Consider the following 144,179-nt stretch of genomic DNA (forward strand, 5'->3'; position numbering starts at 1 on the left):
TCTGTCCCTATTAAATAAACCATAATAGTAATAATAACATCCAGAAGACACAGAGCAACATTAGCATTCACATGGAGTGATGTTTCTGGCCACCTTAAGAATATAAGTCCAATATTCACTCTCCTTTAGGGCAGAGTTCTATGTCAACTGGTGCTGGGCAGGTAGTGCACTGTGGGTTAATCACATCTTCTTCTTTCTTTACTGAAAACATCTGCCTGCTGCTGCTGCTGCTGGAACTGATTTTTCCAGAGAGCTTGGTAAGACTTCCCCAAACTTAAACTGTAGAGTTGAACCTCAAAAGCAAATGAGCTGAAAGGTGCTGAAATGCTCCAGAAAGCTGAGAGGAAATGCAGAAGAGATGATAATTCTCTGTTGATTCACGACTCACTGCCTTATACATTACACTAATCTAATTTGAGCTATTGGGGTTGCTTTAATAATGATGATTGGTTTCTACAACCATTAAATAATAAACCTAAAGCCCAGCCTGAAAGTAGATGACTATAGAATTACACACACACACACACACACACACACACACACACAAACACACACACACACACACACACACACACACACACACACACACACACACACACACACACACACACACACACACACACGCACGCACACACACACACACACACACACACACACACACACACACACACACACACACACAGAGTGCAGTCAGCTGACAGTCTTGGCTCTGTAGTGAGCCACAGGTGGTTCGTGTTATTTTCCTTCATTCTACATTCAATGACATTGTGAGTCATGGCCTATCTCTGCCATGTCAAACCAGGCACCTGGAAACCAAGCAAACAGCTCAATAGTAAAGAGGGATTTACTGGGTAACAATAGCAAACCATGTGTTCCTGTTTCCAATCCATCATGGGTGACACCACAACACTGTCTGCGCATTTCTGCCTTTAACCCTATCACTGACACACACACACACTATCCATAACAAACATTACAATACAAGGCACCCAAGTGGTTTGTGTGTGTGTGTGTGTGTGTGTGTGTGTGTGTGTGTGTGTGTGTGTGTGTGTGTGTGTGTGTGTGTGTGTGTGTGTGTGTGTGTGTGTGTGTGTGTGTGTGTGTGTGTGTGTGTGTGTCTCACTTCAACCATGAAGCTAGTATGAACACATACTGTACATGAGCAGCCAGTGTGAACATGACAGATGTTATTTGCTTTGGGAAATGTAGGCCTTCCATTAACACCATCACTGGAACCCAAGCCTGACTCTGTGTGTGTTTTTGTGTGTGTCCATGTGTGTGTGTGTGTGTGTGTGTGTGTGTGTGTGTGTGTGTGTGTGTGTGTGTGTGTGTGTGTGTGTGTGTGTGTGTGTGTGTGTGTGTGTGTGTGTGTGTGTGTGTGTGTGTGTGTGTGTCTCTGTGTGTGTTTCCATATACTGACAGGTGGTGAAAGGCCATGCAATGCAATGCCTGAGGGACAGTTATTGTTTCTGCATACGTAGGTGTGAATGGAAGCCCAGCACACCGACACATCACATGGAGTATTTGTGTTGAAAAGGCAGTGAATGAAGGTTCCTCTAACATCCTCTAACAAGCCTTCACTAGTCAACGTATGGGACAAGACCTCAGTCAGTTACAAGGAGGACTAATGAAGGGCTTCCAGGTGATGAACACACCCTCGGACCATAATGGAGATCCTCAGCTCTTGAGCAACAGTTGCTATGAAAACCTGGTGGCATTTTTAAATGGTCTTAACAAAACTGAACAGATAGTTAATTGTTAGCTATGATTTGTGCAGCAATGCCAATAAAAGTATCTATCAATCTATCTATCTATCTATCTATCTATCTATCTATCTATCTATCTATCTATCTATCTATCTATCTATCTATCTATCTATCTATCTATCTATCTATCTATCTATCTATCTATCTATCTATCTATCTATCTATCTATCTATCTATCTATCTATCTATCTATCTATCTATCTATCTATCTATCTATCTATCTATCTATCTATCTATCTATCTATCTATCTATGATGTGATATATAGTGATGTGATCCACTCTCTTGGTCTTAAAGTAGGACAACCATATTGATTGGTTGATTGAAAAACTCATTTGTTCCCATGGCTACAACCCAATTAAACAAGTTGAGGTAGCCAGGTAGAGTTTGGAGTACAATGTGGACTATTGAGAATACAAGGGTACATGCAGAATGTTGTTTATTTATATTTATCATCTTTATTTAATGTACTGGGGATACAAGGAAATGTGCAAAATATGATTTATTTACTTATGTTTGTGATTTTAACTGGACCTTTCTGCATGTGTCATGCATTATTTTTATTTATTTTTATTTCTGCTTGAACTGTGATGACATTGCGATGCTGCTATGGATGATTGGATTGTTTGTTTGTCTGGTGTGTTTTTTTAATGTGTCTCTGTATTGCCTCTTGGAGGACATTCAAGTTTGTCGAAGTCGAAGTCGAAGTCTTGTTTAGTGCCATGAATCTTAGGAAGTCTGAAGGAGCAAAAAAGAATAATAATTATAATACATTTATTTAGTATTGCACCTTCACAAGGATGAAATTTAATTAAATTAAGAGACACTAAAAACATGCAAACATTAAAAAAACAAAGGCAATAAAAACATACAATCAATAAGGCAGAAGCAAGAAAACTATACATACTGTAAAAAAAACAAACAGCTGCTCTCCTGCAGCTAACACTCCTTTTTTTCTCTTTATCTGACAGGAGTAACTGCAAAAATCTGTCACTGCTACAGAAACTTGACATTAAGTGGTGGTAGATTGATTAGACTGTCAGGCCAGGACAATATAAATGAGTCACTTGGATTGAATACAGTTTTGATTAGATTCTGGACATGGACAATCTAATATATTTCAGATTTTGCTTGTTGTGTTATCTTTGACATCCCTAAAACATATGTTAAAATGTTAACATTGCATTTAATGTTATGTTCTGGCCTTTAGAGGAAGAGCAGCTTTCAGCACTTTGACATGGCTTTCTGCTTCGTTCTCTTTGTTTGTCCTTATTTTAACACAAGTTTGCATACTGGTTCCTGTATCTAACAGAACCTGGTTCAGGGTTGGTTGCATTTTTCAATTGCATCTTCAATTGCATCCTACTATATATCATTACTCCTATTTGCATATAGTATCATTATATGACTTCATGGTAAGACACCGATAGATATACTGTTATAAAACTATGATTTTTCTTCAATGTTACAAGCATGATACCAGGCCTTCTGTCAGGATGTCTTTGTCCCTGTGTGCAGTGTAGATTTTTTTTAAAAAAGCTACAGATAGTTCTGCAGTATACAACTCATTCTCTGCCATGTGACTGATTCCACAACGCACTCTTCCAGCACACTCTTTGCAGGAGAGTGTCAGTGGGACTTGTAGATCAGCCGTGAACACAGCAGATTTTCAGGCATGAGATCCTGAAACTGTGAATGGAATTTATTGTTTGTTGTTATATCAGTAAGCTTTGTGTGTAAGCGAGCCGAGGCACACACGGTTTCTGCACTGGAGCTTGTCTTCGCTCTTTTATTCATACCTTTGCTCTTCAGAAAAGACACAACCACTTCAGTGTTGTTGCCTTTAATCCATAAACTAAATAGCACTAGCAACAGATTGGAGGTGTTAATGTGAGCGTTATTTCCTAAACTTACCTGGCTGCAGTCAAATGGGAGCATATATGTTTGTTGTCAAGACTGTGGGTGTATTTCAATATCCATACTGTTTGGAATGACAGAAACAGATTTTGGAGTATGCAAGCCAGTGTGCTAACTTTTTGTTGTTGTTACAAGAAAACCTCATAGTGCACCCTTAACCTGACATTCAGCACTGCCCCAAAATCAGACATGCATTCATTATTTCATTCTTTGCTTATACTGTCATAGTGGAAAAACCTCTGAGACACAATTGAACATTAGAGCTAATTCACTGAGACACATAAACATTATACTATGGCCCAACTGATACTGGATTGTTTAGACTGACTTTGATATTCAATTTTAAATTTAAGTTTTAAAGTACCAGTGTGTAGGATTTAGTGACATCTAATTGTGAAGTTTCAGATTGCAACAAAATGAATACCCTTCCCCTCACCCTCCCCTTCCAAGACTGTAGGAGAACCTACAGTGGCCATGAAACCATCAAAAAAATGATAAAGGGCCTCTCTCTAGCCAGTGTTTGGTTGGACTACTGCACCATAGTTGCCTCCATGGAAGAGGACCTGCTCCCTACATAGATATAAATGTCATTATAAGGTAACATCGGATTATAAACTGATTAAAACATACTTATGAATATTATATTCCCTTTCTGCCAAGTCTGTTCTATGAGATGCCACTAAATTCTACACACTGAACCTTTAAGACCAAGATAATGTATGTGCTGAGTTTCTAAAAACATACAGTATCTTTGACATTTCTGTACTGCAATTTAATGTTACTTTACTGTTACTGGGTGACCAAGATTGGAGGTTCTAACACAATCTCATCCTGTCCATTTGTTGAAGTGTCCTTAAGCAAGACACTGAACCTTGAGTTGCTTCTGAAAGTCAGGCCAGCACCTTGTAGCTCTGTCATCATCAGTGTGTGAGTGTGTGTGAATGAGCAAATGAGTGGCAAAAATGTGATGTATTTTGTCCATTAAGATAGAAGAGTGCTACATATGTGCAGTCCATTTACTGTATTGGCTAATATAGATGCAATACCGATATATGACAAGCTACAATCTACCAATACTATTTGCTATCATGCATTTTAGGTGAACAGTGAGCCTACATCATTTCCTTTTTGTGAATTTTTTCTAACTGCATAGTTATTGTTTTCACTCCTTCCTCTGGGGCACAACAGTTGAGCGAAAAACTTTATATCTTAGACTAGATTAACCTTTCATTTCAAAAGGTGGACAGCCAACGCCTGGAACACATCTCTATCTTTAATAAAAGGCCAATATCGGCTCGACAGTGTATGGGTTTAATTCAAACCCACACACAGTCCACACGCACACACTCCAAGGCGGACATCTGTAAAGCTGTGTAATAACTGAAATTGAACAACATCTGGTTAGCGGAGACAGCGACAGACCTAATGGAAAACAACAACACTGAATTTATCATGGTGTCTAACTACATCTGCCACCACAATGAAGCTTTATGCTTGAAGTTGGGAGCCAGTTGGCCAGTCAGTGACGGATGGTGCCCCTGGCCTCAGGGTTTGTACTCTAGGTTCGACGGCAAACAAAAGAGCCTCTCTTGGACAGGCACTTTATTCTTCCATGACTGCTGGTCAGTGAGGGGCTGCTGTGGGCAGACATGTGCGTATGTTACTGTTTCTGGTGATTTTCAGATCAGTGAGAAAAACAAAATACTTCCAGATAAATACCATGTACATAATACAGACAACAAGGACCCCACTGCAAAATAAGTGGAATAAAATGAATAAGGCAAGCTGACCAGCTCTGGTTAGGATAAAGTGGTGGTGGTGGTGGTACAGCATCAATAGGGGAATTCTTGGTCATAAAATTTTAAAAAGTCTTGCCAAACCTTAAAAATGTTGTGGTAGGACAATGAGAAGAGCCATAACCTGCTCCACCCAACCTTCCGGCTGTGGTGGATTGGTTACTTTCCATTTGATTCATCTGGTTGGACGTCTGGACAAGGTCATGGACTGGGTTGCACTTAAATGAGTCACCAGACTGCCACCCTGATAAGATCAGACACGTAACCATGGACAGCTAAAGCTTGGCGACATCTAGAACCTGAAGATATACAAATGGTAAACCCGCGGCTTGCCTAATGGTGCAGGATTAGAAAGTAGGATAAAGGGTTGAGTAAACTTCTACCGATCTGGTTTTTAAGATGTGTCAAAGTATTTTGCCCCAAAACAACATATACAGATGCCCTCTAGTGGCTGTAGTAATTATGACCAGAACAAAACATTGGACTTTAATATAGTGGATTGCCATACATTTCCTGTGTCCAAATGCCAGATAACAATTTTAAAGACCATGACCATGATCATCCCCAAACCTTAACCGCATGGTTATGATTGTAACCATGACGATCAAAGTCCATTAAACCTAATTTGTTAACTCAAACCATTATTTTTCTCTTACTTTAACTAAGCACTTTTTTTATTGAAACCATGCTCTTTCCTAAACCTAACCAAACCTCAACCATAGTGCTGTGTCCTCACTCCTCTCCTCAATATATCAATTTTTTGACAGTGATTTGAAACATTTTGTGGTCCAGCTGATAGGGGTGTCAGACCAGAAAACAATGTATTTTGGGGTTTTTTATGTTTTTTTGGAGGACTTGTTGGTTGTGAATGGCCATGCATGTGTCATTATCCCCTACAAGCATTCATTGTATTGCACTTACTGGGGATATGAGAAGTAACATAAGAAGTTAAGACACAAGACACATAACATCAGGAATTGCAGTTCAATTCACAGCTATCCACTACATTATCCTAATTCATCCACCCCTAAACAACTGTGGCCAAATATAGAAAAGGACAATTGATCAAAAATGTAGCTGTGTCCTTCCATGACAAGTTGACAGGACACACACTTTTAGACATAATGTGCCTTTGTCGTGTTCGACACTGTTGCTCAGCTCTGGACTATCTCAGCCATTAATGTCATTTAACCATGTAGTAGTTTTGTAACTAGATTGTGTGTTTTGTTTGCAAAATAGGTTGCCTCAAAGTGTCATTTGCGATACAAATAAAGTATTTTGTAATTGAACTGAATGGTTTGATTACTCTACTAATTGAATTGAAGTAGTTCATTAGATATGATATGTAACAGAGGTACAGGCGATTAAATAAAGACAAAGTTACATACATATGATACAAACATGATATACATTTAATAGAAGATGAAATGGTAAAAGTAACCAACTGGATAAGACATTATACTAAAATACAAATAAAGCTGCCACCTACATATTCTAATATTCAATAAAGGTAATATGCAATATGTAATGGGATGTAAGTGTTACATTACAGTAGCTAATGGAAATGTAACATTATAATGTGTAATGGAATAGTATAAGCATAACTAATAGTATTATAAAAGGTAATACACTAAGATATTACATTACATGAGTTCATGTAATACTATTCGATTTCAACAGGTCATGGAGCAGTGAGCACATAGAGGAAGACCATGTCATATAATTATAAAGGACTATCTGACCTCAGTACATGTGTATGAATGCATGATTCATTCTCCCTGCTGCCAGTGGGCCCTCTCTCCCTGGCCCCTCACTATTCATGCCTGTCAACAGCATGATGTAGCCACATGGGACCAAAGTGCTGACTCCAGCCCCTGACATCCTCTTCGCTCATGACCTTTGACCCATTACAAAAGAGGGTGTCTCCCTGGACATAGATTTCCCTGCTGTTTGACTGCTGTGCCGCTCAAAAAGCCGCCTGGCCCTGTTGACACGGGCATTAAGAGGGACAATGAGGGGACAGACTGGGAGGCCCCCCTGGAAAACAACACTTCCTGTGGTGTTGGATCAGTTTATTGGCAAATATATATATATTGGCTTACCGGAAGTGTTTTCATTTTTCACCTTTTTTGAAGTAAAAAAAACCTGCATGCTGTGACTTGCTGCTCGGTGCTGTCAGGGGAATATATGATTACTTTCTCTCAACATTCCTATCTTTAAAATCAGTCATTTAACCTTACATTTTAACTTTTAAAACAGATCTCACATTTAACACAACAAGCTCCATTTTTGCTCTTGCTACAAAATAATAAACCTTTTTCACAGGAGGTATTTTGACTTGTCATAGCAGATAAGCACAGGTGTAACTCATCACATTAACAGCTTTGTTCCCTTCAAGTGTCCCAGCCACTGAAGACAATGAGCCTGCATAAAAACATGAGGGCCCTGAAACCTGCACATGTAAAAGGAATGCAGCCATGATTTGTATGAATAAATAACATAATTATGTTACTAATTAAACATTATTAAATACACACAAACTGATTCCAGTATGTTTATACTTAAATTTGCCTTCTTTTATAGACTTTTTTGCAGGTATGTCCCAAATTTTCCATAAAGGGCTTGCATGCAAGTTTTTGTTCCGACCAATCAAGAGCACACGATTCAACCAATCAACTGTCAGAAGACTGAGATCAGTTGATTAAATGAGTCAAGCCTGGTGTGCTCCTGCTTGGTTTGAATGAAAACCTGCAGCCACATGAACCTTTATGGAATAGTTTGGACACCTCTGGACTAGGGCATAGCTAGGGCACTACAGTACTGCTATTGGTGCTTTCCTTTGTTGGTTTCCTGGGGAATATAAACCTGTTCTGACCATTTTCTCCATTACTCAACATATGAAACTATTCAGTTCATAAATGTTAAATAAAAAGCTTTGCCTAAATAAAATAGTGTACATAAATTCTCTATATATCAAAAAATGAATCTGACAAAGCCTTCTATATTCATTTTTAATACTTGACACAGTTTGATATCAAATGCTAGAGGCGTTCTGGTTGTGTTGAGGTCCAATCCCCACTTTTGGGTGGGGTTGGGGGTGGGGGTGGGCTTGGACTCATGACCTCAGTACAACTTTGAGAGGATTATTATTATTGTTATTAGCATTTTCACATCAATCACTACACTTTGCAATAACTGGTAGTTTGACCCTTGTGCTCTTATGGACAGTATCAGAATACATGAACTTCATACTTATGCATTATATTCCTTTTGATGTCAGCATTGCATTGTTACAGAATGTCAGAGAAGCCTCAGACTTTGGTTACACACAGTCAATATACAGTGAAGGTTTATACACTGACACACTTTCTACTTGGGCACCACCAAGGGGATACATAGATAATGACATGATAGTGTCCAAACGGAGGCGGGTGGACGCCTGCTGCTGTCGCCAAGCGCTGCTCACAGGGGAATGTTGGGTCTCTGTAAATTAAAGAGCAAAGTCTAGACCTGCTCTATGTGAAAAAGTGCCTTGAGATAACTTCTGTTGTGATTTTGCACTGTATAAATAGAATTGACTTGACTTAACTTGACTTGATAATAGTTACTGTGTGTTTATGTGTGTGTGCGTGTGTGTGTGTGTGTGTGTGTGTGTGGTGATTCACAAATCGTTGATTCGTCTGTAAGGGAGCAATTACTGTTTCCTGTGAACCAATGCAACGTGATCAGAAGCTGTCTCGTCAGGTATGCATAACAGACAGAATGCAGGAATGTTTGCACTGACTGAGTGTTTCGGTGTTGCAGTTTCCAGGACCAAAACATAATGACGGTTATGTGAATTACAACTCGCCCATAACTTGCCTGTAGGTGTGACTGTGTCTATGTGTCACCTCATTGGAATAGAAGACTCAGTAAGGTGTTTCCAAACATTTATTCCAAAGCATACTAGGATAGATTCCAATACCCCTGTGACGCATATTGAGACTGAGCTGGTATGGAAAGTGAATAAATTACTGATGAAGTTGTATGGAAACACTGATCCTTGGTTCAGTTACTGCAGGAGGATGCCTAAATCACCTACTGTACACTCTCACAGTACTCCTATTAATCTGCTCCAATTTAACATTTTTCATTTGCTAATTGCACACTGTAAGTATTCTCATTCAGTCCTGTTTTCTAAAAAGATATGGTTATATACTGAATGGTGAATTTACTTATTATACTGAATTTGCCAAGTACATTTTCAAATATTTCAATGTGGATCCCTGATAACATTTTTTCCAGACCATGAAGAGCAACATTCTTGTATGACTTTGACACTGGATGACAGGCTTCATCATGTTTATGTTTAGATTCTGTTTAGGCTACAAAGAAACTTTGGTTATGGTTTTTGAAAGAATGTGGCTTTGGTTAAATATGGAAAAAAAGTAGAGTTGGGGTTACAGCTTCATCTCTTCTCCTCTGCCTCTTTGTCTCAGCTCTAACCAAAACAATAGTTTCGAGTTGCCAATAAAAAATGAATCATGCTTTAGACACTCTGAACGGATATTATAGGAAAACAAATGTTTTTGATGAATGTTTAGCAGATATTCAGCATGAACATTTTCCAATGTTTCCCCATTATGTAGATATGAAATAGAATCTGGGCTTCATTTATTCCAATTTTTCTCTAACAGTTAGTAGTATATTTGGCCCTGGCATGAAATGACTGACTGACTCAGTGATTTCTTTTAAGTCCCATAAAAGAAACATTTCCATCAGAGAGCCTTTCCTGATTTTATTTGAGTTTGTATTTTCTTTGAACTGTCTTCCATTTATGTTTTTATTTCCTTTAAATTGTCTCTTGTTTTATCATACAATAAATTGGTTTTATGTTTTTAAAATCAAATTATTTGATTTTTTGCCTGATTTATTTTGCTTCTTTTGTGAAGCACTTTGTAATAAGTGCTCTATAAATAAATATTGTTATTATTGTTGTGGTTATAATTATTATTATCATCATATACATTTACATTGAAGAAGACAGGACTGACTTATTAAGAAGTGACCCTTCTAATTTGTAGCCAATTTCAAAGACAACTCATATCTAATGCTATGTAAAAAATAACTGATAATGACTACAAATGTATTTAACAGTCCTAGGTTTGATTCAGATTTTTAATACTGCAGTTATTGTATGCTGAGTTCATGTCCTCTGCATTCATTCTTGAAAAAAAGGAAACTCTGGGGAGTTAAATGTTCTACGCTGGCAGATAGATTGGCTGAATTCCGTTTTTTAGACTCAATATATTCAATTTTGACTTCTTTGGCACATTTAATAAATACAAAGTGTATTCCCTAAAATATTTCTTAGCTCATGAAATATTGATGTTTTGGAGATCCGTGGTTTTAACAAGACTGAACAAAAGTGAGACTTTATTGTGAGGTCTTGGACTTATGACCTCAGTATTTCTAATATTCTGACTACAGCTGTAATTATGAAGAGTGATTGTGGTGAATGTAAAGGAGGACTTACAGTTTATATGGTGTACATTTAGAGTAGTGAGACATACATTCATCAGCATGGGCAGAAATGAAGCTATTATCCTATATTCTCATAAAAGTGCCTTAAAACCCCAATATTCTATAGTTTGAAACTACTGGCTGTCAATCTGTAGTTTATCATTGGATCTATCAGCCTGTGTGTGTGTGTGTGTGTGTGTGTGTGTGTGTGTGTGTGTGTGTGTGTGTGTGAGTGCGTGCGTGCGTGTGAGTGCGTGTGTGTGTGTGTGTGTGTGTGTGTAGAGTACTGTTACTCCATAAAAGTGAAATAATATTATTACCAAAGTTAGGTCATGTTTTAAACTTTTGAATTACAGTATACCTTGATGTAAGTCATATTGGTTGGTAACTGACTTTTAACTTGTGCTTTTTCACCGTTAACCGGGCTCGTTCTGCGTTCTGCGCATGTCCTCTGCTGTCCATTTACAGAACCGGGGGCTGAGAGAGCGAGAGAGAGAGAGAGAGAGAGAGAGAGAGAGAGAGAGAGAGAGAGAGAGTTATTAGGGGATCCATGGAGCATGTCACAGCACCAGTGTTTTCTATGTCTTCTTGTCCACGATGCACTTTAGGATTGCAATAAGATGCGTGTGTGTTTCCAGATAATCACTTTCCTCCTCGCCGTAAACTTTTACTGCCAGCCGCTCCGAGCTCAGGGTGAGTGTGTCTGTGATTCAAGTCTAATACTGCTGTCTGTCTGCTTTCATACATCTGTTAACTTCACATGCTGGGGAAAAAAGAACAGAAGTTTGCATAGCGGAATCTTAAAGCTTTTCTTTACTTGTTGACGCTTCAGGTCGGGACTAACCTGTTGATTCAGTGACAGCAGGCATCCTGTTGACCCGACACATCTCTCTCTGATGATTTACACGCCAAACTCTATCATAAAAACTCTACTATGTGATATTTCCTTGCTGTTTAGTGGACATGGAAACCTCTCAAACACGTTATTGACATGTATTCCGATTAATACAAGTGTTTTGGTAAATTCGGGTAAAAAATAATCCAGCAAGCAGCCACTTTCTTTATTAAAATCTATAGTTTTTGAGTCGTTTACAGCGCCAGCTACCGCCCACCACGGAGGTAGTAGGCGTGAGATGATTGTGGGAATAACGGAGAAAACTATTGTTAAAGTTTCAATTTCTATAGGTTTTGTATATTTAATGAAGGTCGAATTAAAGAGAGCATCACTAAATACTCACTAAAGCAGTATATGTATTACTTTAGCAGTATTTGTTCAGTATGTGTGCGTATATGTGTAGTAACATGTATAACTGAGGTAGATGTTAGCTTAGTAGTGAAACGTCTTCCACATTAGCCGCTGAGCTTTAACTAACAGTAAACAGTAACGCTGTTAATAATACAAATATCACACTCAGGTTTACTTCTTTTAATAAGTGTTAGAATAGTTTTATAACGTTATATTGGCTCGGCTCGTCCTTGTGTGAGGAATAACCGGGAATAGGAAGGAAACAGATGTGACATAGCGGATCAAGAGGAAAAAAAGGAAAAGTGAGCAGGGACCGTTAAGTTACCGGATGCCAAACCTAGTGAACTGTTCAGGCTTTTTTACTGTGTCCCTACTATTTATAACTTCAGACAGCCGATAGTATAACACTTAACATGTTTTATGAATAAATACCATACGTTCTTTAATTCGGCATAGGGTGGATTAGGGTAATATGGGACATTGACTGATGTGGGACAGTTTTCTATTCAATTATTTAAAAGCTAACTAGTATATGTGCACTGTGTAAGTTATATTATTTAAAAACACACGTGAACATACAGCCTACTCGTTTTTTTTTAACCTAAAAAGAAAGTTGTGGCAGATGTAAAGCTGCTTTCTATAAATCAATGTATTTCTAAGTCTAAAATCTAGTGTCCCACATTACAAAATCTACAAAAGGGAACATTAATATGAAAAAGTGTCATGTTCCTTTTGAGTACAATATCCAAAAACTGTCTTCTGATTTAACAAGCAAACATCTCAGGGATTTCATAATGATATAAGGTGTTGATATAATGTGTTGGATTCATATGTAAATAAGGTAAACAACATTACCCTAATCTACCCTTACCTTAAACACGTTTACTCACTTAAATGAACTGTTATTCCCACGTATTTCTTCCTCTAAAATACACCTCAGTAAGCACTTGTAAGCCGCTTGCTTTAAGTTACGTTAATATAAATTGATAGTGATATCAATATTGAATGTGTAGTCCATCTGTCACATGTGTTTCACTTGCTGTTAGACTACTGGGACAATGATTAATGTGGGACAACTAGACTCCAGTGCATTTATCACTTTTTCTATTCAATTATTTAAAAGCTAACTAGTACATGCGTACTGTGTAAGTTATATTGTTTAAAAATGTACATACAGATTGCTAGTTTTTTAACCTAAAAATTGTAAGCCTACTGATTTAAACGACCAAATATGAGTATGCACATTTCAGAAAGTTTTACAAAAATGTATACAAAGTAGATAAGGCTGCTTTGTATAAATAAAAGTATTTCTAAGTCTAAAAACTAGTGTCCCAGATAATAAAATCTATAAATTCTGAAACTATTAATATAAGTGCCATGTTCCTTTTGAGTACAATATCCAAAAACTGTCTTCTGATTTTAACAAGCAAACATCTCAGGGATTTCATAATGATATAAGGAGTTGATATAATGTGTTGGATTCATATGTAAATAAGGTAAACAAGTCAGAATTGCAAAAAAATGTCCCACATTACCCTAATCCATCCTATAGGAAATAAAACTGCCTGATGTTTTGAAAGGAGTCTGGTCGGTGTGAATGAATAGTGTATCAGCCTTTGAGGGGTTGCTAATGAATTCACTGGGGCTCGTTAAAGCTGTTAGACAAACACAGAGGTGTGTGTGCACGTTGCTGTAAGACAACTGCCCTTGAATTTGCTCTCACTTGTTAAATTGGCTGAGTCAACACTCACATGTCACTTTGTACACTGTTGCGACATTTTTTGGAAGCCTTCTGGAGGAAGTCCTTCAGGTGTTCTCGCTCTTTAATATCATTTCTGGTCATTGTGTGTCTATCTCAGCCTCCTTTAGCCAGTGTTTTATCTGAAAGGGGGCTCGGGGCAGGGTTATAAATTGGTCTAACATGCTGGTGGGTAGGTCTTTGATGTTCGGTCCACATGGGTGCAGGATGTGGATTTGCTCTGGCTAAATATCACTTTGTACGGTTTTTTTTTTTTGTTCCTGACACATCTGCCTGGAACATGAAAGCAACACGACTCTTAGATCCTCATTTGGGGTGCACATTGTCTCCCAGAGGCTTGTGACAGTAAAAAAAAAGGCATCTCAGAAAATCCCTAAAAAGCTTGTAGGTGTGATAAACAGCGCCGTGTGGAAAAGTGGTGATGAGCCGCTTTAGGAAGATAACAGCTTTTTCTTCTCTCTCTGTCATCCTCCCTATTCTACTAGTTTGTATTGAAATTCCATACATTTTTTTTTTTTTTTTTTTTGCCTCTTTAGAGTTTTGCGAAACTTCTCCCCTTCATTTTCTTTCATGTTGCGATTTGGTTATGGAGGCTAGCCGTGAGAGAATGCATCTGGAACCAATTTGACTCCTCAAAGCAGAAGGGGAAGAGAGGAGGGGAAGGAGGGAAGTGAACGGCAGCCCTTTTTCTTTCCATGTCCACTGTGAACAGGCATGGGCTTGAGTCCCGCAAACCTAATTATAGTTTTTGCGAACACAAGATTAAAGTGTAGCATACAGAGAATGAATTTTCTTGGCTATCCCTCGCTATAGTGATTGTTGAATTGAGTATGAAATGTTATGTTTCTGTTCCTAACCGTTGCCAGTGTTTCGTGAAAGCTAAATATAAAGAAAGAGAAGTGCAGCCAATGAGAAAAATGTCATCGTTTCTCATTTACGTGCATGAGGGTGTAAAGAAAGAGTTAAAAATGATTTTTAAAATGTTCAGAAAAGATAATAATTCATGTTGTAAACTTTCAGCTTACATTGTTTGAGAATCTCAGCCGCTATGCTTTGTTGTGTTCCCCCGAGAGTCTGATTTCAAAGCGCCGCGCTGCTATCGAAAGGCAGCATCAGCAGTGTGCTCATAGCTGAGGTTTACATGCTAGTAAACAGTGCAGACGTTTGGCTCTCACCGTGCAGAATACGCTGAACGTTACTTTACACCTCGCCAGCCAGCTGCTTGTTACAGTCATTAGTGATACTTAGAAATCTGCTGTGTGCAGTAACACACACAATGCTTCTGTTTGTGGCCACACTTAATAGTGTTTTAATTCCACTGACTGATGGTAAGCACACGTCTTAGTGCTGGAAGAAGTATTCACATCCTACTTCAGTAAAAGTGCCAAAACAGCACTGTAAAAGTAATCCATTACAAGTTAAAGTCCTGCATTACTATAGTAAAAGTACTGCAGTATTATGAGCGATGTAGTATGCAGTATTACAGTAATAGTACTGCAGTATTATGAGTGATGTAGTATGCAGTATTACAGTTAAAGTACTGCAGTATTATGAGTGATGTAGTATGTAGTATTACAGTAAAAGTACTGCAGTATTATGAGTGATGTAGTATGCAGTATTACAGTAAAAGTACTGCAGTATTATGAGTGATGTAGTATGCAGTATTACAGTAAAAGTACTGCAGTATTATGAGTGATGTAGTATGCAGTATTACAGTAAAAGTACTGCAGTATTATGAGTGATGTAGTATGCAGTATTACAGTAAAAGTACTGCAGTATTATGAGTGATGTAGTATGCAGTATTACAGTAAAGTACTGCAGTATTATGAGTGATGTAGTATGCAGTATTACAGTAAAAGTACTGCAGTATTATGAGTGATGTAGTATGTAGTATTACAGTAAAAGTACTGCAGTATTATGAGTGATGTAGTATGTAGTATTACAGTAAAAGTACTGCAGTATTATGAGTGATGTAGTATGCAGTATTACAGTAAAAGTACTGCAGTATTATGAGTGATGTAGTATGCAGTATTACAGTAAAAGTACTGCAGTATTATGAGTGATGTAGTATGCAGTATTACAGTAATAGTACTGCAGTATTATGAGCGATGTAGTATGCAGTATTACAGTAAAAGTACTGCAGTATTATGAGTGATGTAGTATGCAGTATTACAGTAAAAGTACTGCAGTACTATGAGCGATGTAGTATGCAGTATTACAGTAAAAGTACTACAGTATGAGTGATGTAGTATGCAGTATTACAGTAAAAGTACTGCAGTATTATGAGTGATGTAGTATGCAGTATTACAGTAAAAGTACTGCAGTACTATGAGCGATGTAGTATGCAGTATTACAGTAAAAGTACTGCAGTATTATGAGTGATGTAGTATGCAGTATTACAGTAAAAGTACTGCAGTATTATGAGTGATGTAGTATGCAGTATTACAGTAAAAGTACTGCAGTATTATGAGTGATGTAGTATGTAGTATTACAGTAAAAGTACTGCAGTATTATGAGTGATGTAGTATGCAGTATTACAGTAAAGTAGTGGTTTGGTCCTCTGACTGATATATTATTATATATGACATCATTAGATTATTAATAGTGAAGCATCAGTGTTAGAGCAGCATGTTACTGTTGTAGCTGCTGGAGGTGGAGCTAGTTTACACTACTTTATATACAGTTAGCTAGTTTAGTCCAGTGGTTCCCAACCTAGGGGTGGGGCCCCTCCAAAGGGTCAGCAGATAAATGTGAGGGGTGGTGAGATGATTAATGGGAGAGGAAAGAAGAAAAAACTAAGTTCTGATACACAAATGTGTTTTCAGTTTTTGGACTTTGTCTCTAATCTTTGATTTTTGCTGAAATATTGGATCATTTGAACATTTATTGAAATGAAAGCATGTGAGAAGTTTAGAGGGAAAAATCACTATTTGGTGGAGCTGTTAACAACTCATAGACATCTGAAATGTGAGCCGACTACACACTGCTTTTTGGTTTCATCTTTAACAATGTGTTGTATTTTAAAAGCTTGTTATATTATCCATTGTGTCAAATCTTCATCTGAAAAGTAACTAAAGCTGTCAAATAAATGTAGTGGAGTAGAAAGTACAATATTTCCCTCTGAGATGAAGAAAGTAGCATCACATGGAAATACTACAGTAAAGTACAAGTACCTCACAATTATACTTTAGTACAGTAGTTGAGTGAATACTTAGTTACTTTCCATCACTGTTCCAATGAGATACACAGTATGCAGATACACAGAAGCTGAAATACATTATAACCATTATGACCAAATGACGGTAGACATTTGCATCATCTTATGTTATTGTTATATTGCTCAATACTAGTGGACTGTCAGAGTGGTTCAAAGATGAAGGAGACACGAGATATATAAAGAATAGTCTTTACAAGTTGGCACATGGTGTAAATGTTAATGTGAAAGCAAAGAAGTGAGGTTAAAGAACATATTTCACTGAATATCAGATTAAACAACAACATACTGTAATATTTCTGTGACTTCTGGATGTACACATTCAGCAGACATGGATGAATTGATACAAGTCAATATTTGAATCTCAAATTGAATATTTCAAATGTTATTAAGCTGATTAACCAAACTGGAACAAGCAGTGATTAAACTATGTTGTTATATAAAGATTTCTATATAAAAGCTGTATATTTATCAGTAGGCTGCCTGTTATATGCTGAAATAGGGCTGGGTGATAAAATCAAGTATCACAATATTTTTGACCAAATACCTCGATATCGATATTGCAACGATAATGTAGAGATGACTCTTGATGCTTTCACAAAATATTTACACAATAAAAATGTTAATAAATAAGCATCGGTAATGTGGATATCATGACAAAATGGGTAAAAAGTAAATAAGAGAACAGTTAGCACAGTCTGTTAAGTTCAGAAAATTACATACTTTACAGTAATGCAGCATTTAAAACCAGGAAGAGACAACTCTGATGACATATCACAATATTACCATATCCAAAATGTAAGACGATATCTAGTCTCATATCTCAATATGGATATAATATGGATATATTGCCCAGCCCTATGATTAAACATATATCTCAGTTGCTTGAAGGATACAGTGTATTAGAAAGATTTGACTACATGTCAGATCAATTCTAATCATGTCACATAGATGATTATAAATCTGCATGTATTTATAGCAAAGTGATTTATCTGTAACAAGAGGAAACAACATTTAAGTATCACTGATCTACTCACTAAAACACTAACTCAGTGGATTGTTTTTCATAGTTTTCCCCCAAAATTTAAAAAGAAAAAAGAAAAAGAAAAAGGCTTATTTTGAATGATTTATTAATTCCTTAGCAGTGAGTCCAGCCATGTTTGAGCATACATTAGCTGTGTGCCAATAATCATGTTGCATATGCAGGGACAGGGACTCACATTAACACTGAAATGGCTCCAAAATAAGATTGTGAAACACTGCTCAGAGACTGTAATCCTGTTACAAAATATGGAATTTATAAAAAAAAAAAAAAAAAACAGTCCAGGGAAACTTCTGGAAGCTGTGACAGTTGGAGAGTTCAGTGATAAATCAATGATTGCAGCAGATTAAATGACCAAAAATAAGTATCTCAGTCATCATGATTTATCTGTTGCTGCAGTCTAAACACAAAGAGACAAAGTGTTGAGCAACTTTAATCCTACTTATAATTCATATCTACAACATCAAGGATATCAGGCTTAATATCACAATGATTTTCTATTCCAGTCCCAGCCTCAGAGAGTGTGACTCTCATTAGGAGTTGTAATTAACGGTGTCTTCACAAGCTGCAGGAGGTTACACTTTATGTTGATTTCACCAGCTGTGACAGCTGTTGCCAGCCCATTTGCTCAGCTGCTGTTCATAAACAATGATTCTGGTTGGCCAAACAAGGCTGTTTGTGTGATTAATACAGAAACCCACCACAGTCCTGAGAGATACATTTACACTGGTAGTCTGTAAGTTTGATGCTGAAAATAGAGACAGAGAGCTGTGAGCCTCACTCTCAGGTAGCTCAGTGATTATACATACATATTAATAAGTAATATAATATAAGTAGAGCTGCAATGATTAGTCCGACAGAAAATTAACCACTACCTCTTTTGATGATTGACTCACTTTGATTTTGATTCTCTGATTCCAGCTTCTTTAATGTGAATATTCTTTAGTCTTCCATGACAGTAAACTCAATATCTTTGGCTTGTGAATATTTTTTAATTGCATCTTGGACTTTGGGAAACACCGATGACCATTTTTTCATCATATTCTGCTGATTGTTTTCTAGATTAATTGCTCGACTTTAGCCAGTTTTTGACTATAAAATGTCAGAACATTTCTATAATCGAGTAAACAATCAGCAGAGTTACAAACCTAAATATAACATCTTTGTTCTATTAAAAAATATGTTCAGAAAGTGACTTGTAAATGTATGTGGACCCACCAGCAAATGCATTATGTCATCTGATTCCATATACATATGCTAATTCATTCATGAGTGTGTCTGGTACAAACTTTTCTTATTTAAAATGAAATAAACCACATATAACTTGAATCTATAGAAGAGAATTGCAGTTTAATGTGCAGCCACAGTATTGGCTATAAAACTGTAAATAGATATTTTCCTCACAGTTTTCAGGACTAACCGTTTTCATGGCTCGTGAGCTGCATTCATCACCTTGTTCAGTTGTTTGTTTGACATCCTGAGTCACAAACCACATCTGTGTCAAACATGAAATATGTGGTCAGGTGACATGAACCTTCAGGGGAAACATGGGTGATGCTCAGCGGTGCTGCTGGCACAGTCACTCTGCTGATGTCGAGTGTTTTACGTTTCGTGGTGTCAGCATTAAAATGCACATCACACCAGGTGATGAATAAAATGTCAAAATATGTCTTATTCTCAGGCTGCAACACCAGTGCAGCTACTCACTGTATTATTAAATAGAAATAAAGGGCTAGTCCTGCTATTTTCTGCTCATTTCCTGCTCTTCTCCCTGTGCTGTCATCATGTTAGAACATACCATGTATTATATATTGATTTATTTCCACCCAAATGAAATGTTTTAAATACACTCTCAGAAACACTCATCCTAGAAATGCAATTAAACTGTAATTTTGTACAATCAAACTTTATTTTCCATTTAATGTTAGACTGGATTGAGTGGCTGTGACTGACAGAACACAGATCCTACACACAGAGACAGAAATCTGTCAGTGGATCAGTCAGTGTGCTGTTGGACAGAGACACACATGGAACAGCATCAAAGATAACAGAAAAACATTTAGAATGAATCCCATATTTGGTTCCAAGGTTCTTTTTGCGCAATTTATTGAGATTTTCTGATTTGTAGAAGTGATTTTAGTTTGAAGTGGGTGTTTCATGTTGTAGATGTTTTAGTTAGAGTGTGTGTGTGTGTGTGTGTGTGTGTGTGTGTGTGTGTGTGTGTGTGTGTGTGTGTGTGTGTGTGTGTGTGTGTGTGTGTGTCACAGTGGAAGCAGACCACAGTGACTGGCTCCTATCAGTGTGATAAAGCAGTAAAAGTTACTGTGAAACAAACAGGGCTTCCTGACCCACCGCTGAGTGTCTGCTCTGAGTGGATCAGTACATCATTGTTGATCAGCCTTCTGCCACACAACCTGCTGTCTGTCCCTTTCTCTCTTTTCTTTTCTGTCGTTTATCACAATGAGTCTTTTCCAGTGATGCTTCACACTCACACAGTCAGAAACACATTCATGCAGAGCTCCGTACGACCACAGTCTCCTGCTGTCCACCATTCAGCAGCTTTACTGTGGTTGCAGCTGGTTGTTGTACTTTTGTCCAACACACATATTCACACACATATATCCAAGCACGTCTCCTGGAAATTCAGCTCATTTTTCCCCGGTTACCTTGCAGTGTGTGTCGAGCTTAATCGCTGCCTGGATTATATTCAACATTTTAGTGAATGGATAGACATGATGTACTGACTAGGCTGATGTCATGGGGCGGAGGTTTGGATGGGTGGAGGGTGCACAAAACACAGGACTTGGACTTTAGGATTCACATCCTGAGTCCTGTGTGTGGTCAGGTTTAGAACATAAGACGTCACATTGGAACAAGATTAGTGAAAGATGGTGGTTTCAGTTAAGTGAACATAAACACTGCAGACTTATCTTTAAACCAGCACCATGATCTCTCCATGACCTCATCTAACTGTGGAAAATGTCTAAACGTATACATAAAAAGCTGAGGTAAGGATTCCGGAGTGAATATTCTAGTCTAATTCAGATATTTTGGTTGGGAAAAAAATGAAAAACATTGTCAAATGGGCAATGAATTGCCAATTTTTTTAATTGGACTAATAATAATAATGATCTTCATTTATAGAGCACTTTCTAAACCCAGGCTACAACGTGCCTCACACGGAGGACCATATTCAAGCAGCAACAAGCAGATCATGAAACAAACATAAGCAAATAAAACAGATAAAACCAATTACAGCGTTGATGCAAAAGGAGCAGCCAATAAAAATCAAGTAAGTATTAGTCCCATGATGGGGAAATTCACAGTGTTAGCAGCATGTGGACGGTAACAATTAAAAAAAGCATCAATAGCAATATTGCGGGGGAAAAACATTATGTATAGACTAATATTGGTGTTAGAATAATATACCTGAGTCTGATACTGATATTGCACAGATTTTAAAGTGAAAAAAAAACACAGTTCAACTGAAAGTAATACCTGAAATATTGATATTGTTCATTAGCGTACATTAAAAAATGCAATTTGTCAATTATGTCTTTCTGATGAAAGCATGTTTTAAGAAGAGATTCAGAAGAGGTGAGTGATTTTGCTGACCCTGATTTCCTTAGGTAGTTTGTTCTTTAGCCTTGAGTTTTCAGCCTGAGGATCTCAGGCTACGTACTGGCTCGTATGCAACTAAGAGGTCAGATATATAGCACGAAAGTCGAAAGTAAGATATTAAAGACAGTTGTAATACATGGTGGCAGCCGGTGTAGGGAGGATGAACAAGGCGTGATGAGGTCACCTCTCTGGCAGCTGAGTTGTGTGAGGTCTGGAGCTGATTAATAGATGATTGGTTGGAGCAGGTGAAGAAGTTGTTGCAAAATATGAAGCATAAGGAGATGAAGGCGTGTAAAATGTTCTCTGTGTTTTTGGGAATATTTCTAAGGCTGCAGTGTCATTGTCTGCCGTTAACCAAACACTTCTCCCGAAGTCCAGTTAAACATATGCTCGTGAGTGGTCAAGTGGTCGATACTTTAATTGAATCTTTTTCAAATGTTCAGGTGCTGGCACAGACACCACAGTACCTTTTACATTTGAATCAGCCACAACAGTCCATGTGACAGTCCAGCGTGAGCCCAAACCACACCTATACTAGTCACACATCAGTGCACCCAGCGCTGCTTCCACCCAAAATAACTTGATGATAATGATACATTATTATTTTGCCGCTCCACCTTCCGCTTGCTTCCACTCTTTAATGGTTCCAGTGTTTTAGTGGAGTGCATAATAGCATGTTTTGACAGCTGACGTTCCCTGAGCTAACAAAGGCTTTATAAAGCTCATACTTAGCTTTTAAAAAATGTTTGGGTTGGCCCCCGAACCTGGATCAGGATATCCTGACTCTCATTTTTAAAATATATATATGAAAGTGATATAAATACTTGGTTGTGAAGTGAAGTACTGAGCAACTCCAGGTGAGGACACACACCTGCACACTTGGCAGGCAATTGAGAATTAAGTCTTACTTTGTGTTTGATTATATACAGAATATATCTACTAGTTAGCCCTTGTAGCAGCCTTTGAGATTTCTTTGACTGCCTGTTGGTGGTCCTTCCCTCACACTCCCATCTCCCGGAGTAGCTTGGATGTTGTCGTGGCAATGACACCTCTATAGCCTACTCCAACCAGCCGGACCTTTGCTATCCAGCCTCGCTGCCGGACTCTGAGTGCACACAAATGGAAAAACGTGGTGTTTCATGATCTAAAAATACCATATTGGCTCCAATATAAATATAAATTACGTGTTCACAACATAAGATATTCTTTCTTTTGGAATGGGAAGGGTGTCATACAGATAGTGTTGCATTAGAATAGAATAGAATATCCTTTATTGTCATTGTACAACAGGTGTCACAACGAAATAGGTACAGGGTCTCTTCCCGTGGTGCAAAATAGTCAAAATAAAAAAATAAAAAATAGTGCAAAATAAAAGTCAAAATAAAAATAAAGAAGTCTAAATAATATCTAAATAAATGTAACTATTTTACATAGTTACAACCATTAAGGCAGTTGTGCACTGCCTTAATGAGACTAGCCAGCTTCTTCAAGTCTGTCTTTTGTCAGCTAAAGTATCTCGCAACATCAACTGCAGAGACACAGTGACCGAAGTGTCTGTCAGACAGCTGAAAATGAGAAAGAGCTTTGATCACTGTGAGGAGGTAACAAGGTATTTCATGTCTACTGTTATGTTTTAAGGCCAAAACACTATGGCTGGACGATATGGGCAGGATCAATATTCACAATATTTTTGACCAAATACCTCGATATTGATATTTTGACAGTATTCTATGAATGACTATCGTTGCTTTACGGAAATATTTATGCAATGAGATTTTTGTAAAATAATCATCAGTAATGTGGATATAATGACTAAGTGGATAAAGGCAGATAATAGAACAGTCTATTAAGCTCAGAAAATGACATTTTTACTGTAATGCAGCCTTAAAAAGCAGGAAAAGACACGTATTCTATATCACCATATCACCATATTCAAGATGTAAAATGATATCTATAAAATATCACAATATAGATATAATACAGATTTCTGGCCCAGCCCTACAAAACACACCAGTGAGCATCAAAATAGCTGCCCCCATTATTTTCTATATAGGACCCCACACTGGTGGCAGCTACATACCTGTCACTGCACTTCACCTCTTCACGCATCTATTTCTAGCTTCGCCGCCTTTGAAAAAGTGCATTCTAACGCCATTTATTGTTTGTGTACCTCGGTAGATCAGCCTGGTGATTTCGTCGACCACCTTTTTCCGGTTGTCTCATGTAGCGTTTGGTCTTCCGTTCCGATCGGCAGTTGGCTGCTCTTCCCGTGTGTGTTAGAGGTGGCACTTGATGCACCTCATACAGCCTTTATAATCAGGAACTTCTGATATTCAGAATAGGCTAGTTGTCAGCTGATATTTACTGCTGGGGGAACCTTCTACTCTGAGGTCTGGAGGTAAAATAAGAAGGGGGGGTGGGGAGGTCACCACACCTGAGTAAATGTAGCTGTTTTCGTACTGGTCAACCCCCTCCCCCTCCACTTCCCTGTCTGTTCTCCATGCTCCATGTGTCCATATGTGACTCATTATGTCATTTCCCATTATACACACAGGACAGAGCAGCTCAGGTCTGTGTCCCCTTTGATTCTGCTAATTGAATATGAAATGAGGGGGGCGGGACAAACTCTACCATCTGGAAGTGTGTGTGTCTGTTAAGAGTGTGTGTGTGTGTGTGTGTGTGTGTGTGTGTGTGTGTGTGTGTGTGTGTGTGTGAGTATGTGTGTGTGTGTGAGTGTGTGTGTGTGTGTGTGTGTGTGTGTGTGTGTGTGGGTGTGTGTGTGTGTGTGTGAGTATGTGTGTGTGTGTGTGTGTGTGTGTGAGTATGTGTGTGTGTGTGAGTATGTGTGTGTGTGTGTGTGTGTGTGTGTGTGTGTGTGTGTGTGTGTGTGTGTGTGTGTGTGTGTGTGTGTGTGTGTGTGTGTGTGTGTGTGAGTATGTGTGTGTGTGACATCTGCTGTGTCCCTGATAGGATTCAGGTGTTCCGGAGGTTTGGTGGATGTGGATGGAGTGTGTGGCTGTGTGTTACCCAGTACACACCTGGTCAGCATGTGGCTGGACCGGTCACTCCTGCTCCTTATACAACAACACACACACACACACACACACACACACACACAAAACGCTGTCAGGGTCACATGATATGCTTTACATACAGTATGTGTGGTAGTTTTAAAAGATTACACCATTTTACACCTGTTGTTGTTCATTCTGCAGTTAGAGACCTTTCTACTGAGTTATCTGAGCATTCTGTATTCAACTGGTAATCTTGTATATTGAGGGAAATAAGGGATGAAAAATACACAAATTCTCAGATTTAGAAGAAGAAACAACGTTCCAGGTTCAACATGTTTGTTGCATTCCTGTAGCTGCTTCACAGTGTGTGCCGTGCTACCATCAGATTAGACGATGTTCACTGTGTTTACATGCATATAACCAGGTTAGAGTTTCATGTTTCTCCTGCAGAAAGTAGATTACTTGACCCTGTACAGGGTTAGGTGCAGTTAACCAGGATTCTAATCAGCCTTTTAAATATGTGCAAGACGAAAAGAAAAAGAGTTAAGCATCAGTATCACTGAACTAATCATTTCCATCCCTGATCAAAACTGCTGGTCATCAAAGCAGTGAAGTGTCTGACCTGCGTCCAACCCTGGTCAGGAGGATCAGCTGATGCGCTTTGACTGATACAGATGTCGTGCATTACTCTTACAGTCTGGGTAATTGTGTTTTTGACTACAGAAGAGGACATTCATGCCATAAGGAGCACAGCTCTCACTTCAGAGCTGTGTTTTCAAATTGAGGTTGTTACTGTGAAGTCAGGCTGCTGACCTGCATGTAAACAACATCGTTGTTTGACCAATTTCAACATTTTTTTAAAGATTATTTTTGGCATTACTTTATGTGACAGATGAAAGTGCAAAGTAGAGTTTTCTGGCACAACTTCACCTACTTCTAAAGTGCACAGATAAGGGGAAAAAAGTCAGATATAGACCAACATGTCTCGGTTTGTTGCCTTCATCAGAGTCATTGTACAACATATTACAAACAGCATTTAAATAGGGTCATTAAAAAGCTAAAAAGAATTTCAAAAAGGTAAAATAAAATATACAAAAAAATAACCAATTATGTGCATACAGATATGTATCACCAAGATGGGTTGGATATATGGTCATGTGACCTCAGACCAATCATTATCCCAAGTTTCTAGCTTCTGGGTTTACTTCCGTGTTATGCAGCCCACTGAATATATAAGCTCATTAGTGTTTCCCCCGTTGGCCCCACCTATGAGTTCCTGTTCGTAATTTACATTGTGATGACATCACAGCTTTTCTTGGCTCAAGTTTTACAAATATAAAACCTCCATGTATTAAAAAATCATAACAACATAATAATAAAGAGTCATAACTGACCTAGTATGCAGTTTGAGGTGTCCCGTTAATAGTTTTACAGATGTGTCTTTTACAATGGTGGTCTATGGGAAAAATGCTTTTTGGGCTGCTGGGGTTTTTTAGCCGCAATACAGTGAGTGGCCACTGGGAAAAATCAGCTAATAGGCTGAGCGGCAGTGTCCTATCAGCTCTTACAATACATCCATGGTATTGACTCGAGTATCACCCCTTTAGTTGCAAATTTCTGGGTTGCGGAACAAATATGGTGTCACTCAACCAACCCATCTCGGTAGATACTTCATTAGCTGATGAAAGTGCAGAGAGGAAAAGGAAACTGGTTGAGATGTGTTTGACATGTGGCTACCTGGGCGTCCCAATCTCTGCATTTTGACGTAACTTAATATGTCGCAGAAGATTAAATGTTCTTCAGGGCGGATATGTTACAAACATACACACAGATTGTTTATAGCAGCTTAAGAAATAAAAGATGTTCGTCATATAGTGAAATGACAAATAGAAAGAAAACAGCTGTCACAATGGCATCCAAATATGAATATCATAAAGATAAAAAAGCATTAATGACCATAAAAACAAACACACTAAGAGCATCACACACATGAACAAACACAAACACACACACAGTAACAGACTCTCTTGAGGCCCCTGGGTTCTGTAAAAGTCCATCAGAGGAACGCCAGCCTGTCCCGCTTCTATCCCTGAAGTCTGTGCACGTCTGTCTGGCACAGATGTGTGCGCGAGGCGTCTGGCAGAGGATATTAGCTCTGTATCAGGAACTGGTAAATGTTCCATTCATCAGTGTCTCTGCTGAACTCTTTCTCAGAGGCCGTTTGAAGTGCCTTCAATGACGGGAACTTTTATTGAAGCGCAAACGTTTTTCATCCTTTAATTTCAGCTCTCACATGTCACTAAAATATTACCAAATACCAAATGTTGACTCAGTTTATTCTCATTTCTTTGATCTTATTATTTGTGGGACATGGATCGTTGACTAATAAGCCAAAGATAAACATTTCCGCTCAATTTCATTCCTCACAGTGTGAAAAAAAATGATTTCAACCATTATCAACCACAACTATCGTCCTCTATCTCTTTTAAAGATGAATGTGTCGTGCATTTATTTGAATATTCTCCCATGTTCTTCCAAACACGCTCTGCTTGATCCTTTAATGCTCAGCTCCGTATGGCCAATCTCAATTAATCAATGCACAGGAAGTGACCTTTGACCTCCATCCATTAAACTCTCCCCCCCGGGAGTCTGCTGCGGCCCGAAGGAATGCAGGAAGGAGAGTGGTAGCATACAAGAGGCTTCTCTGCTCTGTGTCTGCCTCCCACACACACACTAACAGGAGTGTTAGTGTTTTTCAGTGTTCAACACATTGGTAGCAAAGCTCCATGTTCATTATCTACACCCTGCATTTGAAACTATAATCTGTAGTTTATTTCGGTTTAGAAACGTTCAGTTTTTTGTCATCTGTGTGGTTTAGTGTTGTTAGAATTGACCCTTTAAAACCACAGAAAAAATACGTGTATCATTTTCATATAGTGTAAATATGGCAGAGGACTGAGTTGGTAAGTTTATGAACAGTGTGTGCAGACGGTGAAGGACAGTTTTCAGTCATTTATGTCTACGCTAGTCAGCTGACTGAGCAACAGCTATCACTCAGTAAGCAATAGTTGGAACCCATGGATGTATTATAAGATCTGGATAGGGTGCCAATTTTTCTCGCTGGTCACTCGCAGTATTGCAGCTAAAAATCCAGCGGCCCACAAAGCATCTTCCCCATAGACCACCATTGTAAAAGTGACGTCTGTAAAACCGGACAGGACACCTCGAACAGCATACAAGGTCAATTATGACTCTTTATGGTATGAATTTTTGATCCATGGAGGTTATAAATGTGTAAAACTTTCCTCAAGCCTAGAAAACTGATTTAAAAATCTGTGACATCATCACAATGTAAAGTCTGTGGCCCGAGTATATTCAGGGGGCCACAAAATGAGGATGGAAACCTGAAACCCTTTTTGGCATATGCGCCAGTCGAGCAATTCTCATAGTACTGAATGGCCTTTTTGGGTCCAATATCCAGTTCTTATAATACATACATGTTGGAACCCCATATGTCAGTTTTGTGCGCATCAAATCAACATTTTAAGGTTTTATAGATTTTTTCATTTATAATCTGAAAAACCCAGAGTCCATCAAAAGTATTTGAATTACCTTTCAGCGTGTATTCACTAACTTCTTGCCTTCTCCAATTTTAAATGGGTATCAAAACTCATTAAACCTGTTTTCCCCCCTGTTTAAGTCCAGTCTGTACAAATACTGTATACTTAACATACATAACATTCCTGCCAACCATTCTGCATATGACATGTATTCCATTGTGTTTCATGACTCTGTTTTCCTAACATCAGGACAGCTATTAGTGTCTCATTACTTTCAGTTTGAACAACATTGAGAGAGCAGGGATGGATTAACCCTCTGTGAGGCCTCAGGGAAAAAATAACGTTGGCCACCTGTTCATACTGCTCTGTGTGCTACATAACACAACCTCCTGACTTAATGCTCAAGTTCTTTAAATACATGTATAATGTGGTAGAAAGTCAAGAGGTTGTGTTATGAAGCACAACAAGCTAGTAAAGTACTGCACTTCTATTTGGAGCCGCTTCTAAACACAGTAACCACAGTATTTGAATGAAGGAACATGTCACACAGTGCCTCAGTGTGACTCACTGATGTGTTTTTGGACAATAACGGAGGTCTACGGCATAGATGAATGAGATATATGAGCCTTTGAATACACACATAATACTTGTAGCATGAGTTCATTGTTGGTTTGGCTCCAAACATGACATTTGTTGATAAGAAGAAACTTTACCTATACTTTAAATAGTGTTCATTAAACAACCAGAGCCCCTCTGCTTAGGACTGGATCTATGTCCATTACTTGATTAGTAATTTAAATATAAGCACAACTTCATGTTAGAACAATATAACCTAGAAACAAATTTAAAAATTCTCAATCTTTCAATCCCCGTGGCTGAGGTAGACCTTCAAAGGTTTCAAGAAGTAGTCAAATCCTTCACACTCAATATGGTTTATGCTTTTTATCATTGTGGAATAATTCAGTTCATGCTCAGTATAGCAGTACAATGCAATCGAGCCGCAACCACAGGAATAGATGGATCCATGAAGAAACAATATTCAGTAGTGCAACAATAGCACAACTGCAACCAGTCAAAGCAGATGTGATGTTCACTGAGAAGTCTTTGCTAGCTGATTTACATCCTGTAGTGAAACAAATGGTTGAAAGGATTGGAAAAAACACAACAAACACATTTAAAAACATGAAACAGTGCACCACGCTCTGGAAAATAGCCTGCAGTGCTGTAAAGTATACATGCTCTGTAGTTAACAGTCAAAACGACCATGATGCATTTAGATGACCAAAAACTATACATAAAACCTGCATATACACCGAGCCCCTCCGTCATGTCCACTCTCTCCTTCCACCCATACATACACACACAGGAAACTGGCTGGCAGGAAACCCAGAGTAATGTTACATTTAAATAGAAGGATGGAGGAGGGGGGTGCACCGAAATTCCTCTCCTTATCGTCCCAGCAGCTGGCTCCCAGTCACCAGCCGGTCTGCTGCTATTTCCAGATTTTTTTTTAAGTTATAGTCAAAATAAATAGTGCTTTTAGTTGCTGTGACGGACGGCACAACGGAAAACTAAACTGAAAAAAAAAAGACATTGCTATTGTTGTGGAGACGCAGTGATGAGCTGGAACACTTTTTAAATTCTGTTTGTTCTGTTGTGTTTCCTCTCTGTTCTGTCCTTTTGTTCTGTTTAGTGCTAATCGCTGTGCTGTTTCTGTATAACGATGGAGTATCATGTCATACTAGTCTGCTCTGGACTGAAGTTTGGGTGTTAAAGTGTAAAGGTTATCAGTCATTAGGAGCATCTTGGAAGTAGGTAAAAATTCCTACTCTGCTGTTTACCTTAGGTGGAAGCTCTAATGACAGTTGCATTATGGGAAGTGTAGGATTTAAGGTTTTTGGAGCTCGACCACCAGGATGTTGTGGTTTCATGCTTCCTTATTACACATCCAGCAGACATGGAACAACATTCATTTAGAGTCATATTGAATCAGCTCTGGTTTCCTGTCATACTCACAAATATGTGACTCTGCTCCGACTCACTGATATAAACAGACCAGCTGTACTGGACTCATGTTAGTTGTCTGAGTCCAGTTTATTTATGCCAAACTTCAAACTAACTTAACTCGATGCAGACGGGTGAAGCCTGGTTTGGTCCAGCTAACAGTCAGTCAATTCACTATAATGTAAAGACATGAAATAGCAGCAAATTCTCAAATACGATTAGCTAAACTGATCAAATATGTGCAATTTCTGCTTGAAAGTGATCTAAACCAGGGGTGTCAAACTCAGTTTAGTTGAAGGGCCACATACAGCCCAGTTAGATCTTAAACGGGCTGGACCAGTAAAACAATGGCATAATAAGCTATGAATAACATTTACAAATATTGTATATAATTAATATATTATAACTTTACTACAATAAACCACCTATTTACAAAACAGATGAACATACTGAGATGGCTTAAGAAAAATGAGTGCAATTTCAACAATATTATGTTGAGTATTTTGCACAGAAGCTGCTGATTGACAGCATTTTACTAAATGTTTAATATATAAATAGTTTAAATCTGAATGAAAAAGCTTGTTTACAGTAGATAAGTCGTCCCAAACATATTCACCCACAGGTGTGTCAATCAGAGGTTAATACTGATCAAAATGTCAAATCTGAATCACTTTATAAGTCATTTATCTCAAGCTGGACATCCACAGGCAGATCATAAGCCTTGACTGTGAATGGTAATTTTTTTTTACAATTTTCATACTTTGCAAAGTTATCCAGTGGGTCAGATTGGACCCCTTGGAGGGCCGGTCCTGGCCCATGGGGCGTATGTTTGACACCCCTGATCTAAACAAAGGATTATCAAAATAGTTGATAATGAAACTTCTTGCTGTTACACTAATTGATTAATCAGCTCATTGTTGCATCTCTAGTTGTCACTTAATGATGGAGTAAATTGGGCGCGAAGGTGGTTGAGTGGTTAAGAGCGCATGCCATGTACGCAGCAGACCCTGCTTCGAGTCCCGGCCGGCGGACCTTTCTGCATGTCACACCCCGTCTCTCTCCCGTAATTTCCTGTCTCTCTATTTTCAAATAAAGGCGTCTATGCCGGAGAAAATTTAAAAAATGATGGAGTAAGTTGTGCCACTGAAGGCTCATCTTATCAAAGCACCTCCACATGACTGAACTAACCGTCTATAGAGGAGCCAACTGCAATGTTACATACACTCATTCAGTGTGTGTTGCTGTTGAAACATAAATCCATCAACGTGTTACAATACTGTTAATATCTTGATAAGACACATTTTATCACATCAGGATTTATGGCTGAATTATTATGACACAGCCATAGTCTCCACTAAGTCTTGAGAACAGTTATCTGCTAAATGCTCCACAGACTCTTGAGCAGCAGTAGATTGATTGAAGATATGATTAATAACTGCGCATTATTAGGGTTTAATGTTATATAGATGGCATGTGGAGCATGTAGGCAGCAGTGTCAGAGCCTCTGGATGAACTCAGTGTGTTTCTGTGGGAATCAACATGCAGAACACAAACAACACTGCAGAGGTTTTATTTGGAATGTTCATCTCAAGCTTCTCACTATTCAGTTTACTAAATCAATTAGATTGTGGTCGACTGTAGATGTGAGCTGTAAATCACAGCTTTTGTCAAGTAGCACATTTGGTTTTTTCTTATAAATAGTTGATGATGTAACTGAGTTCAAATTGAGTATAGACTGTTCTGGATTCAGCTGTCCAAAAATGTCCACCAGAGATGATATTTTAGAGGAAGAAACAAGAAGTGTGTTTGATTTGAGACAACAGTAACCTATCGTAATTTGCACACTACACAAGTAAGTACACAGTGTACGACACAGAAGTCTACTAACAGAAGTATGTGATTTAAGATGCAGCAATGGTCATTTTTGATAATAAATATGGAGTAATGTAGTATACCACTCATGAAACATCCTATTAGATGTAAGCTACATTGTTGTTTCTTTTTTGTTTTGTTTTACAAATTGCTCCAACCTTAAATAATTGTGCACAAACGTATCATCTGAAGCATATCAAACACGCCTGGAGCTAAACTTATAGAAAATAATGGTATTATTAGAATGCAGAGTAATTGCGTGATAATTCAAATTCTATTTTAACTTTTGTTGGGTCTCAAATCACATACTTCTGTTAGTATACTTCTGTTAGTATACTTCTGTTAGTACACTTCTGTTAGTACACTCTGTTAGTACACTTCTGTCAGTACACTTCTGTTAGTACACTTCTGTTAGTACACTTCTGTTAGTACACTTCTGTTAGTACACTCTGTTAGTACACTTCTGTCAGTACACTTCTGTTAGTACACTTCTGTTAGTACACTTCTATTAGTACACTTCTGTCAGTACACTTCTGTTAGTACACTCTGTTAGTACACTTCTGTTAGTACACTTCTGTTAGTACACTTCTGTCAGTACACTTCTGTTAGTACACTCTGTTAGTACACTTCTGTTAGTACACTTCTGTTAGTACACTTCTGTTAGTACACTTCTGTTAGTACACTTCTGTTAGTACACTCTGTTAGTACACTTCTGTCAGTACACTTCTGTTAGTACACTTCTGTTAGTACACTTCTGTTAGTACACTTCTGTTAGTACACTTCTGTTAGTACACTTCTGTTAGTACACTTCTGTTAGTACACTTCTGTTAGTACACTCTGTTAGTACACTTCTGTTAGTACACTTCTGTTAGAACACTTCTGTTGGTACACTTCTGTTAGTACACTCTGTTAGTACACTTCTGTTAGTACACTTCTGTTAGAACACTTCTGTTGGTACACTTCTGTTAGTATACTCTGTTAGTACACTTCTGTTAGTACACTGTGTACTTACAATACGTGTGTAGTGCACACATTTTGACAGGTTAGTGTTGTCTCAAATCAAACATGGCCATTTCACACTTATCGAAAAGACGATTAGCTAGTTAGCAAGCTAGTTGTAACAAGCTAACATTATCGTTCGCATTACCAAATCATTACAGACTGTTAAATAAACCCAATAAACCTACCGATGGCTTATATGTGACAATGGTTTATTGATGCTTAGTGTCAAAAACACATGTAGAAATTGTGTAACGTGTTTAGAACGTCCTCGGCCACCATTTCCTGTTTGAGAAGTGGTCCCTCCTCTTCCGCTACATAGCCAAGCCACCGTTGAGGGTGAGAAGTGTCCATAGTTCTACACTCAACCATAGTGCTGCATGTTCCCATACTTGTCAGTGTGAACGCACTTATGCCCTCAAAATATGAAGAGTGAGTACAGAAGTATTTGAGATACAGCATTTGACTCCAAAGTAAACAATTAGATTTAGGATTCATAAACATATTTATATTGTAGTATTAGCATTGTAAGTGTTTTTCAAATATATACATTTATCTGTGGTTTTTAAAAGATTTTTCGATTTCTTGACTTATATGTTTCATCCATTAAAAGATGATTAAGTCACCTGTTAATATTCATTTAATGGTGTCAGAAGTTTCAGGACCTGACGCTGACATTTGGAGGAGTTACACAACATTGCATGAAATCATCACAGGCAGAATGTGTTGTGTTCCCAGCTTCTGACATTTTTCTCCTCCCCCCTGAAACCACAGCGCTGTTTTCCATCACTGACCAGATATTTCTCCTTCCACTCTGCATTGATGCTCTTGCATGTATTTTGGCTCATAGATGGCCACCAGCTGGCTGCCTTCACCATTTTACACCACATTCATGGCACATCCATGTCAATGCTGCCTCTTCTGAGAATTCAGATTTCGCGCTAATATGGACTTCTCATGCACTGTGATTATTACTGTCAGTGTGTGTGTGCAGAGGATGCTTTTTAGTTTTTTAGCTGCTCGGTTTTCCTGTTTTGGCTTCTTGTGTCTCTTAGATGGTGCACATGAATGGTTTAGATGTGATACGTGTCCTCTGATGAACACAAATGCGGATCAGGGTGTCACTGATGCTGCAAACATCAGCTGATCAACAAAAACTAAAGGGTTTTTCCACTTGCGGACAGTTTTTGGAGATTGCCACTCGAAAACAGCCAAAAGATATCAAGTAGGCTAAATATCTGGTCCTGTGGGGAACCATGCAATGAGGCTGACAGGAAAAGTACCTCTTCCTCACATGCACCACCAACACTGTACACATTCCACCCCATCATTACACCTCCACCACAACTACAGTGGTTTATTGTTTATTTTTCCATTGTAGTGAAATTACACCTGCTTTTTTGGATTGTGTAAAGAAATGGTGTGTGGTAGACATGCACATTTCAAACAAAAAAACAGAACCTGGACCAAAGAACTAAATCTGTAAAAACAGAATAAAAAGTCCATACAATGTATTTGGAGCTCCCAATGCAGGTATGATATAGATAACTATACCTGCATTGGGAGCTTAAGCGTGCTACCTTTTTAATGTGTAAATGTGTCAAACAAAGCTTGAAACAATTACATCACAGAGTATATGAAACTCACAGTATATGTGTGTGTGTGTGTGTGTGTGTACAGCTTTTAAAATACAACACATTGTAACAATGGATTCCAACCTTTTTGTCTTTTATAGCAGTGTGTAATTGGTAGCGTTGGGTACTGTTTAAACAATTACAATAACAGTACCAAGCCAAGTACCCTTAAAGTGACACTGATACCAGTTGAGTAAATCATTAGATACCCATCATGTGAATAGTATACTTAAGTACTTTAGTATACTGCAATAATACTTTAAAGAGTTTAAACTCAAATTCACCATGACTTCACCATCACTGACAGGTCGTAGCTGTTGTGGCAGTGGGCCAATCATATGTCGCATTAAATCGAAGAACGCTTGCATTGATTGGCTGTGAGCAAGTCCATACAAATAGTCATGTTTTCTAGCTCTGGGTGCAAAAAGTATGGATTGCAGGTATTCTTTGATGGGAGACGTTTTGATTCTACATCGATTTATTTTGGTCGACATCTTAAAGGTATTGACTACCGATACCCAGCCCTAGTAGGTTCACATTTCATGATATCGTGTTACTTCTCGTGTGTGTTTTTTGTGACAAAAAGTAAATGAGACTAGAATATTGGAGACCAGAGCGACTCCTGGTGAAAGCTCTTGTAATGTGACGTCCTGTCACTGATCAGTCATGTAGTGAGCAAACCACAACTGCTTCAAGATTGCCAATTACAAGACAGACAGTTGTGTAGTGTGAGCAGTACAGTGATCTAATGAATTAGAAATTCATGTAGTGTGACTGAGACATAATTAGATTTCCAGGTGGGAACACAGACACAAAGAGACATCTTATGCTGACTTCACACTACATGATTTTCCACTGGCTGACAGTATTTGGAGATTGCAGCCAAAAGGCTTCAGATCAGAGGTTAATCATCTTTCACTCGCTATGTGTGAACTGTTCAAAGACATGATCTGAGGTTGAACCATCAGGCATGTTGTCTTCTCATCACCCTGAGACCGACAGCCTCTCTCAATGTTGTTTCAAACCGCCACACAGCTTTGCACCCCCACATGCACACACACACACACACACTCAGATACCCCCCCATGGTGCTTAGTGTAACCTCCCACAGTTTGGCCACATGTTCCCCCTGCAGAGATCTCAGACCTCATGCTGCATAGTTCTTATCTCTGAGAGTAAGTAAGGGTTAGCAGTCACACTTCAGTTTACCCGGGAAAAAAACACTCTCAGCACAAAGTCTGTCCACACTTTGCGTTTTCCTCCCCCACAAAAAACGCAGCTTTTCCAAAATGGTCTGCAGAGGTTACCCATCTTTACACTACGACTCTTTCAGGTAGCGGTAGAAGTAGAAATCATGATGATGTATTGTACTTCTTTTGCAATTGGAAGAATTAGAAATGTATAAAATAGAACAGCTTTTATACAGATGACTATCTATGTTATATATGCAAACAAATGATTCCAATATCTTTAAACAGCTTGAAGGAGACATATTCTGCACATTTCCAGCTCTATGTTTGTATTGTGGGACTCTACTGGAATATATTTGCATGAATTACAGTTACAATAAACTCCTTATACCTTATACTGGCCCTTCACACAGCCCCTCAGTTCAGCCTCTGTCTGAAACAGGCGGTTTTAGCTCCTGTGTCATCGCCAACTTCTGGCCACTCTGGAGGCTATATAAACAAACTATAGCAACAGGATATCGTGAGCCAGAATCTGATGTGAATTATGAGAGTGAACAACATGAACGCACATGTAAAAACCTTAGCAACAACCTTAGCAACCAAGGTTACAGAACAGAAGGCGGTTTGTTTGACATCAGCTTGTCGGCAAGGTAGAAAAAACAGTGCAAATGAAGTGTTGAGAGCAGGTAGAAGCCCTGACTTTAGACTTGCAGGCAGTGTTTCTGCATACCTTCACCTTGTCATAGTTAAGATAAGAAGCAGTAATCTCTCCTTTCCAGTTCCACCTAAGGTTAAAGAAGTTGATTTTAAAATGATGAAGGAGATCTACCCGTGTAATGACCTCTTACAGCGAAATCTCACTGACAGTCCAGTCTCGCCGCATGTCCAAATGCACGGATTTGATTGGCTGATTAGCGTCACCTGAGAAGATTTGCTCTGCACAGTGGTCTGTGAGTTTCTGAGGGCCGCTTTATTTTTTACCCTAATAGCTGGAGATGCTGCGCCTGTTAAAATAGAAACGCTCGGACAAAATTTAAAAATCCTCAATATTTCATCAGTTACAGGTCCGGGTCCAGATAGGACGGCATCTGGGTCCTGATCCGGACCGCGGTCCTCCTGTTAGTGACCACTGGTGTAGATTATCCTTGTTTCTCTTGTAGATCAACCAGGACCTTTTGGGAGGCTTTTCAATATTGGATAGCCTTTAATCGTCACATTACTTTACTTTTAGTCTCCAATTGGAGGACAAGAAAATAGAATTTGGGAATAATAATTCAATTATTTTAGCAAAATATTTCATACACAATGTTTTCAAATGTATTTCTATATTTGATGCATATCTAAATTATAAAATCTTACAAAAAGTATATAAAATGCTGTAAAATGAAAAAAAGAGCTCTGTATGAATTTTGATTCCTGACTGAACCTTTGTGTTTTGTGTTGTTTTTGGTTATTTACTTGCTCAGTTTTCTTTTTCACCTCATACGTTCCCCTCACGTTTTAGAACTTTGACATCATAACAGGATATAAATAACAGCTGAATATGTCCCTTTCACATCTAGTATGGCAGGCATAACAAAGAAACTAAAGAACACGGCTTCCTCTCTTCCACTGTCCAGTGTCTGTAAGTGAATCTTTGCATTATCTGCAGTGCTGAGAGAACGATGAAAGCTTGATTTATTGGCTGTGACACAGAGCGTACGGTTGTGTGGTTGGAATGATTGCACAAAAAAACAACAACATTGAATTTCACAGTGTCACAATGTTATCTTGTAATAAACTCTCTGTCATCTAGTGTTTCCAGAACACAGAATGTCTTCCTGAGCGCCATCTCCTGGTGACTCCTAACACTTATTATTTCCAAATGTAGACATGTCGCTACTTTACATTCTCACATTTTCAGATTTATCTTCGCACATTTTTGTCTTCATATTGATAAGTGTAACAACGGAGCAACAATGCTCTGTGTTTCATTCCACAGAGCCTCAATGTAACAATGTAACCGAGGGGGGGGGGGGGGGGGGGTGCTTGTTCATGTTGTGTGTACGCTGAGCCAGAATGGGGCCAGTGCTCATTAGCAGCCAGCTAGGGGCCTCATACTGTACATGACTGAATGGCCTCCATCATCCCCCTCCCCCTCTCAAATTATTATGTCACCTGCCATTGTCTGAACAAGCAGTTTTTTGTGTGTGTGTGTGTGTGTGTGTGTGTGTGTGTGAGAGAGAGAGAGAGAGAGGAGAGAGTTCATTTGCTCTCAGTTCTGGGCTCAGTGAGTTCATTCAGGTCAGAAACTACACTGACAGATTAACAAAATCACCAAATTGAGGTCATTCAACTTCATTTTCTTTTTTTTTAATGTGCTGTAGAGAACAGCAGTAGAAGCTTTTATAGAAGCATAAAAATGATTTTAATGAAATAATGAAGGCAGTCAAAACATCAATAGAATTATTAAAAACCATGGAAAACAAACTATTACTACTGTAACTTCATATATCTATGTTCATGTCAGTGTTTCCCACAGAATTTGGAGAGACTATGGCGATTGGACCTGAGTCCAACCCTCTCGGGGTCCACAGGGTCCCTGGGAATTTAAAAAAGTCTTAAATGTAGTTTTTGATATCCCAGGTCTAAAAATGTGTTAAATTGTGTAGAATTGTAGGAGTTAAGGTATTACATTTGTTCACTTTATATTATTTATCATTATTATCATTATTTTCTCATTATTTTACATAACCAACCAATCAACTTATGAATGAAAGTAAAAAATGACCAGCAGTTGGAACTATAATCAAACTAATCATTAGTAGCAGTCTTATATAAATGATATGATATTAGTATTATTACACTAGTAAAGGATGTCAATACTTCCTCCACCACTGTTTGCCAAGCAGTTTTAATACAAGACATTTGACTTGTTATGACAGAGCGTATTTCTCACCTCTTTTAAATTTCAATACAACTCAGAACTGTGTAGGGTGGTATTATTTTATTCTTAAAGAGATATTAAAAGGTCTTAAAAGTCATTACATTTGCACTTTAATGTGTAAATAATGTGTAGATAGCCTGGGGTCCGGCTCCCCTGGAAGAACATTTAGTATATGTTTAAGTGTCAAGTTTGCATTGTGTTTCTTTAAATAACTAAACTACAAATTGGTGGCAAAAATCAGACTATGACTCTATATAATTAAAGGGAAATGCTGTATGTGTGTGTCTTACATGATCTAACAAGAAGCACAGAATATTTTCATCAGTGTTAAGCAAAATGAAGTTGAGACTACTTTATTACTGTGTGGAAATGGTACAAAGCTACATGAGAACATACAGAGGGTTGTAGTGTCTTTCAGCTTTACTCATGAACACTTGTAATCCATCACAGTTCATTATGTGAATGTACAATATTTCCAGCTTTGATAGTTGGGGGTCATGCTCAACACAGCAGGGAGAGAGAGGTGATAGAGGAATGTAGACTTGAAGCCTACAGGTGGATGTGTCCTAATGAGGCTTGTGTGCTTTTACTAATGTAACATTTGAAAAAGTGAAATATGTCAATGCAGGGGTTTTACTTTGTAAAGAAATACAAAATTTAGCAATCAGCTGGTGAAAAAAAGCGAGTGAGTATTGGAGTAGGTTAATAAAGGCTAATGTACAGTAGCTCTGTGTCTGCTGGATGTGTAAAAAGGAAACTGCTTTACAGCTGACCTCAACTGGTTAATAGAAGAGTTTAATGCAGGTTTAAAAAGACTGAGAAGAAATAAAACACCTGACAAAATAAGCATTTGTGAATGTTGAGATAGAAAAAGGAAGATAAAGCTAAAGAACAGAGAAATAGGATAAAAGCCGGTCATTAACTCTGCTGCAGATACAGCCTCTGCTCTGAATCTCTCTCTCTCTCTCTCTCTCTCTCTCTCTCTCACACACACACACGCACACTCACACACACTCTCACACACACACACTCACACACACACACACACACACACACACACACACACACACACACACACACACACACACACACTCACACACACTATCACACACACACACACACACTCTCACACACACACACACACACACACACACACACACACACACACACACACACACACACACACTGAGTGGAAGCCTGCTCTTCTTTAGAGCATCAAAGATAAGTGTAACAGGCCCAGTGATGGAATCCAGAAACTCCAGTGTCAGGCATCTGAAGACACACTACAACACACACACACACACACACACACACACACACACACGCATTCACACGCACACTCATCCACACACATGAACTTACTGATAAGCGGGTGTGATGGTTTTCATCGGCTGGAGTCAGGCCTGTCAAGTACACGCTTTCTTTTAAAGTAGAGACAGTGATTCTGGAGAAAGACTGTTCAATATACTTTGTGTCAAATTCAATGTAAATATCTCCTCATACATTAGCTGTCCATTCTGCCATACATCACTATTCCAGCCAATCAGCAAGAGGCATTCGTAGTCATCCACAGGACAGGAGGAAGTGAGATGAACAGAAGTGACTACAGCTGACACATCACTCTAGATTCCTACATTCTGCCACATTTCTCTTTCTCGTTGCCTTTTTGAGGGGCGGAGCTTCTGAAGGAACATGAAGTGAAGGGTGTAATTGTATTAGTGTTTAATTCAAATATCAATCTTCCTCCTGAATGACTTACTCTACCTTTAAGTATCATATTGGCTGCCAGCAGTGGTCAGTGAGAGTGTAACAAAGAGACTGCTGGCTGAACGGATGCTGACTGGAAGAGAGAGCTCCTAATAAGGACATGGAAACCACTTTACACATCTATTATTCATCAAACACAGACCATGTTAGACTCAGAAACATTATATATTCCTCCGTTTCTGGATTTAAACCAACAAAAAAATCAGCCTATTGAAAATATGAATATCTTTGAAATATCTCCAGAGTGGTTAAATGTGTAAATAATAATGAATCTAATTTTGACTTTAAGGAGCTGGAGTCAGGATAAGACTGGAAGCAGGGGAAAACATATCTACTAACATCTCTACAGCCCAATAACAACAAGTTGAATCATTTTTGTTGAACTCTTACACCCAAGATGTTGAAACTACAGATCATGTTGTAAGCAGAGTCAAATCCAGGGAAGATTTATTGACACAGCAGCAGGGGTCCAAGCATTTAGACCCTCAGTCACACCACAACAGAAACACTAAGATAGAGGTTTCAGTGGAGTTCAGTCCATGTTAGCAGTGATGTCATCAGCCCAATCTCAAGTTGGCCCCTAACCCCTCGCCCTATCCACTCCCCCTTCATTTGCAAGTTCATGTCAAACCTCCAACATTTAGAGAGTCTTTATCAGTGCAGGTTTACAATCGTCCAAACAGGAAGTGCAAACAGGAGAATGAAGGACTCGCAAATGTAAGAGTTCCATCTTTCTACTTTGTCAGGTATTTTAGATCAAGCACTAACTTCACACCTCAAACTAAATCTCAGAATGTGTGGTGGGAAGAAGATAATACAAAAATATGCAGAATATCACTATGTCCTTGTGGTCGCTTCACTTGTAACAAACCTAAAAACACATGTATGCAGCACAGCCAGCATTCAATTGTATTTATTTATTGTGATTAAGCCTTTATTTAACCAGGTTAGTCCCATTCAGATCAAGGATCTCTTTTAAGAGGGAGGCCTGGCCAAGACAGCAGCAACACAGTAAAAGAACAGACAACACATAAATGAGGTACATTAAAACGTCCTCATATAAAACAGCCTGGACTCCAGAGTCTTCACTAGTGCTTTCAATTCAGTCCAAGGTACGAGTTTTGGAAGTTAAAGTTCAGATTGTAAATTGTTCCAAGCGTCAGGTGCTGAAAACCTAAAAGCTTTCTTTCTCAATTCAGTTCTTACTTTGGGAACAACTGCAATGTCCATATACAATGTATATGGACATTGCAAAATGTCCATATAGTGAAGATTGTGACTTCCTTGTTTCCATTTAATAAGAGAAGATAAGTAAGAGGGAATTTTACCCAGAATGGTTTTTGTAGAATAAGTGAAAACAAGTCAAAGTTACCTCACATCTCACTCTCATGTTTTAGTGGAAGAGACAAGGCAGCTCATGAGGCTGTGTACAGTGTGAAATCATGGCATCTATCAGTAGACATGATCCTATAGGTTTATATTGTGACAACCAGTTCCAATGATTTCATCTTTGTTTTCTTTGTTTGTCATTTTTGGCATGATTGAACAGGCTAAAGGAATACAATACCCATAATCCTTGGCAAAAAGTGAGCCAGAAATGAGAAGTGAACTGATTGATGCTGTACATTGTAAACACTAATCTTTAGATCCTGTTAACAGCACACATGAACACATGGTTTGTACTGAGGATTCAATCAGGAGAATGTAATAGAAGAGCTTATGAGTCATGTGACAGTGTCTATGGGAAAAATGAATGGGATGTTTAATATTGGAAGCGGTGCCTGAAATAGATTCTTCTACTTCACAGCTTTGTGAGATATGTAAATGACATCACCTTTACTGTGATTGGTTGTACTTAAACAGCATATACATACAGCTTCACCCTGCTGAGATCAAGCAGAGTGTGTCATCAGTCATGTTAGTCTAAACTATTTATTCCTTCAGTCACACACTTCATATGCAGATAATGCATCATTTAAAAAAAAAAAATCACTTCCTGTCTACAGAGCTGCTGGTCAGAGCGTCTACAAGTCATTTTAGGATGATAGACACAGATAGAGGCAGGTAGGTGTCTGACTGCCTGCACGTATCAGTAGCTGTACATCAGTCCAGCTCAGACTCTGTGTGTTAGAGTCCACACTGAGGAGGTGGAAGCAGCTTGTTGACAGCAAACTGAGCCAAGTCACTTACTGGAACCCTGGGCTGGGCTGTGGTTTAGAGCGCTCCTGCCAGCAAACACCCCCATGTCTGCGTGTGTGGTTATTATTCCTGTTTAGCTACGAGGAAAACACATCATTTATATGGGTGATATAGAGTAGATGGTGAATATCATTTCTGTCAAGCTGCAGTCAGTGTTCAGGGCATGAGTGGTGTTTTTTGTCCAGATGTCTCCACTGAGTTGACTTTCAGGTAATACTGACACAGACAGTGTTTTGGACTAAGACATAGACATAATATTTTTTCACAATTTCAATATCCATACCAAACTGAAAAAAAGTTATATTTTCTTATTGTCTCATTCTATGGTCATTTGAAATGATCTCATATAGGTTATGAAGTGTCAGTATTATTATTTATATATATATGTTATTATATTTCATGTTTTTTTTATAGTGCAGAAAAGCAGGATATAAAGCAAATGAAGAAAAAGTGCAAACCAAGAATTAAGAACAAAAACCACAACAAAAAGACAGCTAACTCCAAGTAGCACGACGCATTTGAAACTCATAATTAAGACTGATGACCAGAACAGTGAGCAAAACAGAAGGTCTGAAAGATGCAGACAGAACAACAAAAACACCACACAAAAAAATACAAAAATAAAACATGGAACTTATTACCATTGTCATCATCACCATAATAAATTACATATCTGTACAGCTGTACAGCTACAGTCTGTTTGCTTGTATGTGTGTGTGTGTGTGTATGTGTGTGTGAGTGTGTGTGTGTGTGTGTGAGAGAGAGAGAGAGAGAGATTCAGAGCAGAGGCTGACATTTCAACAAGTCTGTTGTAGGCCACATTTGGCTTTTTATTCTCAAAAAAGTGACATCCACAGAAAAGTTTGGTCTCATTTTGAGGGGAGGGGAGGGGGAGGTAGAGAGGGCTTTTATTGTATTTTGTGTGCTGTGGTCCAACTTAAATGTTCTTAATAAATAACAATGTTTTAATTTAGAAGTTTGGAGTTATCCTATTTATTAATACCTTTATACAGTTAGGTGAACCCAGGAGGACAATATATAATGTTGGATATCTGTATTAAATATGGTCCATATGTTGGAATGCTAACTGCGAGTCAGAAGTCAGTTTAAACCTGCTATGAACGTTTAGTTTGTAACGGTTTTATCCACTTTATTGACCAGCAAGGTGATGTGAAATCATCACCCATGCCAAGTGGTGGCTAAGGTTGTTGCTAAAGTGCTAATGTGTTGTTTGCATTGTCCATTTGCATATTTCAGACCAGATTCCGGCTCGATAGTTGATCTTTTGAGTAAAAAATGAGAGAAAAAGTGAAATCTTGCTACTATAGTTTGTGTATGTAGCTGCCAGAAGTTGGTCACGGTGCAGCTTCCAGAAACTAACCGATCCGGCAGTCCTGTTCAGTAATGTGATAGTATGTTAATATATAGCCCAGCAAATGTAGGAAAAATAAATAAATAAATAAAAAGAATGACTGCAAAAAATAAAAACATAAATAAATACTGAAAAACTGAAGAAATATCTAAATGCAAAAACTGTAGAAAAAACAAAGAAATGCCCCTTTAACTCTGGGGCCCTGGCAGCTCTCCATACTGGCTTCAGACAGCTGGCAAAACCCCCCCCCCCCAGAGCTCCAGCCTCCTCCTTTATGAATCGGCTGGGTCCTACTAAGACTCATTCATTAATATTTGATAATCAATTATCTCAGGAGATTAACACAAGAGATTCATATCATAAAACATAGTCAAACACATTTAAAACAGCATTGCAAACTGAACAACATAAAAACACCCTTCCAACTCTACCATACTTGGCGCCTTCCCCTGAGAACCCCCCCTTTATAAGCCAATGGTACCCTCCTGAATGGTTTGGCAGTTCCTGGTCTAAACAGAGGAGTGCAGGTCCAGCAGAGGAGAACAGGTTACAAACAATTAGTTTAGCTCATTAAACACTTTTAACAGCAATGTTTTAGAACAAATACTTGTTCCTGTATCTTATTTCCTCAGGACAAAACTAACATTTTCATTTCCATTAATGACAACTCAAAACTAACGTGTTACATCTTGTTTCTACAGATCCCTCCTGTTGCCACCATGCTGCCGAGTCATCGCGTTGCAAAGATGCTTGTGACCAGGTATGAGCACACACACATACACACACGCACACACTCGAGCCCACTCCTCAGCCCATTATGGTCAGCCTATGAATAGAGGCTTTTGAAGGGGAGTGGTGTAAAGTTTTTTTTTTTTGTTTCTTGGCTCTTTGAAGTGTAGAATGAAAAGTTGTATCTCACCCGGTTTCAATTGGCAGCAGGTGACGCTCTCTCTCTCTCTCTCTCTCTCTCTCTCTCTCTCTCTCCCTCTCTCTCTGAAGCCTCCCATCTCCTTCTTTACAGCAAAAAAAAAGACAAAGAAGATGTGAATGAAGCTTTTCTCTGTAAGCAACAAACAGGCACAGAGTTCAAACTTTATTCCTGCTTTTGAAGTTGGCTGTGCCGGAGAGGTGGGGGGTTGGGAGAGGGAGGGGGGGGGGAAATGTTCATGCTGGCATGTTTGAGGAGACACCATGAAAGAAAGAAAACGTGGGGAAGAAAAAGAGAGATAGATGGAGAAAGAAAGATAATGGCCTTTTTTTTTTTTAGAAGTGTAATGGCCCCCAAAATACCCTTCAGAGATGGTGGGTAAGGTTTGGAGTGTGTGTTGGTGTTGGGGTGTGGGGGTGTCAGGCATACGTTGTAATAACCAGGACCATTTTAGCTCTAATGGAAACTGCCTTGAGCCTGGTTACACCCAGAAAATGAGCGGTTCTTTAAAGGTTCTTGCAGTTATATATAGAACCACAAGGGTTCAAAGAGTTTCCTTTTTTTAAATAGATTAATGAATCACAGTAGACTTCCTAACACGACTCCAAGCTCATTAGATACTGCTGCTCTGATACATTTTATATAAAAAGGGGGTAAGAAAAATAAGTAAGCTTGAAATTCACAAAGTTCAGCTCTTGGTCAATGAAGTTTTGATAACATTTAGGGATGTGATAGTAAGGACAATATACTATAATAATATACAATATACATATAAGGAGGTTTGGTAGGTAGGTAGGTAGGTAGGTAGGTAGGTAGGTAGGTAGGTAGGTAGGTAGGTAGGTAGGTAGGTAGATAGATAGATAGATAGATAGATAGATAGATAGATAGATAGATAGATAGATAGATAGATAGATAGATAGATAGATAGATAGATAGATAGATAGATAGATAGATAGACATCTCTGGTGTAAACATGGGAAGAAGCTCCTGAAGAAGTTGCCTAAATATCAAACATGCAGTGTACTACCTTCTTCTAGTCCAGGTTGGACCTAAATTCGTTCTCCATCTAGCTGCTGGCGACTGATTCCACTCATCTGCCTCCCAGCATTCAAAGCAAACCTGGCTATGAGAGCTGTCTAGCTCAGACTTGCAGAGTGCGCCTTGTTGTGGGTCGGATTGAGGTGGGATCATGTTCCCACCACAAATGAATTACCACAGAGTTCTATTGGGATCAGACTGAGACCCCCTCCTCTAAAAGGTCTTGGTGTGGTTGTTTTGGTCCACACCCGAGCGCAATTGCTTTGTTCAGATTTGACCAAATGAATTGTAGCTAAGGGGAAAAACAAACTAGAGTCCAACATACGTGGACTAAAAAGCACAGGTTTGAAAAGGCCCCTGAGCAGTAGGTTAAAAGTCCTGTGACTGTATAGAGAAGGTTTCTAAAAGGGTTCTTCACAGCCAACAAATCACTTTCTCGTGTCATTTTCTAGTAGCAGTAATGTCCTTTGGGGGTTATACGCTTATTCTACGTTTCACTCCAACTGAACAGCACAGGAAAGAGAAGGAATGTATCAGCAGAATCAGCTGTTTTTGACTTAAGCTGGAATGAAAACCTGCCGGACTCTCAGGCCTCAACGGTGTATGATTGGAAACGGCTGCTGGAGCGGAGAGCTCCTCTCAGGCCTGCGCCGTTTGATGGTGGCGGCTCCATCCACTCCGGAGAAAGAACCCATCAGTCTGTAAAGCAGCACTTATTCACCTTTCATACAGAGCGAGAGAGTTTTACAAATGTCCCGCCCGGCACGTTGGTTTTCAGAGTCGGGCCTTTTGTTGCATCGGGGGGGGGGGGGAGATTTCTTCTTTGATTGTCTGCCAGCGAATCACTGTCGCTTGGTTTGGTGTTGTGTTTTGCTGTCAGTGCAGGAGGGATGTAAGGCCGTTTGGAAAAAGAGTAGATGACGGTACTGTCTGCCAGTCTGTGTTGCATTTCCCCTGATTCAGTCTTTCCCAACAAAAAGTCCTGATTACGACCACATCATGAGCACCTGCAGCCTGGCCTACAGAGCAAATGAACACGCTCCAAACTGACAGCAGCAATACAAACGAGATAGTGCGGTCTAATAATTCTCCCAGGTGTTAGATGAGAAGACATGTCAGTTATCTGGTGGGAAAACTGAAGCATTGCAGCTGCAAACTTGCATATCAAGGAAACAATAAAAAACAATAGAGAGAACAAAATGTGAGAGAAACTGTTGGAATAATATGAAAAACTCTGTTACCACACCCAACTGTGTAATGCTGTACCAACCCTGGAATACACTACCTAATACATTGTTGCAGTCAGGTTAGAAATACAAGGTTTCCAGCTGCTGTGAAGTGGCTCTTTAATATCTCATTAATGATTATGAAAATCCCCACCAGCCTACTCTGTAGAAAACATTCCATTAAAGGGTTGCTCCTCCACATCTCACTGCATATTATGATCATACAGTCTATGTTACAAACTGGAGGTGTGGAGTTTGAAAGTGCCAGACAGGGAGGGTCTAATTAACACGCTTTCTAGTTGCATTATGGGAAGTGTTGAATCCAGTGTTATTGGTGTTTGAGCCACATAAGAGACTAAACATCTGGATGTCTTCTTTTTTAAATCTGTCTTTCAAACGACCCCAAACCTTAAAGAAGCACAATACTATATCACTGTTTTAATGACTGAGACACAAACTTGTTGTGGAAAATAATTCATGGCTGTAAGAGAAAAGTAAATGCTTGAAAAGATTCAGTGTAGTTTGTTGAGAGGCAGAAGCTAAAGAAGTGAAAATCCAACCCTGCACCAAACAGTACAGAGTACTAAACCTTTGCCATTACTGAAGTGTTTCCCAGCTCACAAACATCAAGTTTTATTTCCTCACAAAAGCAGACAGGCAGGAGTGAGACAGTCTGATACTCCGACTGTAGACCATCAGGCATGTTTGGTATTCTCCACCATTCATTTTAACTGGCAGCGTTTTGAATCACTGTGATTTCTAATAGCTGTTCCTCTGTGAAAGAACAGAGATAATCCACAAAAAGCCCAGCAGTTTGAAAGTGTGAAGCTGTAAATCTCACTCGTTGGGTTTCATGACTTCACACTTCAGCCAGAGACTGTTTGGCAGTGGCCACGTTCTCCCAGGCTCTATCACCTTGTATGTTCAACACAACACTCGGATGTGTTTTGGCGAAGTCGGTCTCAGTGTGGATACACACCACAAACTTGGATGCCTTATTGATGTCTAAGTGAGCATATTTCAGAAGTGTTGGAACTGAGTTGATTATCCAACACTTTCCCATGGCCTCAACACATTCCGCCCTGCAGGAAAACTCAATAATAAGGTGCAACAAGTACATTTTTTAACTCTCATGGATCAAAGTGATGATCATGTATATCTAGTGATCTTTATCAGATCTAATGGCTGAGTGTTAGAGGTGTGAACTGGGAGGAGCTGCCGGTCCTGGAAGTGTTTATTCAAACTCATACAATTCTCACTTTAAAGTGGGTTCAATGTTCTTCATCATAGAGTCTCCTGGGTAAGTGTACATTTTGAGCCGGAGCAAATTCACAACACTTGAGAACACATTATAATAAAACACAGGACCACAGCTGTCCTGTTCATCCAAAATGGATCCAGAATATGAAATGTCCTTTTCTTTTTTTAAGGTTTCAAATCCTTTTGTCTTGTGAGCTCAGGTATTAAATCAGTGTGTATTCATTTCAATTAATGTTATACAAAAGAATTAATTCATATTTTACCAAAAATTAAAGATTGGCAAAAAAGTTTAAAAAACAAACTTTGTTTTTCTTCTTTCATCTTAGTCATCTAACTCTACCAGACTAACTAGCTAACTGTATATGAAGTAGTTCAAACTGGCTCCACCTCTTACATGAGTGTTAGGAGGTTGATATACATGATGTATATTTTGAGCTAAAATGAAATGACAGATTGGACAGGACAGATGTTAAATAATGTGAAAATTCTGAACATTACTGCCAATTCTGACCTTATTGTCCCCACAGATATTATACCACTACACAGAATCCATTTTTCAACATTTATTTCACGAGACTGACACAAATACAGATAACAATCATATTTACATGAACAATTATGTACAATTCAGAAGCCAGGGGGCCAGTGAGCATTGCTGCAGTCAGACACACTACTCTGAGGAAGACCTGTGAAGTATCTTCTCCAACGTGCTCTGGATGCTGGTCAAAAACAGTCGGTTCCCAGCTTTGGACAGGTGTACTCGGTCAGGCAGAAAGATTTTCTTATCGTAGAACTTCAGGGAGGGATGTTCAATGAGTTCACCTCCGATGAAGTCAACGTTCTTCCTCATGAACTTGTTGACAGACTTCCTGTCGTTATTTATCTGCACAGGTTTTCCATGTCTCCACTGCTGCCGCTCGCTGATGCAGGAAAATGCAATATGCATTGATGGAAACTCTGCTCGCAGCTGCTGCAAATCCCTCTGCATTAGGAATGCCAGTTTCTTAGGGGACACCAGGCCAAGGTCATTGCCACCAGCATGGACCACCAAAATATCTGGGGGACCTTGTTTTGCTAACTTGGCATAAAAGCAGGGAAGGACACCACCCCAACGCATTCCTCCTTGGCCAAACCAATGAACGTTGGCATGAAGTCCAAAGTTCTTGCCAAACTTTTCCTTTGCTGCTTCCTCTCCTCGACGAATATAGCTGTCGCCGATGACCCAAATCTTTGACAGAGGATTAACTTTAGAGGTAGTTGGTTGTTTGACTTTCTCCTCTGTGTCGGTGGTGATCCTTGTCCTCTTACTGTCTGGGGAGGACATCTCTGGGTCTCTGTGGTTGTCCTGTGACACTTCAGAGAAGGGCCTTTTCTTGGCTGATCTTCTTGTACAGATCCTGATCTTCTTCCTTTCAGGGGAAGAGAGCTCTGCAACTCTGTGGATGCCCTGTGAGATTTCGGAGTAGCGCCGTTTCATGGCAACTCTATCTCCACTGATTTTTGAAACTCGAAAAATGAAAGTTGTTTTCTTGACTGTTTTTCTAAAACTCTTTGATTAGACGAGCACAAACTGGAACTGATGATGCGGTGAAGATTCTAATTTATGAAAGTTTTGGAACTTCTGGAAGGTGTCATAATGTATGATGCAGGTTCTCTCAGGTCGTCATGGTGACAGAGCCAGCTGGCAAAAATGTAGCTTCACAATAATCTGAATAGTAAATACAAACATGATGATCTACTGATGGTTATTAAAAGGGACAATTTGTCCTGATAGCAAACAGGAGTGTTTGAACATCTATATGACAGGAAGCAAACCTGTGTCACAAATTCATTTTGCATCATCTTAACTTTAAGTCCCCCCCTATTTACAGCTAATAAATGGTTTATAACACATAATAATGTACTTGTAAGCAGGTATAAGTGTTTAAAACAGCTCCTCCTGTGGGCATCCATAAGTAGAGCTGGTGTATAAACAGTATATGCATGCTAAAGTCTTTTATTAACAAAAATACGCTGAAAATGTAATTACAAACATTATCCAACCACTTATGTACAATGTTATAATAAATACTAATTATACTTGCACAACATAAGGAATCATGTCCAGAAAAAAATGAAAACAAGATGTAGATTTAAGCAAAAACAGAGAATAGCAGAAGTGTAAACTTAAGACAAAAATAAGGACTTCAGATTTTACTGAGACCTGATTATTATGTCAGGTGTCAGTAAAGTATGTCAGAATTGTTTCCAGACTACAGCTGAAATGTCGCATCTGGTAACAAAAAACTTTTTGTAAAGCAATAAATGAATCAATGTACTGGTCAACATCACATTTATCTGTAAACATTTTCTTCACCCAGATATTTGGACATCTATGACACTCATTACATGTAATTATTAGACCTAATCATTTAAAGGACTTAGTCCACCTATTTAAAAACAGCTTTAAAAATCAAATATACAAATGGTGTGTCATTCATTGGTGGACATAACCAAGTACATTTACTCAGGTGCTATACTCCCATTTTCTGTTTATTTCACACCTTTAGTCACCTTTAATAACATTTTACACAGGGGGTAAATATAATAGGTAATAGATTACAATGCAATGTTAAAGAGTGAACCAAAAGCATCCTGTGTGTGTGTGTGTGTGTGTGTGTGTGTGTGTGTGTGTGTGTGTGTGTGTGTGTGTGTGTGTGTGTGTGTGTGTGTGTGTGTGTAACCCACATCACAAATTTTGCGTTTCCATTTGAACAAACCGTAAAAAAAAGTCATACTGTCATTTTTCCTATCATGCTTAAAGTGATGTAAACAAAACAAACAACGTTGCCATGGAGACAGCTAGGCCACTTATCTTAGACTGTCCACTGCTTTAATTACTGGCAGTTGCAAAATCTGAAGTTATGTCTGTGTCTTTCACTCTTCACTTAAACTGTCTCAATGGAGATGATGAAACACCGTTTTAAGCTCTGTGATTGCATGTTTCTTATCAAAAGTGCACTGTGGGAATTATAGTCCTTAGGCTTGTACTTTCTGATTTTTTATCATAGAACCAGATATTTTCATCACACATTTTATGCCCATCCAAGTCTTGGAAGCACTTCAGCTGCCAGTTACGTATCATGTCTATGCAGAGAATGTTTCTTTACTTTCCAACATTCGCCCAAACATCATGCACATGCACTTGTACAGATATTAAATATATGTTATATTAACCATGTATTTTCCTTCTCCTGTCCCACAGCTCACCACTATAAAGAGTGAGTCTCGTCTGAAGCATCTCCTGCAAAGGTTACCCAGTTACTGTCCAGAGTCTATGGTGAGTCCACCACCTGTGTATTTAACAGTACTGGTTGCATTTACATTGTGGAAGATGTAGGGTGAGATCACTCATCAGTTGAATTGGACGCAGTGAGTGGAAACAGCATGCAGTGGTGATTTGCAGTTGTGCTATTGTATCATGTTGCTTCGTACTGCATCAGTACAGGTGTTTGGGTCTTGTGGATCATTGAGGGTGTTACTGCACTATTGTACATGAACTAACTGAGGCTACAGAGCTGCCCTGCTCCTCAGCATCTTATGTTCAGACAGTCAGATTCAAGCCCAAATGAACTGGCCAATCATTTGTAATACAACCTACCTGATACCACTGACCTTTCTGTACAACCTTTTCTAGAGAGCTAAAATAATTTGATTTATTCACTCGTAAGAAAATGAACAGAAAACAGTTTTGTCATCAGTGAAGGAAAAAAAAAGACAAGCATTATCTGGTTCTGGCTTCTTAAATACGAGGATTTACTGCTTTCCTGTTTTGCATTACTGCACAAATAACTTTTTGTTTCTGATAGTTCTGGTAGGGACTTCACAACATGAAATTGTGAGGAACATTTTTTTTAACAATACACAACAACATTTTATAAGTGCATTAGTGCACTTATAAAATTTTTCGATGTGAAAAGAACAGACAGAAAAACTAATAAAAAGCTAAAGTGAAGAGGTGAGTTTCTTCCATACTTTTGGGGCGCAATTGACAAAGACAATAAATGAAGTAATTGAGACTTAATATATTAGCTAATAATTGAGAGTTTAATTGCTATTAATAAACACTAGTTGGGCAGACTCTGTATTAATCTTGTATATTGTGTTAACAGCACTACACAACTACACATCCACAACTTGACACCTTTTTCCTCACACTGTATGGATCAACTGATGAGCCACGATTTGGAGCTCACACTGAACATAACCACAGAACCTTCAGTTGTTTTCCAATAAAGGTTATTCAAACAAGATGACTGCATCCTCAATAGTGTGCAGTTCTACTCTGAATGGAAAGTAAGAAAACTATGGAACTACAGATGGCTGGAAGATGGTTTGTCTATCCAGCACCAGAGTTCAGTTTTATATGTATTCTAATAATATTAAAACAAGGTCCCTGCTGTTTAAAATGCAGCATGTTGGGAAATGAGCCGTGACATTGTTCAAACTGCAAAACAGACCACCAAAATATTTTGATATGTCAATGCCAGTGAATCCTTACAGTGTCTGGCTTCAGGTGATTAGATGGACTTGGCAGAGGAACCATAACCGCAGGAGGTCGTTTTATCTCAACACATGCAAGAACCATGATAGCCTTGAACTTTGATTCTGGTTACAAAAACTGTAGATAAGATGGTTCGATTACTTAAACTTACCGATACTGATACTTATTACAGATACTGCTCATTGTTCACTTGTGTAGTTAGGAGGACACCCAGTCACAGGCTGCTGGTAGGAAAGCAGCCTGAAGAAGACGATAACCAGAATGAGTAGAAACAGCCAGGAGGATCAGGCCAGTACAGATAACACAACAAAGCATACCCGAGACACCAGGTTCAGTTTAAGTGGCAAGTTGAAAACAGTCTTAACTCAAGATCCACTCACTGGGGCTATGTCTGAAATCACTCCCTTATTCCCTCATTCACTACTCTCTATATAATAAACACTAAATGGTTCACTCAGTAGTGAGCAGCAAATCAAGATTTCAGACTCTAACTAATCATCATCATTCATCAACTGTAGAGTCGAGTGAAGGTAGGCAAATAGCAGCCCATGGGACAAATTTGACCCTGCAGCAAAAATATTTGGCCCTCTGATGAAAATTCAGACTTTCATAGTTTGCGTCAAAACTTTAACATAATTTTTCACAAATCTACAAATAACAAAATAAACACGAGGCTCCTGTAAATACCAATTATTGTCATATATTATATAACATCTAATCCTGCAGCCACACCAGCAGAGGCATTAAAGCTGTCATGGTATCCTAAGTCCAATAAACCTTCCAGAAATTAAAGTTTAATATGTGAATTCAACACATTTTGGCAGTGGAAGAGAAATGCTGTGTTGATGCCATTTTCCCTTTTAGATACAATCTTTAACAGTGTTGTAAATCTGTTTTATTCTTAAATAAACGTAAAGAAATAAACATACAAACCTGCGTTTCCACTGCATTGATTAACAGCCCTAACTACTGTCATGCCAGGTCTGGTGTTGTTCCTGGATGGAGGAGACGGGACGGACAAGAAGTCCTAAAAGTGGTCCAAAAAACAAAATGTTACGTCAAACTCCATCAGCTGATGAACTAGAGTAGTTTACTGCAAAACTAACTTAGCTTTGGTACAATATTTCCTTCCCTGATTTACAGTAAAGAGAGAGCATCCAGTAATAGTACAGGACAGTAAGTTTGAAATCATCTGTTGTACATGGCAGGAGAAGGTTAGGAGTGTTTGATTGGCTGATTTGAAATGTGTAATCCATTAATGCAAAAATGATAGGTTTTTTTCAAATGATAGACTTACGGAAGTGTGAATAGTTATTTATGGTATTAATGTTAATGTGACTTGTGCAGCTGTCCCGCTGTGTTGCTGATGTAAACAGCTGGCTGCCGTTCAGAGAAAGTCACAATCAACTCTTTTATTAGACTCATACAGGAAGTGAACTGGTGGTTGTGGTTACCAGAATACTGTAGCACCTGGTTAAACCGCACAAACACACAGATACACACACTGTTTCCTCATGCCATGGTTAATTACAAAGCAGAGAGGCTGGTTTGCTGTTTGTCTCTCTCCTGATGCTCTATTAGATCCACACTAGTAATTAGACTTAACCTAAAATGTTCACTCTCATTTGGACATGAGTAATGTTCCAATTTAGCTTAACGGATGGGAAAACACCCAATTATAAGCCAATCACAGGCATGTACAGTAGTGAAAGTAACTAAGAAGGTTCAAGGAAAGTTTTAAAGGGAACTTTTATTTCTATATATACTTATATATACAATACATACAATAAATACAATGTACTTTTTATTCCACCAAATGCAGCTACAGTTACTTGTTACTTTTCAGTTTAACATTTGACATTAAAAAAAAGCAGCAACTATTATTATTTTCATTATTGATTAATCCATTGCTTATTTCCTTGATTAAATGATTAGATGTTTGGTCTATAAAAAGTTTCCCAAAGACCAAGATGAAGTCCTTAAGTGTCCCAACCAACAGTCCACATTCATATATATTTAGTTTATGGTAATAAAATACTAAAGAAGAAGAAAATATTTACATTTGAGAAGCTGGAATCAGAACATTTGGACATTTAATTCTTAAAAATGACTCCAAACAATCAATTGATTATGAAAATACTTTTTAGATTACTTTAATAGTTGACAGGTAATCGATTTTGAATGCTTTGACTTCTAAAGGAGACGTTTAAAAATGTCCTTTTGGTATTTTTTACTCAAGTAAAGGATCTGAGTACTTCTTCCTACATACAGTATACACATGTAGATACAGTTATATTTGCAAATGCTTCTATCTGTTGTTTGTTATCATCAGGAAAATGTGCTTTAATTAATGTTTAATTTAATGTTTGCAGTTGGTTTGAGGTTAAGGATTAGCTATTAGTGCTATCACAATACCAACAATGATGGGATGGAAACTATACACAGTCATGAATTTTAATATTGAATACTTTTTTAACCAATCCTAAAAAACAAAAACAGTCAGGTTATACCCTGGCAAACACTGTGGGTTAATTGATCAAAGGTGAATTGAATGAATTGTGCAATCATATCTGCCTAAAAGCATAACAAGAACAAAACAAGATGAAAGAGAAAAGCTTTTATCAGACTAACCCTAACAGACACGTACGCACAAAGGCTCTCTGGGTAGACTTGAAGGATTTCTGCTTTGGCTCGTCTAAACTGCTGCATTATTCTTCCTGTCATGTTCCTGCCTTATTGGCCTCTGGTTCATCACAAATCATGTTTATGCTTCATGTAAAGACATTGTAACTCCTTGGTCTGTCTCATAAATGATGCTGACGCCCACTGACGGGAACCTTTGTTCCAAAGCCAAAAGACACAGGGAGAGTGTTAACAATGACGCGGTAAGTTTACAGAAATGACAGAGAAGCATAAATGCATTGAAGAGTTACTTTTTTTTTTTCTTCTCCACCTCGACTTCCATACGTCTTGTCTTTCTGTGCTGCCGTCCTTACCTCAATCTCTCTGTCCTTTCAGCTGAGAAGACAGACAAGCTTGTTTTTTTTTCGTGATTAATCCCACAACATTTCACCACAAACCCAATGGGAGTTTCATAGAATTCACATGTTTTCCTGTTTTGATCCAAAGAATGTCATATTTGTTCTCTTTGAAATTAGAGACACTCCTCACAGCTTCCTTTTCACATCTCTTCAACATCTCATCATCGATTGTCTATTTTTTGTGGACATATTGTTTTTTTCTAAGCCAAAGAATTACTGGATAAGGGAGTCTGCCCTCATCACTTACCAGAAATGATATAACCCTAACCCTAAGTATGTGTATCAGAATTTTATAATTACATAAGCATTTTATATGGTGAAGTAGTTAATGTAGTAATGACTGGATGAATTTGGAGCCAAGAGTTAACTACCATGGCTGAAAGCTCAAACCAATAAAGTTTATTATAATAGGGTGTATGCACTGTCCACAACCACTGATATGTATACTAGCGCTCCCATCCATGCAGCATTTCTCATGGCACTGCTCTAGTATAGTCTGTGCTGTATAATAAGAAATCCATCTAGTGAGTCCATGTTGAACCACCCTTTCAAGAAACTAGTAAACTTCTAATATACAATATGAAGTACACTTCTGTGAACAAGTACACTTGTGTTATCTACTTGCCTTTCTGCATTTGGTTCCAATAAAGAATCAGAAGTTTCACTCGATGTCAGATGTATCAGGAGCTACTTACTGTAGTTAAGTATTCAGTGGCACTATCAGGTAACGCCTGATATACATTTAATTACATATATATTTTAGTGTTATGGCATAATTTGGACTTTTCTTGACTTTTTAATTTGTAATTTCTATGTAGAAAGTCCAAATATATTAAGTTTAAGTATATGCCCAGTATATTTTAAATAAGTGTATCCTCAGTAGATACTGTACATCAAATGTAAATAGGTTTACAATGTAAAAAGTATGCAAAACGTATTTCACTTGTATGTCAAAAGTGTAGTTAAAAGTATAAGACCAGTATACTTTTCTGAGGTGTGTCCTTAGTATATGATTAAAAGGTCAAACCATAGATGTCTTAAAGTATGCAGAAAGTATTAGCTTACATTAGTATTAGTCAAAAGTTATGGTGTAAGCCTGGTATAGTTTTCTAAAGTGCAAAGCGAGTATGTGCATCAAAGGTAAAGGCAAAAGTGAACTAGAGATATACTGTCCGAAAGTGTGCTAAAAGTCTGAAAGTATGTCAGCAGTTACAGTACATGTACAACCCCGGTAGAGCAATACCCCAAAGTTTGTTTCTAGTACAGACAGTGTATTTACAGAATCCAATTTCAGTTGTAAAGTATTATACTAGCAGTATACTTAGACACACTTGTTTTTTGTAATGGTTCATATACACGCAGGTTCGTGAGTACAGTGCTGATTGTTTGACATAATCATAATCATGGTAACATTGGAATGAAACTACCAGTACGTTACCGCAGTTTAACCAGCGTACATCTCAATGTTTGTTGTACATACTTCCTATAATAAATGCTCAAATTGTCACCCAGTGAAAAGCATACAAAGAGTTTTATGTGCCCTAGACAGCAGAATCTTGCTCTGTGTGACTGCCATTCAATTACAATAGTTAGTCACGCAAACCATGAGCAAATCATCAAAAAGGATCCGCACACAATGATTCAACCACTGGACCGCAGTCTTTCAAATCTGGAGAGGTACCTGCTGGGTCAGCATGCCAGCTGTAATTACATAATTGCAGAGGTTTGTGGATTCATGTGAGAGTGAAAAGGCAGCTGCATGTATAACGCAGAGGGCCTTAAGATGCAACACCACTCACTAAAACTATAGCTCTATAGGTAAAGTTCTTTCCAAAATCTAAAAATGTATCTTAAACCTACATTTATCCATTCATTTGTACATGTACATACTTGCATGTTTGCTTAAAAAAAAGTAAAGCTATTAGTTATCAAGCTGAAATGACACCTGACGCTAACATTTCATCTCCTTTTGTCTTCTAGAATGAACTGTGGATGTGCATCAACTCTACACTTCCAGGTGAGAGAATGTGCTTATATTAAAGCCAGTAAGTTTAACATTTTAAAATGTCTGACTTTGGCACCTCCTAATGGTCGTATAATAATATAAACCTACCCTCATGGACCAAACGCTTCAGGTAAATGTGCAGAACACAACCTATAGACTGTACAAGTCTACAGTCATGCTAGCAGCTCAGTGACGCAGTACAGTGGTGTTTTGAGCTAAATGCTAAACTCATCTGGCTAACACGCTAACAATGACAATGCTAAGATTTTTATATTTAGTAAGTGTAATGTTTACCATGTTCACCATCTTGTCCTTGTTCCTCTTCCTTGACATAGTTACTCATACAAGCCTGTACTCTCAAGATGTTTTACTCTTTAAAGTGATTAAGAATGTTTAAAGGACTAGCAACAGAGCAGGAGAAACCACCACTAAGTATGCCGCCATTACCGGAAGTCCATGTTCACCATCTTAGCTTAGCACGTTAGCTTACTAAGATTTGCTAAATAGCACTAAGCACTCATTTGTTTGACGATGATGGGTGTGTGATGACATATGAAAATGTTTGCCTTAAATATGATCTAGTAGTCAATCGTAATTCCTTCGCATCCATAATAAAAGCCATCCCTGTTCCTACTTTAGGTTTAATTCAAGGGATTGTTTCAAACTCGACTCACATCACTCCTAATTTTCCACATCTCCTAGTTGGAGGCTGTGACTTTTAAAAGTATTCAAATTCCAAATAAAACAATTAGAAAGATGTTTGATGACGTCACACACCCTTTACTGTCTTTTCGAAACTCCGTTAAACAAATCTTTTCCAAAGATACTATATATTCTTTACGCTCTAAATACTTAGAATTTCCCATAAATCCAAAAGCAAAAGAAATACATTTTAAAATTTTAAATGGAATGTACTCATCTGGGGAACTATTACGACAGAGATTTGGTTTTTATACAAATAAATGTGTATTTTGTGATGATACTGAAACATTTGATCATTTATTTTTTCAATGTACATCTTCTGAAGCACTCTGGACTGATATACATGATTGGTTGCACACACAGATCCAACTTGAACCCTTTTCTCAAAAGGACATTAAGTATGGACTTATAAAGGACAATAATGAATGGGACTTTCTGGTAAACAATATATTAATCCTTGGAAAGTTTTACATACACAAATGTAAATATATGAAAGTAAAATCTAGTTTTAATGTGTTTCCTGACGAGTTTCTTTCCTACACCAAAGCCCTTAACATAATGAAAGGTAAAAATGCAATAAAACTTTTCAATTTATTTGAAAAATATGATCTACAAAGAAAACCCTAGCTACCTTTCGTATTTTATTGTATTTTATTTATTTTATGAATATTTTATTTTCTCATGTTGATTCTCTCTTCTGTACTCTATGCACCTGTTCCTTTGGAACGTTAAAAAAGATGTAAGCCATGTTGTTTGTACATGATTTTGTTAAATAAAGTTATAAAAAAAATAAAATAAAAATAGCACTAAGCACAAAGTAAAGCTAATGTCATCAGTTTCCAGAGCATTAGAGTTTAGATTTGGAATTTCTCCCTCAGCTCAACAGAGGGTTTTAACCTCTTTAAGAGTATTGTTTTAGTTTTATGACTAGCAAATGTTACTGTTTTAGTTCAGTGTCACGGCTCTCATCAGGCACGTGAACATTTATCAGCTAAAGTGCTAGATACATTTCTTAATTTCTTCTGCTGGATGTGTAAACATGCAAGTGTTTGCTGCCACATTCATCTACCCTCATGTGGGATTTTTTAAATTGTTTTAGTGTTTGAAAGACTGTCCAGATGGGGAGACCTTTGTTTGCATTATCACATTTATTCCAATGATAAAACTTTCCTAAGACAGTCTTTGTAAAATCTAACAAACAACTTGATCAAACTTAAAACATAGGGTTTTTTCCCCCCAATGCATTCCTGACTAAGTGTCCATCATATTTATGTGACTAAACAGAATGTACAGGCCATAAATCAAAAGTGCTCTTTGACTCTAGAAATTACATTAAACATGACAATAAACATCATAACCCAGGCTGTATGAACTGTGCGTATCTGGTTGCATGAGAAGAAATGGTAGCTAGTGAATCTGTTAAAGCTTTGAGGAGACCTGGCCATGACTCGAGCAGAAGGCAGGCAGCGGATCAAAGGGCTAAGTCCTGCTCCCTCGGCTTGGAACAAATGTACCTGTCAGAAGTTTAATAGCCTCCAGATTCGGAGGTATTGTTATTCTTACCTTTTTGTACCCACTAAACACTGGCGTCCAGACAGCCTCGGGAGACTGTAAAGATTTAACCTGTTAAGGAAAAAAGCCTCCCTCAGATCCTCGCAGACTGAGAGATATCATCGATCCTCTGATGCTCACTGCATTCCAGGAGCTTTTAGGGATTTACTCTGTTGGTGCAACCACTTTCCCCCTCAACAACTTAAAATTAATGATTTCCTTCATTTCTCAAAATGCCATTTCACCACTGTTTGAATGGTAAAATTAAGTGTGTGCTTTGGGTTAGGGGGTCAAGATTCCATCAGTTTTTGGTACAAAAGGGAAACAAAAGTGCAGTGCTTTTTTTACAGACAAAAACATAATCCCAGGTGGAGGTGATGAGGTGGAGTTACACCCTGAACATTAGGTGACAACACAAGCTAGTACATCCAGTTATTAATAATAGTAAAAAAGGTCTACCTTAACTGTACAATCTAATGTCCATAAATGAATAACTGTGCAGTATACATATGACATAAGTTAACTCTGTGGTGTTTGATTTATCTCCAGGAGTGTCCAGGAAGTCAGACGGTTGGGTGGGGCTGGGCTGCTGTGAGCTGGCTATCTCAGCTGAGTGTCGCAGGGAATGCAAACAGGTGAGACACAATAACTTAAGTATATGTCCAGTGTTCTTTTTTTTTTATGTATAACTGTTTACATTAGTTTCAAACCTTTATTGGTGTGTAGTGTAGACTCACCTGTGATTGATTTCATTTCATTTCTTTTCCCCCCTGTAGGCATCGTCCAAAAATGACATAACAAAAGTATGCAAAAAAATCACAGAGGTAAGTCCAAGAGTTAAAGTGAAGTAACATAAAGGTGCAGGTTACTATATGTAACCATTTAAAGTAAGGTACAGAATAAGAAATTACAGTATAGTATAGACCCCAAATCTCTTATATTGACATAACCAAATGAAACCAAGTAGAAATGAAAATATACATATACACTTATTTTAATAAATAAAAAAATAGTAATAAAATTGAAAGGCATACTCCCGACCTTTACAAAATTAAGATAAGATTTTTTTCATTAGTGTGAAAAAATATGAATCTTGATAAAAGATGTAGAGCAGTGATTCCCAACCAACCGTCTCAAGATAAATCTGAGCAGTCACACGATGTTAAAAGCAAATCTGTTTCACAAAATCATGTTTATTGTTTTCACAGCTTTTGCAATTTTTCCTTTATCTGCCGATACTTTCATCTCGTCACGCCTCTGAAACCCCTTCAGATGAAACAATCTGAGGTGGAAAAAAAATCAGTCTTTGAACTGTGCATGATTCATGTCCGCGCTAATGCCAACAGCCTGTGATGTCGGGTCACGATCAGATATCGACTTGTTTTAAGCGGTCACTAAGCAAAGCGGTTGGGAGCCACGGAGACAGAGCTTTGGATTTGAGATTCAATCGTTCATTACCATGACAATGAAACGTCGATTGGAATTTGTTTGTTGGTATTTGTCTTTGTGTGTTCTTCGGGGTAGACAACAACAATACAATACAACACCAACAATACAATATAGATACACATCAGTATAGACATATCAAACATACTCCATAGCTAAATGAAGAAAAGATCACCATAAACATATAAAACACTCTAACAGAGTCAAATAAAAGATAAGTGTGGTAAATAAAGAAACCTGCTAGCTCATGGACTGAACTGATGATGAGTTGAGGGTTTGTGTTGTTGTGGAAACAAGTAGTTCTGCTCTTAATACTGAGTAACCTTTTTTTCCTGAAGGGATGGGAACAAATAATGCATTGGCTGGATAAGAAGGCTCTCTAATTATATTCAGACCAGTCCTTAGCATGCAAGTAGTCTATTATAAATATCACATATACTCGGCGAATCTTGACCACTGATTTTTGATTCTACTTTAATTACCTCATTAAGCTCCTCACTGTCATTGGCTGAGCAGTTTCCATACCACACTGTGTATGTAAACCCTTGCTTTTTATGCATTCAACTTTCTGCGCAATAAAGGTTACAATGACATTCTGTTTAAGAGAAGAAGATTTAGTTGTCCACAGGTATTTGAAGTTTTCTACTATATCAACAACCTGATCATTGATAAGTAAGAGGTAAAGCTCATTTTGTTTTTGCAGAAGTCCACAACCATCTCATTGGTTTTGGAGATTGTTTAGAGTTAAGTTTTTATGACACACCACCACACACTGTTTTATCATTACAAGAGATCAGACCCACCACATTGATTTTAACTGAGTCAGAGTGAGAAGTACACTCATTAGTTTACAACACAACTCTCATTAGCACCAATGCTAACGAGCATTGACTTTGATGACTTGTCGTTGACTTGATCTATCACAGGTATCTATCACCTATCTTTAGGAGTTTGTCATGAAGCCTTGCTGGAATAATATATTTAAAGGCATAACTAAAATTAAAAAAAACAAAACATGTGCATTTTGTTTTCTCCCATGTTAAAATAGTAAGTGAGTTTGGATGCTAGTATCACCTCTGCTTTCCTCTTCTTTTTCTAGAACTCCCTCTACAGCTGCATCACCAAAAATGAAAGTAAGTTATCACTCAAAAACACATGGAAGATGAAAAGTGAAGAAGCCAACCACTACAAACACTGATCTCATCTCTTCTTCCAGCCAATAAATAAATAAAGCCCTGAGTGTACTACTCTGTCTCTGTTTTGTTGTCTTGCACTCTTACACATATTACACACTGATAACACACAACATACACACACACACTCATAATCATAGCATCAAAAGTGTATTGACACCAGTAATTGATGTGTTTGTGTGTGTTTGTGTGTGTGTGTGTGTGGTCCTCCAGTGGGCTCCACATGCTGCAGCTATGCAGGGCGTCACACCACCTGTAGGGAGTACTGCCAGGCCATCTTCAGGACCGACTCCACCCCCACCGTGTCCCAGATCAACGCAGTCAAAGAGTACTGTCAGAGCCACAGCGCTCAGCTGCTCAGCTGCGTCAGCAACTTCACCAAATCCTACCCCATACGCAGCCCTATAGACAGTAAGTCCATCTACACTCACACTCTTTTCTACTGCAGGACTCAATCCATCACTCAGATACTATTTTTCTTCGTGACATCAGTTGATGGAGCTCTCTTAACACCAGCAGAGTTTTTAGAATTTTTAGAGTTTTTGAAAAATCACTAAAAGTCACATATCTTTCATGAGTGATTCAACTATTAATGATCTCCTACTAGAAAATACTGTTGACCTGGGCTTTCAGAAGGTAACATTATTATTAACTAATGGTATATCATTATTATTATTATTATTATTATTAGAGCTGTGCAATTCAAACACAGTAAGTCTAAAAAGGTCATTACTGATAATAAAAAAATAAATGTCAGGCGTATGTATGAATCACATTTATTTTATTTAGTTTTTACATTTCTGCCTCTACTGATGCTTGACACTTAAGTATTTATAACATTACATCAGGTTGCACAATCAGTCCCTTGTTGTGCATGATTTTGGTGATAAGTCATCCCTTCTGTAGTCTTCTTGAGCCTATATGAGAGCTTGAACTGTATAAGGCTCCTACTGTGTATATCTGTGTGGATGAAGAGGATTATCTTATAGATGTGATAGAAATAGATGTGAAAGCCAATCAGAGAATCACAAAAGTAGTAGAGACTTGCTTCATACAGTAGCTTCTTCACTGATAACTATTATAGTATACAGGATTCATGTCTTAAGCCACATGAAAGCATAAACTAAGAAGTCCACACCACCAGCTTCCATCTCCATCTCCATTTAAAACAACGTTTCAGTTTGACCACAAAATAGAACAGACTCTGTATAGCGAAGGATTTTTTGGTGACAAGTGTTTGTACAAATAAATAGTGTTGTATTTGCTTGTTATATAATGTCTGTGCTTTTGACTTTCATCATTTCATACAGCAGATGGCACAAAGTTTTATAAAAAAGTTTTATATATATAATGTTTTTGTCACAAACAGAGTGGATACATTTGTATTTACTCTGCCTTGTTGTTAGTTGTCACATGGAGCAACACACACTTTTTGTTGTCATCTGTTGAAGCAGTTTAGGAATGGTGAATTTGCAAGTGTGTTGTTGGTTGCATCAAATCTGCCAGTGAGATTATATACAGGAATGTACCATGATCATGATTTTAAAACTATCCTGTAGCCCTAATTATCACAGTGTGTGGTATATTTATTATAATGTTACGTTCTTTATTGGATTGTCATTTTCATACAATTTAAGTTACAAGAATTCACCAGGATAATTATTTATGGGTGAATATTTGGCCTTATTCACCCACAGGTATTAAAAGATAGATAGAGAGTATAGCATAATCTCTATATACTTCACAGTATACATCATGATGTGATTAGAGCACTGATGAGTCTCTCTCCCTCAGGTCTGTACTGCTGTGACCGGGCAGAGGCTACTCACTGCCAGGTGTCTTGCCGGCGAATCCTTCGCACCATGAGCACAGAGCACGAGATCATGGACGGTTTGATCAATGAGTGTGGCTCCCAGCCTCTCCCTCAGGAACCCATGTGGCAGTGTTTTCTAGGCAGCGCTCACCCGCCTTCCCCGACTGAAGAGGAGACCCCCCATCCAGCCAAAATGGACTGTGCCAAGCTGCACTGCTGCTCCAAAGCTAACACCTCACTCTGCAGGTACAGCACACGGAGTGCAGGCTAAATGCCAAGTGTCTTAGTTGTTGTTGTTGTTGTTGTTCTAACCCAGACTCTTGATTCTACTCTTATAGGGACATGTGTCAGGAGATCAGCACTAACTGGGGCAGCCAGACGTGGCAGGACTTTGACCAGCTGTGTGAGTACAACCCAGTGGAGACAGAGCTCATCAACTGCCTGTCTGATGTCAGAGAGCCCTGCCAGCTGGGCTGTAAGGACCTCACCTACTGCACCAACTTCAACAACAGGTCAGAACCCTGGATTCAAATCAGACACATAGCTGCTCCTCTGCTACATTAACCGTTAAATTTTGTCATTATCTAGTCCTCCACATATCACTGGTGAACTTAGTGTTTTCACATGAGGCAAGGCAAGTTATATATAAGTTATATATAGCACCTTTTAACAACAAAGGAATTCAAAGTGCTTTAAATACAACAACAAAAAATAGAAAATATACACTATAAGAAACACAAACCAATGTAAAATGATTTTAAAGAGTAAAATTAAACTGAAGATAAAAATAAGTTAAAACAGAACATATGCGTATGATATGGATAGAACAGTTGGCTGCATCACACAGTGAATGCAGCCAACTCCCACATAAGTGGGTGATGAATCTATGAATCTTTCAGAGAACTCCAGTACAATGTAAAGATGTGGGTTATAGAGCATCAAGCTGGTGGATACACACACTCGATTTATAAGTAGATCTGTTCATTGTTGGTTTGGTTCAAACATGAGAAGTGTTGACAAAAAAGAATAATAAAGAAAGTCTGCAGCCATCCATCCATCCATCCATCCATCTTCTTTCCGCTTATCCGGGGTCGGGTCGGCGGGGGCAGCAGCCTAAGCAGGGAAACCCAGACTTACCTCTCCCAAGCCACTTCGTCCAGCTCTTCCCGGGGGATCCCGAGGCGTTCCCAGGCCAGCCGAGAGACATAGTCTCTCCAGCGTGTCCTGGGTCTTCCCCGGGGTCTCTTACCGGTGGGACGTGCCCTGAACACCTCACCAGGGAGGCGTCCGGGAGGCATCCTAATTAGATGCCCGAGCCACCTCATCTGGCTCTTCTCAACGCGGAGGAGCAGCGGGTCTACTCCGAGCTCCTCCCGGATGACCGAGCTTCTCACCCTACGGAGGAAGCTCATTTTGGCCGCTTTTACCCGCGATCTCGTTCTTTAGGTCACTACCCAAAGCTCATGACCATAGGTGAGGGTAGGAACGAAGATCGACTGGTAAATCGAGAGCTTCGCCTTTCGGCTCAGCTCCCTCTTCACCACGACTGATCTGTGCAGAGTCCGCATTACTGCAGACGCCGCACCAATCCGCCTGTCGATCTCTCGCTCCATCCTTCCCTCACTCGTGAACAAGATCCCGAGGTACTTGAACTCCTCCACTTGGGGCAGGATCTCATCCCCGACCCGGAGGGTGCACTCCACCCTTTTCCGGCTGAGAACCATGGACTCGGATTTGGAGGTGCTGATTCTCATCCCGGCCGCTTCACACTCTGCGGCGAAGTCTGCAGCCTTAACTGTTAAATTGGAAACTGATATTTGAAATATTTTCAAGAAGTATTTGAACTGATTTTTATACCTCAAGTGACACCTCAGGGTTCAGTGCTTGTCATTTCAATAGACTATTCAAACTGCTTCAACTTTAACTGGCGCTTAAATATTTCACCTTCAAAGAATTAACACCTTAATTTATTGTAAACAGTTTATTTGTCTCATTTATTTCTGTGCTGTGTGAGAATGTATCACTCAAAGCCTCAAGGAGTGACAGAGAGGAGAGAGCATAAACAAGAGACAGATTGATATTGAACCCAGCGTGACCCTGGAGTTATCACTGCCACAGCGTGTTTTACATACTGTCTACAGATTGGGCCATAGGCCAGATGGAACGGCTTCAAAGGCTGCACTGAGAAGACACACTAACACACACACATAAAAACAAACTCATGTACACTTCACACATACACACAGCGGTCTGCAGGTCACCTGGTGAGCGAGCCGACCGCAAAAGCTCACAGCCACTTGATACTGTGGAGCATTCTGAAAGGACGAGGTCATGTTTTTCACCAGAGAACCATCAACGTTAAAACAGTGTTTTTATTAACCGTCTATAAATGTAGTGATGTTTGATTTTAATGCACCTTTTTTTTTTCAACTGAACAATAAGTGACATAAATACAAGTCTTGGTTGGAATGGCAACAGAAGCTAAACTAGAACTTCATATTACATTGTATATTTAGCTCATTGAATGTGTGCTTTATTTATAGTTAAAATACATAGAAGAATACATATTTACCATTAGTAGTATGTGCTGAATCTTTCTTTTTTTTAAAAATATATTTTCCTCCAAAAACTTCTGTGGTCACTAAAATACGAGTTCAAATTTCAGCCTGATGATGGCGCTAGATGCACAGTCAGGGGAACGCCACAGTTAATAATAATAATAATAATAATAATAATAATGGTAATAACAATAAAAACAACAACGATGGCGATGACAGCAACAATGACAACGGCAATGATGACAACAACGACGACAATGGCGACGACAACAATAATGACAACAATAATAATAATAATAATGATAATATAATGTATTTATTATAGCACCTTTCACAGAAGCAAAATTCACAGTGCTTCACAGAATAACATTTGAAAATACCATAACAATGTCCAAACATTAAAAACAAAGGCAATAAAAATATACAATCAGGAGGCAGAAGCAAGAAAAGCAATAAAGACTTAAACATGAAAGACCATAAAAATACACAAGCGAATTGAAATTATGATTGATTATTGATATTAAATAGAAATTATGAATTATTGAAAGATATCCTGTGGGAACTTGAATGTCTTGAACTAAATTTCATGGCAGTGAGCCAAAAAAAAACACCTCATGGTGGGGCTAAAGGAAAATAAACAGGATCATTGAAGTCATTAGGATTCATCCTCTGGGGATGATGTATCTGTACCAAATTCCATTGCAGCCCATCCTGTACTTGTTGAGACATTTCAGTCTGGACTTCACTCATAGTGGTGGACCAACAGACACTGTCTTTACAAGAGCCAACAAGTCCAGTTGGTTTCATCTCAACCTTTTTTGGATACACCATGACTGAGACTGATAATCTACACAGACATCACTAGAGGCAAAAATATCAAACTGTTCCTTTAACATCCTGTTCTCTCTGTGGCTGCAGATCATCCTTGCTTTAAGTTTAGAGGAGGGAAAAATCATGATATATCTCATTTTGACGTATCCTTTCAACGACCAGAAAACATTTAAGTTTAAATTATTAAAATTCAGAACACAGAAATGTAAAATCTGTATTTTTCTACACTGCTTTAGGAAATATTAAAATATATAGATGTCTGTGAAAACTTAAACACTGGATATCAAATAGTGGCTAAGCTCAAACAACAGCTCTCTCACAATGAAAGTACCCTGCGCTTTTACTGTTATTTCTCATACAAGAAGACTATTTGACAAATTGCGGTCTCCGATCACGATGGCACGGAACTCATGCTGTGGCATTGTAGGATTTGAAGTTCAGGCAAACAAACTGTGTAAGGCTCTTTGATGGGTCCAGGAGAGCCTTGTATGGCTTTCTTCTCCCCTGAGGGGTTCAAACGCTGGGCTGTGTAGCCGGGAGCAGCATGGAAGACAAACACTGGTCTCGGGGTGAGAGCAAAGGAGCATGGAGCTAGTGTGTGTGTGTGTGTGTGTGTGTGTGTGTGTGTGTGTGTGTGTGTGTGTGTGTGTGTGTGTGTGTGTGTGTGTGTGTGTGTGTGTGTGTGTGTGTGTGTGTGTGTGTGTGTGTGTGTGTGACAAACAAAAGTTCTTGAAGCTTAAATTAGAAAACAAATCCCTAAATCCATCATGCAAACCCTGATTTAGAGTATTGGGTCTAAAACTGGATGACATTAGACACAACTCATCATACTGATCCAGTAACTCGCTCATATACTCGTTAATTAATTCTCATAATTTCCTTAAGTCTCAAACGGGTGCTTTATCTGCCCCCTAGTGGCCATGAGGCGCTGCAGTACTGTTTGACAGAGCAGTGAATGAATGCTTTCACTTTCAATATCTGAATGCATGGAAGGTATGAGTAGCTGTGTCTCAATTCAGGCTATGGTTCCATTAAAGAGCCCACAAAGTCTTTGGAGGAACCAAAGTCTTGGGCTACAAATAATGAGATGCAACCGCTTAATTCAGATGTCAAATGATGGTACCAGGTTCATGTATGAATCTATTGCTATACTTTAATTTATCTGTAACAACATGTAGCTGATAACATGAACATGCGATGGAAAGGATGTATATGTTACAAACACATAAGATGATTCTGTGTAGTATTGATATCAAAATTAACGAGATCATTGTCAGTAAATCTTTTATGCTTTTATTGTTTTCTGTCATGATTGTGTAATTAAACTTAACACTTATCTCACACATATCTCCTACTACTGAAACCTGCTATGAAAGGATTCTTATTATCTTTTAACACAGGCACTAACACTACACAACAACTCTATTGACATGAGTAGGTAGGTAGGTAGGTAGGCTGGTAGGTTGGTTGGTTGGTAGGCAGGCAGGCAGGCAGGCAGGCAGGCAGGCAGGCAGGCAGGCAGGCTGGTTGCTTGGTAGGTAGGTAGGTAGGTAGGTAGGTAGGTAGGTAGGTAGGTAGGTAGGTAGGTAGGCTGGTAGGTAGGTAGGTAGGTAGGTAGGTAGGTAGGTAGGTAGGTAGGCTGGTAGGTAGGTAGGTAGGTAGGTAGGTAGGTAGGTAGGTAGGTAGGTAGGTAGGTTGCCTGCTTGCTTGCTTGCTTGCTTGCTTGGTAGGTAGGTAGGTAGGTAGGTAGGTAGGTAGGTAGGTAGGTAGGTAGGTAGGTTGCTTGCTTGCTTGGTAGGTAGGTAAGTAAGTAAGTAAGTAGGTAGGTAGGTAGGTAGGTAGGTAGGTAGGTAGGTAGGTAGGTAGGTTGGTTGCTTGCTTGCTTGCTTGCTTGCTTGGTAGGTAGGTAGGTAGGTAGGTAGGTAGGTAGGTAGGTAGGTAGGTAGGTAGGTAGGTAGGTAGGTAGGTAAGTTGCTTGCTTGGTAGGTAGGTAGGTAGGTAAGTTGCTTGCTTGGTAGGTAGGTAGGTAGGTAGGTAGGTAGGTAGGTAAGTTGCTTGCTTGGTAGGTAGGTAGGTAGGTTGCTTGATTGATTGATTTCAGCCCTAGAGAGTTATTGGAGGATATTACATGACTTTTTTGCTTTTGTGACTTTTTTCAATTTTTTTTAATTTTTATGTTGCAAATCAAGATCGATGAAGTTACCATATATGGTTTTTCTTGTCGGTCTAGGGTAAAACATTTCCCAAAAAGTATATTTATAAAATATCCACATGGGTATGCTGTTTTAGATGTTTACAGAAGTTACCAAATATAGTTATTCGCCTGATAAAGGGTTAAACTGATAACAGACCATGAACATCGGCATACTGTCAATACTAATCCTGGGACAAAAGATAATCTATCTAGATAGTATTACAGTGAAAACTCAATCTACACTTTGACTGTTTTTACAATGCAACAACAACATAACTTTCTCCACAATAAAAGCATATGTGATTTTTATTGTGATGGATCATTCCTAATGGAAGAATGGAAACAAACAGCTGGCTGGAAGGCAGGAAAACACTTTCCAAAGCGGATGACCAGTAAGGTTGTGGCAGATTAGTTTTCCTTTGTTCTTCTAAGAGTGGAAAGCACATAAGCATTGAGTTGGTCTTAATAAGAATCATCAGCTAATTTCTGCATTTAGCTTTGGTTTACGAGGAAAACCACTGTTGACCATTTTGGGATTGAATAAAGTTTTAAGGATCCAGGGTTACATGCAAACACAAACACACACGCATACACGGTCGCTTCAAGATAAACAAAGCAGCCACTCATCAGGAGAAAATGGAATGATAGAACCACACCCAGAACTTCTGCCTGGAACCTTCTCCTTTTAAACCACCAATTAGCTGACTCACTTGAGACCAAACCCACCAATCAGACATCAAAGACACTTCCTGGTGAAGTTGGGGAGGAAAACAAGCCTCATATTATCCAGGGGGACTGTAACACACACACACACACACACTCCTGTAAGGCCTGCACAGCTACAAAGCTGCAGCTGCCAGCACACCTTGTTCTGCAGTCAACTGGTTGCAAATGTTGAGATACATGACCACAATGACTGTGCTCTTTTTCTAAGTGCATTTGTTCTTATTAGTGAACCAGTTTTCTTTCATGTTTGGTTCTTCTAATGACACCTGTGTGTGTGTGTGTGTGTGTGTGTGTGTGTGTGTGTGTGTGTGTGTGTGTGTGTGTGTGTGTGTGTGTGTGTGTGTGTGTGTGTGTGTGTGTGTGTGTGTGTGTGTGTGTGTGTGTGTGTGTGTGTGTGTGTGTGTGTGTGTGTGTGTGTGTGTGTGTGTGTGTGTGTGCGCGCAGGCCGACAGAGCTGTTCCGCAGCTGTAACGTCCAGTCAGACCAGGGAGCCATGAACGACATCAAGCTGTGGTCCAACGGCACGATCAAGATGCCGTTTATGAACATCCCCGTGCTGGACATCAGGAAGTGTCTGCCAGACATGTGGAAGGCCGTGGCATGCTCTCTTCAGATCAAACCCTGCCACAGCAAGTCCAGAGGGAGCGTAATATGCAAGTATGTCTACTGCCGCCCTTCAACATCTAGTAGCTCCTAAACCTTTTATACTACATCTAACCGTAAAGCGAGGTATCTCTTTCTGGATGTATGTATGTGTTTATGTATGTATGTCCCGCACATATCTCAAGAACCGTTCTTCCGATCTGTTTCATACCTGTCGGATATATTGCCTGGGACCCAAGGTGTGTGTTGCTTGTGCAGATGTGAGGACTGTCTGTACTGTACTGTATATATACATATAGATATATACAATACTGGATGTTGGATGAAAACTACATTAAAACTTTAAATTAAGAAAAACAGCTTTGTTTTTTTCATGTATTTTTCATGCTATCCAATTATTTTTGAAACTTTAACAAAACACTAGCATCTCATGAGCTGAGTGCCAGCTTACATAGCGCCCAGTCCTCATAACGGAACCTGACAGGGGTCAGTGCTGATGCTCGGTAGTGACAAACATATCCATATGAATATATTATGACCACACCACTAAGCAGGCTGTCATTTTACCTGCGAGGTAAAGTAGTTTTCCACCAATCACACAATCTAAAGGCAGGTTCAGCCAGATCCCATTCATAGATCACTGGTTTAAAGGGACTTGGCCATAAGCCAGCATGGTTTCCTGCCACAACACTATTTAAAGTGTTTTCCATGCTGGTCAGGTACCGCTGCTCCATTCCCTGACACAGTATCAGACTAACATACCTTGATATAAAAGAAAGAGGACTAATATTACCCAGACCACATACCACGCTGTTGAGCCACCCTGAGTCACAGAGGAAATTCCTTCACCGCAACATCCTAATCCTGAGGCAGCCTAATTTATTGTTATGACTAACTTCACAAAACTTGAATTGTTTTCACAAACTGCAGGATTTCCTTCGTATCCCCTCAGTAGTGATGATTCTAGCTCTGGACTGATATTAAAGACCCTGTCCTGACATGTTTGAAGACATCTAAAAATACTCCGTTTGGAATAATAGATTGTGTCTGACATGGTTTTCCCACAAATATATTTAATTAACTTGTTAAAAAATTACACTTCCACAATCCAGAATATAAAAATATGCAAATCAGTTCACCATCACAGGTTTGACTGCTGAATACAACATGTCTCGTACTTCACTGTAAAGTGCTTACTGGACCACAATTGGCTCTAAGCTAGAAGTGATGTCACAGATCCTACATGTAAGTACACATGTTAAGCTGATATTTAAGGGAAACTTTCCCCCTCCAGTAGATACTCTGCACATACATTATTCTGTACAGGAAAGAGAACAACATCTTAGTAATGAAGCAATAAACAAAACACCCTTTTGAGTGGAAGGGGAACTTTACATTTTGAAGACATACGTTGTCACCTTTACCAGTCCAGTGGAGCAGCCAGGAATCACATCTGCTCTGTTTAAAATTTGCCAATGAATAAAAGAAAAATGTTCACTTAGTTACCACTTAAATACCTACAGCAGATGAATTCAGCATTTCCTCTGTCGTTCTTTTCTTCTTCTCCGTTTTCTCCTCACTGTCTGCACAGAACCAAGCTGAGCAGTCAGTGATTGATGAGTGATGAGGGGTGAGAACTTAAAACATGTGCCTGGGCTTTGATGGACAGGTGGAGGCCCTGCCCTTCTCTCTGGATCTGCTGTGTCATGTCTGGAGTGTGTGTGTGTGTGTGTGTGTGTGTGTGTGTGTGTGTGTGTGTGTGTGTGTGTGTGTGTGTGTGTGTGTGTGTGTGTGTGTGTGTGTGTGTGTGTGTGTACATAACAGCGCTCCGTACCTTAGGCTATGTGTCTTGTTCAGTCATTTGTCAGACACAACCTTCCTGTCAAGTTTTAATGTTCCACTTGTCTTGAATGAATTTACACCATCACACATTGGGCCCATACAGCCACAGGCTACACTCACCACCTTAAGAATTTAACATTTGTAGATGTAAAGGATACACACACAACCACTTCTGATTGGCCAATCCTTACAGATGATGTGTGTTCTCATGCAGTGACAATCAATCACTGAGGTTCCATTATAAGACACAAGGCAGATAATGACTATAGCTTCATTATATATATATTTCCATTGTTACAGAACTGACTTGAAACTTATTTTATCCATGTTGGTACAATCTCTTACTGCACAAGGAGACTGCAGTGGTAAATTACTACATTTTATAAAATTCTCTTATGCGTCCTCAGGTCAGATTGTGTGGACATCCTGACCCAGTGTGGGGACAGGAAACGCTTCCACGAGGGACAAACGCCAGAACGGATCTGTGAGCTGCTGTCACCCATCGATGACCCTGAACGCTGCATCCCCCTGCACAGATACCTCAGTGAGTGACAGTGCACAGGACACATATTCTCCAGGGGGGCTTGAAATGTCAGCAGAGCACTCTGCCTTCTTTTCTGTAGTGAAATGTAGAGCAAATTAGAGACTTGCACTACACCCAGCTAGGAAACTTTTCAATGACTAGTCACTTTTATATTTAAGAGTAAAAATTAGCTTTCCGTATGAAAGAACTGTGCTGAATGTGCAATTAAAATATTCAAGTTCTTCTTCTCTATAAAGCAACAGCTGTAGATAAAATAACCTTTGTGTGAGAGTCATTATGTGTCCTTCAGCAGATATAATGCCATTTTAAATTCCTAAGCAGACTAATAGTTAGTAGCAATGTCATAAATAAATTGTATTTATGAATTTGAAATAAACTTTATAAATCTAAAAGGAAATCAGGTGTACCATGTGCTATTCCCTTCGACACAGTTACAATCATTTGTTATTTTGGAGCTGAGTGAAATCTGATAAGTTGCCTCAAGTGATGTCACAGGAGTCATGAAGACTACGAAAATGAAAAACATCTGGAGATATGGTTCCTCATCTGTGCTGGAAGCTAGCAGCTCCAGGCTACATTAGGCACCACTAAAATAACACATCCCAATCTCTAACCAAACCGTCAGCTGTCGAGTTGCATTGTGGGTAATGTAGGTGTCAGGTTTTGACAAAGAGGAAGAATGCACTGAATAAAAAAGATCCTCTTCACTATGTCTGAGAATGTTTCAGTAGTGTAATATAAAATCAGTGGATTACTCTGTTAACATCTGGATGTGATAATATGAGGTCTCATCTGTTGGCTGTCTGCTGCTCTGCACTGACAAACACACTTTCTTCTGAAGTCTACACCTCTGTTAAAAAGCTCCACAGTGTTGATTCAAAAGTAATATCAAAATAAATCTTGAAATCTTAAGTATTATATTGGCAAGTATAGGCTGTATGTAGTATATGTTTACCCAGAAACTCTGCAGTAGGGCTAGTCTCTTTCTCATTGGGCTCTTACACTGAAACTCTTGTAATACACAAATACTCTCATAACTGTCATGTTTAATCCTGATTTCCATTTTTTCCGACTGCCTCCAGCTCCCAGTTCCCTCGGCAACAACATCGTTGAAGAGGTTATTCATCCGTGCAACCCTAACCCCTGCCCTAGCAACCACTTATGCCAGGTCAACAGGAAGGGTTGCCTCGATGAACTCAACTGCCAGCCATATCTGTGTGTGCCAGGTAGGACCACATCAGCCTATATTATGTTCACTCTGGAGCACGCCAGTCTCTCTGTGCGTGTAACTGGCATGCATGCAGTTCATCAGCTTATATTATGTTGATTCTGGAGCAAAGCAGTAACTCTGTGTTTGTGTGTGTGTGTGTTTCCAGGTTGTAAATTGGGCGAAGCCTCTGAGTTTCTGGTGCAACAGGACTCTCGTATCCAGGTGCCAACTCGCATGGGTCCAGCCGGGTGCTTTGAGGTGTGCAGCTGTGGTCCCAGTGGGCGTCTGGAGAACTGTGCAGAGATGCCCTGTGTGGACACCACCAAGCACTGCGTTGTAGGAGGACAAAGGAAGAGTAAGAGCAGCCTCATGTCTGTCTGTCTGTCTATCCCAAAGTTTTAAGGTCACTAAAGAACAAAAAAAGGCTTAAAAGTATTCTATATAGCATTAGAAATCTATATTTCTCCACTTTATTGGACAGTTTTTAAGGCTGTATTTTAGCAGCACCCAGTGGTGACATGCAAGCTGTAAAACTATTCAAAAAGTAAAACTCCTTGTAGTGTGTGATGAGGATGGCAGTGATAAAAAGGTAATGTCACTGCGTCCCTGTATGACCCTCATTTAATTAGTCGTGAAATAATTCATTCCATTCATCACTTCCTGTAGAGAGCAGAATTGAATTTTGACAAGTATGATTAATCTGGGGCACTGCAATCAGAACAGAGGGGCACCGCTCCCGTAATGCCATGTGGCTTTATTAAAACCTCTGAGAGGAGGAAGGGCCGGAGGGTCGATTGGTTGTACAAGACATGACTTTAACATCAGAGACTGTGACAGTATTTGCCTTTTATTAAACATTCATATAGACATCAGCGCATTTCCCCAACAGCTCTTTTAAGTGTTCATTTCAAAGGTGACAGTTTCAGATACCTTCAGTACAGTGAAGTCTGTTTTTTTTATGATTGCTGTTTGTTAAATCTTTAAAGGATAGATTGAAACAGTGTTTTCTTAACTCTTACACACTGTTCGTGTTAAATTCAACCCGTTTTGATATTTGACAGCTTTAAAAAACAAACAAATGTTGTTTTACCCTGAAATCTGATGACTTTTCCTTAGTGGCCCAAAATGCACAAATGCTAAAAAATGTTGTCCATTGAGGCTGTTCTGGGTCACATTTGACCCGTATCTATTGGCATGGCTTTTAGTGAAATGAATAGTTAATAGTTTTAATAAGATAGTAGTTATGAGGATTTCTTTTTATGATGTAGCAGTGAAGACTGATGGCTCTAATGGTTATACAATAAACCCCACACTTCCATAAAGTTATAAAATACATTTACATCATTATTGCTATGTTATATTTTCATGTCTTAGGTCAAATAGGACATGATATTGTGTGATAGGAGATGTTTAGTGGTGTAAAAGCTTAAAAATACACTCTCTCTGCTCTCTGAAACATGAATCAAGGTTTAATCACATTTATTGATCACTCAGATCAACTATTGATGCTTTCTAAACACATCTGTGGTTCAACATTTAGTATAGATACTTTTTATGATTCTCAGACCGGGTCAAAACTGACCTAGAACATACTTCGAGGGTGTAGAATATGAACAGTATGTGATTGTTAATTTAATTATTCCTCCTGTTTATTTAGAGATTCCTCCCTGATTTGCATCAAATCTAAGTGATAGTTAATAGTCTAGAGGAATTTATCTACCAAAGTTAGTCTTTTTATTCTTGTCCTTTCACCACAGTTCAACAGGGCCACAGAAAGAGGGGACTTTGTACAAAAAAACTGCAACTTTGAAAGATTTTCACTTGACTTTAATAATTCAGACTGCTGAAGCTTCATGTTAGCTTCAAATAAACTTTGAAAGGCATGTTTGCACAGAGCATGAACAGTGGATTTTGTCCCCTGTCACTTACAATGAAAGCACATTCATAAAAGAGATCTTTTTAATGGCAAGTATGAACAGGATGAACAGTTCATATATTTCATGCATAGAGATTTTTGTTGGTCATTTTTTGCAAAGTTATGGTATTTTAGAACTCCGATGCCCCCTAATATCAATACTGAGTCTCCTTTTTCTGTCTCAATGTGACGATTTTGGGCGTCCAACAATGCAAAGCCTTCAAGAATACTGCTCAATCTCAGTGCTATTAGCGTCACTAGGCACAGCTTCATCCATTCATACATACATTCATAAATTAAAACATAAAACATGTTTGTGCCTCTTAAAGTTTGGTTAATATCACCTAGACTAATTATAACTTTTAAATAATAAACTCCAAATGGCTAAATCTGAGAACAGGCCAGGATCATTTCTGTAGTCAGAAGGGTTCAAGAACACTTACTCTGATATTTTCAGTATGTCATTTTTGGGCTCGTTATTCAAGCTTCTCTTCCAGTGTGCACTGATGTGAGTAATCCAGTGTTAGTCTGAGAGAAAGCCAGCCTCAACTGAAAAAGTATTGTGTCATAAAGAAGCCAGAAGTGTCATCAATCATCAACCTCCTCGTCCCAACCAATTATATGAGACACCGCATCAATTCATTTACAGATGGAGCAGTAAACTGCTAGTGAGGATGAATGTGTTCTTTTTTTAATTAGGCACTGAAGCCCAGAATGTCCTCTAGTGTGGTGACTGGGGCAGAATGGTATTGACTGTCCCACAGACTGTGTCAGTGACTGCTGTCGGCTGCACCTGGATCCAAACAGTCTCCTCAGTGAGCCTTATAAGGTTAAATGTGCTTTGCTTTAGCTGCAGATGGTAGATATTACATTAAAACTCTCTACTGAAATCTATATAATGAGATGACTTTAGATGTGTTAGCAGCTGCTTGGGACAGACTGAAACAGTGAAGGATGTGGCCAACTCTAGTCTGAGGACAAACTCAGATTTTTAAGCAAAAAACCCCAAAAAAACTGGTACTAGTATTCTCAGTAACTGATAAGAAAGACAAAGTCGGATTAGTAAGCAACTTATTTTATTTTATTTTTTTTTGTCTTTTTCTCTCCTAGACTGTCACTAAAATCTAAAAGAAAAAGAATGTGTAAAGTTCAAACTCACTGAGTACTCACTGAGGTTAAAAGAGTGACTAGGTGAGTCAAACTGGTGGTCTGTGTGTTTTTCTCAGTGTCTCTGGGTCAGATTTGTGGGGTGTGGGAGAGGAGAGACTCATGCCACAGTGCCAGTTTTGACACTGCCACTAGAGGGCACTAAATTCAAAACCTTTCAAAAAGTCCTCACAACATTGGCTTAAACATATAACAAGCAGTATTTTAGCCAGCATTGTGAGGAAGAGTACTTTTCTCTGAGGTCACTGCTGTATACAAGGGCACAATAACTGAGAGAAAACTATACACCTGGTGAGTGCATTAAGATAGTACAAGGATTCATATATTTATTTAATTCTGAGTAAGTATATTAACTAAAGAAATGAGTCATCAAAACAATACAGAGTGGCATTTTACTCCCTAAAACTAATCTTTTGTAGGGCAGCTCGAGATCCACATTAAAGAAGCTTCAAGTTGCCATATCACATATATTTAAGTTGCATATTGGACCACTTTCTGCAGATGAATATGAAAACAGTCTTTTAGTGATAAACTCTGCTCATACATCATTCTGCACAGTGAAGCTCAAACTGTAGGAACAAGAAGAAAATCATATTTTTGACTGGAGGGCAACTTTGACATCAGCTGTCTGGTGCTGAAGGTGACAATGAATGCATTTTAAACTTACTTTGTTACCTTGCTGTGCTATACATTAAATATACACACATCACAAAGTATTATAAACTATTTTAATAAATGTGAATAAACACATTTTCTTCACATGAATCTTTATAATTCATGTTCCTTGGTGGAGCCTGGTTTAAGAAAGTAAACTTTGATTGATTTAAGTGTTGCTCGAGGCAGATTCTAGTCTGGAGATCATATTAAAACTTAATGAAGCTGTGGAGGTTTCTATACATTTCACGGATATGCACATAATTCTGTCATCATTTTTATATTAAACCTGCTGAACATGCGTACCATAAATGGAGAGAAAAGAGAAGATACAGAAAATAAAGGCCTTCCATCAGGGAAGTGTCAGTTTAGCCAGAAGAGATGAATAAACTGTACGATGCAGGGAGAGGAGGAGGATGCCAACATTAAACAGTTAATCACTCATTTTAAAAACACATTTTCACATTGCAGGAAATTAAAAAGACTTAAAATGAACAAAAATAATAAGGACTTACATAAAACAATTTTTAGTTCCTCTTGCAAGTTGTTCTGTGAGTTCCTTCTCGGGTAGGGGTCCCTCATTAATCTACAATCATCTCCAAGAGCAGTTATAATGCTTTTTGGAAACACTAAAACACATAAAATGAATTTTACAATCATTTTAGCCTTAAGATGCATGAGGGAAACGAGGCTCAGATATGTGAGTAGTGACACTAACGTTCCTCAAATGAATACATGAAACAAACACAAATGTCATATTACCATCACATTTTCTACATGTTTTTCTATTATTTGAATTCACTATTTTAACAACACCATCTCATTGTGTCCTCTTCTTCTGCAATGGTTTAATACAAGTGACTGGAGTCCTACCAGCTGTTTATCTTGATGAACCAACTCTATATATTCACATAACAGCAGCGGAGGAACACAAGCATTTATTTATTTCATTTTCTTTTGACTATTTTCTGAAAGTGTATTAAAATGTGTGATACATTTGGATTGAAACACACCTTTCCACTTTCATTAAGTGTGTCACCCCCTCGTCTTTCTCCTCACCAACTCAGGTTCTTCACAGTGCAAGGTTTATAACTTTATTAGCTTTGTTTTTGCCTGCTCCTTCAAAGGAGGCATTCGCTCTTTGGCTCTCATTGAAGGCAGATGTTTGGTTTAAATTGAACACACACTGTTCTGTTTTGTATAGAGCTGAACTCCACTTAAAAGTTTAGCAATTTAATGTGCCCTTGCCAAGCAGCAAGGATACACTCGTCATTGAATGTATTTCAACTTTTCAGAATTCTTAAGAGCTTCTGTTCCTTTCAGTTCGTTTGTGTTTCACCAAGTTCAATTATCATCAATGAAATACTTGAAATTGTTAAAAATAGGGGTATTGGGCTCCAGTATTTGGTCCCATACAAGTATGTTTCACTGCTTGGAGAACCTAACCTTTCTGTGTTTTTCTCTTACCACCTATTTGGATCCTCTGACAATAAGTACCATGGCTATTGTAAAGGCTCATACGTAGAAGGTTAGATCCAAAAGTATTGGCCTGGTCGAGGAATTCAATGCTTTTGTAGAGTTTGAATCTGACGCCATATCGTGGCTGAATCTTCTAAGCATCCTGAGAAACCTGATAAGATAGCTTTCTGTACTGAGGTGTCTATCAAGTTGTTGTCTTTGAGGTTGGTTGCCATTCTTTGTGCAACAATGCTGAAGAAAATTTCCCCTACAACATTCAAGACACTTATGTGTGCTAATTGATCAGTCTTCAAGGCATTTTTCTTTTTTGGGATGAATACTTCCTCTGCTCTTCACCACGCTTTATGGATGTTTTTCTACTTCCACACCATCTTTATTAGCCTCCACAGAAGCCTCAGGACATCTGGAGTATCTTATAGGGAACTCCATTTGGTCCTGGTACTGAGGCTGTTGTCACACTAGTGTTCTGGTTGAGGGGAGGCATGTCGGTAGGTATGTTCATCTATTCAGGTCTCTGGTTGTTTGTGAATATTGTTTTCAGATGGTCTTCAACTGCTTTTTTCCTTTGTGAACAGCCCTTTCACAAATCTCAACAGATCTATGTAGAACGATGTTCTGGCCCGCTTCCTCTTCTTAGGTTGAATTCAGGGGTCTTCTATCGTCTGTAGTCTTGCTAGGCAGGGGGTTGAATCTCTCCCTCTTCTCTATTAAACCTTTCATCCATTGCTTCCTGGAGTCCCTTCTCTCCTTGACTTGATGCTCAGTTTTCTTGTTTCCTTCTGGATTTGGGTGAGGTTGTTGTCGTTTTATTCTTGGGTCTCTTGCTCCAAATCTTTCTACCCCATATTCATAACTCATGTTGCTCATTCTCTCTAGCTTCTTCTGTGCTGTTCCTTGAAGTCCTTCCAGGATCTTGGTCAGATCTGTATTTATCGTTTCCCACCCTTTTTTTTGCTGCAGGACTTGGGCCACTTCACATGCGGCCTGTAAACTTAGATATTCTTCTCCATCAGATGTTGTGGCTGGATGGGTTTCTGGTTATCTGGTGCTAGGTGGACTGTGGGCTATATCCTGCTGCACTCAACTCTTGACCCTTCTCTCAGGAGATACTGGTCAATGTGAGGTCCCAGTCTCATCTGCTTCAGGCATTTCATCCAGCCTTGGTGTATTCTTAGGCCACGGAGTGATGTTACCTTGGATCAGCTACAGCTTGAGCTCGTGTCCAACAGCTGTTGTTTTTGTGCCAATTGATTTATTTTCATTTCCGTTCCAGTGTCTGTTACCACTCTGTCAGCCAATGAGCCATTTTCCGCCCCCGCTCTTGTTGGCTCAGGGGGTATTTTCCTTTTTGGACTTTTTGTAGCTGTTAAAGGGTGACACCTATTCACTAGCAGGTGACAGTGCCTGCCATCAAGGTTAGCTAACCTATGACAGCCCCATTGCAGTCTTTCCCTCCTGTCTGCCTGCTGTCTTTACAAGCTGTCACATGGACTCTCCCTTCAATTTCAAACATAGATGAATCAAAATCTAAAGTTCACTATTTAACATGTTGTATCCTGTTTTTTGAAGGCACACACACACACACACACACACACACACGCACACACAAAACTAGAAATGTAAAAACAACAATTTGTGGTTTTAGTGCTGGAAGTATTTCTTGACAAACAACAGTTCATCCATCTGTCCTGCACATGTGCTGCTTGGGTATCTCAAAATGATTGTGTTTTTATACACATTTACAATTTGTGCATTAAAAAAACTAAGTGGAAATAGCAGAATATTATGGATAACAAGAAATGCAACAAAGGTCAATGGAAACAGACTTTGCAGATAAATCATGATTTATCACTCAAGTTTCCGTTGTAGACATGAGAATTGCCAGCAGATGAAAAGATCTGGGCCGATGACAAGACTGTAACGTTCCTCAAATAAACACATGAAATAAACAGAAATTTTAATCACATTTTCCACATTGGTTTGACTGGTGTTCACCAACTATTTATCTCGATGAGCTGAAAGCCTAATATTCATGAAAGAGTAATGGACAAAAACTTTCACACATTCACATTTTCTTTTGCTGGATGTTTGGTTAACATTTCCCAAAAGTTGGATGGAAACTTTGGAAATCACAAGTCGCGTTGCCTGGCTATTTACATATTTTGCACATTTACAGGCCTTTGCCTAAAACAGGCCGTTTTAACTTGTTAGGCCCGATCCCATTGAACTCTGCTGGAAGTCATGTGGACAACACTACCATGTGGAAAAACAACAAAAAAACAAATTTAACAACCAAGGCTACGGAATGGACGACCATTTATGGGCATGTACGACAAACTAACATCAGCTCATAGTCAAAATTGATAAAGCTGTCACATTCAGAGTAGGTTGAAACCCTGGCTTTTGACTTGCAGGGAATGTTTCTACATACATTTGTGCCTCAAGTTTTGACCATGTTTAACATGATATCATCATAACAGTATATAAATAAGTCTACAGAGATAGCGCCGCTGTGCCTCTATGGACAGTGGAACCCTCAGTCTCTCTCAGATCAGAAGGAAAGAAACCGTCTGTATAACACACTCTATTGCTGAATATATTCCAATCTATTATAATTACTGTCCATTATTTAAAACGTCTTTTATTATGGTTTGTGTTCACAGTGTTTGGCTGCAAGAGTTAAGACAATCTGTATGTAGCCTGAGAGGTCAAACCCAAGGGAAAGAGGCCCATTAAATGCTTGTTGGTACTCATTATTGCTGTGGGCTCATTGTAACAACTGATGTTGATGTACATGAGTGGAGATGCATTTTTATCAGCTCATGGCTTTTCTCTTCTGGGCTGATGCTACTGCACAGTCAGAGGACATTATTTATAGAGATTTTGGTGAGTAAATTAAACTGAAACTGTTAAACTGTGAGAAATGTGAGTGTAACAATAATATTGTGTCTAAATGGGGCCTTGCTTGCCTACTTAGCATGACAAAAGCTCCTTAATGTGCAGCAGCAACTCTTCTGGCAAGACTGTATAATAACATACAATCTGATTTATTTTAAATGTTTAACCGCTTTTAGTGTTGACTATGCGAGGGTAAGCACCCTGATTTACATTCCATTGGCCTAATGCATTTATTTGCTTTCCTCCTAATCACTTATTGTCTTGTTACTGTTAATTCAACTCATTTATTCCTATAATATTGGAGAAGTTTTTTGAAAGTTAACTTTCTGTGATAGAGCTATTACTTGGAGAGGAAATGGCAGAAACGTCGACTTTCTCTGGGTGCACATATTCCCAAGGCTTCTAGAGAATTTTAAATGGGTCGATTTTTAATATGATAGATAAGAGGTAGAGCCAGCAGTGCTGTAATGGCACTAATACATCACTGCTCCCATGTCGGAACAAGAACATGAATAATCATTCCTGACACAAATATGAAATAAATCACATTCTAGTAGAAGGAAATATCATATTGATACTAATATCCAGCCCTATCACTCAGGATTAGATGGCTCACTCCTCTCTGCCTTAACACTCCATCACTGCTCTACAGCTGCACACCATCAAACAACACTGGTCCCACATCAATGATGGTCAGCTCATCACTTATGTTACCTTAGACTCAGACATTAGACACTTCAAAGCTTTAGTATTTTTCATTAGAACCTACAAATTCTTCACCATGGGTCAACTCTCTTATTAATAGAAGAATTTCCTAGCCGGCATACATAGACATAACATAGAAAGATTTAAAAAGGACTTCAACATCAAAATGAGTATGGAACCTTAATAGTGGATTCTTTTCTTAATTCAATATTTATTGAGGCATTTTTTTTTGCCACTTTTAGCATTCGATTATCTACTTACACATCCATTCACAGTCATTCAGAGTTGTGTCCATCTGATTAAAATCCAGTATTATTCATTCTCTTTCTCTCTTGACCAGCTAGTCTCTAACTGCTTCAACAACTGCCCCCTGCTGGAGACAATGGTAATTACATTTGTAGGCTCTAAAACCAAAACAATGAGCTGAAAGACCCTAAAAAAAACTCTGTAGCACTGAGGAGAACTGCAGTGTTGGTGATAGTTATCTGTGGGTTCATCACTCATTTGACCCATTACTAATATCTAATATACAAATATGGATAAGCACAGCTTTAAGTAAAAGTAGAAATGCCACAATCTAAAAGTATAGAAGTATTATCAGTAAAATGTTCTGAAAGTAGCAATATTTTATAATAATATAGCAGTGGGTAGTTTATTCTTGTAACGATGGCTGTCTAATAAATGTAGTAAAAATGTAAATAGTGAAGTAAAGTAGCATTGCTTCGGAATTGAACTGAGGTATGGTACTTCAGTACTTAATTACATTCCACAACTGTCTCTGCCGTTACTGAGCAAACAGTTAAAGTTCTCTAAGTTAGGACATTTATTGCCATTACTCTTTTTTAAAATGACATTTTGTCATATAAACCATGGCACCATAAACATACAGTTGCATGTCCATGTGTTCTTTAATTTTCCTGATGTGTGTCTTGTTGTGTGTTACCACCAGGCCACGGGACATCTTTCAGGATCGACTGCCACACCTGTTCCTGCTTCGCTGGTGACACTATCTGCTCCACCAGAGAATGTCTCAACTTCGACAGCTCCGATAAGGACCGCCGACACTTTACTGGTGCGTCTGTTTACCACATGGCAACCAACGCTCATGTGTGTTTTTCTTGTCTTTAATGTAGAACATTATGTGCGAAACCACCATGTAACATGTTCATTCTTAAACCTTATTCACTTTAACCGGTTTTTGTTTGTTATGTTGTGGCAGTTTGGAACACACCGGAGGGCAGCAACAAGAAAAGAAAAAACTGTCAGCTAGATATGTTTTTAAGCCATTTTAAGCCATTAATTATTTATACAAGACTGTTGTATACTGTTAAATATACAGTATATGTTATTATACTCTGGAAAAACAATAGTTCCATTGGTCAGGATCTCTACTATTGACCTCTGCTGGTGTACTGTTTAGGAGATGAAGGTTAGTTGGATGGTTAGGAGTGATACTGTAAATAAGATTGAAAATGAGGCATGAAATGATCAGGACGATTTTCTTCTACAATTGGTCACTTGTATATAAAAGTATATATTTGGAAAGCATTAGTATCTTAAATTGTAGGATGCTGCGTTTCATACAATTAAAATCTCATGAGTTATGAAAATTTGAAAAGGTTGCAATTCTAACAAAAACATTTATTAAGGGTTTTAGAAAAATGTACCGGTAAATGTAGTATGAAAAATAAGGATTGTTTTTTTATAAAAGGGTATAAAGACATTGTCCACAAAATAGCTTACTCTCCTAATGATTTCAATAAATGTTTAAACTGCTTTACCAACATAATAAATGTGTTCTTTCAGACTAAAGTTCTCATTACTGATGTTTCAGAGAGATTTAGTGGCTGACACTTGAGGCATTTCATTATTCTTGAAAGTGAGATCTCTAATGAACATGTACAATATATATCTTTACCACTGAAAATACGTTCTAAATGGGTTTTTTTTTTTATTATTTAATGACATTTTGTATAGTTTGGACCATGTTACATAAGTAGATAAACAAGACTATTTAATGAGTTGTGTCTACCATCTCTAAACGTTTCATTACATGAGCAACTATTATCTAAGACATTACAGTACATTAAATGAGAAGCTACTGTATATTGGACACATTTAGTTATTCATTTGTATAAATAAGAAATAATAGTGGACTCCAACACTGGCTTCTGTCACATTGCCATCCAACATGTACAACATGTATGACACCCTATCCACTGCACCCATTCCATCACAGTAATGCTGTACTCACTTCCCTCATTTCCCTCCCTGTCTCCCCCCGCCCTTCCCCAGGTCTTCCATGTAACTGTCCGGACCGCTTCGTCCCAGTGTGTGCCTCTAACGGGCGGACCTACCCCAGTGCCTGTGTGGCTCGTTGTAAGGGATTCAAGGACCAACAGTTCCTTTTTGGCCAGTGTCGCCTCAGTAACCCCTGCGCATACAAACCCTGCCAGAGGAACCAGAGGTGGGTCCAGCTGCACAGTCAGTGTAGCTGCTGCTTACTCTGATCACCGACTCATGAAGAACAATCAAAAGAAACAAACTATTTCAATATATTTTCAGCTCTAAACTAAACATATTGATAGAGATATTCAAACACCATTGGCAATTTCTGTTCTGTTCTGTTCTGTATTTACTTCAACTGCAGAAAGAGTCAGACTTTAAAATAGAAACAGGCCTATATTTGATACTTTTGTTTCTAATTTTCCCTCTTTGGTAATTACTGTACATGTGTCTCATTATATTTTAATTTGTAAAACATCTCCTTGTTTGCTGTTGATGCAAACACTCCTTTCATGTTCACCTTTTCAGACAAATGGACCCACGGGACTCTGGAGATGACCTAATCATTCTGTAACAGTTTTGATCGTCGCATAATTGTAAAAACCCCTCTGAATGTCCTCGTTGCTGTAGTATGCCAACAGGGCCTGCACCTCATCGTCGGTCCACTTATCATACGTTGTTTTGTCTATCTCCATATTCTACCACTACTCTTCTGCTCCTGGGTTTTAAAATGGTGCTTATTTTGGAGCTTCCTGTTGACGTCACATCCCGCTTTGAGTATACCCAATCAGCTCCTAGTCAATTTTTCGGGGGCCATACAGAGTACATACCCCAAAGCAGGGACTCGTTTTGCTCCGTAAAAGTTCCGGGACGTTGTCCTGCTATGGAAACAAGCACCAACAGTGAAATTACCCCAAAGATCCTGCAGTGCAAGCTCAAGCAGCTCAAAGGGCATTATCCTTTATACTCCTGGTTATCTATTAGAAGAATCCTGTAAACAAAGATGTGTTTGTGTGTTTGTCACCAGAATGCAATGTGTGTGTCATTGGAACCAGACAATGCTGTTGAATGCATTATTGTCTTTGGACATACAAACAAAGTCTTTAATGTGAAGCATGAACAGGAAGTGTTGAGTTTCAATGACAGTGGTTTAACACCAGTCAATGGAATGGCAGAGTAGATGCGATTGCAATTAATCCGTGATTGAAAACAATATTTCTGTTCAAAAGAGGAACTAAGAGAAGCCAAATGGTGAGTATGACATGACTTTTGTAGCACAGTAGAAATGGTGCACTCACCTTATTTTATCAGCAGTCTGTCTTTATGTATTTGGGTCAGTATCTCTGTATTATGCAGCAGTACTCACTGCAGATATAAGTGTCAGTTAAATGTTTAAACTACAATGTCCATACAGTGTTGAATGTAAACCTAAAAAGCTGTGTGTGAGCATGCTTGTCCTCAATTTCGACACATTTCTCTAAGACTTTAATTTTTCCACTGTGTGATGTGGTCTGGAAGACATTTATCACACACAGTAAGACATATTTACCGCCTTCACTCACACGCCACCATGACGTCTGTTATCCTACAACATAAACTTTCATAAACTTCTTTTCCTGGCGCTGTGATCAAAGACCGAACACACACACAGTAATGAGCGGAGGTATGTGCGCACACATGCATATGCTGCTCTGAAGCATTTTCCTTTGTTCTAAAGGGTAAACAATGCAGTAAAATAGAGGAAGCCAACTCATGTTTGCTAAACACCTGGTGGGTATTCCAGAAAGCGGGTTCAACAAACTCTTGAGTCTCTCCCTGAACTCTGAGTTGGTGGGAAACGCTGAGTTTTTGGTTCCAGAACAGCTGAGCAGAGTTTGTTCAAAGAACTCTGAGTATGTTCACCTTGAGTTAAGCATGTATTCTATTGATGAAAACAGCATAGCTCCATTTGAACCCATTGGACGTAGAGATATTAATGCATGTGTATGCAGATGATGCACATTTATCTTTAAACAGAAAAGAGGGTTAGCGTTAGGAAACTCAATAAATAAACACAGTAATGTTTTATTCAGTTTTGTCCATTAATTCATCATTTATCAGACTTACATTTTCTTAATGATGACAAAGTGGAATCTGACTGTGTATCAGTCTGCAGCCACATTACATTTTATACAGATTTATAGCGCTTTAATCTGACAGGGCCAAAACACAGGAGGCAAAAGCTGAAGATGAAAAATATAGTTAAAAATTGAAAACATATTTAGATCAAAGACACACACAGAGAGACATGACTGTAAACTCACAGTCTGATCCATTAATAATGTGTTTGGTGATTTGCGCTTGGAAAGGCATCAAGATTAAAATATAGAAGATTTGAAATGTTTGACATCTATTTGTAAATCGGCTCAACAGCATTCAGTGATGCTGCTCAATCAGAAATATTAACATGTAATCTCTAATACTATAGGAATGCTGTTCCGTCAGTGCAACCAATCACATCATTAGTGACAGAGATAATTATTTACTGATCATATGTGTCAAAGCTTACTGATTTTTTTATATGTAAATTCAGATTACTCGTTATGTGCAATAAATAGCTCAAACTGAACTGAAGAACTTCCACTCGCAAAAAGAACATTCAGAGGTGTTATTCTGAGGCCCAATGTGAACTCACGCTGTGTAGTAATTGAATGGGAGAGGAAGAACTGCTGTGTATAGAACTGACTGCTAGCACATAAAAGCGGTAACTCTAGATCGTCCTTGAGTAACAAAATGAATATCCAACCAGGATTTTGATTCTGACAGACAGTAAACCTCCACGAATGAATGCTCTGCGATACGTGCTCTTGCTTTAAGTTAGCTCTCTTTGTGGAACTGAAAAGCCAAAGTGTCCCTCATCTCAGGGTGAACAAACTAGTTTTCACTAAAAACCACTTCCTGGAATACCAGCCAGATTGGGGGACACAGCCTTGGAAAATTGGTGGTTGCTATGATGATATAGCAGGGTTTCTTTGTGTTTGGAGGAAAGAAGATTGTTCTTTTGTTGCGGTTTTACAAAAATGTATTCCTTCAGTGAGGATGTGTGCTTTTTTTCACCATGTTGTGCACTTATGTAGTCTGAAGCTTCTCTCACTGTAAAATCTGTTACCTTCTCTCACTAAATTTCCTTTCATTGAAAATGCAACACAGATGAATGATTTAAGACATTTTGTGTGTTTGTGATTCTAGATGCATCCCAAAGTACAGTGTGTGTCTGAGTGACTCATCGGACTGCCTGCAGTACGAGTGTGTTGGCCGGCAGCTATCCTGCGATAAGAACAGTGTGGAGCCGGCCTGTGATACTGACGGCATGGTCCATCCCAGTCTGTGCCAGCTGCAGCAGGCTGGGAAAACCCTGGCCTACATGGGTCACTGCCAGGTAGGTTACAGGAAGCAGAGCTCACACACTGCTCTCTTCATTTTTGAGAAAACACAAATTGATGTGAAAAACCCTGACAGCTGTTAAATTCAACACTAAGGGCAGAAGCCAATATGTGTGCATGTAAAAAGTAGAAATATTGTGTTCCCAGGTGTTGGGGAGTAGTTCTGCATGTGTGGAAAAGAGTAGTAGAAAGTCTCCAAATGGTGCTATGTGAAATCAATTGTTGTCACATAAGTCAGTGTCCATCGGGGCTGAGAACTCACATTAGAAAATGAAAGAAATCTGGGGATGTGGAGTTAGAAAGAAGTGAGGTTAGCAGACATCTGCAGCTCCTCATCTGCCACTACTAGCATTACACACCTGAATCTCCTACCAAACTGATAGCAGTCAAGTTACATTGTGAGTGATGTAGGCGCTGGGTTTTAAAAAGAAAGAAAAATAAAAGTGGAAAAAACAGACAACATCTCTAATTCTGCTGCGTCAGTTTTGTTCTTTTTTTGTTAAACTGTCCATTCTAAGTGTGACAGTGATATAGAATTGTAATGATAAACCAGTGGAGTATTAACTCATAGTCTTTTAAATTAGCAATGTTCAGAGTCAACACAGTATGAGGGCAGGGTAGTCATAGCAGGACAGCTAAAGTAGCCTGGTGGTGGCAGTAAAAGGGCAAGTTCTAAATCAACAGCTTCATTCCTTTTTGGGGTCTGGATTCAAGCAACATAATAGTCATAATAATAATATAATATAATATAAGTCAATATAACTGAATAACCATGATATTAAAAGATACTCCAGACATCTTTATATTGGACTTTCATGAAGTTTGGGGACTCCCCATAGGCACATTATAAAAAAGTATGGTCAAAAATGAAGCAGCAGAGGCAGAGATGTCCTGACTTTCAGTTCTTTAGTAGATCAAGCATACTGCTACTTGATAGTGTCTTTCATTTAACATTCCCTGCTTTTAATGAAGGCTTCCTGTTCAAAACTTGAATAGTGATGTAAATTATGTAAATGTGCACTTCAATGTGTGTTCTGTTCTCAGGATACCTGTGGGAAGCCACAGCAAGTGTGTGGCCACAACGGTGAGACCTACAGCACTGTGTGTGATGCCTTCTCTGACCGCGTGGCTGTGGACTACAATGGCCCCTGTCAGGCTGTGGGGGCTGTGTCTGACGTGGCCCCCGACTCTGCGTGCAGTCTGATCCCCTGTCCACGTCTGTCCACTCCTGGCTGCCAGCCTGTCACCCCACCAGGTGAGTCAACCCATACCTTAGATAGAGAGGGAACAGGTACACTGGGTGAGCTGTAGTCAGTGTGTATATGACATGTACACAGCATTGTAGTGTGATGACCTCTGACCTCTGGCATGTTTCAGGGGCCTGCTGTCCAATATGTGCAAGCATGCTGCAGATCCTCTGGAACAAAGAGCAGATGAACACTTTCTCGAAGGTACGGATGACATCATAGTTCTTCTTCATTATTTATATGACTGTCTGACAGCCACTTATTCACTGTCAAAGTTCATAAATCATTCATGATTATAGCATATCTAAAGTACTGTCGTCTTTCCTCATAAAGCAATTTACATTTCCAAAGCAAAACTCTTTATTGTCCACCGTAGTGGAGATTTGTCTTCGGCTTCCTCCAGTACATTAAAAATACAAATACTCACCATATCATGACAACATTAAAAACATTCACCAACACTACACAACATAAAAAACATACAATGACTGAAAATTGTGTAAAGGGGCAAGAAAATAGCAGCAACCATTGTGATAAGTTAAAACCTGTTAAAAGGTGTTTTTTTTAAACAGGTTTTAATCTATTACAATGGTTGCTGCTGTTTCCTGTAATTACAGGTGTTGGCCACTTGGTGGAGATATAGATCCAAAGAGTCTCCAACTACAGCCACTAACAGACTACATAAACACTGTGTTTACATGCAGTTGAGTAACAAGGTTACTCAGAGAAAGCAGGGTACATGGTCATCAGAGAACACATGTACTGCTCTCTGTGAATCTACGTGCAGCAGATCAGTAACCTGTTCTCTCTCCTACTGCACTCCCGACCTCATTTTGAACGCATGGGTTACTGATTTGTACTGTATAAGGGATTTGTTTGTTTTTTTGGCAGTACAGTGACATGACAACAGGCAGACAAACAGAGCAGAGATTTCTCACAGCACAAAAGTGTATAAATATAACAAATAATGAAATATTCAGTGATGAAAAGCAACTTATTTAGACTTCTATAAGTGACACTGTTTAAGTTTTAGTTTTAGCCAGACAGCTTGTAATTTTTTTTATATAAGCAGTGCTCTGTGTAATGTTCTCTCCTTTCTTCCCTCTGCTCTGCAGTATTCTGTCATGCACATGCGTACTTTAAAAAGCTGATTATGAACCCAGTTAGATATACACATGGCAGAGAAATCAGTGTTATCCAGGACACATCTTCTTGAAATCAAGTTTCTTTAATCCTCTACCCAAATGACAGCAACCACTTTTCTCACTTGCATGACAGTTAAGAACTCTTAAAAGCTTAGTCAAGAAAGCTGACAACAACCTGATTGCTTAGGTGCATGTAAACACATCTGTGTTCTCCAAAAGGAATCTACCAGCAGTAAGGTTACTACAATCCCCCACCATGATTACAGCAGGCAGTGACAAATAACCTTGTTTCCATAGTCAGAGTAGAGAATTAGAGAAACCAGGTTTCCCCAGGTAGATTCCACCTGGAGGAATGCTGAAATCTGTGCATTGTTTATGCAGGAGCAGGTTTCTAATCAGCTTTTTACAAATACACATGTGCATAACAATAGACTGCAGCACGGCAGAGCACACAGGAAACATTACACAGAGCAATGTGCCTGATTATTTAGAATAGTTGCATCCAAAGTTTGACTAAAACTGAAATTAAAACAAAGTAGCCTGTAGAAGTGTAAATAATTCAGTTTCCACTGCTAAACATTTTTTGACTGTTTGGAAAATTCAGACATTTCCTGTGAGGAAAGGTTCTGCTCCGTCTGTCTGTCTCTGCACTGTCCAGCTGCTCCGACACACATACGCACACACACACACACACACGCACATACACATACACACACACACACACACACACACACACACACACACACACACAAATACACACACACACTCCAAAAAAGAAAAAGTAAGTCAGGAAGCAGCGTTTTCTATCACTAATAGTTTTTTGTGATCAAATGTTTACTTTATTGAAAGGGATATAAATGAACAAAACAGATATATTCTATAGTAAATGTACAAATATTACAATAAATATTTCACTAAAAGGAAAAATAAATATTAAATCAATTGGGAAAAAAGAGTGAAATAACAAAAATGAATACTGTAGTAATAAAAATACAGATAAAGTAAAAGTCAAATTGTCACAGCCCCAAACATACCCTCTCCCCCCACCCACCCCCCCACTCCTTGGATCCAGGACAAAGTCTCTTATAAAATGTCATTCCAGGAAGCTCCGGAGGTTAATTGAGAGTGAATGTCTAGCCTCTATGACCGACTAATTTGCTCCGTGGATCGAGCGGTCGTCAACTCCAAATATACAATTTCTCAGAACCTTCTCTCACTAGTACTCAGTAAGCCATGCTTCTGACACCTGGTTTCTCTGATGTAACCTGGTTATTTAGCTGCATGTAAACACACTGCAGACATTTGAGAAGAGACTCCTACTCCAAATATAACATCTTACTGATGTATAAACTCTGTTAAAGCTTAATATTACTACAGGTTTTGGCTCATTTACTCACTGAAACCAAACAGTACTTCACCATGTGCTTCAAACCCTGGAGAGAGAGACTGTTGACCTTCCTCACGATCGTCCTTAAACATACATAAACAACAACTTAAGCAGGTGTAGTGTAGTGGAGTCATTCGCTTAGTGTGACCTCTGGACAGTGGGTGACCTCACCGAGTTGGGCATATTCCACACACTGAAGAAGGAGAGAGAAAAACAGTGGTGCAGAAAGAGCACAGAACACCTTAGTGAACTGCAGGCGACTGCTTGAATAGATATATTCAGTGATACACAGTGTTTCCAAAATGTTACGATGATGACACACTTCAAATAAAGGCTTTCTCCCTTGTTTCATTGTAGCACTAGCTGGCAGATTAGCCATGCACTGTATCAAATATATGACTGCATAGTGTCTGTTTGTTGAGATTGTCTTGAGGTTCCAAACATTGTGATTTCAGGAGCTAGAATGTTTTTTTAGTTCATTTTCAGTGTAGTGTTGAATTTAGGGTTTTGTATTATTTATGGTAGCATTTCAACTGTCCAATTATTTCTCCACTTCTACAAAAAAGCTGATATGTGAAAGATGTTTTCCTCTCTGTAATCATTCCTCCTGTTCATACTGACTATTAAAATATATCCTACAAATGTGCTTTCAATGGAAGTGATGGAGGACAAAATCCACAGTGTGTCTACACATGTGTGAAGCTTCTATTCAGCTTCAGCAGTCTGAGTCACATCAAGTGATATCTGACACATTTACTTAGTGCTAAAGTAAATGTAGTAGTAGTACCTTATTTATGAGTAGTAGTAATAGTAACAGTAGTAATACTAGTAGTAGTTGTTACAGTAGTAGTAGTACTACTTTTTGTAGTAGCAGTCTTTTTAGCATTAAATTCCCTCTTAGTGTTTCCCTGTTGAGCTGTGGTGGAAGTATAGTAACAAAAAGACTTTGGTACTAAAAACACTGTAACGTTGAAACATAGAAGATGAAGATTTGACTCATTCAGACGACTGAAGCTTCATATTAGCTTCACATCAACTTTTTTTCGTTCTGATCGGCTTAATTATACAACAAAACCTCTTTTTGGCTGTTAGTCAACTTGGCTGTAATTGCCAGCACAGGCACGTCATAGTAAAGACTCAGCGGCGTTAAGCCTGCTAATACCAAACACAAGCAGAGCTGATTTGACCTGAAGCTGATAAGATACACCAGAAATAGAGTTGAAGTGAAAAGCTAGGGCTACAGTTTGTTTTATTCATTACCAACATTCAGACACTGAATAGTGACTAATAACTTATCTGTGTTTTTTCTCATTTATTCTGGAGCTGTGTTCAATATTCAGAAAGTAATGCACCAAACATACAGAGTGTTACTTTTTCGGCATTTCAAAACCGCCCTGGGGTTATTTTAGTTTTTAGAGTCGGACGCAAATTTCATTCACGGGTTCATTCGTTGGTTTAATGTTGTCCCGTCCCTCGTTCATGTGTCCAGCTGAATAAGAACCGGCCGGTGACGGTCCACGGCGTCCTGCAGATCCTTCGCCTTCACGTGTCGGTGCCGCAGTGCGACGTCTTCGGCTACCTGAGCATCGACCACGAGCTGGTGGTCCTCATCGCCCCGGTGGACCAGCAGCCCACCCCCCTGCAGGTAAAAACACACAAACACACACACACACACACACACACACACACACACACACACATTTGGTCCAGTCATTTAGTCAGTTTGGGAATATCCATTTGTGTGTTTTGCTGCTGCTGTTGTGTTACACATCACTCTTTATCACGCTGAGTGTGTGTGAATATAATTTGGGTACACGGTCACACACTGTTTATAGTGAAAGGAAGTCATGAAGGCCAAAGCTGATAAGACAGGCAAGATATTAGCTGCAAATAGGCAATATCCTGCCTCTGTGTGACTCCGTCCTTGACTAAAGTCATTCATCTGAAGTGTCTAAAACAGAATTCAGTGCATAATGAGACTCAGAGCGCTCCACTGAAGGTTTTTCGTAGTGACATTTATTTCGTGTCTATTCTTCTCTATTATTTCCTGTTAAGAAAAACGGAGGACAAATTTGACTCTGAGATGGACGATTGACTAAATTGTGTAACAAAAACTTCATACATTATCTGTTTGTATTTGTATAAACAGATGTGAGTTTAATCCCACCTGTAAAACATGTGATGAACACTAAAGGCTGTCAATATTCTGTATTTGTCTTAGTGTCAACAAATCTCATGTTCAGATCAACAAAAAATGTGTATATCCTCAGCCTGATAGATTTTATTCCTCTGTGCTGTAGAGCTCCAATGTTGTTCAAAAACTATTAAACACATCGGGGAGCCACACTGTTGCATTAATATGAACACACACACTGTAACTTATTTGGATCCAATCCCACACACACCATCCTCCTGCCAGAAATACTCACCAGGCACCAAATGTAGATTCATCCACCACTGAAAATAGTCCCCAACAAATGCATTATTTCCTTCTGTTTGAGTATTATTTGATATAAATGTTTGATTAAAAGTTGCTGAACCTTTCAAAATGAAAGTGTATATTCCATTTTTAAAGACGCATGACTAGTTGGAACCAAAGTGCTCCTACTTTTACATGACTAACAAAGAGAATATTCACTGCTTCAAGATCATGTACGTTACATTCTTCGTCATGGATCAGCTTCAACTTCAGCTTGACTTTGTACCAGGGGATGTTGATTTCCTCCCAAGCTGATATGCATTTTCCATAGTGATTTTTAAACAGCTTCAGGAACAGTTTTAGACTAATATCAGGAAAATTTCAGTTTAAAAAAAAATACTGCTGTTATTGACCAGCTGTTATTGACCATAATTGTCACATTCCCAGCTAACATCGAAGCAACATGTGCACAGTGAGTGCCAAGACCCTCAGCTAATAAGATCTGCAAATTCTACTATGTGAACTGAAAAACACATCAATATCATAAATATTATCCTATATATATAGTTTAAATTGTTTCCTATTGTAACAGATGACGTTAAAATTCCAAATTGTGTGACTTTGAGCTTTTTCAGCGCTCCAGTCTTATACACACAAACATTGATAAACACACAAACAGAAGCAACAGCCAAACCCAGCCATGCTTAGCTCTGCTAATTACCCACCTCAGTCCTTCTGGACATAAATATTCATGCTTGCTGTGATTACTGTGGTAAAGTGAGGGGGAGCAAGCATCTGTCTCCTTCAGTGTCTCACTTCACCTTTGTCCACTTCATTACCATCTTTTTTTTATTTGCCGTGGATGATTATTATAAACAATACTGACAAGTAATAGGACAGATTACATTTTCAAACCCTAACTAGAGGTAACTTATTGCCAATATCTTTATCAGCTAATATCATGTAGCTTATAGGATTTATAACACTGTTTTCAATGTTGGTCATACATGCAGTATCAGTTAAAAGTTTGGATAGTTTCCCATTCACTTCAATGACAAAGTGTATCCAGATGTTTGACTGGTACTGTATGTCATCGTCATTTAACCAAATTTGGTATTTTGATGACTCTCAATGTGCAACTATGTATCTTGAAATAGCTACTGTGTAAAGATTGACCTCTAGGTTCCACTTCTAATGGGAAGGGATGGGAAGTGTCTGGATGTTACTATTACTTTTTTTTTTTTATCTCTTTTCTTCCACATTATGAGGGAACTGCCTACAGCCATGCTAGCAGCTCTATGAGGCTGTACTTTGGCACTATGAACTAAATGCTAATGTCAGCATGCTAACATGCTCACAATGATAATGTTAACATTCTGGCATTTAGCACAGTAACAGAGTAAATCAGAACATTTGCAGGTATTTATGAACCAAAGTGTTGGATGAAGTTGCATTTTGACTTGATAATGGCACTAGAAGAAGATGAAGATGAAGAAGTTAATTCACTCTAAAGGAAACATGAATGTTTGTAGCAATCAGTAAATGTATTGCCTTCATATTTAAGGCTTCACATTATTACAGTATGAAAGCTTTGTGTGCACAAGGTACAACAGACCTTTCTTATCTGTGGCCTTACAGAAGTGATCTAACTGATTGTCATTGTAAGTCATCTTTCAGCTGATAATACAGCTTTAAGTCATGAAAGAAGACCATGTTGGGTTATTCTGATAGGAAGCACTTTATGTGTGTCAGCCAGTTAAGTGGGTTAAAAACACTACAGCTTCACTCTATCTGGAGCTAAGATGTCTTCAGGCTGCTGTTTAACTGCTGCTGGTAGCAATGGAATCTAATCTTAGACCACAATCAGTTCATGGCCAAAAGCAACGAACATGCTTCATTCACACGTTAGTAGAAGAATTAGAGGATGAAAAAGAGAGCAACAAAGAAATGAAGGCAAGAAACATTTAGTGTATTTACAGTACAGTACCACTCAATAGTTTGGACCTTTCCATTCACTTTAATGAGAAAGTGTGTCCAAACTTGTGATTGTTACTGTACATCTATTCGAGCAGAAGAGAATAGTTCAAGTTGAGTTCCTGCAACATTTGTAACAAAGTAAATACCAGCTGCATCAGAGGTGAGCTTGACTTAATATATCAGATATCATCTCTGAGGATTTCTTCAGGGGAAAACAGGGTTGTCACTTTCTTTCTTTTTAAAGAACAAAGTGAACACGAACCCTGTACTCCCAAACCATTGGATTTGTGTTTTTTTTCAAATGACACAACACCAGCACAAACAGATCCCCTCACATTCTTGCATTGTATCACCATGAAAGGTTGCGTCATGTGTCGAACTGTGAAATCAACCGTGTGTGGCAGAAGCATGGCTGGTGGGAGGAACGCACCAGTTCGAAGACAGCGCAGATTTATCTCGGTTTTTTTATCGTCTTTTTTTTAACTCAAGGTCCATCTGCCCCCGTGAATGAACAGGAACCTCATCATATCAAGTATTCTCAAAGAAAAAAAAAGTTGAAAATGTTGAAAAGAGGCATAGAGAGTTTGAAATGGTTGGCCTCAGTGGTCTAGTTTCTTTCCTGTCTTTATGTCTCAGTTTAGATCTGAGATGTTTTGTTGGAATATAAACGTACTTCCTGTTAAAGCAAAGGAAGCAAATATAATATAATATATATTGGTTTAGCATTTATAGCTCCTTCCACCCTGAAAACTTCCAGACGTTACTCAGATGAGATGTATGTCTACATTTTCAGAATTTATCCTGTCAGCTCCCTGAAGCAAAGTCTGTATAATGTCCAAGTCAGCTTCAACTGCTCGTTCCCATAAGCGCAACTAAATGATGATACGAGCAATTTATCAAACTACTGTCGAACAAGCAGAATATAAACTTAAATATGACGTCTATGACTTCCAGCAGTCTACTCCTCTCTCATCCACAGCTGCTGTTTAACTCATGTGACTGGCGCTGGATAAATGCAACAGGCCAGGCTAACAAAGAGGACTTCCTGTGATTCCTCAGAAAATAAAAGCCTTTGTATTTTGTATAAAATTACAACCGTGGTGTACTTTTCACATCACATCCTGCCTCCTGCACCCCTTATTTAAATATAACAGAATATTTCCAGTACGTGCGACTGTGCCTGATTCAACCTCCTGCTCTGTGCTACATGTGTTAAAGGACAACTCCATAAAATGTCCAGACCTGATGAAAACAGCTTATGTTAATATGACTATATAACAAATAGGCTCATCCTCTCCATGATTTTATTTGTGTCCAATACTGTACAGATAATATCATTATCATCATATTATCATATTATAGTATTTCTGTAGGCATTTTTATACTTTTTTATTAGAGAGACAAAAAGGAAATGAGGAGAGACGAAGATGAGGAATGGCATGCGAAAAATGTCCTCGGTCAGACTCAAACTAGAGGAGGTTTCAAAATTACAAAGTCAGCGTCTAAAACCCTCAGACCACTAAGATGTCCCAGATAGACTGTAACGTTATTACACCAGCTCATTCAGGATCCACCCCTGCTGTACACACATACATATATATATATATATATATAGGGTCATTTAGATTTACTAAGCATTTACCCCTTAATGTCTCAATGTGAGATATTATGAACACATATCTGGGTTATGTGTGTATGTGTGTATGTGTGTATGTATTAAGAAATCAGTAGACAGACACAGAATAAATGTAGTAGACCTGGAACAGTTAGAAAATGTGCTCTGCACTGTGACAGAAATAAAGAGAGAATGCTCTGACATGAAGTTAGGTGCACTCTGTGATTTGAAGCGGATGGTCATGTGACAGTCACAGAGATAAGAGCAGAGTATTATATTCTGTCAGCTGGACAGTATGTAGAAGTTGCTACCAAAATATGCCAATAAAACATCATGAAATCTAAAAAAAAGAAAAAAAAAAAAGAAAAGGTATTTGGCAGCCATGTAATATCGTAAATAGAATATACATTTTTCATTAAGTTTGTTTTAGTTATATATTTATTTTTTTGTTAATTTTGGTACATTTAAACTTTAAAAATGAATTCAGATTAGGATTTTTAATTGTGAGTCAAAGAAGTGTTTCTTACTTGTGAAGAAAGCTAGAGATGATCTATTCATGACTTGTACAATAGATCTGAATCACTCATAAACTCCATTTGTACCTAAGAGGAAATTCCAAGAAAATCAATACCACAAATGTTATTAAATCTTTATTGTCATTGCACAATCATACCAAGTACAATAGTACAACGAAATTGGACTACTGTCCCCTCCGGTGCAAACAAGCAAGTTCAATCAATCACATATAAATTAAAATAAATACAAAAGTAACAGTGCATAAAAGGGAATCATGAATTGATGCGAATAGTAAATAAGTAACAGTTCAGTGCAAAAAGTGCAATAGAGATGAGTCATGTCACATGTTTACATTTAGTATTGTTATTGCCCTGTTAAAAAACTGTCTCAGTCTGTTTGTGTGTGATTTTAAAGCCCTGAATCTCCTGCCAGAGGACAGTAGCTTAAACACATGGTGTCCTGGGTGTGTGCTGTCTATCAAGATGCTGCGTGCCCTCTTAAGACAACGAGTGTTGTTGAGGTCCTCCAGGGAGGGGACAGGGTGACCGATGATTTTTTTAGGCAGTTTGGATGACCCTTTGAAGTACCTTCTTGTGTGCTGTGGTGCAGCTGGCGAACCACAAAGAGATGCAGTAGGTGAGCACACTCTCAATGGAACAGTGGTAGAAAACTGTCAGTAGCTCCCTCTTTAGGTTGACACACGTCTGAGGATCCTCAGAAAGTGGAGGCGTTGTTGGGCCTTCTTCAAAACCTCTGAGGTGTTGGTGCTGCATCTATGTGCACACTAAGGTACTTATAGCTGGACACCCTCTCCACAACCTCCCCGTTGATGCAGATGGACAGAGGAACAGGCTTCCTCCTCCTGTAATCCACAATCAGTTCTTTGGTTTTTGATGTGTTGAGGACCAAATTGTTTTCAGCACACCACCCCACCAACCTCTGGATTTCAGTCCTGTATGGTGTCTCATCACCCTCCGAGATGAGTCCCACCACGGTGTCGTCAGCAAACTTAACGACGACGTTGCTTGTACACTTATATGTGTATGATGTTTATTTATTTTTATAGACTATAATATGACATCAGTGAACTGAAACATTAAACTTAATTGGGAAGTTAAACATTATAATTAGCTATGAATAAAAATAATAATATAAATATCAGCACATATGGAACAAAACACATCCATCCATCCATCCATTTTCTGCTGCTTATCCAGGGCCGGGTCTTGGTGGCATTAGTCTGAGCAATGAAACCTCAGACCTCCTTCTCCCCAGCAACACTCATCAGCTTCTCCTGGAGGATCCTAAGGTGTTCCCAGACCAGGAGAGATATGTAATCCCTCCAGCGTGTTCTGGGTCTGCCCCAGGGCCCAGAAAACCACTAAAGGGAGGAATCCTGACTAAGTGCCCAAACCACCTCAGCTGGCTCCTTTCGACAACATATATGTGTAATAGGTCAATATCGGCAGATAATATCGGCTGGCAGATATATGAGTCTGGCCCTAGTTAAAATATATGTAACACTGAAAATATGTCATATGTGTAGAAGCTGAATCATGATTGAATCACTTTTATTTTTTCTTCAACAGCCAAAAATCTTCTGATTTCTTCCTGTTCACTGGCTTTCTGTTGCACGTGCATCATAGCTCATTTGGGAAAAATATAGTAGGATATAGGATAATTATTGTTAACTGTTCCTGTCGAGATGCAGCGAGTCATTTGTTATAGCTGCCTCCTTAAAAATGATGCTGTAGTGAGCATCCTGTTTGAATGAAATCTCTTTGTCCGCATGTCTTTCCCTCACTTCCCCGCTGAGAGGAATGAGAGCAGAGGAAGAGTGTGAGGGAATCCAGTAGCCATAGTAGCTGAGTGAAAAGCACCCACACAAAATACATCACTGTTTACCACTGACAACAGGTTGATAGAAGTAGTAAGGTGGACAGAAAAGCAACTCTCCCACCAGATGTTTCCCCCCTGCACTGCCTTTATTATCGCAGTAATGTTGCTGAAAATATTTGGGGAAATAAACACAGCATATGGGAGGAGATTTATGCAACCTGATTTTTTGACTCCTTTCAGTGTTGCTTGTGTCTCCTCGCTGTGTGCGCGCTTGCCTGAGTTGAAATTTATTCAAATAGCCCCGACACCCTCCGTTTCCTTCCTAGGCTATATTTTAGATGCTCATTTAGGATGAAAGGAAAAACATTCCCTTTCAGAATTCTTGTCTTGTCATCACGGCTGATTCACGCCCACATTCATTTTAAACCTGCAGCACTTCTCTCGCTCAGCTTCTCCCTTGAGGCTATATGAGGCTCTAATGAAGCACACTTGTAGGACGGGGCAGTTTTACAATTAATCATCTGCAGTTCCAGACATAAATGTGCACGGTGTGAAGTCAGACAGGCTTCCACACAGACTGGAGTTTAGTGGAGATGTTTACCTGTTTATTTAGCTGGAAGATAAAAAGAGATCTAGTTAATAATCATCCGTACTGCTTTGGCAATATAGATTTCTGACCTAATGTGGCAATAAAGATTCTTTGAATTGAGCACACCTCGATTTTCAATAACTTGTAACGTATTATAATTTAGCTGGTTAGAAGTTAGAAGTTAGAAGTTGTATAACATCACCATGGATAATAAACAGCTGGGGCTGAGGAGGTACAGCGGGTCGTCCACTAATCGAAAGATCAGCCGTTCGATTCCCTGCTCCTCCAGTCCACATGTCAATGTGTCACTACAAAAAAGACAGGAGGTATGTTTCCAAAAGAGTAATTCTAGGTGTGTGTGTGTGTGTGTGTGTGTGTGTGTGTGTGTGTGTGTGTGTGTGTGTGTGTGTGTGTGTGTGTGTGTGTGTGTGTGTGTGTGTGTGTGTGTGTGTGTGCACGTGCGTGTGCTCTGTCTTAGGCTACTTTTGAGGATACATTTAAAATGTTGGACTTGTTGATTGGGACGACTTGTGCAATTGGGTCCCCTATTCTATTGGATAGGGCTGGGTATCAATACTCAATACCTTTTTAAGGTATCAACAGAAATAAATGGATACCAAGTAGTATGGAAACGTCTCCCGTCAAACGATACCTGCAATCCATCCTTTTTGCACCCAGAGCTAGAAAATGTGTATGGACTTGCTCACAGCCAATCAATGCAAGCGTTCCTCGATTTAATGCAACATATGATTGGCCCACTGCCACAACAGCTACAACCTGTCTGTGGTGGTGAAGTCTTGGTTAATTTGAGTTCAGCAGCCATGATGCAACCTAAACGCTCTATAGTGTGTCTACACTACACGCCTGTTACACCAGATAAAAGACAGTGTACCTAATGTGTGATAGGTATCTAATAAAGTACTCTATTAGTGTCAGTATCACTTTAATGGTACTTGGATTGGTACTGGTATCGTCATTTTCTAAAATATACCCATCTCTAATATTGGGAAAAGGCTTATTTTTGGCTCTGAGAGCAACTGGGTGCATTCCCCTCTTGGCCAGTCAGGATGTGGTGACACCCTTTTCCCTGGTCTTAAGTGAGGTGAAGAACTGCACACCCAGCTCATTGTGATCCTTCAACTTACTGCAGACCTCATTTTAGCAGAATTCTGATTAGGGATGCTCGATATTGATTTTTCTGCCGATATCCGATATTCCGATATTGTCCAACTCTTAATTTCCGATACCGATATCACTCGATACCGATATATGCAGGCTTTTTACACCAAAACTGTTACAACATAACATATCTCCTATTGTTGAATTAACACATTATGCCTAATTTTATTGTGATGACCCACTGGATACATACATAAATGCAACATGGCTTTCCAAATGTAAACTGTCTGTGCAAAATAAGAGAACAACTTCAATTTAAGTTATGGAAAAAAGTGCCAATATGGCACTGCCATATTTATTATGCTGCTTTGCAGTGATTGCAAATTACAAATTTACTATCCGTAGGGAACACTTGGAAATAGTTCCAAACCACAGACATAAGCCCCGTTTCTGGAGGCGGGACCTTTACAGGAACGTCCTCTCACTCGGTCCTCTCAGCTGCTGTGTCTCTTTCCTTCAGTGGAAAGGGGCTCATAGCAGAGTAGGACCCAGATAGGACCCACCAGACTCTGACGGTGACGTCACAGAGGCGACTCGCCGAAAACATAACAGAGAAAATGACAACGAGGAGGAGTAATCGGAAATGCTGAAGCCTACAGAACAAATATCGGTTATAAAAACCCGATACCGATACTTCCTGATATTGCATTTTTAAGTAAATATCGGCCGATAATATCGGACATCTCTAATTCTGATGTGTTCAGACCTTGTTGAGACTTCTTCACTTTTGGATTGAGGGTGATTTGAGCGCTCTGGAGCCTAGTTTGAGTCAATACTATATCAGTGCAGATCTTAGTACTATTCATGTTAGAGTTTTTGCCTGCAGACAAACACCTGCATGCTTTATTTAGTTGCTTTTTGTTTATTTTCACTTGAAACCTCATTTATGAATATTTGTTCATTGTTATCGAGTAGCGTTTTTTTTTATTGTGAAGACACTTGTGTGGTTTATTTCTCTAAGTACATATTTTATGTCGATGTGGTTGGAAACTGGTTCTCAGGCTTCTTCTTTATGGGCTGAAATGTGGAGAATCAGTAGCGCCACACTCTGGTCAGAGAGCAGCTGGAGGGGTTGAGCTCGGACCCCAAGGTGATCACTCTCTGTAGTTTGGCCTTGTTAGTGTCTTGAGAGTCCCTCATACAAAGCCAGAACTGAAAAAGCGAGGAGGCTCTCTATGTGGCAGATGTAGAGACTGCAGAGAATAGGAGATGAGATAGATCCACTGCTGCAGAGCAATGAATCAAACAAAGACATTCTAACCATGATGGCTCACAAACGTAGCAGCGGCCCAGAAGTGCATTGACCATGGTCCGGCATTATTTAAAGCCCTCTAATATTTGTATCTAATAAATCCTTAATATAAACACATCTCAATGTTTCTATAGAATGAAAAGATTCAGATGGTGAAAGTACCCAGAGGCAACATGAACCTCTCACAGATGGCATTGGATTTATACAAAAGAGGAACTGTGGGAAATAGACAAGGATAAAAAGGATGAAAAACCTCAAAGCATACAACAGTCTGTGTGGTTAAAGCTTCTCCTGCTGTGCTTTCAGTTAGTTACCAGTTAGAGGTGAACACTCTTCATCCTCAGGTTTATCAAGATTATTGCAGCACAAAGTTTCTATATGTCTCATCACATCTGTGCAATTAAACTTTGTTTCTTTAATAACTGTCCAGCACATTATGTATTGAATAAAACACTCAAAATTCTCACTCATTCATGCTTTTTTTGTCCATATATATAAAAATAAATTCAACATTTAATCCTGAATCATACAGTTAATTCCTCTGTGCTATATAGCTTAATTGTCGTCCAAAAACAATTTCAGATAGTTTGGTTTAATGATCAAGTCCTAGGATGAGCTGGGACACATCATCAGTGATGTTCCTGAGATCATCATCACCCTACCTCAGTTGGCTCACAGCAGGCTTTCCAGCCGTGATTCCAACATCGCTCCACCAGTTCTAGATACTTCTCCCACTTCCTTTCATTTGCCTCTTCTTTGCGGTCCTCTCAAGGGACAGTCAGCTCTTTTAGGAGCACCTGCTTAGAAGATGCAGATGTAAGCACCATGTCTGGCCTCAAGGAGGTTGCTGTGATGTGGTACAGTTGTTATTGTGTAACTTCAGATGATGTGCACAGTACACCACATGTATTGATAAAGAAAAAAATGCCACTGTTAAAAACACATTGCAACTAATGATTATCATCATAATCAACTAATTATCTGTTATCTGTTTCTCAGTTGATTGTGTGGTGTATGAAATGTCAGTAATGTACATTGTGCTTTTCACAAGTTCCCAGAGCCCAAGATCCTCAAATTGCTGGTTATGTCTGACTAACAGTTCAAAACTCAAAGATGTTCATTTCCTCTAAGAGTGTTTTCAAAGCTGAATTGTTTAGTCTGGTGGTATTGGTTTTCCCTCTGTTGTATAATTAGTTTGAGCAGATCTGAACACAGCAGTCGTACTCAGGTGTGAACCAAAATAACCTCAACAGAGACCCTGTAGAGGAGGTGGGCTGAGTTTACTCACAAATGAGCTCTGGTGGCTAGCAGCTAAGCAGAGAATGAACCAAGGGGCTCTTATTTCTTGTGTAAAGTTGTGTCAATTCCTAAAATGCATCTAGAGAGTAGAGAGGAGGCTTTTCGGCAGCTGCGATGCATCTGGAATACACAAACCTCCTACTTTGAACAGAAGCAGTCATAAATACCTCATGCTGAAGCAGGGTGGCATTTTCGCTTTCCAGAGCTGGGAACGCTGTTCTTCCTGCTGAAGCATGTCATGCTGCAGCTGATGCCACTGCCACAGGGAACACACTATAGCTGTCTTCTTGTAATAGTTAGTGTCTCTCTCTCTCCATTAGTTGTTGACGTGATGGAAATGGGAGATGTGAAATGGATGAGAGATGATAAAATACAGCCGTAGACTATAAGAAAACAATGGATAGATGATGCAGCTGTGCCAATGGTATTATTTAAATTGATAAAGCTTTAAAATGACGGCTATTTAAAAGGCTGTTTCCTGGACTCCTCTCTCCTCCTGTCTCTTCCTTGCCTCCTCCACTCCTCTCAGGTGGGAGGGACTAAGACGTGAGTAGAGGAGGCGAGGATGTATAAACTGAGGGATGAGAGGAGAGGAATGTCCAACCTGGATTTACAATAAAGAGTGTTGCCCTCTTGATACTGGGCAGGTTGGTGCTCAGAAGGTAGAGCAGGTCGTCCACCAATCAGAAGATCAGTGGTTTGATTCCCGGCTCCTCCACTCCACGTACTGATTTGTCTTTGGACAAGATACTTAACCCCAAATTGCTCCAATAGTTTGTGAATGTATGTGAATGTTAGTCTCCATCTGATGAGCAGGTTGGAACCCTGTGTGGTAGCTCCTGTCATCAGTGTATGAATGTGTGTGAATGTGACATGTAGTGTAAAAGAGCTTTGAGTGATCCAAAGACTAGAAAAGTGTTATATAAGTACAGTCCATTTAACATTCTTCAGTGATGCATTACGTTCACAATTTTTTTTGGTGTGTGAAAAGCAACTGAAACACCCTAAAACCCACCAATGTGTCACACAGTTGCACTTGGTGACCTTTTATCACTATGAACACACACACTGTAGTGTATTTTGACTCCATCCCTCACACACCATCCTCAAACATCCACCATTTCCTCCTGCTTTGAGGAAACATTGAACATTTGATTAAAAACTACACTGACCAGCTGTTGCACACAGTGAGCTTGAGGCTGATATTTTAATAGAATGTGTTGGCAAAAAGAAAAAACACAGAATAAACCTTATCCATTCCATAGGCTAAAGGATAATAACACATTTCAAACCTTTCCAAGACTTCTTTTTTAATGCTTTGTGAGGGTCAAACTCTCCTTCAGATAAATTAAGGGCAACTGCTACAATAGCACGTAACGAAACATGTGCACCATAAGAGGTGGATGATGATGATTTGTTGACATCCATTTTTTAGTAAAAGCATTTAAACTATGAAATAAAGATCAATAAAGAAACAGAGAGCAGAGCGTTGACTGTGTTCTTGTTCTTTCCAGATCGAAGCCTGCAGTAAGGAGGCCGAGAAGATTGATTCCCTCATCAACTATGCCAGCCCAACACTGGTCTCCCACGTCCCCCTCTCTGCCTTCCTCACCTCCGAGATCAAGACCTCCTCCATTCGCTCCTCGGGGGGGGCTCCACCTTCCCCGCTGCCCCTCGGCCTGTGCTTCCTCCTGGGCCTTGTTGTAGCTGCAGCTCCTGGCCTCCAGCAGCTCTGAACGCTTTATTATCACCTCCATGCCTCTTCCTCACTAACTAAGTGTTCCAAAGTACCCCCAACCCCCACCCCACCCCACTCACCCCCTCCACCACCCCCCGCTCTCTCTCTCTCTCTCTTCTGGAGATGATGGGGGGTGTCATTAGGTGAGTGTGTTCAGGCGGTCGCAGAGCGGGAAGAAGAAGCCCCAGCAACGTCTTCCGACAATCATTTCTATTGACTCACCTGCGTGTCAAACAATCAAGGCGGTGGAAAAGCTATTATTATGGAAAGCTTTCGTATGAACAGTATTATTCAGTGGATGAGTTACTCACTGGGTTTTCCTCCAGTGAAGCGTGTGTGTGTGTGTGTGTGTGTGTGTGTGTGTGTGTGTGTGTGTGTGTGTGTGTGTGTGTGTGTGTGTGTGTGTGTGTGTGTGTGTGTGTGTGTGTGTGTGTGTGTGTGTGTGTGTGTGTGTGTGTGTGTGTGTGTGACCTTTTTTAAGAAGCATTTGACTTCATACCAGCAGTGTTTATCCATTAGTCTCCGAAAGCTGTTAAATTTCATGAGTCACTCTGTCTTGTGCTCTATGTGTGTGTGTGTGTGTGTGTGTGTTTGCGAATGGATTTCGGAGACAGACGAGGACCAAACATCCAAACATCCCTGTCTGGGAACACAACTGTCTAACAAATTACTCAAAATTCCTATGCCTACATCCACACACACACTCTCTCTCTCTCTCTTTCACACACACACACACAGCAGATTGGTGTCGGTAGGTCCAGACTTTGTTGGTTTGTTGGTCCATTATTCAGTGTAAATCATGTATTAGATGGAGTTTGGTCAACATTTAAATGACACTCTTCAAGCAGACTGTAAAGTGTACCACAGTACATAATGTATATACATGTGAGGTGTATATGGACCTAGTGTTTGAACCTCTAACCTCAGCAGTGTTAGTGTAATGCTCATGGACTGAGCCAGCTCAGATAAAAACTAATCCAGCCTCCACAGTCAGTTTTAACTACTGACCAAAAAAGAAAAAAAAAAAGAAAAAAATTTGACATGATTCAAAGTCTGTCAGAAAGTCGAAATAGAACAGGAGTCCAGGCTCTGTGTAGTGAAGCAGCTCTGATCGAGGATGGAAGACAATCTTGTGTTAAATCTCAGTTTTAGCTGATGACGTAAAGCTTTCCTCCAAAACAAACCTGGCAACAGTTTGAACTGACGTGGTGTTCAGAAAGTCTCATTCAGTACACAATGCACACAAAACGTAAAGGGATAAATGCTTAATGGAGCAACTTTATAATTAACACTACTACATAACTGTTTAACATAACTAATAGTGTAATTACTGTACTGGTGTTATTTTAGCTCATTATCTACAAGTTATATGTACTTTAACCCTTACATACTGACCCATTTTTATATTTGAAAACAATGAAAACCCCTTAAATGACATTCTTTGAGCCTGAAATTCCAGAATATACTAAACTGGAAATATTTCAAAAATAATTAATTTTTGTGCAGCTCAGTCAGTGTTGAATAATGGTTGTAATGGTTTTAATGGACCCTACCTTTCCAATTGTGTTGCATCCTTCACTTTCAACTAATTATGGTTTTCATGTTATCTTGTTTTAGATAACATTAGATCATAATATCGTGTGACTGTGAATGGATTATCTCCATAACTGATAAGATATCTATAGATTCAAAATACACTTGTTAAAAATTTGGTATAGTGACTAATTCTAAAGGGAATACTAAAGCTGGGTCAAAAATGACCCCAGTATGTAAGGGTTAAACATTATTGCTGAGCATTTTCCAAAACATAATGTCACTATGAAGATAGATTTCCTACTTTCCAGCTCATTTCAGAACAATTATTTTCATCATATATTCATCTTAATTCATATTAATATTTTTTACAATCAATGACTTGTTTAGCCAACAAATATCAGAAAATTGTGAAAAAACGAAGGAGTTGAAGCATAACTAATAATGTTTCAACTTTCAGACTTTTTTTTAAAGTGTTCATCTCAACTGAATCTGTAAGTTCTATAGTGTACTGAAATGAAATGAGACAAATGGCTGCTTGCTCTGGAGGAAATAAATCAGTTTAGAATCTGACTATGCTTTGGAGAATAGTCAGCAGGAATATTAAATATGTGTAATTTGCAGATGAAAGTATACTCTATTAATTTAATGTAGCATTTTGGAAATAACTGACATATCCTGATTTTTTTTTAGTCCCCAGTGTTGGATCCTACAATTCCCATAATGCAGCTCAATTAGATTCTCACTGCCTGGTAGACAACAACATCTTTAGAACAAGAACTAAATCGAAATTATAATGTAGGTGTTAAGAAGTCAAATTGTAGTCAAGTTTGAGAAAATAACCCGATGATGTCATCAGGGTTATTTTCTCCAGAGCCACAGTAGACAATACAACTGTTCTCAAGGTGAGTAGTACTCATTGTGACCAGTGATCCTCTTGCGTAAAATTGTAGGAGTTCGTAATTAGTGGTATGGTCCTTTAAAATTCAGTATAATTTCGTTATGTAACAGACACATTAGAAGAGAGTGACTTTAACTAATGGATTCCTGTGTGGTGGGTGTTCCTCTGGCACAGTGTTGGGGAAACACTGTGCCAGAGTATCTTCTGAGCACCACTTCTGATAAAGTGCTACCAGGCCGTTTCCCAGCAGCAGCTGAATGGTCCATTCTGATAGAAACCAGCCGAAACGTTGGGATCATCACTCCCTTTGTGTGAGGCCAGTAGCTCTGAAAAGCATGAAAAGAAAGGGATGCTTCCTGTCTGTACATATGAACTAGAAGCCATTTAATAACAAAAAGGACAATCAGCTAGTCTCTACCCACAACCCATGTTGGGTAGAGAAGATTTCCACAGTATGCCTTGCATATAGTGTTTTACATGAAGTAATAATGATAATGCAATAACTTTATATTTGTTAAGAAATGTCTCTATATTTGTATCTGATAATGGATTGAGATAATGATCATTATGTGCCATGTTTTTTTTAAACAAATAGATGTTGTTCTTTATTGCATGATGACAATTATGAAGTGTTTTACTCCAGAATGTATTAGTGTGTTGTCCTGTCTCTTTGTGTGTGTCTATCTGCCTGTACAGCACAATGTGTCCCCGTTTCTATCAGTATTACTGTGCTAGGCAGCTCTGTAGCAGGGAACCCTCACCATGGCTCCTCCATCTATTATTATTTGTATTATTATTATCATTATTATTATTATTATTATGAATATGGTTATTATGTTTGTGTCCTCTGGGACCAACATCGATTCGGATATGTCTCAAGATTTTGTATGTCTTCAGTGTTTCATTTGATTTCATGTCACATCGGGGAAAATAAAACTAAAGATGAAAGAGTTCACAAACTGAAACTTAGCTTAACTTGTAAAGACTCCTTTACTGACCTTCTGCTTCTGATGGGTTATTTCTCTGCTGAAAGAATAGCTCAACATTTTGGGGAACACACTCACTCACTACTGAGAGTGAGATAAGAAGATGTGTGTGTGTCCAGTACGAAGCTGGTGACATGGGACATAGGAAGCTAGTTTAGCCTATGTCAGTTCAAAAGTATTCACACTAATTAACACTTTGTATCATGTCTGTTTCACCGGTACATGAAGAGAAAAAAAGTTACAATTTGTGATTTTATGGGAAGTTAACATAATAATGTAGTTAGCTACAGATATGCTAACTGTTTGGTTTCTGGATGCAGCAGTTTAATCCTTTTTATAAACTCTGTTATGCTCATATTTTACCTTTGGAAAGGTGACTGTAAATACAAATATTAAACTTACTACACACCATCCAAAGCTTGACACTATTACCTAGTCACTGCTGCTAAGCTAGGATTAGACAATAACTGTTTAGTAAATGTGCCATGAATTTTAAAAAGGAGAATTGGAGGAAAAAAAGGCAACAGGATGCATATTTTCATGAAATATAAAAAAGCAATACCACGATCAATGATGTGTTTTTTTACTGTGTTTCATCACAATCTGCTGTGAGACATTTTCAGACACCAGCTCAGCTCAGCCCTCACACCTCCAATCCAAGAACAGCTGAAGTGTAGCCTTACCACTGAGAACCCAAAGGCTGGACTGTGTAATATCAGATTCAGAGTCTTAGATTTAATGTTAAAGCTTCTGATGCAAGAACAAACAACATTCCACACCAATCTCAGTTGCTAATGTATTCAGAGGATGGCCTGAAGGCTGGAGAGGCACATGAAGGTATGTTCTGTTTTATCATTTGACACAAAAATTACTGAAGCCTCCCTCCAGCCACAGCTCACAATGTATCAAACTATGAAGTGTGTGAAGTCTCTGTTTCCCTCACACACTTTCTCAGATGAGCACCTGATGTGAATATTCAATGCTATATCCAGTCTGGACCCTGCTGCACACTGTTTCAAGCTGTGTCAAATTTACAGAGCAGGGATGACGCAGTGTTTGTGAGCCACTATCACAATGTGGGAAAATGCATACAGCGCTCAGGTGTCCATATGAACAGTAAAGATGTTTTCCTCTCTGTAATCATTCCTCCTGTTCATACTGACTATTAAAAAATCTCCTTCAAATGTGCTTTCAATGGAAGTGATGGAGGACAAAATCCACAGTGTGTCCACACAGTCATTTAAAAGTAGATGTGAAGCTTCTATTGAGCTTCAGCAGTCTGAGTTAGTCATATGAAGTGGATATTTGACACATTTACAGTCTTTTTAGCATTAAATTCCATCTTAGTGTTTCCCTGTTGAGCTGTGGTTGAAGTATAGTAAAAGTATAGTATAGTAAAGTTGAAGATTTGACTCATTTGGACAGCTGAAGCTTCCTATTAGCTTCAGGTCGGATGGTTACATGGTAACCTAGGTTCTCTGAGTGGAGAGACTATCTCTCTCTACATCCTACATATTCCATATGTATGGTGGACTGACCCCACAGGGGCAGCTGTTGTGGATGACTGTTTAAGACACATCACCTGTGGTGGCCCCACTGATTGGCAACCTGGGGCTATATAAGCACCACACTTGTGTGGCCACTCCGATTAACCTTGATTGGAACGCGTTTCAGAGCGGCTAATAGCTGGAGAGATAGTCTATTCACAGGTGTGGCGTGTTAGCAGCTTGAAATGCATGTCTCACGGCCAACGCCTGAGATTTCAGAAGTCTGAAATTTCTATTTGGCAACCATAGACTTATCTGTGAAGATGTGATTTCCATCATATAACAACCTGAAGGTTTTAATTCAAATATTTTCGGGTTGTATGAATTTACTTAACACAGTTATTCAAATGCAGCAGAGTTTTTCCGCTGAAAACATCAATAAGTAACTGCTGCTGCAAAGACTCGAACCCGGGTCTCCTGAACTAATGACGGACATGCTGCCCATTACGGTACTGCTTCGGTGCTATGTAATGATGTGACAGCCCAATATGTTTGCTAATACGGAAGATAGATATTGGCGACAAATTATTTCTAACTGACGCTTGTATGCATTCACTGAGGAAAGATTATGAAAATATAATACAACTTTCCTGCCAGAAATGTCTTTAGAACAAACATTAGAGATGAAACCTTTCTAAATTCGCCCTTTTCTGTTGACGTGGAAGATGAATGTCCGCCATGTTTTCACGTTGTTATACATCTAGGGTGCAAATAGTTCCGCTGTGTGGCCGAGGCTATTTGTACCAGGGGTGCAAATAGACACTCCTTTATAATAACTAAATAATATAACTAAATGATTCCCTTTTTTTCCTGGGGAACCCCTGGAACCACCTCAGGGACCCAACTTTGAGAACCACTGCTTTACATAACCCATATCAAGCTCGGAATATTGTCATTTTCAGAATAAAAGTAGAATATTAGTGTGCATTTAAATATAGTCAGTGCTTATTTGGGCACCTGGCTACTGTTTTAACACAGAACATGTCCTTTGACCTGGTAGTTGTATTTTGCACTGAGCTGCTTTACCTCATTTAACTCCATTGTATGAACTGATAACTGACAACTAAATGACCCAGTCATCAGTACAACTTGACAGCCTTTTAATACAATGCTGGTACAAAGTACAGTCAAGGTTTCAATGATTATTCCAGCTGCAAATGGATATTTCAACATTTTGAGAAAGATGCTTTGTAACGAAGAGCGCTTCGTTGCTAGTGACTGATGGCTTTGGCCTTGTAAATATGGCACAACTGGGTCTTTGTATTAATGTCACTTTTAACCAAACAATTTAATTAGGCACTTTTATAATGGCACATGGCACTTTCATTGTGATAGTTGCACTTTATTAGCAGTTTGCACATTGCATATTTGCACATTGATCTTTATTGAATGTGTGAAGCACGTGGGTGAACAGTTTAAACCATTGGGGAAGTGATGAGTTGTGATAGAAGTGTGTTGTCTTCTGCCAGGTGCGATAATCGGTTTCACCTGAGGGAGAGAGGGAGTTAGATTATATAATGTGTGTGCACCTCCAGTATTTATAATTGATAGACAACAGTGAAAATGTTCAGCTTTATCTCATCAGACACAACATAAATGTGCTTTAATATTGCAATGTGAAAGTGTGTATTAGTGTGTTAAAGTTGCTGCCTGTGTTTGAGTTGTTTGTGTGGATTCTTACCTGTCCTTTTGGTGTCTCCTTCAGAGTGTTCGGCCAAAAGAGTCCCTGGGGGTACGAACACCAATTTAAAGGTTCCGGGAGAGACCAAGTGTTAGGATAGGAAGAGGGGGGTTTGGTAGTTGGTGTATATATGTATATTTATTGTAGTGGGTTTGTGTTTATTCTGGGGAGGAGTAAATAGCAGTACAACAGTAGGGATAAATATTAGGTAAGGGTAGGCTGGTGATATTGTCTTGGGTGATTAGCTGTGAGATAATATATTTTGTTAATAAACCTGTGAGTGGAAACATCAATTAAGTAGACCAGTGATGGGGTATAAAAGGCGCCAGTTTCCATCTGTCCTTGTTGCTGGTCAGGTCTCTCATCGGTGATGCTGCCATGCATGTACCACTGTATGTATGTGTTATTTTGGTTTTTGGTGAATAAACAACCATGATTTGGTACACCGTACCATCGCTTTTGACTTTTCTTTAACTGCATCGTCCAGCCTCTCATGGTCAATCTAACAAGTGGTGTCAAGAAGCTGGGGCCCACGTTGTAGTAAAATGAATACAAGAGCTGGAAAGAAAGGTGAACAAGAGGACCCAGACCAGGAAGCTTGCTCATCAGTCGACCCAGGCGCATGGACGCAGCCATGCCCAGGCACCGAGGTAGAGGGTGCAGCCAAAGGAACGTTGAAGGAGCTAGCAGGTCTGGTGAAGTCTCTCATACAATCTCAAGCAGTGAGAGATCAGGAAATTGAGAAGGAGTCCTCTCGTCAAGAGCGGAGATGGAAATGTGTGCAGCATAAATTTTCACAAATACAGCAACAGGTAAACGTAATGAGAGACGACCACGGTCAAGAGTGTGACATACAGTACCAAGGCCAGCCTGGTAGAGACTGGTGATGATGATGATGATGAGGATGATGATGATCCAGGGGAGGCGATCAGCCAGATGAGTCAAGGGTTCAGACCACGGAGGGAATCCCTTGTCCATAGGGAACCCAAATTGCTGCCATTATCCACAGAGGATGACATTGAACATTTTCTGACCACTTTTGAGAGAATGGCCCATGTATGTCACTGGCCCAAAAAGGGATGGGCTGTGCGTCTTGTCCCGCTGCTCACTGGTAAGGCTCGTAGTGCCTATGTTCTGATGGACATAAAAGACTCTGAAAACTATGACAAAGTCAAAGCAGCAATTTTGGCAAAATATGAAATTACACCTGATACCTACCTGCTGTACGTTTGCCTGAAAGACCTGTTCTCTAAATGGGTCAAGCCAGAAAAGTCAACTGTGGAGGAAATAACAGACTATTATCCTGGAACAGTTTCTGAGAATGGTTCATCCAGAATTGGAAATCTGGATCAAAGAACGTGACCCCAAGACAGCGGAGGAAGCAGCTCGTTTGGCAGGGGTCTTCACATCAGCCAGAAAAGGGAGCCGGAATGCCACCTTGGGTCGAGAGAACTACCAAGCCCATGCAAGTAAGTCCACTGGGGGTGAACGGGGGTCTGGTCAGTCACAAGGGAAAGCATTTTCCAGTAACAGGCAGTTCACTTCTCAAGTCTCAAGCCATGCTAAAAGACCTCCACCTAGATTCACTAAACAGGAAGTTAGGGGCTACCACTGTATTGGTTTAGGTCACACCAAGCCATTTTGCCCAGCTTTAACCCACACCAAGCCATCTCTCCTGTGCTCAGTGCCAAGACCAGCAAGTAGACGAGTAGACACAGTACATGAGGTAGGCCGTACAGCACCAGTTCTGATAGATGGACAGCGTGAGGTAGCTTTACTGGACACAGCATGTTTCCAGACAGGAGTGTGGTCCAGTTTGGTCCCAAGAGAGAAGTGGAGTGAAGACAGGTCAATCAAAAAACACCATTGAAAAATACTGTTTATTCACATTTAATTGAAATTGTTGTGTAACATTGGACCAATATATAGTGTGATTGTAAATTCTTTTTCTCCATCACCAAAAATATTGTGAAATGCCACAATATGAACAGTTTGTAAGGGTTAAAAGTGTGTTATCTGTTTTAAGAGTACAAATGTAGGATAGCAAGTCTCCCATCTTTTACTTGAGTGTCCCCAGTCTGATCTTAAGTGCACAGCTGAGGTTTGTGGTTTACATGACGTAACAGAAGTGCATATTTAACAGATTCAGTGTGGACAGTGAGCGTCCAGTGTGATGCAACGTGATAGTGGGACACTTGGATGCTGTAGGACACGATGTTACTCCACCTCTAAACTTACTTAATTGCTAACCTAACTCATAGACATGAGAATGGTGTCTATGTAAAAACCTCACACCTAAAAAAAAAAAAAGTGAAGATATGTATTCGCAAAATGTTGAACTATGCCTTTAATTAGAGATTAGAGCAGGAAATAAGCTGACTCATGGACTCTGATTTAGGAGACTTGCTGACTCGTGGCTTTCTGTGGTACATACTGTATACACAGTGTGCATTATTCTGTATAAGCCACGTTCTTTAAGTGCCTGGTTTTAATTATTTACATGTTTTGTGTGCAAAGCTGGTGAGCACAGAGAAAATACTTTATTCATGAAGTGTCTTGCTCTTTGGGATGCTTCATGGATTTGCAGAAATTTAGCAGAACGTACCAATTTTTCCTAGTTCGAACGTCAGGATGGGTTTCTTTTTTTTTGTTTTTTATTTTTAATGAAATGTTCCATTTAGGAGGTGAGTGAGTGCAGAGAGCATCGCTGCTGACACAGTCTAGTCATTTATGAATTTCTGGACCCTTACACAATCCTTTAATCTCGGTAGCTCTCAGCACAACTCTGAAAGGTAAAATGGAAGTTAAGAGAGTAGACTGTTCTGCAGACAGTGGGCGAAACCAGCTAATTATGTGCTAAAGTGCTCTGGTGACAGTAAGAAGATGAGACTCATTAACGCTGAGATACTTTTTGACATTTAATTTGCGACTGTATGAAAAGAAAAACTGAGTTTTCATTTAATTGCTCTCACATTTCTGATGTTTGGCCATCTAAATGTTAACCTTTAAGAAAAGGAAGAGAGGTTTTAATTGAGGGTTTCTCTATTTTTATACAGACGGGGGACACATTAAAAGAAAAACTGGTACAGGTCTTTTTTTTTTTAATTTGTTGAAGTCACATTTTCTGAACAGGGCGGGGGGGGCAATGATTTTTTGGGCAGTTTTGATGACCCTTTGAAGTGCCTTCTTGTGGTGTTAAATCAGTCATATGCACAGCACTGTCCAACCTCTATCTGTGTTTTTATAAGCTAAATGTGTTTTTATTAACTAGTATTGCTATCAATGGTTAACCTGGCTAAAACTAGTTTTCTGACAAATCAATACAAAGTTGTTGTGAGGAATCAAAGTTTATCCTATGATGAATCATTTCTATCCTGATCGGAGTGGTCTCTTCCAGGACAATTATGCACCCATCCACTGTGTCACTGAATGATTTAATGAGTATGAAAGTGATGTGAATCAGGCTTTGTGGAGCAAATGTGGTCAACCATTATCGTTTATTCTAGAACTGCCTAAAAATGACATATTAGTGACAGTAAGTTTGGAAACGGTATTTCAAATCACTATTCCATTAGATGCTCTGACAGTGTATACGGGTAATGGAACACAGAATATTCAGACTAAGGTAGACAAAGAACATTACTTATTGGTGGTGGTGGTGGGGGTGGGGGGGTGCTGACTAGGAAGTGGTTGCAACCAGATGCTCCATCATTACAAGATTCCATTGTGTACATTGAATTTTTTATGAAATCTACACAATGGAAAGATTTAGGGGAATGTAGTCAAAATGGGTTCAGTACATCATCTCATGGAGACCTGCTTTAATAGAAATGGACTACTGTAGAGACTGATATAAGGAGGAGATTTACATGGACTGAGTGTGTGACATTGTTTTAAATGTTCATAGTCAGCTACTTAAAGTAAAATGAAAGGGAGAGCAATAGAAGGAGGACACGCTTTATTTAGATAAGGCTTAAAGCAAATATTTGAGTTATTTCTATATTATTATGTATTTATGTACAAGTGATTTATGTACTCAAATATCTTGCAAACCTGGACTGTGAATGATCTTACTGTATCATGCCATGGCCTTCACAGCCTTTTATAACAAAGCTGCTACAAAGTACAGTCAAGGTTTCAATGATTATTCCAGCTGCAAATGGATATTTCAACATTTTGAAAAAACAAAATTCATTCATAAAATGAATCCATTAAATCAATCGTATGTCTGTGTGTTAAGTATGTAGTAGGAGACATGACATGATTAGCCTGTCTTAGCATTAAGACTGGATGCATCTCAACCCAGCTGAACACCCATGAGAGATTTTGGATGAAAGTGTTAGACAACACTCTCCACCACCACCATCATCAAATGAGGGAACATCTTTTGGAAGAGAGAGAACTAATATGTAACTACTGAGAAAAATCTCTGTCTTTATAGCTGCTAAATGCTCCACTATGTTTACCAGCTGGTCACTAATTGTATGTCTGCTGTGTGGTGCAGGGCAGGTAGGGTACAGAGAGTTCATCAGAGCCTTTTAAACTGAAAATAGCTTCCTGCTGCTGCTGCTGCTGCTGGAACAAGCTTGATGAAACTCAACTAACAGAGTAGAGTTCCAGGCTGTAAACCCTAAACACAGAGGCTGGAAGATCAATTCGTAGAAGTAGTTATTCATTTCTGAGTTCTTCACAATTGCTGAATTGTATAATTAGTGGTTGTATTAGTGCCACTGGTACATTACCAAAGATAAGACTGTTATCACCAGGATGATGGTGGACATTGAGTCAACAGTCCTCTTGGTAGCTGGTCTGCTAGTTCCCAGTCCCTCACATTTCCGATAACATTCCGATTTGATTCTCTTTGGTGACACAACAGTTGTAAAAGAAAGCTTATATTGCAGGTTTAGCTCATGTCCTTCACCATCACTGCTGCTTTATAGGAAATGAATGCTGGCATACTTCTCTACTTAGTCCACATAGTCAGATCCCAAAGCGCTGAAGATAAAACAGGCATAGCAAGAACACTTCGGGGCATTTGGACTGCTCTTAGCTAAATGTGGGTTTGGAATTGGGACAGTGCTTGAGCTGTGACTGATGATGTTTGACAAGTCCAGACAGGAATACAGATTGAGAAAGACCCTAAAGGCCATTTCAATCCACCGTGGTACATATGACGTACCAGACAGTGTGAGGACATCAAAGTCTTAATATCTACAGTATAGAACATGATTCTATGAAGCTGGTCAGCCTGTTACACAATAATATTCTGATTGTCAGTGGACAGCTATATGAAAATATAGCAGGCAGACAACATAAACAGAAGCAGAGCTCTTTTACATGTTATAGTTGAAGGTCATTTTCAGAGATTGGAGTTCACAAATAGACTTTGTTGAATTTTCATTGTTGAATATTGGAATAATCAGCCACCTGTTCAAAGATTTCATGTTTAATGTTTTCTGTGCTGTTCGATCATTAGTTTTTAAGAGGAAACAGATGTTCTGCTTCTTGTATGTGTACTTTTCCTGTTGATTGATGATTGTGTGATGTGCTCTTTGACCCTACATACTGTTCATATTCTACGACCTCACAGTATGTTCTGTGTCAATTTTGACCCAGTCTAAGAATCTCCTCATAAAAAGTGTCTATACCAAATGTTGAACCACAGATGTGTTTAGAAAGCATCAATAGTGGATCTGACTGATCAATAAATGTGATTAAACCTGGATTCATGTTTCAGAGAGCAGAGAGAGTGTATTTTTAAGCTTTTACACCACTAAACATCTATCACACAATATCATGTCCTATTTTACCTAAGACATGAAAATATAACATAGCAATAATGATGTAAATGTATTTTATAACTTTATGGAAGTGTGGGGTTTATTGTATAACCATTAGAGCCATCAGTCTTCACTGCTACATCATAAAAAGAAATCCTCATAACTACTATCTTCTTAAAACTATGAAGTATTCATTTCACTAAAACACATGTTAATAGATACGGCTCAAATTTGACCCAGAACAGCCTCAATGGACAAACACTTGTAGCACCTATACAAAAGTAGAACATTTTAAAATATTTTCATTTTTTTTTGCATTTAAGGCCACTTTAGGAAAAGTCATCAAATTTCAGAGTAAAATACATTTGGGGTGTTTTTACAGCTGTTAAATGTCAAAACAGGTCAAATTTGATCCAAACAGTATGTAAGGGTTCATAAGTCAGCTTATTACTGTCATATATATTCTAATGAGATTCACATTGAAACATGTCAGCATAGTTGTTAGTCCATTTGATGAAAGTAGAATCTAAGAAAATGATCAAGAAATGAGTTACTTTATACTTTTAATTAGCACCAGATTTTTTCTTTTTTTTCTTCTTTAATCTCTTCTTGTGAAAATCAAACACATCCCAGAGAAATATTGTGGCTTAAGTGTTTGTTTAGTATTAGTGTTTGTTTAGAATTTTTGCTGCTTTCATGCTGGCGTTTTGTATGAATGTTACATTCTTATAAGACATTTATCTGTAGATTTCAAATCACATAACATAACTCAATATAGAATAGAAAAAAAATCATTTTCAACCTGAATTGCTGAGTCATGCCGTTTGGAACCTTGACAAAAAAGAAGCTTTTAAAAACTTGCTTTTACTCTTATTCTGACTGAGTTAAGATATAAAGACAAAAGAAAGAAAAGTCCCTGGACAAGATGACACCACATAGGAAATGCAATTGTTCCATAAATTGATGTTCTTGGTCAAATATTTCAGTGAACTAAGCAGTTTGTACAATGTGTGTGTGTGAAAGTGTCCTCAGGTGGATTCATCATCATCACAAGCACAGGTGTTGTATAATACCTTGCAGTGTTGCAGAGTAGAGATTTTGCATTTGGCAACTTTACACAGATGTACTTTTTGGGTAATTTTGTTACTTTCTTATTTTGAAGTTGAATAATTCTGAAGTTCAATTTAAGCTTCCATAGTTGGTGATAAAAGATTCAGAAATTGAATACTGTCCTCATATATTTGGCAACTCTGGTGCATCTGGGTTTATTTGTAACATTATGAGTGTTCTTGCCTCGTCTCTCACTTTTACCCTCCGATAAAGTGGTTTAGATAATCAGCATGACCCGTTGGATTGTTTCCAACTTGTCTGAGAATTGTAGCAATTTCACAGTGTTCCCGTCCCATTCATAAACAATAGAATCAATGGTCAAATGATGAAAATAAGACTGAAGCTGTAACAAGCAGGAATCATTTTTTTGAGCTGTGACTAATGCAGCATGTTGTGATAACACCTTCACATAGGTTTCTTTGGTCTGAATCATAGTAAATTAAATCTGACAAGGATTCATTGCCAGGTTGTTTATTGGACAGTATTTTAAGACAATATCAGCCATGTTATCATTGCCAGAGGTGGAAAGAGTACTGAAATATTCTATTCAAGTAAAAGTACCACTACTTGAGGAAATTTTACTAAAGTACAAGTAAAATTACTGGTCTAAAAATCCACTCAAGTAAAATTACAAAGTAGCTTGTTTGAAATGTTACTTTTTTAGCAGGGGGTAGGGGTATAGTTCTCTCTTGTGTAGTGCAAAAAGGACAAGGGGATATAAATCCCAAACTACTTGTTTTTAATTAAAGGTACAACTTTACAAATTAAAGTGCAATGACAAAATAAAATGGGTCGATAAGCCTACACATCATTTAAAACATTTAGGGAGGTGTTATTTTAGTGCAGGCCATCCTATAACACATTTTCAAACAATATAACCATTGAATTGAAGGTGGCATAAATTGTGGATTCTGTAAACTATCATTTTCTTCACCAACAAACACAATCATACTGCGGGTCAAAACGGGTTAAGGTCACAAGCGTTGTAACTTTCTCTAAATGACCCAAAGAAGATCAAACTCTAAGTATCCCCATTGCTTTTCGTTATTTAGGCCAACATATTTTTTATACTTAGTAACAGATGTGATTTAACATGTAGCAAAGTACAATACTTCCAACAAAACATACTTAAGTAAAAGTGACATTACAGATTTTTAAAACTACATTAAAAAGTACAAGTACACAAAAAACTACTCAATTACAGTAAAGAGAGTAAATGTAGATTTTCCTCTGATAATTACAACATCACATTCAAATTTCAAACCAGCCAAGTCCAAAGTATGACTTCTCTGTAAACCCAAATAAACACAAAGAAATATAAACAAAAGTAAGGCATGACTGAGTTCGACAGCACGTCAATAGTGCAAACAGACCATAGTCCATGTTTGCAGAGATAATCCACACACCTACAGTATGAGGTAGGAAACTTTCTAACTGTTAGAAGTAGATATGCAACCATATGGTCAAGTGATGGTGGCAACAGCCAGTGTGTGCGCAGAATACCTCCAAAATCAAGTGAAGGCATCATAGTGGGGTTTGTTCTATTCTTGAAAAATAATTAGTTTAGCATAGTCAGTGTAGTTGAGCCCAGGCTTATCAGGGCTCAGGTTAAAAGTAAAGGAGCCTAGATGTCCCTCTCGACAGCCACGTCCTCCAGCTCCTCCTGGGGTCTCCTGAGGTATACCCATGCAAGATAGAATATATAATCCCTCCAATATGTTCCTGGTCTGATAAAATGAAACGAATGCCCAAACCTCTTCAACTTGCTCCTTTCAATGATAAGGTTTTATACTCCAAGCTCCTTATATTATCCCAAGGATGAATTCAGCTACCCTGCAAAGGAAACTCATTTTGGCTGCTTGGACTGGTGATCTTATTTTTTTGGCCACTACCAAAGCTCATGATAACAGCTGAAGTTTGACATTGCAATGTTTGTACCAGGACAGGGTGATACAATGCCAGCATCAATGCCGACACCACACAAATCTGCGTTGATCTCTCAGTAACACACCCCCAACCCAGAGGGAGTAATCCATCATTTTCCAGCACACTTGGGGGTGCTAATCTGCATCCCAGCTGCTTCACACTTAGTTTCAAACTGTTCCAAGTTGTTGTTAAGGAACAAATTTCTTAAATCACAGAACATAAGCAGCACTATTTGTTGAAAAAGGGGGAAACATCCTCCAGTCAGTGGTGGTCAGTGCACCATGGAAATTGACAGCACCTCTCGAGGCCAATGCCCTTAAATGTCAGTTAACTGCTGCCATTTAAAAAAACATCAACCGGTCTTAAGCTTAAATGTTTTTTCCACAAATAGATAAGGATTGAATCCTCTTTTGAATAATGGAAAATTGTGCACGGTAGGTCTTAAAATAAATCCATGTACACACCCCACTACCTCAAACCCAAGCTAAAACTAGCTTACTGGGAACATCGAGTACAGCATACTTGGGCTAATAATGTAAGCTACTTTAGCTAAATTGTCCGAACAAGACAGGTATTGTAATTAAGTAACATTAAACTCAGTGAAATATTGTGACAATAGTCTAACTCAGTGTGCGTCCTGGAGACTAGGAGAGCAGGATGTAAGCCAACTGTCAGTTACAGCTGTCAATCAACGCCCACATGGATGGCAACAAAGCTACAATAGCTCTTCAAATTATACTAATGGAGCAATCATTTACAAAAAAGACCACCAGCACACTTTTTAGAGCGCCCAAATTGAGAGTTTGAGATCATAATGACCATAATGAGAGAGAAGTTGAGTTTATTTGAATAGGAATTAGTTGGAGCATCCTGTGGCCATCAGCAGTTTAAGGAACTTCAGCTTCAACCTCAAGCCATGGAAGGTACTGCTTGAACTGCACCCAGTCAAATAATTGACTCTTACCACACCCTGTAATTCACTGAAATACCATTGTGCTACAGAGCAGTGCTACATCACATGGTAACATGGTCTCTCATGCTTGTGACCACATCTGGCCCCACCCAGCTGTGATGTTGGGTTTCACCTTTCTAACCAACAAAGTGAATTATCCATCAGGGCTTGTCCTTCATACAATATGCAGTGTGAGGTTACTCTTTAATGCACTCATAACTAAATGCAAGAGCTAAAATGAATGTCAAATGACCTTATTTTTTTAATTCCTTTTTATTTTATTTTTATGGAAATAATAGCAAAAGCTATTCAATAAATTCAAACATCAGTTATAATAAACTGAGTGGAGAATAGTGAAGGCTGGATCACAGACATGGTCCTGTCCTTGCCCTGTCTGCCACCTATTTTTTTTTTAGAATGAATTAATGAAGACATGCCTGAACTTGAGTCTTCTCCTCCAGTTAGGCTTGACATGGTTCATAGCTCTGAAGCCCCAACTCTTGCATACACACCCAAAATAATAACCTTTTAACCATTAGTGTGCAGGCATCTTAAGACATGAACTCACGGCCTCCCAGCCAATATGTATACTATTTTGGAAAACTAGACCTATAAAATGATGAGCTGGCAAAGTTTGTGCTATCCAGACACCGCTCACCCTCCATCATTAATCCTTTGAGTGAGTGCAGTTTTCATTATTTGGGACTCACAACCTTGTCTTCACCAAACAGGTCAGATGATGAGGCGGGTGGCTCACTTTGAGCAATCTGATTGGATAACAGGTTGGATTGGTTCATGTGCAGCGTTAGAGTGTAAAACTGCATCTTACTGTGTATGACTGTTGGTATTGCCAGCCTCATTAAGGCCGCAAGGGGGCACATAAACTGACCATTAGTAAGAAAGTGCTCATTATTCATGCTTCACTGACCAGCAGACCTCAGGCCTTACCCTCATTTCCCAGTGACCTGATCATCATCTGCCTGCACATCTGCCCACTTTCCCTTTCTCTTAGTATACATTCCAGTTTGCCTGCTCACTCTCTGCCATATTGTTTATAAGTCCTGCCTTACTTCTGTATGTATGCTAATGACCCCTGCCTGTTGATTAGTTTTTCTGTCCTTTTTTGGAATTCTTGCCTTCTGCAAACTCCTGTTTTTGAACAGATACACTGCTTGTCTACCTTTCCTCTTCTACCTCTCTGTCTTGCTTTAGGATCCTCCCAACAACTTCCAGCAGGACTGTCATAAAGCAGCCCTCATTCAAACTAATATAAATTAAGGTACAAACTGTGAATCTTTTGGACTCGGGCTCACACATGGTCCATGGTCTGTACTCAATAGGCAAGGCAAGGCAAGGCAGTTTTATTTATATAGCGCATTTCATACACAGTGGCAACTCAATGTGCTTTACATAAAACAAACATTCAACAGAAAAAAAAAAAAAAAAAAAAAAAAACATGGAATTTGAGAAATACTGCCACATGTCCTTAGTAGAATAAATCTTGCTCCTCAAAATAAATATTGTTGCACATTCCATACAAGGCAGGAAGGCCACTGTGAGCAGATAGATATAGAAATTATTAAAGGATGAGATTAAAAAAAAGAAACACCCTGACATGATTTAGGAAATGGGTGTTGTTAAGTCTAATCAGTAGCCAGAGCTCATGTATAGCACTGGCCCTGGTCTTGGCTCTGGCCTTGACTGTCACTCTGTAATCTGCAGTATTTTCTTTCATTGTACGTAGGCAGACATCCACTGTCTGCATCACATTTATCTTGTCATGTCAGGAAACAAAAAACACAAAAGTTAATGGAGCCATGTAACAAAACAATCCATCTTAAAGTATCTTTACACTATACTTTACACTTAACATATCTAGTCTAACTGATATCAAATTTAGTTCGTTTTTTGCAAACAAAAAGAGTTTAACTGTTTTTTTGTTAATGTATTGTTCAGAAACGTTTTGTTGTTTTGTTTTTTTCTCAACCAGCTGATGGGGTGTGCTGGTGTCTGTGTTTGATTGACAGCAGCTGGAGGGGCGTGTTGATGTCTGTGTTTGATTGACAGCAACTGGAGGGACGTGCTGGTGTCGTGTTGGTGTCTGTGTATGATTGACAGCAGCTGGAGGGGAGTGTTGGTGTCTGTGTTTGATTGACAGCAGGCGGAGGGGCGTGTTGGTGTCTGTGTTTGATTGACAGCAACTGGAGGGGCGTGTTGGTGTTGTGTTTGATTGAAAGCAACTGGAGGGGCATGCTGGTGCCTGTGTTTGATCAACAGTAGCTGGAGGGGCGTGTTGGTGTCTGTGTTTGATCGACAGCAGCTGGTGGGACATGTTGGTGTCTGTGTTTGATCGACAGCAGCTGGAGGGGCGTGTTGGTGTCTGTGTTTGATTGACAGCAGGCGGAGGGGCGTGTTGGTGTCTGTGTTTGATTGACAGCAGGCGGAGGGGCGTGTTGGTGTCTGTGTTTGATTGACAGCAACTGGAGGGGCATGCTGGTGCCTGTGTTTGATCAACAGCAGCTGGAGGGGCGTGTTGGTGTTGTGTTTGATTGACAGCAACTGGAGGGGCGTGCTGGTCCCTGTGTTTGATCAACAGCAGCTGGAGGGGCGTGTTGGTGTTGTTTGATTGAAAGCAACTGGAGGGGCATGCTGGTGCCTGTGTTTGATCAACAGTAGCTGGAGGGGCGTGTTGGTGTCTGTGTTTGATCGACAGCAGCTGGTGGGGCATGTTGGTGTCTGTGTTTGATCGACAGCAGCTGGTGGGGCATGTTGGTGTCTGTGTTTGATTCACAGCAGCTGGAGGGGCGTGTTGATGTCTGTGTTTGATTGAAAGCAGTTGTTGCAGTTATATTGCACATTTTAATGCATAGGCTTTAGTTTGAATCAAGTTTTCTATAATAGGAATTGGCTGTTTCACAGACTTCTCCAACCTGACAACAACACAATTTGGAGGGAACACTGACTCGTTGTGCATTTTCTGTCTCAATGTAAAATCTCCCCTTTCTACACACAGTTTATGTGGTGTACACATAGTGCAATATAATACAATGTTTTCTGTTCCTAAAACCTACCTCAGATTCATGTATTATCAAAATCATTACCTTGTGTTTGTTCCAGGAAAAAAATCCATAAAGCTTTTTTCTTCTTTAGAGAAAGGACTCCTGGGACAGGGTTTACTACATATTCTTGGCAGTATCCAAAGAGTGCTTGATCTGACTCTAACAAAGGCTTTTCTTTGCCAGTTTATCATAAAGCTTGCTGCCATGAAACCGTTCATGCATTGTTGCCAAGCTTATTTTTACCACAGCTTTCCCATCATACAGGTATTCCCATAGAGTATATGACTTATTGTTGGTATTTGAGTTAATTTTATTCACTATTTGAGCCAAGATTTTAAATTCAGTTTTAACCCAACACTTTTTCAGTGTATTCAGTATTTAGGACACAAATTAAAACACTATCGTAGCTTGATCATTCATAGGACAAGGGCTTAGGAGGCAAAGGATTTTTAAGACATTTAAACTGGTTGTGATTTTTTTATGGGTTATTTACACAACATTAATGCTTTGTATGCAAATGTAATATTTTAATATGTAAAATTATTATCAACTGAAATTGCATTTTATGAAAAGCCAAAAGTCATTTGGATAGATGTAGGATATAATTTATCCTTCCTAAAGGAAAAGGCTGACCAACACTTAGGGCCCCATCTTGCGGTCGGTGCACAGTGGATGGCGGGTACAACGCATGTGTCTCTGTTAGTTCAGACTGACGCAGTTGTCATTTTCTCGACCTGCACCCACGTTGTCTAAATAGCAAATGCACATGCACCGGTCTGTGCACCAATGGGCATGTTGGTCTCAAAATGAGGTGTGGTCCAGCGCATTGGTGGCGCGTTGTTATTTTGAGGCAGAGGAAAGCGATTGTGCCACTGACAACAAAAACCCGGTCTTAAGTCAGCATTGGTGCACAATGAATGTACACTCTGCCTGTTACACACACAGGGACAGTTAAGCGGCACACAAACATACAAACAAATAAAATAAAAGTATGACATCAACATATTAAAGAATACATGTCATATTGGTTAGTCATAATATTTATCAGATTTAATTAATTGTAAAAATGATTAAATGAGAATTAGCCTTCCACTACTGTGTATGTTTGTTTGTGGGGGGGGGGTCAGCATCTTGGAGAGTGCCGCTGTGGACAGTCCTAACAACTGTATGAAGGGTTAACATAATTAAAACAGTTTTTGAACAATATTTAACACATATTATTGAGATGACATGGATCAGGTTTAGATACTTTCAACAATTGAAACCCTGCTGAGTTTACCTGTTACTCCATGATTGAACAAAACCATTTTAGAGAGAACTAAAACTGTAATTCAAAGATAAACAAATAAAAACAAAGCGCTGCAGTGTCTGTGTGGTGCAGCTGCATGCACAGTGACCTGACGGTGGAGACGTGAAAATATGCAGCACAGAAGGAATTGTTGGTGTTTTTGTGGAGAATGGATCTCAGAACCACATCTGCTTCTGGAGGAAAGACGCTCCGCTGCCACTCAGTGATTTTATCAACAAGAAAATCATCTGAACATCTGTGGATAAAACGTATTAATCTGTTAATGAATGTGGGTGATTCTTACAGTGTCTCTTTTCCACAGCTGGTTATACTGTAGGACTGATATGTTGATAAGTCTGCAGCCTGTGAGATTTTGCACAGAGCGCAGTGTCATTACACACAGCCTCACTGTTTATTAAATCAGCTGATGACACCAGGTGGCTGCAGTATAACCACACACACCTCTACACTCATTAAAAATGGTCAGTTATAACTTTCTTTTCAGCAAAAGTAACTCATGTTTTATTCTTGAAACACATTGCCAAGCAAATGCACCGTTATAATACCAATCCATCAAAGTGACAGCTCTACTGGATATTAAAGGGAATGGGATATGACACTCTGATTGGTTTACCATGCGTTACGCCCAAAACACATAATGAGGGGACTTAAGTCCAACACTTTTGGACCATGCGACCTGGTACATTGACCATTTTCCCGCCGTTAAAACAGCAAAAGTGGATTTGGACACGCCCCAAAGACACTTGCACCACGCGTTTCACGCCATGCGCTGTAGATCGATAAAATGGGGCCCTAACTTTTTACTTGTTAATAGAGTCACAGTGCATATTTTTTTAACATTTCTACACAGTTGCATCACTTGATGATAAGTTTAATTTTCGTGGCCTCTGCGACAGATGCCTGTAGTGAGGACAACTCCCACACAATCAGCCAGTTTTGCAAGACGGAGCTACAGATGTGAAATGAGAATGACAGCACAGCTTCATTAAAATATTCGTCTTCCTGAGACACATTTAGGCATTTCATATAGATGGTCATGGTTACTCGCAATGTGCAAACTTCTTTTTCACTAAAAGGATAACTTATCTGAAGATGAACATCTGTCAAAATAATTTCTGTTACAAATTCATAGTTGTCATTTGTCCTACTGATTGGTTGCAAAAGGTCAAGAGGATTTCTAGAAGGAGCCTGTCAGAGACAGACGCCAAGATGAGGAAGGAGACACAAATGAAAAAAAGTTGGTGTGCTGCAGATTGTGATGGAGAATGAGTAATTACCCTCATCCTTTAGTTATTTTAGTTTGTCTGCATGCATATGAATGAACCTGCTGTCACCAGCCAGCTCGAGTGAAGAAATGTGAGTTTAGGTAAGACTCAAATCCTTTGTTTGGCATCAGCAACCGATGTCACTGGTATGTTGCAACCTATTACGTTGCTCATGTAGCTGCTAGTCTCAGTGTTAATACATTTCACTGATGTTAAATTCTGCCCTGTTGCTGAGAAGTTTAGACTTTTCCTGTATGCTGGGCTGTGATACATGTATCCTATATGGTTCTGAATGAGAGCTAGTCATGATTTGTAAACTGTAAGAGATCTCAATGTAATGAAAGTTGATGATTCAATGCACCTTCTTCTCCCTTCTTAGCAATCTCATCACTCATGTCCTCTTTACTGTTTCACATTGTGCTGGCATGATTCACCTTCCCTATTGGATCATTAAGACTTCATCATATAACCAGTCTGCTCTCATTCTTCTGCTGTCATCTGTGATTCCTGTCTTTCCTCTCTCCTCTACCCACCTGTGTGCCCAGTCTCCACTGAGGTGACCGGGCAAGGCAACAGCCTGCCCTTCTATGAGCGTTAATGGGACCAGCATCCCCGTCTGGCCCATCAGGACCGGTTTGTGCCTTCTGGACGCCATCTGTTGCAGACCCATCCTTCACCATCATATAGACAGGCAGGATAGAGGGGAGGATGGAGAGATCAGAGGAAATATGGGAAATGAAGACAGTGAAGGAGACGTGGAAATAAAGGGAAGAGTGAAAATACGCTGCTGAGAACAATCTGTGGCAAACCATGTGATCCTTCCATTAATGTAGCTACAACAGACACTAAATATATTACAACAAACTGTTATGATTACAGCACACTTAGTACTCATACTTTATTTTTCCAAGAGTCCTCCATCATCAAAACAAGGAATTCCCAAACTAAAAATCAGCTTATTCAGCACACAGACTGTTGTTTATGTCAGTTTTGGCAGCAGAGATATTATCATTGCTTGTTAATGTAGGTCAAACAAGCACATTTTATTTCCATTGTTATACAGTGTTGTAAGATCTGTGTAATCATTGCATAGTTTTGGTTCTTAAGACAGAATGGACTGCAGTAGGTACACTCAATGTCACTCTTCATTAGAACTGGGTATCATTTAAAAAATGACAATACCAGTACCAATCCAAGAAAGTGATAGTGCTACTGATACTACTATACTTTATTTGATACCCATGTGAATACAAGGATTAAATTGCATAAAATGCCACCACTCCTCCACATCTAAATGATCGAAAGTCTGAAGAACACTCATAAGTTAATTGGCTGTGAGCAAGTCCATACAAACAGTCATATATATTTTCTAGCCCTGGGTGTAAAAAGGATGGATTGCAGGTATCATTTGATGGGAGATGTTTCAATACTACTTTCTATCAATTGATTTCGGTCAATACCTTAAAGTTATCGAGTACTGATACCCAGCCCTGGTCATCATTAAAATAACTAATAGATTAAGATATTTCTTGCAATACCATTTGTGTGTGTATTCATTGTCTTAAAAGAACAATTATATTTTCACACAAACTACAAGGGTCCCGTGAATTAAAGTTACCTCATCTATAAACGAAACTGAACCCTTTCACATGATACCAGAAATACCAGAAGAAATCATATATTGATGTTAACCCACCATATACAGACAGTGTATCGTCTTCCATAATATACATATTTACAAATTGTCTGTAAAACTCACCCAGTTCTGTGTTCGACCTTTTTAGCCAACTTCATTCCAACTTATTACCACAGGATTTATGCTTTTTTTCCTTTTCTTTTTTTTTTCCAAGGGCCTCATTTAAATTAAATTAAAACTTCATTTTTAAGTTAACGCCTGCTATTCTCCTGGGTCAAAATTGACCTAAGGACAAAAGGATTATGTAATTTTAAATATTTATGAGTTCCCTGTAATAAACTTAACAGATAATGGGGTCCAAAAGTCTCAGTCTAATATATTAGATATTAGAAAGCATAACTGTGTTAGAATAGATTGATTAAAGAATTATTTTGTAATGCAGTTTTTACATTCATTCATTACAAAGACAGGAAACGTTGGGTAGCAGACTATTTGCAAAATTCAGACACACTGTCAGAGTAAGTGCTTCATCACTAAAGCCAGAACACAAAAATTGCTGGTGTTTGAATATTTTTGAAACACCTGCAGTTGTTGCTAAGCCTGGCATAGCAACAACAAAACTCTGTGGATCTGCAGCACACTTAACATGTTTACATCTATAATTGCAACTATCCAACAGCGTGTAGTGCTTTTGGTTTGTATTTTTGGTTGACACGCTTAAACAACACACAGAGTCCACGATTCCTTTTTTGTTGTGTATTTATTTTTCCGTTTCCATTCAACACTTCTGTCACGTTTTTCCTCCGTCTTCTTGACAAACAAAAGAAACGTTGAAGAGGAGCAGACACGTAAAATTAAAGGACAAAAAATGAACTCAAAGTCATCTAAATTCAAGCGGTCAAAAAATGACTACATAACTGTCACTTACAGCTCCTCATCTATCTATATACCAGCTGATACTACCTGACCTGCAATTGATTACATCCTGATCAGCTGGCTGATTGAGTATGACGCTCCCTCTGACAGTCAGCTGCACATCACGACATGATTTAACTAAAATCAATGACTGTGAATCCATAAAAATAAAATAATAATAATAGCTCCAACAACATCCTCACTTCAAGAAGTTTATGTTCAAACACTACAGACAGCAATCTGCAAAATCATAACCGCACTGAAACACATCTATATTCAACCCAACCCCTCACCAAAAACAAGAATGAGGAATGAATTGCATTTCTGTGTGTCGTTCCTGTAGAAAAATACACTCTAGTATGTTCTATAAGTAAACAGCAGCAGTGTGTCAAAGCACAAAGAACCAAATATTTTCTCTGATATCATCAAACATGCCCATGACCCAAAGTTTAATTTGATACAATAAATGCATAACTCAACCCTGCAGTCACAAATTCTCATGAAGCAACACCAGATACATATGAATATTTCCTGAGATACTTTCATAGAAAAAACTAACAGCATACAATCTCAGATCTCCCCACCCACCTACGATCTGTCAGAGTTATACTCATGCTCTTCAGATCTCACCATCTTTGAACCAATGTGTCTCTCCTCTGACACATTACATCCCATATGAACCCCAGTACAAGTCCTTACACATCATTCCCTCACGCCTGCTTGAGGAAGTGCTGGATACTGTTGGGCCCAGTATTTTATCAATAATGAATAACTCTCTGGTCAATGGCTCAATTAAATATGATGTTATTTACCCTTTAATCCAAGAAACCTAATTTCAATCAGGAGAGACCAGAGATAAAGTAAAAATATGTTTATTATGCAGATGATATTAATTATTAGTTATTGTCATAGTCTTTGACGCTTGGACTCTGCAGGGAGAATTTTTGAATCGAAGGACGTAAGACCTGAGCATCAGCATGATAGATCCCTCCATGGAGTCCAGACACTGGTGGTGGTGGCTGATGACTTTGATCAATCAATCTCAGGCCAGATCACAACAAGTCATCTTAAGGCTGAAACTGATCGGGCTGATGAAGTTGAAGTGTTGCTTTGAGGAATATGAAGACTGGGTGGTGATGGGGAGGTGGTGGGTTGCGCAAAACAGCATCAAGAGAGCACCTGAGCAGAGAGGGAGAACATTTAAATAGACAGCTGCAATATGATAGGCTGACAATGAAGGTGTCTCACCGTGCTATTGGTTAGACTTGACCAGGTGATGTGAACAGCTGATGTTTCAATTGATGCTCCAGAAATAACAGCAAGGAAAATATGAGCTTTGACAGAGATCAGTATGAGCTGTAAGAAGGATCAGGATGACTAAAGAATGAGAAATAAAACTATGATGTGAGCATACAAAAAGATGGTCTTCCTGTCTGAACTTTCGCTAAGCTTCATTTAGAGCTGACTGTTTCCTAATAACCACCAACCAATCTCAAATCTCTTGTTTTTATCCAGATTTCTTTAACAAGTAGTTTTGGCTCAACTCATTCATCTCTTTTTTGGATGAATTGTTCATAGCTGACAAACTTCATTCAGGTTATAGGATGCTGCACAACATAGAGGCTGCTCTCCTGAGGGTGACTAATGATTTGTTCTTGTCTCAGATTCAGGAAATTATACTATTTTAATTATTTTGGATCTATTGGCTGCATTCAACACAGTCCATCACTCCATCCTCTTGGACCACCTTAACCTGGAACCTATTTTCCCTTCAATTTGGGTCTATGTGACTAATGGGGATTTAAAAAATTGGAATAGCTCGAGTATTGATTGAGATCACTGCAGTTGGCATCTGCAAAATGGGCTGCAATGTAATCCATGGGGGCGATCAAGCTCCTAAAAGTCCACAAAAAGTGTTGCTTTGCCACTGAGAGGTTCAGAATGTTATTATATGTGTTTGACAACTAAACACAGGAGTCAAAGTTTGGTCCCCATTAGTCACTTGGACACAAAATGAGGGGAAAATAGGGTTGAAATATACCAGAATTTCCCTTTTAAGCATTTTGGGACATGGCTTCCAGTGGTCTGCTTTCTACATCTAAGACCAATCAGCTTCAGTTAGAATTGGTAATGTGCCCTCTTCCTCTGCACACATCTCCTGTGGAGTTCCACATCATATTAGGTTGGCCCTATTTTATTTTCCCTATATATCCTCCCTTTGGGGTCTATTTTCAGAAGACATTTTACATGTCTGAACTGCTCATCCCATATTCCACCTCCAGACCACTCAGATCTGCTGACCAATCACTGCTCTCCATTCCATTCAGCCAGTTAAAAACTAAAGGTCATCGAGTATTTTCACTTTTTGGCTCTAAGTTGTGGAATAGTTTAGATCACTGGTGCTCCTGTAGAGCTACTGCCCTGCATGTTTTAGGTATCTCCTCACTCTAACACACCTGATTCTAATTATTAACTCATTATCAAGCAGCTGAAGCCTGTCAAAGGGCTTGATAACAAGTTAATAATTAGAATCAGGTGTGTTAGAGTGGAGCGATATCTAAAACATGCAGATTAGTAGCTCTACAGGAGCAGGGTTGAAGAACACTGCATTAGATCTTCCCCTTCCATTGATATCTTTAAAGAGCCATCTCTTCTATTTAGCCTCTGAATTGCCACCATGAAGACATGCCTGACCACACTCTGTCTTTTATTTGTTTGTATTATATTTGTTGTTTGTGCAGTGATGTTTGTGTTGAGATTTTATCAAGATATTGTAATTTATCATTAATTTATGTCTGTGTATTTATTCGACCCCTCGTGTTTATGTTTGATGGTAATCATCAGTCAAATGATGCCATCATTTAATCTCTCTGTAAAACGCTTTGGTCAATGTTTGTTGTTTTTAAATGTGATCTACAAATGAATTGACTTGACTCTAGAGAGCTACATAAAACTAGAGCACCAGGCGGAAACCCACACAAACATCACACATGAAGGAGCCACCGAGTCGCCTTCTACTAGAATGATCTGTGTAAAATAAACTGCTGTGCTCAGCAGTGTGCTGGTGAAGTTTACTGTGTGAAGTTTTGAAGATGCTGACTCAGCATTGAACAAATCGTAAAAAAAAAAAAATGTAATGTAATGTCCATAAGTGATTGTGCTCACATTCTGCCATTCACACAGAGCAGGTCTGCAGTGGAGATGGAGAGAAGATTAATGAGCCTTCCCTGATGTTGTCTTCACTATCAGCTCCACTGGAATTGGAAACTTAGAAGAGAAAACACTACAAATAAAGGGGAGAGTTCTTGCTTTCTCCAAAACCTCTGTAGCTGTGAAATATAGTTACAATTATGAGGATGAACATGTCAGCTGTGGTGTAGCAACAGCAGCTAAGTGTGTAGGTTTTTTCAGATAGTCTTCAAGATGCCGACCTGGCAACTTTCATATGATTAACAATTCCTACATGCATCCACTGTCAGTTGAAGAAAGGAGAAAGAAAGCAGGGTTGTGAAGGTTGCTTAGGAAATATGATAGGTTGCAGATTATTAGTTACTCTATTTAAAATGTAATAAGTAATGTAACTATTTTAATGACTTCATCAAAGTAATGTAACTTCTTACATTTGATGACTTTTTGATGACTTTTCTAATTTTCTAACCAATGTTTCCAGCTGTTAGGGTAAGTGTTCCCATTAAGCACCAAAATCTAAGTTCAGCTGTTTTTTATGTATACTGACATGATTTATAAGAGAGATCATTTCTTATAAAGCAACATTTATCTCTCATTTGAAAATGTATTCATTAGTTCACGTATTTGGAATATAAAATAAAGATATTTGATGAAAAAAGTCAAAAGTCTGATTTCAGTCATGTCTGAAGTCATGATTTGTTTACAAAATATAAAAAATATTGATTTCAAAGAATTAAAAACAGCAATATATGTATTCAGTAACATGTTACATATTAAAAAATGAGGAAAATCTTAAAGGTGTGACTTCAGATGTAACCTCCTTTTTAATCATCAACATTTTCATCAGTAACTGTCATTTAATGACACATTTTTTCTCATGAACTGTTACAGATTACACTTACATTTATTTTGTAATTAAATAACATAACACTTTTACATGTAACTAGTTACTCTCCAACACTGAAAGAAAGAACCTGTTCACATTGTTCCTTTTTTATGTTTAAACCCAGACAGGACCACCCACACCTAGAGCCTTAATTATGGATCATCATAGCACCAAAACAAAGGCACCATTTGCTGTAACATATCAATATGTCATGTAGTCCAGTGAAAACATTTCTGTTGTTGTTATGCAGCAGCAGGAGATGGACCCAAAGGCATGAGAATACAGGCTGTAGAAAAACTCTTTTATTAAAGAGGGGGAGAATAGAGGCAATAACAAAGCAGGCAGGTCGAAAGCAAAACTGAAACAGAATACAGAGCAGACTGAACAAAGTGAACATTACAGAACAAAGGATCCAACAAAAATCAGGGCTTAAAAACTAACTGAACTAACGAGGAGATGAGAAGCTTAGGAGAAGAGAACAAGAGAACAGAAAGGGAGCTGATTGGCTGGGGGGAAACACTGGGAGCAGGGAATTACTAAGAATTATTAAGAACAAGAAATACACAGGTTACATATTGTTTAGGATAGAGCTACAAATAAATTACCCTGTATACTTTTGAAATTAGCAGGTACCTACCAAATATTACATGGGAGGTAATATATAATACCTATTTTCTGTAGAAATATTGCACCTTTTATGTTGCAAAAGGTTTTTTGATTTGGGGGATAGAACTGTGGGGTTCCTAATGGAACTTTTCTAGGAGAGGCTTTTGGACAATTTAGCAAGTCCACCTCCTGTCTGCCTCTAATGTCTTTGGACAGACCCAAACAAGGTCAGTGTATTTAAGGGTCAAAAACTTGCCAGTAATTGTGTTGCTTTCACTTGCATGTTGTTCAGGAGGGCAAATCTTTACTCTCATCAGTGCTGGGCAGTAACCAATTACTTTGTAACATGTTCTGGGGGTATGGTGACAGCAATTGCACATGGTTGGCATGGCCTATGTATGGTGGTGGGGCCCTATGTGATATCTTTTAACAGAGCCTAAAATCCCTGGTGGCGCCCCTCGTTGGAGGCTGTGAGAACTGTAGTCAGTATCATTTGTAACACCACAAGATGACAAAACTACAAACAGCTAGGAACATGAGTTTGTTGGCTATTCTGTATAGTTGTGGTAATGTAGGCAGTATCTTATATATTTTACAGAATGAATGCTCAGGCAGATATAAAATTGAATGTTTTTACACTACTTTCATAACTTTCAGGGCCAAAGAATTACATCTTGAACATAAACATGAACTATTTTACCATAATGAACAATATAAGTTAAAAAAAACAACTATAATATCTAAGTAAAAAGAAAAAACAGTGTTTTATCAAGTTAATGTCAAAGATGGAAGACACAAAAGACAGATACATTCACTGCATTACCAGACAACTTTATGTAATTACTCATATACTGTGTAAATGTCATAAAATACAGTCTTATAATACAGAATTCTGATGAAATATTCAATAAGGTAAGCCTATGCTTATTGAAATCTTTTTTCTGTCTCAGTGTATTCAATATCTTTGCCCACACTGACATTTTACTAAAATAAAAAATAAGAATAACTGCATGATTGATGACTGTGTTTTATCAAACTGATGTCAGCGATGGAAGAGAGAAGAGCTCAAACATTCTGGTACATTGCTCTGTATAAGATTTTGCATACATATTTCAAGTCAAGTCAATTTTATTTCTACAGCACCACATCACAACAGAAGTTATATCTGGGCACATATAGAACTGATGGTTAGTCCAAGTGACGGACCTGCTCAACTAATTGTATATGGGTCAGTGACAAATAAGGGTCAGCAAGATGAACAATTCTAAAATATGTTAAAAACTAGTTTTAAAAGTAGCCTCAAGTTAATTAAAATGTACATTTAGTATTTTTGTTGGTTTTATATCATTTGAAATGACATTTACACCTGTTTTTTACCAAAAGTAAGACTGAATGCTCCTGAAAATGTCAAATGGTGTAACCACAAAAGAATGATAAATATTACATATTTTATCCACCTACAGTGTATTTAAGTGGACTTAGACAAATAATTACTTCATTTTAAAACATCAGATTTTTTTTTATTTCTACATTTAAATTTTAATGCATTTCGTCAATATTGAGCAGGACATATCCTAAAAAGGAGCAGGATATCAATGATAACAGCTACACGATCACAGGCTACAATATCGCTCACATGAGCAGAGATGTTCTGTGTGTAAGTGCTGTGAAAGCGCTCGCTAAAATAATATGCTTGGATCTCATTTGCACTTGTGGATTTCAGACATAGGCTGAACTGAGGGGCTGTGTAAAGGGCCAGTATAAGATAAATTGTTTTTTAAAACTGTAAAACATGCAAACATATTCCAGTAGAGCCCCAGATTAAAAATATTGACCTGGAAATATGCAGAATATGTCCTCTTTAAAGGTACCTTTAACAGAGCTGATGGCTGAGTATAGTATTGTATAGTATAGCGCCAGCAAAGTAACTAATTACCTTTGCTGTAAAGTAATTAGTTAAGCCATGTAATTACTTTTTCAATGATTAATATGTGATGTGTAAGTCAATACATTTTTCAAGCAGCTTAGCCAGCACTGGTCTGAAAACAATGACAATGATTTGTTTAGTGGAAATATGTCCCAACCAACAATAAGTTTTGTTTTGGGTGAAAAGACCCCTGGTCTGTGCTGCTGTAGGCCAATGTAGTGTAGTTGAGGCAAATTCATCTTCTGTTCCAATCTATCCAAAAATATGGCATGGAAAAACTTTCATCTGCACTACAGCTATAGGACTGCTGTAAACTTTGTAAGGCACAGCAAGCTAAAGGCAGTTGATAATCTACAGTCTGTTAGGAGGTTGCCAGCAAGAGCAAAAGCAAATGAACTGCTTCACCGAGCTATTGTTGACCCAAAATGTAGATGTAGAGGTGTAGAGGAAGCGTGTGGCAAATGTTAGAGGTCACTTTTTTAGCTTCCACCTCTGGCTTTCAGAAGGAATGAAATTGAAGTGCCATACATGGTGAAAGCCTGGATGTTTTTGCCAGTACATTCAGACTAACAGCTAAAAGGATGGCTTCTCGGCTCCTTTTAAAGAGTCAAATTAGTAAAAATGTTTGACCTGGAAAAAAAGCACTTCTCTGTCGCTTTGTCATTCCATTTATTACAAAAGCGTGGCAGATGCTGCTTGGCTGCTTTCCGTGCTTAAAAGATATCATAATGAGAAGATGGCAAGAATGTGCTGCCTGGCTTTAGTTTAGTTTAGTTGGAAAAATTATATAAGGATGAGGATGTAAAATCGTCCACCGATCCTGTTCAGCCAGGGCGTTGAGGGGTTCCGGTTTGGTGACCTCAGGATTGAGTCACTGCTTTTTGCAGATGATGTGGTCCTGTTGGCTTCATCAGACCGTGACTTCCAACTCTCACTTTCTTTGGCCGGGATGAGAATCAGCACCTCCAAATCCGAGTCCATGGTCCTCAGCCGGAAAAGGGTGGAGTGCACTCTCCGGGTCGGGGATGAGATCCTGCCCCAAGTGGAGGAGTTCAAGTACCTCGGGATCTTGTTCACGAGTGAGGGAAGGATGGAGTGAGAGATCGACAGGCGGATCGGTGCGGCGTCTGCAGTAATGCGGACTCTGCACAGATCCGTCGTGGTGAAGATTTACCAGTCGATCTTCGTTCCTACCCTCACCTATGGTCATGAGCTTTGGGTAGTGACCGAAAGAACGAGATCGCGGGTACAAGCGGCCGAAATGAGCTTCCTCCGTCGGGTGGCTGGGCTCTCCCTTAGAGATAGGGTGAAAAGCTCGGTCATCCGGGAGGAGCTCGGAGTAGACCCGCTGCCCCTCCGCGTTGAGAGGAGCCAGTTGAGGTGGCTCGGGCATCTAATTAGGATGCCTCCCGGACGCCTCCCTGGTGAGGTGTTCAGGGCACGTCCCACCGGTAGGAGACCCCGGGGAAGACCCAGGACATGCTGGAGAGACTATGTCTCTCGGCTGGCCTGTGAACACCTCGGGATCCCCCGGGAAGAGCTGGACGAAGTGGCTGGGGAGAGGGAAGTCTGGGTTTCCCTGCTAAGGCTGCTGCCCCCTCGACCCGACCCGGGATAAGCGGAAGAAGATGGATGGATGGATGGAGGTAAAATGGACATAAATTACAGAATATGGTATTTGCTGTGAGAAGTTAAAGGCCTTTGTCAGTGTGGTTAGAGTCAAATGAAAAACAGCCAGGCAGAAAACAACCACACAAACTATGTAAAGGAAATGACTGATGTGTTCCAAGTCTCTGCTGTCTACTGTGATTTTTTTAAAAACGTGAGCAACAACTGCTGTGGAGATACCATGCAGTGACTTTATTGGGTCTTGGTTGCTGGAAACAGGGTTAATGAGTATTTTTAGTTCAGTCACACATCCAGCCAATGGGCTATTGGTCATAAGACAACCAGCCAGAGGTCAAACTAAAACAATAAGAGGCTAAAATGCTCTGTAGAGCTACAAAGTGAGTGATAAATCAGTTGGTCATGATAGATGATGATAGATAGAAACGTTGTGTCAAGGTTATATTGGTTACCACAGCTTTAACATCAATAGGTGGACTGCGGTCTGGTTCCAGACCAAATAACCATATCAATCATCAATCAATCAAACTTTATTTATATAGAGGCGTTCATACAGGTTAATGTAGTTCAATGTGGTCCACAGTTGATTGACAAGCTGACTATAAGACAGAACAAGTGTAGACCAAGGACAAAATAAAGAAAAGGAACGAAAATGATGATGGGACAAAAACAAAGATCGAAATTAAATTGCAACCTGACCTGGATCCGTTTTGAGTGAACCATAATTATCATAACATCATTCAGCTTTCATCATCCAGCTGCCACAGATAGTAAGGTTAAGTAAGGATAGTAAAGCATGTAAAAACATCCATTTACAGATGAGCGGATGGAGGAATACACATGTATTTTGCCGGAGGGAAATAATTATGACCATTGTGATTGATTTGCAATGAAACGGTAGCAAAAAAAAAAAAAAGTGAGCCAGTTGCAGTGTAAGTGCCTCTGCTTAAGCTCTCAAAGCCTCTATCCTCCTGTTTACTTCTGACAGTATCCACTGAAAAGAAAAAAGAAAATACTTTCATCTGCATTCATGAACTTCATGAGAACTTTAAGAGTGCTGTTTCTGATGCGCTATCATAAATGTATCGACCATATATTAGTACAAAAACATAGACTTGTCTCCACTTAAATGAATATAGTAGCTTGAGATTTAGAAAAAAATGCTTATTGCTTGGCTGTATAGATGAATACTGAAATCACTTTTATGTCTGTAAATGTGAAGCTGAAGCCAGGAGACGGCTCTGTGTAAAGCTGTTAACTCCTGACCAAGAAAAAATCCAGCACATAGCCTGTAACACATGTCATTTTTATACTTTTTGTAAAAAATAAACATTAAACAAACATACTGTATGACGTGTTAATTAATAAACCACGTCTTGGCTTCCAAACTGTGCATGATGTCACTTAACATCAGATTTTGAATGAGCACAGACAAGCTTTCCACATTCAGCAGATCAATGTGAAACAGCTTCATTCTGCACAGTGACACTCAAACATCCAACTGTACCATTAATAAGAAAGAACGTTTTGAGTGGAGGAGGGCTTAAAGGAAATTTATTGCACTTAGTGCATATTTAACTATTAACATACATATACTGTATATATATATAGACATATATAGACATATATAGTAATTTGGGTGGTACAACCTAATGGTGTCTCAGTTTAGTGCTGTCAAGTGTAGGCTACTATGAATATACAAATTGAGAAATCATAATATTTCTGAATAAACTGAAATTGTATTGTTGGTATCAATACTGTATGAATATGTACATTGTGTGAATTCAAGGTAGGAGTTACAATCAAAATATATTTATGGTGTAATCTGAGTTGTTTGAAGCTTTATTTACAGTATGTATAAAGCAAGAACAACAGAATGAATCAGAAAGAAGTGACAACTTAATGGTGTCTCAGTTTAGCACTGTCAAGTATGCTATGAGTATATTCTGTAATGCACTTTATTTCAAAATGCAATCTTTATTTGATATAAGAACATTTATTTAGCTTCTTTTTTTATTCTTATTTTATTAATTTTATTATGTATTTGAATCCCACAAGTTGAGTGTAAATACTAATAAATGAATTCTACTGTATTTATGTGACAGTCTACAATCTAGCCACTAGACACAGATGCTGATGGAACTGTAATGCTACTTCAAGCTACTGAATAATAACACAGACACTATGATGTTCTGGACCTTCAATTGAGGATATTTCCAAAAAAAATGGAACCTCAGTGAGTTTTAATTGAACTACCCCTGGCTTAGAGTATGTGACTGAATGTGTCTGGACCATCGTTGTAATAAGCTGTTTTAAAACTGAGACTAAATTACTCAAATGATGAAGCCTGTCCCAAATTCTAAAGTTTTTCCAGAAGTGGCTCCAAACTCCAAAACTTTCTTTTGACAGAATCTGATCAAAACACACAATAAATGCTTTCCTGTCTTCACCATCTACAACGCTGTGATTTTTTAAATAAATTGATGGAAGCCAGAAATAAACTCCACTGTTTGTACTTGTTAACATCTCATTTCGTTCATATGCTATTACGATTGAAAGGAAATGATTGCCTGGTAAAAAAAAAAAAAAAACAACAAACTTCAGGTTACAAAACATCCTTTCAGACATCTCTGGGGGGAAGTCACCAAGGTTACAGATGTATGTTTTTCTCCAGCCCGTTGTTACTATATATAAACCTCATTACTTTAATCATTCCTGTCATGTGGATAGCACTGTGGTGTGGTTTCCTTCCTAAAACTAAATTCCCTTCCACTACAGTCCTCCCTAGGGTCATGGATGAAGACAGTTTGTGTCAATATGGATGTAGGTGTGTCAATTGTATTTTTCCTACTGTGAATGATAAAAACTGTCCATCTCTGCTTTTATGGATTAAAGTGATTTACCTTTTCAAATAAAGCCTTTTTCAGACGTGGACAGACACGTCATTCGCTAGCTGGCTTCATC

General features: G+C 38.9%; 1 protein-coding gene and 1 long non-coding RNA gene across 2 annotated transcripts; both read left to right on the forward strand.

The window, feature by feature from the left end:
* Positions 1-11,515: 11,515 nt before the first annotated feature.
* Positions 11,516-58,432, forward strand: LOC134002545 (uncharacterized). The gene is made up of 4 exons (XR_009927611.1): positions 11,516-11,673; positions 45,101-45,159; positions 52,096-52,170; positions 58,416-58,432. It is a non-coding gene; the product is annotated as an uncharacterized LOC134002545 (long non-coding RNA).
* Positions 58,433-59,700: 1,268 nt separating this feature from the next.
* Positions 59,701-108,882, forward strand: reck (reversion-inducing-cysteine-rich protein with kazal motifs). Its single transcript, XM_062441950.1, has 19 exons — positions 59,701-59,707; positions 61,243-61,328; positions 61,470-61,517; positions 63,239-63,272; positions 63,546-63,743; positions 65,127-65,391; positions 65,484-65,657; positions 71,899-72,111; positions 74,307-74,443; positions 75,526-75,669; positions 75,820-76,008; positions 85,421-85,543; positions 86,767-86,938; positions 89,986-90,175; positions 91,224-91,434; positions 91,557-91,630; positions 95,448-95,603; positions 108,158-108,795; positions 108,863-108,882. The coding sequence occupies exons 1-18, from the start codon at positions 59,701-59,703 to the stop codon at positions 108,377-108,379; spliced, it is 2,643 nt and encodes an 880-aa protein (XP_062297934.1). The 3' UTR covers positions 108,380-108,795; positions 108,863-108,882.
* The last annotated feature ends 35,297 nt before the right edge of the window (positions 108,883-144,179 follow it).

Source organism: Scomber scombrus, chromosome 20 (assembly GCF_963691925.1).
Source record: "Scomber scombrus chromosome 20, fScoSco1.1, whole genome shotgun sequence".
NCBI lineage: Eukaryota > Metazoa > Chordata > Actinopteri > Scombriformes > Scombridae > Scomber > Scomber scombrus.

What these genes read in the sequence shown, in the direction of transcription:
- reck (XM_062441950.1), top strand. An exon ending in GGACCGCCGACACTTTACTG is followed by an intron (nt 85,544 to 86,766) that starts GTGCGTCTGTTT and finishes GCCCTTCCCCAG; the next exon opens with GTCTTCCATGTAACTGTCCG. An exon ending in AGCAGCCCACCCCCCTGCAG is followed by an intron (nt 95,604 to 108,157) that starts GTAAAAACACAC and finishes TGTTCTTTCCAG; the next exon opens with ATCGAAGCCTGCAGTAAGGA.